The sequence below is a fragment of the Rhamphochromis longiceps genome, linkage group LG8 (genome assembly GCF_057381845.1).
Source record: "Rhamphochromis longiceps isolate RC_006_pf linkage group LG8, R_longiceps_female_GT1.1, whole genome shotgun sequence".
NCBI lineage: Eukaryota > Metazoa > Chordata > Actinopteri > Cichliformes > Cichlidae > Rhamphochromis > Rhamphochromis longiceps.
Window position 1 is genome coordinate 25,065,794 of NC_140564.1, and position 121,896 is coordinate 25,187,689.

Below are 121,896 nucleotides of genomic sequence, written 5' to 3' on the forward strand. Positions count from 1 at the left end.
GTGAGTGAATAGTCAGAAATGAGCATGGCTGGGAGGCTTCAATAGCAGTTATCAGACTCAGTTGAGGGCCTGGGGTACAGCCAAGGTCTCACAAGCATGCAGCTGCCCACTTACCATAAACACAAAGGCTCAGCATGGCTATGCATGGCAGCCAAGGAGGCCTACGTTTTAAAGCAGGCCTGCTGTTTAATTTTCTCATACATAATCACTTGCACTGTATACATTTGTCCAGAACAACGGCTTTGTGGATCTCTGTAATCACGGCTTTCAACAAACTTGTCCAAGTTGGAGAGAAATGCTGTCCACTTGAATTCTAAATCTAGCCAAGTCACTTAATTACAGAGGCTTGAAGACACAACAACGACATTGGAAAAGCATTGCATGTTAATGGACCAAAATAAGAATAAGGCACATTGAGTGGACATTATAATGCAGGGGAGAGACTACTCCTGGGGTTTACATGCAGGAATTTATCCAACCTAAACACTGCCTTCCCTCTGACTACATACCATGTAGTCCCAACATTGTCTCATGGAAGTGAACAATGCTGCAACAATGGCATTACAGTACACAGGATATTTACATATTGTTTAAGGCAAGTTCTGATAGGCAGTCACTCGTGTCCTTGAGCTAAAACTGTTTAACAGTTTTTCAGAGGAGCTTGCCAACCATCCAGGTGGATGCCTCTTAATTTTAGAAGAAAAGGCCCTGAAAACTAAGCTAGTCCAAGTTACCAACACAAACACTCCCTTAAACCCCTTTTCTAAAATCCTTTATGAAAGGGAAATGAGTCTGGCAAAGAAATTACTGTGATGGGAGCTCACAGAAGCAAACAGGATTATGACAGAAAGGCCACAAGCTGCTAATTGTGAAAAATAGATATTACACATGCATGTACAGAAAGTAAAAAATAAATACATCTGTATTTCAAGGACAAGTCACCTAATGTAACCCTAATAAATGATACAAGCCACCTATAAATTTTATCAGACCCAATTATAGCTATGGGACACAGCCAGTAGTTCAGGTTTAACAAGTTAACAAGTTCTTGTGTTTATGATCCCAACATCCACTTAAATTGCAGAATCTGTTGGACTGTGTATCAGCCAGTCCTGACTTCATACCCGAGGGTAAGGTTGGTAAGATAAAGATAAGAAAAACAGCATAGAGTGTAACTACACACGGATCTGAGAAATAGATGGGCCACCAATGTCCCACCAGCAAATAAATACCTGTAAAATGTATTTTAAAAGTCTTATACATTTGTTACTAACTAACCAACACTGACTTCTTTTGCAATGCGTGAGGGAAAATCCAGTATGAGATCAGAATGTCTGGACTTCAAAGTCACTTTACAAATGTATGTGGATGAATTTATACTTACTGTCAAAAATGCTGAGTGGATGAATGGACAAACTTACTATTATATCTTTTTTATATATAATTATTATAAGTCCCTACAATATTAAATCACAAATTATAGTGACAAAACATAAATATAATAAGCGGCAGAAGACAAAATCATTTACAGTAGAATTTATGCAAGTAATAACCTAGGCAAAACACAAAAAGGGCATGGCTAAGGCAGTAAACAAGAGGAAAAGTTGCTAAGCTAACTAACTACTACTTTTAGCTATGTTTTGTTTTCACCGACAACACTTTGCTGGGAGTTACTTCTAATGTGTCACCATAAATATTACATTAACAGAAACCACGCACTTTCAAAACACAGAGGAACATCGCACCTCACTCTTTATGACATAGTAGTAACAGATTCAAAGTTAGCTAAGCCAGAAAGTTTTTTTTTTTAGACTAAAAACTGCCACTCACAATCATCACGGTGAGCGTCTCGTATCTTCAACAACCACCGGGCAACTGGTTAGTTTCGGTTGACCGTGTTGAGTTTTGTTTTACTAAAGAAAAAAAAGAACAGGAAGCTTACTTCAGCTCAAGGCAGCTCCTGCAGACTACAACATTAACCCAGTGCTCTACTGTCCAACAAGACTGCACGCTAATGAGCCTGTGACAACATACGCGAGCCGTACCACTTTGGGTAGGGGCGAGGGGTGTCCCACGAGTTATTTATGCTACAATCTTTTTTTAGTTTTCTCATATTCTTTGCGTTTAGTTTATTTATACCTCATACACAATTCAGTCGAAGCTTGTTATGGTAGAAATGAAAATATTATCCTCTGATGTTTTTTGTAAAAGAGACCACCCCGCGCCTACAACTAATGGTGTGAGCAACCCTGTTGTAATGAAAAGTAATCACAGTTTTGATCTGAGCATATAGACAGGGTACTTTCACAATACACAGCAGTGTAACATGATAACCTACCGAGTGCGTGTGACTTACAGACAGGGTGAGGGAGTAAAATGCATGTTCTATATACATAGCTTGTTCCACCTTACATTATCAGTTCCAGTACAGCACAGGCCAATCCTGAATAAATAGATTTATTGCAAGCAGATGTTCTTCCAGGAACTAAATTCAGTCTTTATCATGACCTACAGCAGCAAAGCCATACAAGTTTAGCTTTTCATACATGCACACACAAACGCTGTGCAGCTGGTGTATATGTGGTAACCTGCACACAATATTTGCTTGCCTTCTAACTTCTTAAACATATAAAACAGACGTGTGCTTGTGGTCGTTGTACACTTTTATCAGTTTATTTAAACAAGTATTTTTACAAGAGGTGGGTATCTCACCTTAAAGTTGGTTTAGCTCACTGTTTGTTTAAATATGGGTCCACTGGATGAGCCAGTGGCAATTCAATTCATGAAGTCCATGCTTTTTCTATGCATTGTTAAAGGACTGCAAATTATCATCCCTGTCCCATAACATTATGTACAGTAAATCAATATATTTCCTAGGAGCTGGAATTAATATAGTGGGCCTCAGAAGGGTGGGGAGCTGAGACTCACCCCTGGCAGACACTATTGTTAATCAAGGAGTAACATCTGTTGTGTGCCTCTAATCTCCCCCAGACTGTCAGGCTGTCCTCCTCGGTTTTAGACTGTCTGCCTTTTGTGTTAAAGGGCACCCAGGATTTGTCTCTTCTACTATCCGGGCTAGAGTTTTGGGGTTTTTCACAAAATCCCTATAGAGAAGGTATTTAGCAAACAGATAATAAGACAAACTTTTGGCTTTTCTGTTTCATAGCATTAAAAGTCACTCTTTAGGAAGAAAGTACCTTGCAGAACAGGGGTGGAAGTCTTCCTGTTCAACAGGTTTGCTAGTGTGTGTTGTGACTATCACAACCAGGGGGCAGTGTGCACCAATTATAGTGTAGGAAAATGCTACAAAAAGTAACCTGGAGTGTGTTTGCTGATGTAGCTACAAATTATGATGTTTTTGCATATTTCTTTATGATTTTTGTTAATAAATCTGTAGCTAGCGTATGGTTAACAGTAAATAGGGAGTTATCTTCCAGCTCCATTTACTGAGACCCCATGCAGAATGCTATACACCATCTGGGGTTCACACTGTGGCTGGAGACAGATGGCTAAAAGACTCCTGTTACAGGAGCCATCCCTTCTCAACTTTAATGAACAGTTAATCCTCTCTATCACACAGCATAATTTCCTATTATATCAGATAATTCGAAGCAAATGCAATTAAAATTAAACTTTAGAAACTCGTGCCATAGCACAGCCCAGTTCCAGTGGTGAATGAAGAAAGGGGAGTGCATCTATTTTGTATGTGCTGCTTCGGTTTGCTTGTTATGTAATCGAAAAACATAAATCCTTAATACAGAATCAACATTTTTAAAATGCAGTTTGCCTGAGCAGGTGACCCCTGATTAAAGGAAAAACACTGACACCATTTGTCAAAATGCAGAAGTACATTCATTTCATAAATTGCCTGTTGCTAAGTTTTTATGTTTTGTTTTTACAGTGACTCTCTTGTGTACTCAGTAGGATACTGTAACTACAGACAGGGCATAAAAAGAACATATGGCTTTCGTGGAAGTCCATTAAACTTCACTGCTTCTCATCTATCCCACTAATCCTCATCCATAATGTTTATAGCCAAGTTAATTGAACTGGCACATCTCTGTGGGATTGGAGATCCCTTCTAAGAGGTTCTAAAGCCACTTTTTTTTGCCAAAGCATGCACATTGCTAAAACCACTACGGCTTCTGAAAGAGGTGCAGCTGTTTGACCAGTAACAGTTCTTCAAGTGACTGTGTGGGTGGGTTATTTAGGGAAAAAAAGGGCCAAAGAGCCTAGTTTAATTTTCCACCAACATAATGCTTACATAATGAAGTGAACAGCAAATAATAGTTTGGGATACATTTCTACATTACGAGCCAATGAAGTGGTCACTTTTTCTCATATGGACAGTGACTTTGACTAAGTGATGCTAATGCATTAAATCAATTAATAATACCTTAGTATAAAATGTAAAAAAATAAATAAACATTTCTCACTTTTCCTGCATTCATAACTATGAGCATTATAGTAAGCAAATGCACTTAAATGTTTTAAGTGAAAATACTTTAATATACAGTGTTATTATAGCACAGTATACATTAAAAAAAGCACACTATCATTGATGCATTAGCAAGCTTTCAGTCTTCTAGCAGCTTGAGCTTGTTGTGCATACTTCATTGAGTATATGTGGAAGTGGTGTTCAGACACTTTACATACATGTGCTGCATTAACAATGAAGAACAAGCCACTGCACCCAAAAGCATTGCAAAGTAAAAGTACCGCATGCAAGTGCTACTATATAATGTAAGTAACTGTAAGTTCCAGTATCTTTGACAATTACTAAAATGCACTGGCCATTGTCAGTCTTTGTCTAGGAAGGTCTAAGAGGTTTTAAGTGTGCTTATTCTGAAGTTTGGCCCACACAAGAAGAAAAACGGAGCACAATATTTTGAAGCCAGCAATTGATTTTCACAGTTTACTGTGAGTCAAGTTTATTGAGGTTACTCTGGAGCAATGTGGTTTACTTTGAGACAGTGAAAACAAAGACATTATTTTACTCCTACAGCAAGTGTCTTTTGTTGTATCATTTCAAGTACAGAACACAGCACCCATTTCAACAGATATGAATACATTATATAATAAGTAATGTGTCATCAGTGCAACGAGGGACTTTTTAGAGACTAATTTAAATATTTCATATGTTTTTCAGTAAATAGTGCAGCCACATGAAATAACATAACCTGTTATAGAAATGTTTGGAGTGGCTAACTAAGAGCAGTTTGTGCAGTTTTTGAGGATCCCTGAGGTTCTTGACGATCCACCCTCTCATTTTCCATGTACGCCTGCACTGACTGCCACAGCGCCTTGATGTTCCCCTCGCCAAATCCCGTTGCCCCTCTTCGCTCAATCAGCTCGAGAAAGAAGGTATTCTCAGCAAATATGGGCTTGGTAAACACCTGTAGAAGATGTCTGAAAGGGGAAAAGCAGCACAGTAGATTCACTTTCAGCCTCGGGACTGTTTCCACAACTTTTCATTGGTGAATACAAAAATAAAAAATAAAAAAAAATTGTGGTTCGTGTCTTTCATCATTATTGCAGCAATTTTAAACGAAGTCAAGCAGTTTTCACATGCATGTTGCAAGCCAAACGGGCTTCTGTAATTGTACTGAATAGTAAAACAGGAACATGTCCTCATTTTAATAGAGATGACTGATAAGATTGTTTGCTGACATTGAGCAGCCATACATCACACAAAACTTTCACAGTGTTTCACTTATTTAATAAGATAATGCCAAAGATAGTTAAAAGAAACCATTGACTAAAACAATTTACAAGAGAGGCATTCTTTGAAGGCTGTGAGAGATTACAACTCTTGATTGGCTCTTACCTTTTACTTTCACTGGATGCTCTCTGTGATAAAGGATCCTGGTGCAGGTCTGTATCCAGGAGAATCCCATGCTGTGCTAGCATCTGGGGGCTGTGACCTGCTTCCTCTATTTCCTGCTGTTTTCCCAGCTGCCACAGCGAATGGGATGGGTTTAAAAAGATGGAAAATTCCTTTATTTTTGAACTTGTTACAAAGTCTGTAATTATAGTGTTTGCTCCTGTGATTACTGGTACAAAGCAGACCCTGTTCTCCTTCTGTGTGGTGATGGCATAACCTTGAAAAGTGTGATAATGACTTGGATTATGTGTTCTAGTGGGAGAAGTTTGCCTTCAAAGCCCTCTTTTCTTTGATATCGTTTTCAGCCTTAAGTCACAGTTCAGCTAGGTTTTAGGCATAACTACTTTGTCAAGTGTGGTAATATATCATGGTTTGGATCAAAATGTACCCTTTTAACAAGATCTGAAAAATCTCTGAAAGCCTGCCTTGCAGGAAGTATGAGGACAAGCTTCTCCCAAATTCCCAAAATTTCAAAATCCAGGCCAACTATATAAATTAAACAGAACTATAATGTGAAAATATGAATAAAACACAGGTCGCTTCTTGCAGTGATTATAGTTCAAAATCATTCAAACCTGAGTGTAATAGGCTGGAGGAGGGGAGGAAAATTGTACGCCAGCTTCAGCCATCGTGTGCGCAGTAGAAACAATGTTTTTAGTGTACAGCCCAATGTGCTGGATCCCTGGGGCCCTATGCTGCTCCAAGAAGGTGTCAACCTGGTTCCGGCCTGACAAAGCAAATGCAAACAGTGATGGCGGAGATCATAAATAGTGGCTTAAATGAGAAACTAGGGGTTTCTATTACCTTGTTCGGGCAGTGATTCCGCAATGACAAACTTGCAGTCAGGCTCCTTTTTGCCAGCAAAAGGAAGAGCGATGCCTGCTTTGCTGCACTTCCAGTACTCCATGGCAGTAAGTCGAAGCCCAATGCCCTCCTGGTTTATCACAAAACCTTCATCCACGTCTTCATTACTATTCAGGAGAACAAACAGCCTTGAGATTACTGACACCACGCTGGGGAAAAGATATGGCAACAAATGCCTCGGAGCAATTTCTCACCTATCAATGAAAAACCTCTGAAAACCAAAGACCTTCTCATACCACCCCATGACCTGGCGGGTTGTCTTCCTGGGGCAGGCATAAGTTATGTGATCAAAGTGTGTGACAGGACAAGACATGTCCTCTTCTCCCAAGCTCCAGTCCTTTTCAATGACATCAAACCCTGGCAAAAAGACTCCCTCATAGTTTGTCTTCTCAATTAGCGTGTGACACACGTTTCCCACAATTGATTTTACTACCGAGTAGGTGACAGGACCATTCACGTCCTCAACGGTGGTGGGAGGCACCAAGAAATTACAGCCCAGATCGCGAAGAACCTTGAATGACCTTTGGACATCCTCTACCTCGAAACACACGTTGTTTACAGTATCCACCGGATGAAGAGGGCTTAAATCATAAAGACATCCCAAAGAATTATTACCCTGCTTGTACTTCTCCAAGTCAGCCCGCTGTGGATCAATGGAGTATCTGTCAGCTAATCCCAGTATCCCTTCATTCAGTCCCACGCTGCTTTTACTGGGTCTCTCATTTACGACGAAAACTGCTGCTCCTTTCCTGAAAGCAAACTGCTTGGACTTGTCAGTTAATCTGGCAGCAAATAAATCAAACTTGAATTTAGAGACAAGGTCATTAGCTATTTTCTCCGCGTTAGAAACGTGGAGCGAAACGTGGTGTAACCGGCTCAAGAAAACAGCCATGTTTTCAGTGACGTTTTGAAAGGGGCGTGTCCAGAGAAAGCGGAACCCTTGATTCATAACCGAAAAGCCTATTTTTTTCAGTTACATCAGCATATACGTAACGCTTTTGCTATTCTTCACAGCTAGTTCAGAATTTAATTGGAATGTATTCAAAATATAATTTAAGAAATTAAACAATTTACAGACTCACCATGGTTTCTATGCTGCTTATAAATATCGGATTTAATATCCATACGGATAATGTCATATTTATGTAATCCAGTTTTCTATCCCAATCTTTGGGGATGTGTAAACTATCCAATCGCAAATGTCTTAGCATGACTAACATCAACATGTTTTTGTCTAGTGCAATGTGCCTAAAAATCGACAAAATATGCAAAGTATTTCAGCGACGTGGTTATCAACTCTTTCTGCGTCCTAAAAATTAAACCCCCCAGGGCGTTTTGACTGTTCCGGACGTTCCTGAAGGCAACACAGTACTTTACCTTTGTCCAATCACGTTGAGAACTCAGCCAGATGATTGGTGACGGAGGCAGGCCAGCGTTTATTTTGGCTCTGCTACTCATTTGTCTGCTGTCGCCGCCATTAAACAACACGGAGGCAATGTAAACCACGGAGAGTCGCGGATTTAAACGATGATTCGAGGTGTTCCAGGCTTTGCCGGGGATTGCTTTGTTCCGCCAGTGGTTAACGAGTCCACGAAGGTAAACATGTGAGAGGGCAGAGGAGTCGAAATCATTCGGATTGGGAAAGGTTTGATTGAGCCGGAGGAGGAGGAGAGGAGGGGAGGAGGGGGAGTGAACGAGAAGGGTTTGTTGTGGTTTTCGGCGGCGCAGCGCAGTCACGAAACGGTAAGATTATCACATTTTTCTTCACATGAATGAAATTATGACCTTTTCCATGACTGTATGCTCCGTCGTGCGCGTTAATCGTTGGATTTGATGGCAGTTAGCTCTATATATGCTAGGAGGTTAGCTCAGTAGCTAGCAAGCTAAAGCTAAAGACTAAAAACACAACTGCAGAGTAACGCAATAGTGTCTTTAGTCAGATGAGTTAAAACCGCGCTGTTAACCATTCTTCTTAGAGTTACGGATTATTAAGGATTCAAATCAAACACTCTAAAATGTAATCTTGCCAGTGTGTCATTGAATGTGCCCGATCAGATGCAGGTTAGTTTACAAACTGCTGGAGCATATGCTGGACGGAATTCTTATATCTAAACACAATGGTTTGTAACACCTGCTTATTCGAGATTATTCGCAGAGCTATTGTTTATGTCTCAACTCTAACGGGATTTTTCACAACAGTGCATCCAACTAAAGTAGTCCACAATGACGGAGCAGAGGATAAAGTGGGCCTGTGACTACTGCACCTATGAAAACTGGCCATCTGCAATCAAATGTACTATGTGCCGTGCACCGAGGTTGAGGGGACCCATTATTACAGAGGAACCTTACAAAAACAGTCCTGATCTGGACCCCGGGCTGGAGTGGGAGCCTTCTAGAAGTGAAAGTGGCAGCAGCCTCCTCATCTGTCCTGATTCCAGTGCCAGGCCTAGAGTCAGGTCACCCAGTATGGCTGAGATTGCCAATAAGTGGTCCTGCCAGATGTGCACCTATCTGAACTGGCCTCGTGCCATCCGTTGCACACAGTGCCTCTGTCAGCGCCCGAGGACCAGCAGCCCCACTGAGTCCCCACAGACGTCAGGCTCCAATGCAGGTTGCCGCCCTGCTCTCCACTCTCCTGTGGATACCTGTGAGGAGTATAATGACAGAAACAGACTCAACACCCACCAGCAGCACTGGACATGTACCGCCTGCACTTACCAGAACTGGCCCAGAACTACAAAATGTGTGGTGTGTGCCCTCCCCAGGCCCAACAACCAAGAAGCCATAGAGCTGGCCGAGTCTGCGGAGCCCTCACCCGTAATCAACGAGCAAGACAGGGCTCGGTGGAGGGGCAGTTGCAGCGAAGGCCAGGGGCAAAGGAGATCCCCTCCTATGCCCAAGAGGGAAGATCATGTCACTATGGATTTCCAGAGGATAGAGCTTGCAGCTGGAGCCATGAGCAAAGAGGAACAAGAAGTCGACTTCAAGAGGTTAAAGCAGATTAGGAACCGAATGAAGAAAACTGACTGGCTGTTTCTTAGTGCATGTGCTGGTGAGTTTTTTTTCCTCCTTTCTACGTTACATGTAATTTCTGCATGGATTAGGAGATCAGTTGGTTCATAGCAAATGAATGATGTGAAAATGTGCTTGTTTCTTAATTTTGTTTAAAAAGAATACACTCTCCTATGTCATGTTTTTCTTATAACAACACTTTTTTTGTGTGTCTGTGATGTCATGCTAAGTGACAGCAAAGCATTGTACTCCAGACAGAGGTGGCAGTTATTGTCCCCAATGCAACACATTTTCTGTGTTATTACATTGCAGATGGTGCATCACTCTGCAAAGTGCCAAGGTTGCACAGCACTAAGAGCCACTTTGTATTTTATAAATGAGTGACGGCATGACTCATTGTTTAGTCTCCAAATATTAGAGTACAGAAGAAATTCCTGCTGTGTTATTTCATAGGGCGGTGCCATCAGGTAAATACTGCTGACTGCAATGAAAAAACCATAAAATGTGGTAAAAGGGAAAGTAGGAATTTGGTCCAATTCACCACTGATGTTCCCAGTGCTTTTACTTGGGCTCTGAGAGCATCTTTGAGCAACTGAGAGGGTGTGAGTGCTTCCCAGCTGGTGGGGATGAATGGGCCGTCTGGGCAGCGTAGTGCAAGTGCAGCCCATGGAGCAGAGAGTCTCCTGGCTCACAGTCAATAGACCCTGTAAACAGTGACGCGTATGTGCTGAACAGAGCCCCCCAAGAGGTAAAAATAACATTGACAGGACATTAAAAACAGTCAACAAAAAACAGAAGGAAAAAAAAACATGAGTGCAGCACATGATCAACGCCCCCTTGACCTTTGCACTGATTGAACTTGGCAGTATTTTTTTTTTTTTTTTTTTTTTTTTTTTTTTTTTTTTTTTTTTTTTTTTTTTGTCGTTTTCTTTTTTTCCCCTCTCCCTACCGCTGTCCTTAAAGACATGGGAAGACTCATGTATTAACTTTAAATATGGCTGAGCCTTTTTTTCTTCTTCTTCATACCATGTCTCTGACTCTTTACGGTTATACCGCATGTGCTCTTCAAAGTGTTTGTCAGTGGAGGAAGTGCCTGAGTCGAGTATGTTATGGCCAAGCACTTCCTCAGGTCTGAAAACACGATCTCACTTCACTTTACTGTGTTCCTGCAGTTCTACTTTAATGTTTTTTGTGCTCCGTACAAGAGCCAAAATCAGATGATTCCCATTGATTGTGCTTTCCCACAAAAGGAAGCGGACATGTTTTTGTATTATGGTTCTTTTGTTTCAGTGAAAAACCTAACTGGTGTCTCTTGCTGTTGCCGCTCTGTTTATATTTCGATGCGGTTCCTGATAATGTGGTGTGGGAGAAAAAAACATTATCAAGGACCTCTGTTTGTTTTGCTTTCAGAAGATTAAATTAATCTCGACGATGAACTGAATTTTTCAGATGATTCAAAAAAAATGCAAGCCCGCCACTTTGTAGTACTTATGGTGAGAGATATTGAGAAACAAACACAAACAGACATTGATTTCATTTGTTCCAGCACATTACTTTTAGATAACCATAGGTTACTGTGGAGCAGCTGATTGAGAAACAATGTCAGACTGTGTATTTGTTAAGCGCAGACCAATATTAGCTCAAAGTCTTTCACAACCTGCATGATGTGCATTGATCAGACTGTAGGCACTGCTGGGATCAGACATGCTCTCATGAAGCTGACCTTGTCAAGCATGCAAAGGCAAAATATTCTGACATGTTAGTTCACTGAGGGCGTAATGAGGCGTTCTAGTTGGGATAAAACCACAAACCATCATGCCTAAAAACCTCTATGACCCATCTCTGGGTGATTGGGTCATTATGGGGACGAATATTACATAGCCTAATCTTTTAATGGGTTGCAGTTGCTAAAACTTAAATGTTTTCATTTACATTAAATGAAAGGACCCATACAGCGCTCCGAAAGATAAAATACTGGTTAGGGCTGCCACAAACCATTATTTTGATAGTCGACTAGTCACCGATTATTTTTGTGATTAGTCAACTAATCAGATCATGCATTTATTGGACGTAAAACGTACAGCTTATTGCACTAGCATGCATCTGCTCTTATATAACTATCATTAGCTTACAGCTTTAAGTGTTTATGGTATGTGCTAACTAAAAATAAAGACAAGATGATAGTTTATTAAATTTGAATGAAATTTGCAGATACGTTCACACTGCAGGTCTTATTGCTCATTCCGATTTTTTTTTTTTTTTTTTTGATCAAATCCGATTTTTTTTTTTTTTTTTTGATCAAATCCGATTTTTTTTTTTTTTTTTTTTTTTTTTTGTGTCTGCGTGTTCACACTACAAATAAAATGCGACAGCAAACGCGCTCTAGTGTGAACGCTCAAAGTGGCCCGCATGCGCAAAAGAAGACTTCACACACAACGCACTCTGTTTAGACCCAGACCAAACAGTATTGTTTGACAGATGGCCGTTAATATAAAGACTTCGGACTTTACGTTTCCCAATTTTTGCTTTAAGTTATTTTGTTATTTACATAATAATGTAAATAACCTAATAATTATCCTTATTGCTGTTTTAGAGGAGCGGTGCTTCAAAGGATAGTTGGGGATTTCTGTCAGAATCTGCAGATTATACAGTACAAATAAAATGTTCACGTTTCTCCAACGATGTCTTCCCAACAGTTTCACTGACATCTACACTGGATGGCCAGGAAGCGTTCACGATGTCTTCTCGGGTGCTTCTCCGGAGCTGATAATTGGCGTCTGTCTTGTGTCGGTGACGTAAAAGACGGATTTAATGCGACCTGACCATTCAAACAGCAGTCGCTTTCTAAAACATCGGATATGTATCGGATTCAGTACCACATACGAAAGTGACCCAGATCAGATTTGAAAATATCGGATTTGTGCCATTCACACTGTCATACCATGATCGGATATGGGTCGCATAGGGTCAAAAAAATCGGATTTGATGCGCTTTCGCCTGCAGTGTGAACGTAGCCTTATATATATTTAACCTGAGTAGCGAAAGACGGCAGTGGGTTTGAAAACTATTTGCTGGGAGTCCGGTGTTCTCACGGGCTCTAGTGAGCCTTGCCCCCGGCTAGCTATCGAGCTAGTGGGTAACAGACGTCTCCGAAAAGCGCTTTTGAAAATATGTGGTGTCCTGATAAACTGAGCAGATATTTGAGGTTTATACAGCTACATTCTCGCCTGAAAATATGTTAAACGTTTATTTTGTGACCCAGAAAGAATAATAAGAGTAATATTAAAGCTAACTAGCTGCCACCATTGTTGGAAACTGAGCTGGGCTACGCTATGAATTCTGGGACACAGTTTCTTCTTCTTCGGGGTTTAACAGCAGCTGGCATCCTTGTACATGCAGTGCTGCCATCTTCTGTTTCAGTCCGTTATTGCACTCTTAAATTCTACTACTTATTCCTGCGTCTTTTGTGATCTTACAAAGCTTCAAACGACGCGTCGACTATTAAATCAGTCGTCGATGATTTTGATAGTCGACGTAATCGTGACTAGTCGACTAATCGTGGCAGCCCTAATACTGGTCGAGAAATCTGGTTTGCACTAATGCTTGCTCACCATGCCAATGCACATTACTTGACCATCCAATTACTTGTTTCTCGGTTTTTAGAAAGTCTTCATAACTTCTCTTTTATTGCTTTTGTTTTATATTACAAAGATTGGTATGAGTCACACAAGAAAGGTCTGGGGTTTTTTTTGTTTTTTTTTGTTTTTTTGCAAACCTAGCTGCCTTAACCAGTAGGATATCTCTCCATCTATCCATTCCCGTTTATCAGGGACTTGATGCAGCAGTCTAATCAGTGATGTCATGGGAGACAGCCAGGTGAGAAACGTAATCTCTCCTGCATGTTTTAGGATTGCACTGGGTCTCCTCCCAGTTGGATATGCTAGAATCCCCTCAACTAAGAGCCATCCAGGAGGTATCATAGTCAACTGCCTGAACACTGACCCTCTTTCGAACTGCCATTCTCGTCATCCTATCTCTAAGGGTACACTAGTTGCAGATTGCTGATAAAAGCAGCGGAAATGAGCAATCAGTTCTTTTGGGTCACTACCCAGAGCTCACGGCCACAGGGAAGGGTAGGAACATAGATCGACCAGTAAATCAACAGCTTCAGCTTGACGCTGACAAAGGTTTACGGTTTGTTTATCTAAGTCTAAATTTAGCAAAACTGCCTGTATTCACTGAAAACGGGTCACCGCATTCTTGAGTTCCTTTGAGGTCTCCCGCATAGCAACAGCTATTGCAACTCAAATCATTCTGCATGTATTTATAGATCTGTTTGCAAAATGTCACCCAGTATGTGTAAAATGAGAAGGGTCATGCTTGGAATGTTTTAGTCCAGATTCACTCAACTGTCCTCTTCCCTGCCTGAGAGAACATCCTGATGTAAGGCAGCCAGTTTAAATAAAGCAGCTCTTCCAGTGTCCTGTTTGCTACCTGGCTGTTTCACTCATAACAGATGTTGAGACTAGTAGGTTCAACACACTGTCCTATGTGTTACACAGCTCTCTGATAGCGCCACATTACAGCTACACTGCTCTGTCTGTTCTGCTATGTAGTAGCCCGACAGTGTGATAACTGTTCTTGCACTCGGTTAGCTCGTGGCTACATCTAAAGGTCATCAGAGCTGTCGAATGACATCAAGGCCCTATTTAATTTTTTCCTCTAGTTGGATTTGTTTTACAAATTTCTCCCAGGTTTTAATATTAATAAATTGTGATTTGCGATGTTGTGTTAGCACATTTAAAGCTGTCTGTTACATCTTGCTTCTACAAGAACAGACATGGGGATTGAAGCTGCTCCAAAAAATATATCTAAACCATTTTTAAAATGGATTTTAATGTTGTTGTTTTTTTTTTTTTGCTGATACATGTATGTTCTTTTGAATACACTTGCTTGTTTCAGTATGCCTAAGTAATACTAATCCAAAGTAATAAAGGCTACATTGCAGATGGGTTATGATGTTTACAAAGGTGTTGAACCTTTTATGGTCAGCTCTGAGGTTGGACTTGTAGTGCTGTTAAATGGCTTGTGTTGTATCATTTAGTCTTCCCTATATCGATGCACCGCACTTGAATGTGTATGTCATGTGATGACATAAATAGCCGACTATGTTGACATGAGTCACTCTATTAAAGTTTGGTAGCCTCGCTACACACAATCCTAGAAAAGAAGCTGTGTCAGCAATATTTAGGCACTGATTCATCACTTTTAACAGTTGTTTTCCATTATTTTTCCTTCTGATTTTTTTTTTATTTTTTTTTTATTTTTTTAAACCAACCTTCCTTCCTTCCTCTCCTGCAGGCGTTGTGGAGGGAGACCTGGCGGCAGTAGAAGCTTATAAGTCATCCGGTGGCGACATTGCCCGACAGCTCACTGCAGACGAGGTGCAGCTCCTTAATCGGTCCTCAGCTTTTGATGTAGGCTTCACTCTGGTACATCTGGCTATTCGCTTTCAAAGGCAGGACATGCTCGCCATTCTGCTAACAGAGGTAAGCATAGTCTTGAATCTTTGAGCAAAAATTTGCTATAAGTTTTTAATCTTAAGAGGATTTATGTCAGTTTTTATAAAAAGATCCTAAAAATTCTAACATGCCTGTAAAGTCTTTATGTTACAGAAACTTTTCATTTTTAAGTGCTTTTTTGTATTTCTCATTATCAGCCACAACCGCTTATAATTGCTCCTTACCAAGTGTGCTATATAATGAAAAATAGATGCTCTTAATGCATAGAATTACAGCAGAAAAGCACTTTTTTAGAATTAGGGGGGTATTAGAATTGCTGCTATTCTGTCATTGTTTCTTATGGGGCATGATAAGAGTTGATGTGATTTCGGAGAGCAAACAGTGATTAGGAAAAGGCACAGGAAGCATGTTGGCAAGCATAGAAAGGCAGGTCTTTACTATGCATGGGAGAGTTTGATCCCCAGAATGAAAAACGCTTGGGTGGGTAAGGTGGACCAACTTCCTCTTTTGTGCTGCGTGAAATGCATGGGAACCATGTCTCGACGGCGTATGAGTATGTGTCAAGGATCTCGTCTCTGTTTGAGAAGATTCACTAATACTACTAAAACTGGAATTGACAATTCAAACAAAATTGTGAGCAAGAGAAGACACAGTGTATCTGAGTGCACAGGATGGCAGCGCATTCACTCTCGGCATGCAGTGTGGGTGACTACAATGCTTCTGTTTAATAGAATTGGCACTGTGCCTGCCCAGCTTTTGATGCTAACCCTCCTGGCGTGCTGCAGCTGATGGACAACATCTGGCGCGCTACCATAATGTCGTGGGTGGAGCTTGCGGTTTTGAATTTTCAGTTTGGGAGGGCAAGCATTTAGCATAACAAATCTTTTGGGGTAGTACATTTGCAGACGTATCTTAAGTGTAGATAAGTTAGCTTAGTTTTAGTTATATAGTCCAAAGTTCACATATTCATTTAATCTTTTAATTTCATTGTAAAATAAAATTTTTTAATCTGTGTGCATGTCTATAAGGTGAGCCAGCAAGCAGCCAAGTGCATCCCTTCCATGGTGTGTCCCGAGCTGACGGAGCAGATCCGCAGAGAGATTGCATCTTCACTACGTCAACGTAAAGGAGACTTCACCTGTTACTTCCTCACCGATTTGGTCACTTTTACTCTGCCCGCAGGTACTTGGGTCTTAATGCTTATACCACTTATTTTTTTTTTTTTTATTGGTATGTGTTTGTGCGTGTAATCTAACCTCTCTTCCTGTTTATCCCTTTATCAGTTTTGCTTTATGGGCCTGTGCTCGCAGAAATATATAATTTTTCCTGTAGCCTCAATAAACAGCTCAGATTAAACTCCCACCCCAACAACCAGTCTTAATATTTGTCATGTCTGACACTGAATATTACTGGCTCCATTTACTCTGGAAGCAAGCAACGGGGAAATAATTACTTTTGTGCTCTTTGGGATTCTATTCATGGCTTCTTTGTAGAATTTTCTTCTACACAGTATAAATGTCTAAATTGTCAATGTGTGAACTTGAGTGTAAGAATAGGACCCCGCCGCATTGCTCAGAGAAACATCAGCTCGTCCCTGTGGCATTATGTCTTCACTGAAATGACATTCACTTTACTTTTAAGAACACCCACTGTTCTGATCTAGTCCTGCTGCTGCCCCTGGGAGCAAAGATTATGAAGCCTTTGCATATAAATTCGAATTTTTGTGTGTGTGCGTCTAATGCCAAGCATTTCACTACAGAGTGAATTTGGCCCGAGGCCAGCTGCAGGGCACTCGCTCTCTCGCTTTGTCTGTTTGTGTCTCTCTTGCTCTCAGACAAAGCCAGTGCCATTCACTATTGAACCAGAGAACAGCCACCAGTGTTCTGGCTTTGTGTGTGCACAGTTCAATACACAGAGCTTGTATTTACAGTGTGCCATTGACAAAATGCCATCCAGTGAAGAACATCCCCTCTGTGTGTCATTACTGTAGCATTTATGTTGCCCTCGGCCTTGTCTACCATTAGGTTATAACGAGCATGAAAACCTATCTTTCCCATGTTTCTCTGCAGATATAGAAGACTTGCCGCCTGCTGTCCAGGAGAAGTTGTTTGATGAGGTGTTAGATCGAGATGTGCAGAAAGGTACTGAAGATGTCATTCTTTATATCCTGTGTCATATTCTCAATCTGTCCAGTTGCATGTTTTCAGCCATTCACGTCCTGCAATAGAAGGGACTTTAAACTAGCATCTTCCCTGCCTGTGTTTGTCTTCAATCAGCTCCCCACCTCCTGCTTCGTCTTCTTTTCCTTTTCTAATTAGGTTAATTGAGCTCACTAGTTTCCCTCCCACATACTTATCTAATGACACTCTCCCAGTGCAGCTGTGTGTGTGTTTTGTGTTTCAACGAAGATATAAAAGGAGTGTTATGACCCATTTAAGCCACCTTAAAGTGGGCTACTGGATAGAGCTGCCTTGAGTTTCTGGTGCAGAATATGATTGCATATTCAGGGAGATGTGTTTAATAATATTTCACGATGGGAAGAGAAAAGCAGGTTTTGCATTTTGTCCCTGCGGAAATAGCGGCTGCAGCAGCTGCACATCTGAAACACTTAACGCAGCATCTATGCAATCCTATGCTGAGTTTTTGGAAACACAATTTTTTGTTTTGATTCTTTTCATTAAACTATCAAATATATTAGCGGAGAAAATAAATGCAGCCACAAGTTCCTCTTTTGTGTTTTCACTGCAACAACACGGAACTTGATTAGTTATTGTCTTGGAGTCCTCAACACCCAATCGCACATTTATATCTGTTTGTAGAACTGGAAGAGGAATCTCCTGTTATCAACTGGTCTCTGGAGCTGGGGACACGCCTGGACAGTCGCCTCTACGCCTTGTGGAACCGCACTGCCGGAGACTGCCTGTTGGACTCTGTTCTGCAGGCCACCTGGGGCATCTACGACAAGGACTCTGTCCTCCGCAAGGCTCTCCACGACAGCCTGCACGACTGCTCCCACTGGTGAGAGGCTCAGCCCTACACAGTTCCTGTAGTCTGATACTTGACACTTGAAAATTTTCACAGGCTGCTCTCAGTTCATGTTGCATATTCAAAAATGGCCTCGTGTTATCTGCATAAAAACAAAGCGAGAGCAGACGAACTGAAAGAAATAAACTGCAAACAAGACTGGACACATTAAAACAACAAAAAAAAGTCATTCATCATTTCCCCCTCTACCAAGTTATGCTATTTTATTTAATTAGACTTTATTGTATTGATTCGATTCACTTTAACACAAGCACTTTGTTTTTTTTCTTTGTGAATTTATGACCTGTTTACATCATAATTATATTTATTCTAAAGTTTTTGCTATATTCTTGGAATACGAGTGACTGTAAATCCAGATTTTCAAACTGGTGTATAACAGAATATTCTTTCTAGAGGACATGCCTATAGACTACACTCATACAAGACAAAAAACATGCGTAGAAGTCCTTTTAATGAGCATTGCAGGTGTGTGGATTGTTCTGTTTATGTATAATTAAGACCTCTGGCACTTAAAGTGTAGCTCTTTTGAAGCTCTGTAAATGGATACATAAAGTAATCCATTCTATACAAGCAGGCTGAGCTCGAGGTCACCTTTAATTCAATAAGCTTTGAAAATAGTATAATAATATTCTTTTTTTTTAAAAATAGGTTTTACACACGCTGGAAGGAGTGGGAGTCATGGTACTCGCAGAGCTTTGGTTTACATTTCTCCCTCAGAGAGGAGCAGTGGCAGGAAGACTGGGCCTTCATTCTGTCTTTGGCCAGCCAGGTAATTATGTTGTTGTCTCTGGTTTACAGCCTACCTTCACTTCCATTGAGTTTAAAGACAGTGGTACATTTTAAATGTTTTTTATTTTTTGGTCTACAAAAGAAATAAAAGCTGGAAAATGATGTAGAAAATGATGCACTAACAAAGGCAAAACGGGAAGGTTTATGACCCAAAACGTCTGTCTCCAAAATATTTACATAACAATAGTCCCTTTCCTCTCTTGCATTGTTTGCATATTCATTAGACTCTTGCAGCACTCCAGTCAGCAAAAGCGTGTGAGTCATATTGCAATAATTGTGGGAAAACATCAAAATTGCAATGTATCGCCTGTATTTGATCAAGGAAAGGCAACTCATAAGATAGTTGGATGCATTTATATTTTGCTCACTCAACTCAAAAACTGTCATTTACAAACAGCTATCCTCAAAGAAACTCAATATGCACAATTAATACAGTTGAACAAATATCAATTAAATAAGCCCTTTTACATTGAAATCATTTGAAACAGTCTTTTCAAAGCTAGAAGCTGATCTGCTTAATATCTTGACATGAACACAATCAGTCTGTTCGTGGAGCCTCTTCCATCTGGTCTCTAACACTGGGTAGTCGTGTTACGTGCACAACGCTCACTCTGCCGCCTCAAACAGGCCGATAGGTTATCTCGTCAGTACGGGCGTGCGGTTATATAATTCAACAGGCTGACACCGCAGTTGCAAGTAGATTAATTGTGCTTGCCAACTTCACGACACCACCAGAAGTGCAAAACATATGTTAGTGTAGCTATTGATTTGCTGTTTTGTCAGATTCTGTTGCTGCAGTGACCTCGACCACGGTTTTTTTTTTTTTTTTTTTTTTTTTTTTTTAAACAACTCTATTTGAGGAAATAAAGGTCTGCATAAAGCACAAGCTACTGAAACTATGAACTATTGTCATATATGTGCATTAGTCTAAATGGGAAAAGACAGTCGGAAGGGTCGCACTGTGCATGGTGGATCATGTGTGAATGACAGATAGGACATAAGCAATTTACTGCTGATCCCCTAAGATGAAGTTGTAGACAGCTGATCTACCGGCACGCCTGCTGAAGCAGCACTCTCTCTCCCCAGCATGTGACCTTGGGATTTACAGGCATTTAGCTTAGAGCCACTCTACCAGCAGCACAAACAAACACAGCAAAAGCTACCAAGCGATGACCTCGTCTCAGGCTTTGACAGCAACGGAGAGATGAGAGCCGAAGGATAAAAACCAAGCTTTTTAAATCCCATCCCACAAGGCTGAAACTTTGAAACCCCTTTTTATGCGATAGATCATTGCAGCAGTAGAATATTTAAAAGTGCTTATGTAATGTGCCCAATGAGAAGGAAAGAAAAGCGTTCATACTCGCGCATAAGATACTTTTCTCTTTGCAGTATGATCACAATGCCTAACTATTCTTATGCTTTTTCTTTTTCTCCTCCTTTTTAGCCCGGGGCCAGCCTAGAGCAGACCCACATTTTTGTTCTTGCACATATTCTTCGAAGACCCATCATAGTCTACGGAGTGAAATACTACAAAAGTTTCCGTGGGGAAACGTTAGGATACACTCGTTTTCAAGGTGAGGCATCGTGTGGCTGTAATACAAAACGGTGTTCTCAACTCAGATCCTGAACTTGTAAAGGGTGTCAGATCTTGGGGAAAATGGAAACAGAGTACTGACACTTGCTGATCAGTATGTTTCTTAATATTTATTGATGTGACTATCAAAGGTGAAGCTTTGGACCCTCGTGTGTGCACTGTAGAGGGTGTAGTAGTCACTTATGTTACAGCTCTGCTAATATTTAATTTAAGCAGAAAGAACTTTTTAAAATTTAGTGGAATTTGTGATAAACTGACCCCGGTGAGCTTCGCTGTTTATTTCTAACATTTATCATGGCGTGAGCCAGCTTTAAACACCTGCAGCAACACCACATGAAACAAGGCCATTAGAATTACTCATACAGACAGGCTATTGTGTATGAGATGCAGAGTGAGCACAGCTGGAGTGCGTGGCTGCCAGAATATCTTGACCTCATTCGGTGTGCTGCACTGATAATTTGAATAAATAAAATGGTCTGTGATGCCTCGCTGTGTATCTGTTCCGTTTAGGGTGCAGCCTGGTTATGATGGCCTGCCTTAATTACGGTAATTATGTGTGTAGACTGAAACCATAGCTTTTGTGTACATTGCACGCTAAGTGTTTAGTGATTGCTGGTGTGCTTTTGGAGCTGGAAGCTGGCCTGTCAGAAGCCAGAGGGGTGAGGGCGGGTGCACTTCTGAAAAAGCAGAGCATCAGGCTGCACCGCGGAGCTCGTCTCTGCTCACAAAGAACCGGTTGTTTTCAGCGGGCTAAAAAGCAGCCGCCTCTAGCGTCAGGTCAAATCTGAGAGTGCGCTCGGCCTCGGCTGACATTTGCACACAATTTGAGCGAACAGTTGCCGAGCCTGTTCCTGGCCGATGCCTCGAGTGCTGTGGCGTGCAGCACCTTTTGACTAGTTTGTGTGTCTTCAGGTGTGTACCTGCCTCTGTTATGGGAGCAGAGCTTCTGCTGGAAGAGCCCCATTGCCCTGGGCTACACACGGGGTCACTTCTCGGCCCTGGTGGCTATGGAGAACGACGGCTACGACAATCGCGGTGCGGGCGCCAACCTCAATACTGACGACGATGTCACAGTCACTTTCCTGCCATTGGTGGACAGCGAAAGGAAGCTGCTGCATATTCACTTCCTGTCTGCACAAGAGGTAGGAACTGTGGTTGTGCTGTAAAACTGCAGATTTGTTAATTTTTTTTTTTAATTTAACTTTAAAAAGCAGGTAATTGGGTAATTTTGAGAAGTGTATTTTGGTATTACTGTAAATATTTTTGAACTTTACTGCTTTTTTTGGGGGGCGGGGGGTGGAACTGACAGAGGAGGCGGAGCTGGAGGTGGCAGAGGAGACAAAGGTCCTAATTTTTATTTTCTTATTGGGAGTGACCAGGATGGACAAGATTAAGATTTAGTACATCACGGGGACAGCTTAGGTATAGTGGTTTGGAGATGTGCAGAGGAGGGATGGTGTTTGATTTGAGCTACTGGGAAGGAGGATTCATGGATGTAGTGAAGGAGGATAAAAAGAGGGGTGGCATGAAAGACGAGGATGCTAGGGATAGTGTGATTATGGAGGCGGCTGATCCACTGTAGCGGCTAATGAAGGATATTAGAAAGCCTAGCAGGGTTATGCCAGCTCAATTTCCAAAAAGAACTGTGCTGACTGCATTTAAAGCCCAGTCTACAAGGCTAGGTTAAAATATTATGTGTAGGTGGGATGTTGGGATGTGAAGAAACAGCAGTTGGATCAATTACCCAGTGTATTTTGACTTGTAGACAAGCTGGTTTCACCATGTGACCATGTAATAATGTAGCGCACTACCAGATGTTATAAGCCTTTCACTTGTACCATTTCTGAGTCACAGTACTTAAAACTGCATTAATCTTAAAATATGAAAAATCTACCAGTTGTATTTAATACTTGTTGCATTTCATCAAAACTGAATCTACAGTTTGGATGGAGCGGCCTTTGTAATAAAAATTCCAGTTTTGGTAGCAGTGCCTCGTGAAACGATTAACAATCTTTAGCATTAGTTTCAGTGATTTTGGCTGTAGACCAGTTTTAGCTTTGTTTTTTGCAAATTAGTCTTGATGCAGGAAAGCTTTTAACATGTGCTATTGTGAGGTGAAAGCGTGTATCTGAACATTACTAATAGCATGTTTTGTGTGTGACTTCAGATGGGCAACGAGGAGCAGCAGGAAAAGTTGCTGAGGGAATGGCTGGACTGCTGCGTGACAGAAGGAGGCATGCTGGCTGCCATGCAGAAGAGCTCTCGCCGCCGTAACCACCCCTTGGTCACCCAGATGGTGGAGAAGTGGTTGGACAGATACCGCCAGATCCACCCCTGTGCCTCTCTCTCCGATGGCGAGGAAGAGGACGATGAAGATGAGTGAGTGAGGGGGAAGTAGAGAAGAGAGAAAAGAGCTCTTAAATCTGTGGAATGGACATTATAGGGTCTGGGAGAGACTACCTTGCTATCTACATTTCCCCTTCCCCTCCCTCGTTTCTCCAAAAATGTAAATCTTTAACTTGTAATAATGCATGTGTTCTGTGAGCTCTGTGGTAGAGAAGATACCAGCACCATCAAACAGAATCCTGATTACTGCTCCCATGAACGCAAGTCCACTTGGTTTGCCTCCCTATAGTCCTTACCGGTTATCTTGATGCTTCCTGTCAAGGTAATTATCTCACCGTGAGAGAAGTAATAGCTCATATAGGAAAAATATACTGTATTTAAGGAAATCCTGAAGCTGCACTAGATGGCAAAGTTCATTTATACAGAATTGCCTGACAGAAATTTTTGCTTCAAACTGAGAGGATGATAATCCTTTTTGTGTGTGTGTGTGTGTATGTTTAAGGTTTACAGAGCACTTGTTTTCCTGATTGCTGATCCCCTCTACAAAGCCCCCATTTGATGTTGAATTTATTTATTTGTTCAGAAGAGTTGGCACGCGGAGGCGATACCCTTTGTTCTGCCCCGTTTTATCTGTTTTTTTTTTTTTGATCTTTTCAGTTGAAGTATTTTATTTTGCACAGATTATACATAAATTCTGTGGGGGGGGAGGACATACAGGCTTACTGACATTTCTATGTGTGACACAGTTTGTTTGAGTGGGGGGTGGTGATGATGCTGGTGGGGGAAAGAAAACCAAACGCCCCGCCTCTTTCAGTGGACAGCGTTAATATTAAATTTGACTCACTTGCACCTACTTACTTACTTGCATTGTTCATTAATTCCCACTGTTAAATTCGTTGTTTGAATTGGTGACGCCACACACGCACGATTGCTTTTCCTTCCTGTTATAGCTGAAGTCACTGGGTGATGGTGGATCGGGAATGTTTGATCGCACACAAGGACACAGCCAATAATGTTCACATTGTGCACCCACATCATCTAAATATAAGTAGGATCACTGCAGTATGGAGTTCTCTATAGTGCAAATCACAGTTAGTTTTAGAAGCATGTCATAAACTGTATATAAAAGATGGCTTTAGCCTCGGTACCATCACTTATTGGTTAGTAAAGTTATGTTGTAAAGGCTCAAATTGAATATTTACATCTTGGCCATCATGGTGCTTGATAGTGGGGCTAATTTGGCCAAGAAAATTACACATTCAGGACAAGATGGGCCCCACATTAGCTTTATCATCATTTTTAACTCGGACGTGGGCCGTAATTTGCAACGTGCAAAACAACAGTTTAGACAAAATTAAATACAAATTTTTATTAAAGTTTAAATTTCTGAATAAGACTTTTAATATTAATTAACCTGCAGGGTTCTTTTTGTGGCCAAAGAGTTTCCCCCTGCTGGCAATATGAAGAACTGCAGGTTTAAGGTACTTTTCACTTATGTTCCATACATTCATCTTTTATATACAGTCTGTTATTTTACCCCCTCAGCAGGATTTTGTTTAAAACTTACAGAATTACTAGATCAAGAGAGGTTTATAAAAACAGACCTTTTTTCCCCCCCCTCCCCTTTAAATTAATTGTTCTGGGACTAAACAATGTGAGATTGTTTTTCATTCAATAAGAAGTTATTTCTTGTAGCCCCAAATACTGGATTTCATTCTATTTCAGTATTGTCTTCATCCCCCCCCACCACCACCAAGTATTGGGGCTTTACACTTGTGATAAAGCCCTGATATTGTGATTTTTATTTTATTTTATTTTTTTCATAATTATGAAATATACACTTGCTGATCACTTTATGAAGTACACCATGCTAATACCGTGTGGACTCTTTTTTTGCCTTCAGAATGACCTTCATTTTTCATAGCATACAATTAAAATTGTATTAGAAACAGTGCTCTGAGATTTTGATCATATTGACATAATAGCATCACACAGTTGCTGCAGATTTGTTGGCTGCACGTTCATGCTAATCCATGATGTGACTCTCCCATTCTACCACATCTGAAAAGGTGCGCAGTGAGATCTGGTGACAAGCACAGCAGATTGTCACATTGAGAAACAAGTCTGAGAAGACTTGAGCTTTGTGATATAGTGTTATCCTGCTGGAAGCGGCCATCAGAAGATGGGTATACTGTGGTCAGAAAGGGATTGAGATGGTCAGCAGCATTACTCAATAATAAATTGGTACCAACAGGATCAAAAAGTACCAAGAAAATATCCCATCACTCCATCACTGATACAAGGAACGATGGATCCATGCTAGGAATTTGGTGTTATCATCTAAATGTTGCAGCAGAAATCAAGACATGCAAACCAGGCAACATTTTTCCAGTCTTCTTCTTCTGTTGTCCAATTTGACAAATCTTCAAATTGTAGCTTCAGCTTCCTGTTCTTATCAGACAGACACAGCACGCATGTGATCTTCTGCTGTTGTACGCCACCTGCTTCAAGGTTCGATGCGTTGCGCTTTCAGAGATGCTCTCCTGCATGCTCCGTGCACGATTAATGCACTTTCACCCAGAGAAGTGCCACTCACCTTTCTCTACTGTACGGGGAAATTCCCAGTAGATCAGTAGTTACTGATATACTTACTAAAATCACCTTTCTTCTGCATTCTGCTGGGCCTTTGAAGGCCAATCTTGACTGTACATGGCTAAATGTGATTATTTTCTTGCTGTGACATTTTCTGAGTTAACAAACAGGTGTACCTAATGAAGCGGCCAGTGCATGTACATGACAAGGGAGTAAACTTGTTTTACATGAAAATCAAGAAGTCAGTACAGACGGCTGGTTCTCAGAATCGTATCTTTATCTTTTTTTTTTCTCTTTCTTTTTTTTTTTTTTTTATTTGAACTGCACTGAATGCTAAATGTTCACCTTGTACAAGAAACAAATACAAATACTCACACTAAAAACAAAAACATACTGCTGGCTGCCTCTTCTGCTATTGTTGGGACACTAAATAAGAGTTTCAGCTATTGCTCTTACAGAGTACAGGATGCCCCAAAGAACCTGGCCTTCATTAGAACAAAGGAAATATTAAGGAGCAGGTAGAGAGGGGGGATCACATAGGACTATGGTTATAGGAACATTTAACTAGGCAATACGAATCTAACAGGACTCCTCAAAACTCTTTAACACCAAAAAATGTGTGAATGTGTCCTTTTTATAAAAATACCACGATGGAGAGGATGATGGAGAGAAATATTCAATATTCAGACGAACCAGATCAGTCTTTGTGTTTTCTTTTTTTCCTTTTATAGACAATTATTTTGCGGGGGGGAGGGGCGGGAGGAGAAACAATATCTGCAAAAAAAAAGTGTTATTCCTGAGTCATTAAGAAACCATGCTGAATTTAACCCTTTCCTGTCTTCAGTGTGAAATGTGCTCACAGAAGGGACTGGGTCACCATGTCTAACAAGACTGCCATTATGATTAGTTAGCCATCAGACGCTTCTCTGGAGAGAACTGGATGCATCGCTGAGCTTTTAGGAACTAAAAGTACAAAATAACTTCTTTTCAAAAGCTTCAGCTGCAGTTACGTGTTTAATGAATGGCTTTACGTTAATCACCAACTGCTTTAAAAAGTAGTAAGTTGGAGACACTTAAAACTCAAAAATTCTCACACTGTGTACAAGTGCCCTCTAGTGGTGAAAAGCTGGAACTCCAGCTGTGACAGGTGTCAAATGTACCACTGCCAGGAAAGGGTTAAAGCCCACTTTTGATTACTATAATTGATGAACAATCTTTTTCTTTAATTTGATAAATATATATAAGCTGATAATCCATTTTTAGTCATTCACACTGATGATAAAAAGAAAAAAAACAATATTAATAATAATTCTCTTCTGAGGCATAATTGGGGGCCTAAATAACACACACTTGTTACACAATGAGGATTGGAGCTGGGTGAAGAAGAGGCGGGGAAGATTAGGAGCGCTGTCAGGGGTCATACGATCCAGTAACGTATGATGCCAAAGGTTTTTCTTTTTCTTTTTTTTTTTTTTCTCTTGTTCAGTTGGTGTGTTTAGAAGTGGGCTTACATTTCCCATGAGCTCTGAGGTGGGTGGTACGGTGGGGGCAGCTGAACAGAGTCTCATCGGGTAATCCCGGAGCACTAAAAACACTGGACTCTGTGTCCACAATCATAGGCATGTCCCAAAGAAAGACAAAAATACATCATCATCAAAGAGTAAAGTCGGTAACTGAACCCAAAGAGACAGAGAGTAAAAACTAAAAGGGTTAAAAGTACAAATTTCCCGGAACACTTCTTTTGTTCCCAGTTGCTGGCTGGATTTTTAGCAGGCAGCCGCTTGTGTCGTTTCACTGTCTCTTGGTCCCAGTTGGTCAGTTGCTTTGATTGGTTGTTTCTGAGTGTCAACAGGCCGGATGAGATGCTGCCGTATGTATCCTTTCTGCTGCTATTGCTCGGTGAGGTGCTCTCTAGTGTCGCCGTGTTTAGAGGGCTGGTTGGGCGATGGGGCCTGGGAGGGGTGTGTACCAGAGGGCAAGGTGTGGGCGATGGGCACCCCACCAGGCACCATGCCCTCTAAAGCCCCTGGGATGCCGCCCGGAGCCACTCCAACCACACCTGGCGGGTATCTGGGGAGGGAAAAGGTCAGAGGTTAGTGGTGCCGACACGAGCCTAACCCCCACGTACAACCGTGAAAGACAGGATTCTGTGCAAAGACCTCATCATCTAGTGAAACTGCTGCTTCTTTTCCACCTTTTCAGGAACGTGTTTAAGAGTTACTTAGCTTTCAGGCTGAATTTTCAGATTCAGAAAGGTCCAAATTAATGTGAATAAAATTGGAATTTCTTGTCGTTTTAATATGTCCAGAAAAATATGCAGCCAGATTAGACTAAACATGAAACAGGTGCAAGATGGGGAAAGAGAGGGAGACTCAACAGATGGCCAGACAAAAAGAGTTTTTGCTGTTTACTAACTTTTTACACATCAAACAATTTAAAAAAGACATTAATTACTTCTCTAAGATCAGAACCAAGTTGCGGAAGCTACCAGGCTTTAATTTCATAAAGCTAGAAGCAATGAGGGAGCGGAGGTAGAGAAGAATCCATTAAACTTTGGCGTACATCTGGATCACATTCCTTAAAACAGGACGTGGGCATTGGTGGAGCATGAACTCTCCAGGCGATCTTCCTGTTTATAGAGATTACATTAATCAACATACTTTGGAAAGTATTTCTTGCCTTGCTTATTGATTTGTTTCTTCAGCTTAGATTAAATATGAAACTGTTTCAGTTTCATTATGGTAATTAAAATAAAAAGGCAAGATACTGTTTGGTCTATAAATGCACATAATCTGCTCATAGCTCGTAAAGTTTTAGTGCCTAATTTAAAGATGATTGGGTCATAATTTGATATAAAAAGGAGAAAACACAATCCTCTCATGAAAGAAGCAGCACATGTTCTATTTATCAATGAGCCACATATTTTTCTTTCCCATCATTTTTCTTTTGTTTTAAAAAAATGCAGTTATGCAGTTATCTTAATACTTCCTGAAACACAGACTTCCCGAGACTGTTTGGTGGAAAAGAGCTAATATGTCACATTAGTTAGGGGGGGAAATGGGTGTGGAAATCACAGTAAAATCCATCAACCAGAGAAGGAGAAAATAGCTGGAAAGAACATTCCCAAATACCTATAAGAAGGAAACCACGAAACATGACTCCATCCATGGAAGTGCACCTCAGTGGTTTCATGTCATGCTTTCTGTGACACTCAAAAACCCACATTCACTGCTACCCATCTCTATTCTGTGTTCATTCAAACAGGTAAGTGCTGAAGGGGAACTACAGGAGGGACACACATCAGGTGAGCTCAGGAGGTGAGAGGGTCTTATATCCAGGACCTCCAACCGGAGGCTGTTGGCCCCAGATGATCGTATTTACCTGGTCCTGATCTAGGCATTAATTTTGTCTTGGGGGATGCCGGTTGTTACGCCTGGAAGAGTTTGGTTCACTTGGCTGCGTGAAAGAAGCACATGGAGGTGGAAATGCTGAGATCAAGAATGGCGAAGAGTGGGACAATGTGGACAGAATTTATTTCTGCTGCTAAGGGGAAGCGTTAGCGGATGAGATGCTAGGCTCTACAGGAGTGGTGAACTAACCTATAAAAACCACCGATCTATCAAGACATCTTTTACAACTGTATAAAGGCGGAGCAAACAAAGGAAATTGCTCTAGTTTATGATACTTTAGTGTAGCTCACAGGTGATAAAACTGTTGTTCTTAAAATGAAAATAATGGCTGTATTTTCAGTCCTTACCTGTAGGCAGCGCCATTATGCTCAGGGTGAACGCCTGGCTGATCCATGACCGCCCACGGTGCCGTAGTGACAAAGAACTCCTTGTTGACGCAGTTTCGTAGGCTGTCAGGGATACGGCCTGTCACGAGACACGCGTTCAGCTTAAAAGAGCTGCATAAATCTAACACACTCGAAGGCTACGACTTGTTACAGGGCATGAGCGGCCAGGCTATGCAAAGTGTTAATGAGTTCAGACTGACAAACATACCAGGCTTAGATACACAAATGCAAATTAGGACCATTTAACAATCAGTTTTTTAAATTCTTTTTTTTGGCCAGGGTGGCGGCAAGGCCAGCCCCCGAGAGCCACTCTGTGTCGTGAAGCTAAGGATAACATCAATTAAGAGGTCCAGATCTAATAAAGGCTGCCGAGGGTCTATTGAAGTGGAAATGTGACATCTGGGAAAGAAAAGACGTGCAACAGGTCACGCGGGAGACTGCACCGAGGCGCGGGCCTCCATAATGAAGCCGTGGATGTTTAGTTTCGATGGATGTTGGACAACAAAATTGAAACGCGGCGGCTTACCGGTGATGGCTCTTCGGATCTCGGTAGCTGCGGCCTCCCTCATTTCCAGTGAGGCCTGCTCGCTGTACCAGGCTGTGTGTGGCGTGCAGATCAGGTTTGGAGCATCTTTCAGTGGGCCCTGAGCAAAACTACAGCACACAGTCAAATTAATACAGTATGCACATTTTCTCCAACAAGCACATGATGACAGAATTATATTAAAACTAACATCAATAACAGGCTGTACCGGATGTTGTGGAGGGCTTCACTAATTAACTTATAAAGAAATACAAACGTAGAATTAATTATTTTTATTTTGAGGCCAATGACAAAACATATTCTTGTATATCAAAACCATCTGATACTGTAACTATTTCTTTTCCTTTAAAAACTATTTGTGTACAGTTTACATGACAGTTGTCTGGAAATATGGCCAGTGGGGTAAAATGTCAGATCCTGTTATTCACAGATGCCACCATCTTCTTCCTGCTGCTTTGATACTTCCTTTCTGTCAGCCTCTTTCCTCTCAGGAGACTAACAAAAACAGATCAGCATCAACTCCCTCCTCCCCCTCCATCATCCTTGTAACACCTAGCCTGGTTCTCTGCGTGTAAGCTTTGCAACGCGTCAGCAGCGTCCTGAAATCGGTGTCATGCCGCGTGGGATGGAGGTCCAAAGTTATGAAACGCTCCCCCGTTGACATGCTGGGTTAGCGGAGCATGAGTTCCAGATTCATCGGGTTCAGTTTCAGCCTTCTTGAGCAGCCACTCAGCTGAGCAGCTGTCCAGAAATAATCAGCCTCCAAACTCTCTGACTGCCCCCGACGCGTGAACAACACAACACCAGTTACCCGCTGAGACGGAAAACACGGATCTTAGGATGGTGGAGAAGTGGGACGCGTACCAAGCTGTTTGCCTTCTGATGAAAGCAGTTCATAGCTCAAAGCTAAAACACGGTGTCAAATCATAAGGGGAACAGGTGAGCTTTGGGAAATAAATCTGAAATTATTTCATTTACAATTATTTCAGACTGGTTACCCAGTGTCACCAGTATAGTTCATGATGAAGCTGTTACCAGATTTTCCAATTATTCATATCACCAGTACTTAACTGAATTAATTTGTTTATAATTGACAACAAAAGTAACAAGTGTCAAGATGTCATTTGAATAGTTATTAAATCAATTCAGCAGTACTTGTAACTCATTCATTCATTTGCCAAAATGAAGAAATTATAGATTTATTGATTATACTTCAAATTAAGCTGTACACTTTCACTCTTAATTAGCTGATTGCATGTTATGACACACTTACTGATGCCTTTTCACCTAGTTTTGGCCTTTCACCACTTTGCCCCCGGCACTTTCTCACGAATAAAGCGTAAGGAAAAATGTCCAAGAAGGTCTGTTTTAATAATCCTGTATAAATATGGTCTTTTCTTGGGTTATCGTTGTGTTTGGATACCAAAAAATGGAGATTATTCACCTCTTTTTGCACCTCTATTCAAACTCAAGCATACACCTGTACCTTTAAATGTTTTTAACTTGCTCTGACAAGAATAAATCCAGCTCTCCATCTCCTCAATTCTATTACACACAGGGCCCTGAAGGATCCTTTTAGAAGCACATGATTTCTCTTTTATCTCATTATAACTATATCTGCCATTGTTCCTGCCTGTCTGTCTATCTCTTAAAGGTTTTCTGTTTCTTTGTCTTTCCCTTCCTACACACCCATCACTTTGCTTGCCTATATCTGTCCAGGATTTGGCACATGTGTGCATTTACCTGAAGGGCTCGGTCTCATGGACGTCTAAGGCAGCTCCGCGTATCCTTCCCTCCTTTAACGCCTGGGCCAGAGCTTTCTCATCCACCAGACCTCCCCGTGCAGTATTGACCAAGAATGCACCCTGACGCATCTGTAGTGCAAAAGGCATGCAAACACAAACAAGTCAACACTAGGCACAGATGAAGCCAGCTTTTTTACAGCTCATGTATGGACTTTTGTGTGTATGCCAGCCTGGCAGGCAAATGAATGTGTTTGATCTAAAAGAGAGCATCAATCTGGATTATATGTCTTAAGACATATTAAACAGGACATAAATTGAGAAGAAGGAATAAAATGGTGACATCTCTGTTTCACCTGACACCTGAAAGATCTAGGAGACAGAAAGGCAACTGGGACAAATGCTGTCAGATGTGGGATATAGAGCAGGCTTTGTTCAAACCAAGGAGATGAAATGAAGGACGAGGGATGAGCTGAAAGATGAAGTAGCACCGCCACCCCTTGCTGCTTACCGGGGGGGGGAGAAAATAAGGCACAACAAAAAGTGTATGAGGGAGGAAGAAGAAAAAAATCAAATGAATATGCTCAGAAGAAAGTAATCCCTTAATGTTGACAAAAGCTGAAATCCAGGGGCATGAAAAGCCTTTACGCTGGCAGGCAGTCTTTTATTAGGCCTTGGTGGTTTTGACACACAGAAAATACACAAACATGCACACACACGTTTCCACTTTAAACGCTAAGAGCCACTGCCAAATTCTGGGTGAGGAAAGACAGAAAAGTGTTCTTTCATTGCAGCACTTAAGAGGCAGCTGAGAATCTTGTGCTTTGGAAAAGACACAGAGTTAACTGGGTTAGGCTATTACCCTACACCCACTCCTCTTCATCTCCTCACATACTGTAACTCAGGAAGAATGGAGCGCGAGGGACAAGACAAAGAGAGAGAGAGAGTGTGTCACAGTGCGGGGTGATATTGACAGAAGGAAGATGCGTCCCCAGCTTGTGCAGTTCCTCAGCTGCCCTGCAGGTGTCACCCCAGGCAGTGCCTCAGAGTGCAGTTATTGACTCAGAGAGCAGCACTTTCCCCTCACACTGTGCAGCCTAGTCGATATATTTGCTGTAGCCGTGGGCTGGCACTAATTGCATTTGACAGAGCAAAGGAATGAATTTGTGTCCAGCTTTGGTGGAGCTTAAGATAAAGAGCAGGGAATGTACAGGCAGGAAGGCTGCTGCTGTTTCCAGTCCTTTTTTTCTTCTTCCTGCTTTCTCTTTCTGCCAGATATAATGCTCTTTAGGACAGACACTAGGCTGACAGAGTAATAATATACCAGCATCTCGACTTGTCTACCTGCTAGATAGCACCGCATTAAGCCCACATCAGGTCACAGCTGTTCAATGGGATGTTCAGCTCTGTCTGGGTGACACGTGTGCGGGCGACGCGTGTCTGTGTTTGTTTTGAGTAATGCACCTGTTTGATGGTGAAGTCGTTGATGAGGTGATGGTTGTGTTCGTTCAGGTTGCAGTGCAGGGAGACGCAGTCGCTCTGGTAGAGCAGGTCCTGCAGGGTGTAGACGCGCTGGACGCCCAGCGAGCGCTCCAGGCCGTCCTGCAGATAGGGGTCGTAGAAGATGACGTTGAAGCCGAAAACCTTGGCTCGCACTGCAACCGCCTGGCCCGAACGACCTGGGGACACAAACAAAGAGTTTATAAAGTTTGTCAACGTGCTCAAAGACACAGAGGGATTTCTCGTACGTTAACAGAGCGTGTCTTCTCCAGAAAAAGCCAGGCAAGTTCAAAAGTTGCACTGTTAAATACCAGTTCACTGATCATTTACATGTCTTGTTAACTATTAACTCTTTAAGTAGTCTTCCGAAATAGTTCTCCAGGCTTCTTAAAGGACATTCAAAGCTCTTCTTTGGATGTTGGCTGCCTTTTGTTCTGTTCGCTGTCAAAATAATCCCACACTGCTTCAGTAATGTTGAGGTCCGACCGCTCCATGGTTTGTGTGTGTTTTCTATCCAGGTATGCTTTTACTGAATTGGCAGTGTGTTTCGGGATCACTGTCATGTCACAAAATTAAACTGCTCAGATGCCTTCCAGATGGTATTGCATAGTAGCCAAAATTTGACGGTACATTTCTGTGTTCATAATACCATCAATTTTGACAAGATCCCCAACACCACTGGTTCATCTTGGTTCATCATACCATAAGACCTGTTTCCAGTTCTTGTGTAATTTGTCATATCTCAGCCTTTTCTGTTTCCCTTGCTTAAGTCTTCTTGACAACCACCCCTTCCATTGAGACCATCCCAAAAGGTTGATTCTGATCATCTGGATGTAGCGTTTTCAGTGGGTGAGTGCACGATGACTGAAACTAGCACCACTGAACAATGGGCTGGGAGGTCAGTTGTTGATCAATGGTCATGAGAATTTGCACATTAATGATCAAGGAACTGACCTCCCAGCCCATCGTTCATTCAGTGATGTTAGTTTCAGTCATTGTGCAATGCACTGTTTATAAGGTTGGGGAAACCTGCAGTCAGCTGAGACTGAAGAAGTCACTTGGATGAGTGACGAAATGTTTCTCCCACTGAAAACACTACATCCAGATTGGGATTTACTTACTTGGATGATTGAGCATGCATCAAGACGTATTAGACCATCTACTAGTTTGTAGACATGTATCAAAAAGATGTAGGACGTAGAATTGCGTCCGCAGTGTTTTCTATCTAACATTCACACTCCAGTGAACTCATTGGGTTCAGTATCTTGCACTCACAATATCATCATGCAGAGGAGGACCAGGGATTGAACCACGAATCTTCCAATTAGTATGGGAACTCCACAACCTTCTAAGCCACAGCCATCCACCACTCTAACCCTTTGAAGACACACTGCAAACAATGCAGAGATATAAGTTTTTGTCTTATAGCTCTTCAGAAACCACCTTGCCAATCCAAAAAAAGGGGGGAATAGGTTTTATTATTGTGATAGAATACTATTGACAAACTGCCTAAAGATACAATTTAAAATGAGTTCTTTGCTAAATTGAGCACTGGCTCATCCCCTGATTTGAGTGCTTTTTTATGCTTGAACGATAAAAAAAGAGAAAATAATCAAGTACAAGTTCTGACCTGAAAATGAGCGAAAAAGAAGCCAATGTCTAAAAAAAACTTCACAAAAAATAAACCTTTCATTCTTCTAATAGTAACAGGATGTCACTTGAACATCTTTCATGTTGCAACAGCCTTTTCATGTCGGCTTTATTATATTAAAGTTGTGAAAAAGGCTACTTTTAATATCACTAAGGGAAAAAAGGCTTACGATGAAGACAAGGAGCTATGATGAAAAAATTAAAAAACAACAAGAACAAACAAACAAAGGGCCTCATTCACCGTGTGTGCTTTTTAATTTGTGCACAAAATAAGCACTCAAACAAAAGTCAGGTTTGTGGATCGTGCAAAAGCAGCCAATTTTACTCTTACTATCGTGTGCACGTTAGAGAATCACTGTAAATCAGCAGGTGCACGCACGTTACTTGCAGTCAGCATACTTCCGTGGCCCCATTTTTCTCTATATAAGGAAACGTGTTTGCCTAGAGGCGGATCACAGAGAAAGCTGTGAAGCTGTTCTAAGAGAAAAAAGGTCACTTAAGCAAAAAAAAAGTTGTGGACTGAGGAAACATAATGTCTAAGGTGGAAACTGGAAAGACACACCAAGAGACTCGGGTTGCAATCACTGAAGCGGTAAATACTGAATCCTTGACGCACAGACCGTGACTTAGATATAAGAAAAAAGCTTAAGATACAAGTTTATGGAAAAAGGAATAACCGACCAGATTATACAAACATCCGTAAGTAGGACATTGTTGAAACAGTGGCGAGGTGACGGCGATGACGTCCAGCAAGGATGAAAGGCAACGGATTTGTGTTTATTTTATGTAATTGGCCACTGCCTTAATAAATTAAAGGTTTTTTAAGTGTTTTAAGTCAGTTTTAACCTGCTAAGCATTTAGTTAAAACATGTATGTTTATATTTTCTAAGTCTGAGGCAGCTCTACGTTCGTTTGCCGTGCACCAACCACTTCAGGCACGAAAACACGGATGGATCCCGGATTTGTGAGTAAAACATTTGTTTGTGCTGATTAGGCACACGTTTGTGCAAACACACTGTTTGTGAATGAGGCCCAATGTGAGGTGAAGTTGTGAGACAGTGAATCAGAAACTGAATGTGCAGCATTCGAGCCTCTCCCTCTGTCTCTCACAGCCATTTGTTGTGTAGGATGCGAGTCTCCACTCTGTTGGCTGGAGACGCCAGTTTCTGCTCTGCAGCAGCAGCTGAGAGAGAGAGAGGGACAGAGTAATGGAGAGGTGGATGTTGCTGCTCGTAAAAAGGATCGATAAGGTCCTTTACACTCTCAAGGTCCCCTCTTTGTGATCGAGCATTATATCCTGCTCTTACACTCCACAGCTGAAGAGAATCACTCCTTCTCTTCTTCTCCTTCAATGTCAGCCGATAAGAGACGTGCAATGCTAAAGACCCAGATATAGCTGCAACTATCGCACAATAAAACTACAAATTTTGCGATGATCACAGTTGCGCACTTTACTTTTCTTCGAGTGATTCATCTGTCCATTTCTTTCTGCAAACGTTACTTTTCCTAATTTTCACAGGCCACGTTTGACACAACACAGAGCGTGGGTGTGAGCTGCTGTAAGTGCAAGCTAAAAAAGCGATGCAGACAGCAGCAGTAAAGGAATCAATTTTTTAAAAAGATTTTTCTTGTCAGTTTGAAACAGACCAGGTCATCCTGCAGCTGCAGTACGATGTGATTTACTAAACCTTTTGGAGCAGCTGTGGAAAGTTGGATCATCACTTCTTCTGCAATGATTTCTTCTGCCTCTCTGATTGTTGGAAAATGTCTGCAAAGAACTGGGTTTAAAGAGAAACTAGATCTACACAATCTTGATTTACAATGAGATCAGTTAACAGCTGAAGTTTTTGGCATCTAAAAATACCTCTAACTTTGTTGCACTGGGAAAAAAAGAATTTGTATTTTTTTTGTGCGGATTTTTCCTTTAATATGTCAGCTCCTCTGTCGTCTCTATTTCTAAGCCTCGCCCTCCCGTCCCACACTTATCAATGCCACATGCAACGAAAACCAGGGGGTCTGCCACCCACTCAGGTGGATCTGAACATTTTGATCTCTGTCATTTCACTCTCGACTCGGCAGCAGATGTTTGCTTTGCATTGCAAATTTTTCTGCTGACAAAGGTTTCAGATTCTGCAGTAAAACACGAGGCTGAAGCACCAATTCTTGAAATCAGCCCTGTCTCACCCAACAGTGAAGAGGCAAACATGGTGGCAATTGGCCAAGAGGTCAACGTTTTTTTAAAAAAAACATTGTTTCAAAAGTCCTTGTGCACAGCAGGCAGATTATCTCTACTGTTTTTACAAAAGGAACCAGGCGACATCACAATATCACTGGAGATATTTTCCATATTCTGCAAAGAGATGCAACAAGTGCAAAATCCAATAACATGCAATACGGTTATTTGTTCTCTTTAGCTTTCAAATACTTGTCAGTTGTGTCTGTGTGCCATTCGGCGCAGGCAGGTAGTGCGCAATCGTCTGAAAACAGCTGCCTGCTTCATGTGGAGATGATACTGATCATAGTGGTGAGAGTGAACTAAACCTAATCACTCAAATAAACTGGTTTGAGTGATTAGACTTTTCACTGTGAGCAACTTCAAGATGGATGTAATGGGATTCTGTTAATTAAAATTTTAAGTGAGTACAGTTAGCATAGAAAAATGTGCAACTACCAGAGGCTGTCAAAAAGTCCTTATTTACCTTGCGATTGTGTCTCTTAAAACATGGAAGCATAACTTTGGCGGTTGGATATTCAGTTTTTATGTTTCCTTGACACATAATCGGCTAATGTTGCAGAAATATGTGGGAAGGATTAGACTTGGGTAATGAATTCCAACATTTTTTCACCGGTCCTCATCTGCATCTGCTGCAGTATCAACACTGTCTTTGCACGGCTAATTTGATTTGACCAACTGGAAATGCTAAATATGCAAGTGGAATTTTCTTTGTTTTGAATTTGCTTTGAGACGTTTCAAGAGAAAGTAATTATACTTGTCTGCAATCACTTTTAGTATAAGATGCAACATTTAAAAATATCATTTTTAGGGGAATATAATGTGTTAAAAATGTTGTTTTGCATTTAGTAACTAAAATGGCATTTCAAGCTTATCACACTCAACCCTGATGATCATTTAAGCCTTCATTCATATAAAAATGCTGATTAAAGGTATCTTAGATGTCTCTTCCCAGACTAACATATTCCCCAAATTCCAAAGTTGAAAATGAGTTTTTTATCAGATCAAATTTAGTTGATAGGATTATCCTGGATATTTACTGGAGGTAGATAGGCAGACCACAGCTACTTGGTTACATTTACATATGAGAAATAACAGAATAATTCACAACTAAAAGGCTTGAACTTATTTTTGAGAAGAAGATCAAATGGTTGGTTGTTTGGTACTTCAAGTCCTCGAGTCTACTGTCACCCCAGAGCTAGAGGGGTTTTTTTTCAGTCTGTGTATTTGCCGACAGTTGTGCAGCTGGCTGAATATGCAGAGTCCTAGAAACCAACGCCAAGAGGCCTTCGATGTCCCCAACCTCCCACTGACAATGGATATTGTTTTGGAGACAGCTTGAGCCAGAAAGACCAGCAGAGGAGGCTGGAAATGGGAGGACTGGATGAGGAAGGGAGAGACAGGGGGGAGAAATCTTCCCTGCCAGGACCCGCTGTTCAGGCACAGTTAGTCCAGGCAGCTGTCTGGGACCTGTAGAGGAGGAAGGAGGTTGTGTATTTGTGTGTGTGTGTGTGGGGGGGGGGGGGGGGGGGGGGAGGTGTATGTGGACAGAGAGATAAGGTGGCACTCAGGAAAGGCTTGTGAGAAGACAGAGCATCTGTCGGCCCGGTGATGTTGTGACAGGGCAGAGTGACGCACAAACACACACAATCACCACTAAAACAGGTGCAGAGAGGGAATCAAGTCAGAACACACACACACAAACACACAGAGGAAGAATCTAGTCTGCCATGAGGCCTGATCATGGCAGGGCAAGATGTCGAGGGACCGTGGTGACAGAGAAGAAGAGTTGAAAACAGAAGAAGAGAGTATAATAGAGATATAATGGTGAGCATTAGAGCAGTGGGATGAGAACAGTGAGGCAGAGAGAGGAAGTCAGCCCGCAGGGAGGCGAAACAGACAACCTTGAGATAATCTGTGGGACGGGCAGAGGGTGAAAAATAACCTTATCAGAGCAGGAAAACAGAAGGCACACTGAGTGGTGAGAGGATATGAAAGCACAAAAGTGGAAGCAACGGAAGGGAGAGTAAATTAAAAAAAAACATGATGAAAATAAGAGGAAAAAGCAAGAGAAGGAGCCAGAAAAAGGCTAAAAGAGGAAAGCGAATAACTGAATATTCACCAAAACCGATGAGACCCAGGGTTTCGCCACGTATGCGGGCGGCACCGGACGCCACCTCCCGGATTTGCTCCACGCTCTGGACTCGCGTGCCCTCCCGCAGAGCCTGGTAGAGCCAGGTGTTCCGCCGGTAAAGGTTGAGGATGTGGCACAAGGTCGAGTCTGCCGTCTCCTCCACAGCTGCCGAGGGAATGTTGCACACGGCAATGCCTAAAGATAGAACAGTAAACACACACAAGGCAGAAGGGTTGAAAAGCACATTAAAGACGTATGTGACACGTGAAATATGAGTACAGAGGGAGATTTTATTGTCCAGGGCGAAAAAACCAACATGGGTCACTATGATTTCTGATATTCATGGTCAGCATCTCAAGGGAGTGTGAAAATGACATCAGAATATGTCGGCTTCATTGGAGCGTGACCTCCAGCACGCATTGCAGCCGAGGATGAAACAGACCGGTGGATTTGGTGTGCCGGATTGATGTTTTTCATGTACCAGTCAGTCTACATTCCAACACTCGCTTACGGTCATGAGATCTGGGTCATGACCAAAAGAGTAAGGTCACGAATAAAAGCAGATGAAAATAGTTTCTTTTGTAGGGTGGCTGGGATCAGTCTTGGAGATAGAGTGAGGACCTTGGACATACAGAACCTGCTAGAGAGATTATACATCTAGCCTAGTCTGGGAATCTCAGGATCCCACAGGAGTAACTGAAACGTGTTGCTGGAGATAAGGACGACTAGAATACTCTGCTTAGGCAGCTGCCACCCCTAACCTCACTTTAGACAAGTAGAAGATGATGGATACGTGAATGGATATTATGTACTATAACACAGGTCATATATTATAAAAACTTCAAAGGAAGCTTTTGGTCCAAAAGTATATTTTATTATATTTACCCATATAGGGGTGATATCTTCTGTAGATCTTCTGGGTCGGGGATGAGTTCCTGCCCCAAGTGGAGGAGTTCAAGTATCTCGGGGTCTTGTTCGCGAGTGATGGGAGAAGGGAGCCGGAGATCGACAGACGGATTGGGGCTGCAGCTGCAGTAATGCGGACGCTGCACCGGTCCGTCGTGGTGAAGAGGGAGCTGAGTGCAAAAGCGAAGCTCTCAATTTACCGGTCGATCTACGTCCCTACCCTCACCTATGGCCACGAGCTGTGAGTAGTGACCGAAAGAACGAGATCGCGGATACAAGCGGCAGAAATGAGCTTCCTCCGAAGGGTGGCTGGCCTCTCCCTTAGAGATAGGGTGAGAAGTTTGGCCATCCGGGAGGGGCTCAGAGTAGAGCAGCTGCTGCTCCACATCAAAAGGAGCCAGCTGAGGTGGTTCGGGCATCTGACAAGGATGCCCCCTGGGCGCCTCCTGGGTGAGGTGTTCCAGGCATGTCCCACCGGGAGGAGGCCCCGGGGCAGACCCAGGACACGCTGGAGAGATTATATCTCTCGGCTGGCCTGGGAACGCCTTGGTATTCCCCCGGATAAGCTGGAGGAGGTGGCTGGGGAGAGGGAGGTCTGGGCCTCTTTGCTTAGGCTGCTGCCCCCGCGACCCGGCCCCGGACAAAGCGGATGAAAATGGATGGATGGATCTTCTGTAGAAATAACTGCCTTCTCTAGATTTTAATGGAACTTTTCTCGTGATGCTCAAAGCGTCAACAACAAAAAACCAAACTAAAAAACCAAAAAGCTACTTAGCGGTAATGTTTCTGAAGCCCTCATTCACATACTTTATAGTTTTATGTAGGAACCACCACACAGAAGCTCAGCTCATATAATGTTAACACTTGTCTATCTGTCACTAGCATTAGCCTCTCATCACAGGTAGACGGATGGCCTTTTCTTGAAACAGTTGGCGAGCATAGTTTAATAAAAGAAAGAGAGAGAACGATACTTCCTACACGAAACTGATCACAATAAAGTTTGTGGATGTATATAAATCTACATATGCTATATTTTGAAAAGCCAAATGTAATTTTTAGCATCACGACTGCCAATTAGGTCACTGTTTTCAAGAGAAAGGCAAATATTTCAACAGTGAAAATCTCCAAAGCATTACAGGCCAGAGGAAAAACATGAAAAGTTGATAATGGTGTGAACTGATCCCTTAATAACTTGGGTTATCTTTAATTAGGTCTATATTTGGGCAACGTAATCAGTATTCCAAACATCACCTGCTAAACGTCAATAATAATATGAAGATACACACGTAAATATGTAAAGTCAAGATCTTATCCAGTGCAGTGTTCATAATTTTGTTCCTTTCAGCCGATATACAGGCCTGACCTTGTGGTATTACCTTGCCGTTTCCTCCAACAACACAGACTACTTTTTTTTCTCTGTTCTAACACTTAAGCACTTCTGCCTGCCCTCATTCTCCTCCTAATGTCCTCATCTCACTCTGTATCTCGGAATAACAGCGCAGTCGTCTCTAGACAGCAAAAAATAGACCGAGCCTGCTCAATCAATGGCCCCTTTTTTCTTCTCCCCGAGAACAGCCATCATATCAGCGCCGCCTTCTCCAGGCACGATAGCTTTTGACTCCTGTGTTGCAAGGCAGAGCGCCTTCGGTGAGTGGGTGGCAGTTAGACACAGTATCTCATATTGGCAGGGAAATGGCAGCTTTGTCAACTGTAAGAGCTTTTTGAGCCACCAGCCTGCTGATATAAGCCTGGGTGGTGTTTCAGGGAGAAAACTGAACTCTTCTCCTTCCCCGTGTGTCTTTTACTCTGTCTCTTTGAACATTCTGGCTCACAGCGGGATGTCTGCACTTCATCTGACTATTTATTCAGCCTTTGATACTATTCAGAAAAAATCCATACAGTAAAAACAAGGAAACGGTATACGTGGTATTCAAAGTAGTCCGCTTTAGGGACAACGACTATTAGCTCTATTTCATCGCTGCTTTTCTTTTAGATGGTCAGTCCAATTTTAACGCTGCGATGTGATGAATCTTCCCTTCAAGATTCACCTAAATCTGATTACAGGCACCTGAGGTATCGTTTGTCATTAACAGGCAAACAAACGATCACACAAGCAAATCAGCAGACCTGCTCCCTCACAAGAAATCAATGCGACGCGGGATAGTCGTATCAAAGGAGCACAAAACACATTAGAGCTTTGCTCAGATGTAGAAAAAGAGGCTGTTACACGAGCACAGATGTGGAGAAGAAAATGATTATGATTTAGTAGCCGCTATTTAAAGAGTTCATACCCAGCTCTCCAGCAGCCTTTATGTCAATGTTGTCGTAGCCGCTGCCGATGCGGATGATGATGCGTAGAGCTTTGAACTTTTCCAGGTCCTCTCTGGTCAGGGTGATGGTGTGGTACATCATGGCACCCACTGCCTCATTAAGCACCTGCAGACACATGTATTCATAAAATTTTGCATGACACAACTGAATGAAATGCTTTTCCCTCCTTAATCTGTGTCTTCCGTTGGCCAGTTTACTCGTTTGCTCATGCAAAACACGGCTATTAAATCCACTTGGGGATACAAGAGCTCATGACAATCACACTGTCGCATTCCTTTCAGAGATGCTGTGAAAATCACACACCTGCCGTGACTTCCGACATTTGTGAACATTATAGATTTCACATCGAGGGGGAACTACAGACATCACATGGCCGCGAGCAACACTGACACATTGTCCATTTAACAGACCTGCACTGGAAGTAGAAACAGTCATTATATTGTTTTGCGGGGGCTCAGTTCTGCACGGTATTCACAATTGCACCAAGAGCGTTTACGGACACAAGATCTGGATAAGTGACTGGATAGAGAGGTACTGATTGCAGGATAAGCCTTATAAATTAAATAGAATAATAGAATTAAAATAGCCCCATTACAAAGAAAGTAACTAATTTACTACCCAGACTGTACCGCTCTGTATTTCAGGCTTCAAAATTTCCCGATTCCTGGGAATGTATCCCGCATTTGCCCTAGTAGCTTGTGTCTCCAAAAGTTGATTCTATTCATCTGGATGTAGCGTTTTCAGTGGGAGAAGATGAACAGAATCAACTTTTGGAGATTTACTTACTTGGATGATTGAGAATGCATCAAGACTAGTAGCTTGTGGTTATTTCTTCCAAATGTTCTTACCTGCTGTACTCATGCATTGAGTAAAATTTTAGGCTGCGCAAACTCCAGCTTAAAGATGCATGTCAGCTAAGTGTAAGTGAAAGTGGTTGTTACTTATTTTAAAGCAGGTAAAGGTCAAAACTAACTGTGCTTTTAAACAACCACATGGTGGCGTTGTTGAATCTACCTACCCAAAGACAATCCATTCAAGTTAAATAAAAAAGAATAAATAAAAACAATCTTAAGATGTACCAAGTGAAACATTTCCCAAAAAAGTCTGAATTCTGTCACCTTGGACGGGGGGGGGGGGGGGGGGGGGGGGGGGACAATCACTGTGAAATGCTGCTCATGCTGCTCCTCTGCCACTTAACGTGGACAAGGTGACCTGGCCTGTGATGTGGATCTAAACTATTCCCCTTCCGTATCAGCCCCGGCCCCTGTCAGCGCCTAAATAACAGCTCTACATTCACCTCCAGCCAAGCTGCATTAGCTTTCCTGTGATTAGTAGATTAGCTCTGAATTTCCATACTGCTTTTATTAGAGCAGTGTCCTGGACAGGCCTTCCAGATATTAGTTCAAGGTTAAAACACTCCTTACACGCACATGCGCGACCGGCCAAAATGCACACATACATAATTGTCTCCCTCTGCGCTGATCCTGAAGGTCTTGTGTTGTTTTTGAGCTGGGGGAAGGAATCTTCTAGCCTGATTGTAGTTGATGTTAATGGAAACTCTGACCTCAGCTACATCCCCCTCTCCACTGTAACCAAACCCTTATCGCTTTAAGGATCTATCATTTCTTATGACGCCTGGACTTTTCTGACAAGGCACAAAGCCCGTGCTTCACATTTAGCCTGGCTGAGCAAAAGATAGACTGTTTCAAGGGAGTTTTGATTTGGTGATGTGCACACTGTAGTGCACACTCCTAGCTTCTAGGAGGGGGACTTTATGGCAATGAAGTCATCCGGTGAGTGATCCGCAGGGATGTTGTGCTGCTCAAACTGTTGCTTCATAAAACTACAGACTACTTAAAACTTCTTACAACGAAGGTGGCTTAGCATTTTGCAGGACAGCGTCACAAAATACTGTGAAATATGTCATAACACAACAAGCTCTGACCCCACTGGCCATTGTACCTTCAAAATCCACTTTAGCAGTGCATCGATTCCACAAAATCTTTCAATACTTCTAAAACAAATCCGTCCACACGAGATGTGCTGATTTTACAGAAGACTACATGCCAGGTCCAGCCGCTTAGGTCAGAGGGAGGTTACCAGTTTTCCTGGTTGCAGCCTCAGTGCTTATCTAAAGCAACGTGGCTTCTTGCACATTTACCCCAGTCCCCCACCTAAATAGTGAAATAGCAGCAAGAAAGCAAAAAAAGTTATGTCTTAGTGCCAAAGAATAAACAGATGTTAACCAGTATGTCCACTAAACTAGTCTGACACCTGGTTCCTCCAGTATGCACCTTAAACTGTTTTCGTGCAAGAGCCTGAACCTCCTAAATGCCCCCATTCATCCTTGTGTGTGTGTGTAACAGATAAAGCACAGCATTTAATATGTGAATGTGAATGGGTGAAGTACTTTAACAACAGAAAAGTGCTATAAATATCTATATAACCCCATTTAGGGTTTATTAAAGGATTTACTGCTTTGAAAATTTATTGTTTCTTATAAATGGAAAATAGTAAACATTTGCTGATATTGTGAAGACTTTCTATTCACAGTTTAACTAATGACGCGAGACGACAACACGCAATGTATGGCTCCCCCCCCCCCCTGCATTTTAGAGATTGAACTGTTAACTGAACACAGTATCATAATTTTTCCATCTATCATCTTTTAGTTACATTAAGAGTCATTAGCTGCAAGCCCCAAGCTTAACACCTCTTTTGGATGATCACAGTCAGGCGGCGCACAAAGTAATAGGCCAATATTGACTCCCTGCCATATGGGCTCTCATCCAACTTTTACAAGCCACATGTGGTTATGAGGCGCGACGACTGTGACAAAGACGAGGGATCAGAGACCTTGGATTATGATGCTGGAGCGCAGGTGCTGCATACAGGATTTGGTCTCACTGAAGTGGTATTGTAACTTGATCTTGATTGGTATTTGCCTGTGTGCTTTATTGTATCCCTATCACTTGAGAAAAAAGAGGATTACCAGGTAGAAGACTTCACATAACCTTAGGCAACTTTCATATTCAATCCTCGGCCAATCTTTTCCATAAGATTTTTTTTTTTTTTTATTGTTGTCTAGTGTATATGTACGGGAGTGTGGCAGCTGCTGTCTGCCCTGACAACATTGAACTGAAACTCCCAGAGTTATCAACACTGCATCTTCGCATCCATGCTGCAGAAAGCAGAGATTGGACATTTTCAATCTATACCGCCCCTCTGGGTATCTAGACTGCAAGTTATTATTGCAAACTGCTGAATATGCTTGCGAGGTGAACATTACAATCATGTTTTTCCTGATAAGGCAGTGTTAAAACAAACAAAAAGCTACCCACTTTCCCCCCTTCTCCTCACCGCCCAAGGTCTTTGATTGAATTGATCTCTATGCAAATGCTTCTTTTTTAATATGTCCCATTTTCATAAAAACAGCGCGATGGAAGATATAGCAGCCCTCACTCTGTCTGCAGATGAAGAGATAGCACTTGGGTGATACCCATTTCTGTGGCCATATATTGTTTTGTAACCACGGCGCTGCATAAAAAGCAATAAAGAGCCTCTACAAGCCAATGTAATTACACCGCATCCCCGCTGTACGAGATTCTCTATTAGAACAATGGCACTGATATAGGCGTTACAGTCAGTGCTACAAAGTGACATTAAATCATAATGAAGCCACTATATTTTAACTGGCAGGTGTGTATGAGGCCAATATAACGCACTTCACATATCAGCGCTATAGAAAAAGGAAGAGGGAGATATGAGTGACGGGTAAATTCCGTCTCTCCATCAAGGTTCAGCTGCGATGTGGAAGACACTGAAAGTGAACTACGGTGCGTGCGTCTTCCTACCTTCTCGTGGATCTCCTGCGTGGACTGAGCATCACAGAAGGCAACGGTTGCTAAGTCTTTAAGGATGGGCATCTCCACGGTGCAATCACGCCCGTCCAGCAGGGCCACCAACGGGCGGGGATGCATGGGCCCGTTCATGATTTGAGGCCGAATACCTGGAGAGATACATTCAAGAAGAGGAAAGATTATTTTAAACAGAAAAGGTATTAAGAAAGTAGCTTTCAAAATCAGGAAAGATGAAATCCAAATAAAATATAAAATGTAACTATCACTAAATTGCAGTCTTCACTCAGTTAATCAACACTCAGATAACAATCATCTGCTGTGTGTATGCATGTGTGCACTTGTGTGTGCTGATTAGGATGTAGCAGGAAGCTTCTCCGAACTAACAAAAGTTGCTCAATAAATCAATGCGCCTACTCAAGACTGGATTAGAAGACGGGCTCACTTGCAGGAATCCTCTGGGTCTGGCTCTCAAACGCACACAGAAACATTTACATACACTGACACAGATAGGCGAATGCAAGCAGACAGAGTTTCACACAATCATATGAAGGGGAACAAATTCCCCTGTGTGCATACTGACACGCACACTTTGGTCGTTCTCTTTTACCAGTTAAAAAACGGCAGTGTGAGTGGAACCAGCTGCTGTGGAACAGGGGTGAAAAAAAAGAAGAAGAAAAGAGAAACACTGTGAGGACACCTTTAGAAATGCCTCATAAGAGCAATGCATCATTGAAATGAAGAGCATTGGAGAAAACGCTACAAGCCTGAAACAAACTCGGAAGCGACTCGCAGCTGCACTTCGGCACACTTGACAAAGTGCGTGTCGTAACTCGGGTTTCTGTCGCCGCTCGGTTCTTTCTCCTCTCCTTACTCGCTACTTTTCTCACTTGAAGTAAAATGAGTCAAGAGAAGCCGAACTCCCCAGCGGGATCGACCTTCTCACACATCCCACTGAAGAGGACGTGTCGCGCTTCGAAGACAGACAATTACCAGCCCCTGCTTCATACAATGTTAACAAGTGAGGAGCATCAATATTCATGCTTCCCTCAGATGCTGTCCTGTGGACGGAGAGACTTTAGAAGAAGCAAAACTGCTCCTTGCTAAGAAACAGCATCGCAACACTGCACAGGTCACCATATTCACCCCGACAACAAGATCCCCTGCGGATGTTTCCCTGTGACTTCACGACATCACGTTTCTTATCTAGGTTTGCTGCTAAGATCTGTATCGGGATGCTCATGCATGACCTCACTCTGTGCACGCACTAGTGTATGCATAGCTCTCAAAGTTATCCTGAAGATTACAATGACGCCATGCGATAAGGAGCAGGGTGGAGAAAGGGAAAGGAGAGCAAAGGTGGAGGAGGTCTCATTAGGGCAGTGCTCTTTGGGATTACAGCACACAGCATTGGGACCGATATAGGTGAGATAAGGAGATTTAAGATGAGATGTGTGTGTGCACAAACAAGTTAAAATGCACAGTGAGAAAAACAACAGGTGGGAGGGGAGGAGGGGGGGAAGAAAAAGAGGAGCGATTCAGAGAAGAGTGAAATTAAAATGTAAAACAAGGAAGCATAAAAACAGACTAAACACTGCCTGTTAGCTTAAAGAGCACCCAGGAGACTTATCAGGGGAGAAGGAGGATGAAAGGAGAAGGAGCACATAAACGACAGCAGAGACGCAGAGAAAGCCCAGCTGACAGAAAGCGAGCAGTCCAGCAGTGTAGCCTCTTAGGGCAGGGGGGGAGGATTGTAGCGAAGATGTCGTCTCCGTGCGCCTTCCGCCTGTTGTCATGGTGATCACTTAACAGGCTTTGGCTGCCAGTTTTAATGCACTTTATTTTTGGCACCGCCGGCATCTGCGCCATGAGTTGGGGTCGGAGGCGCAAACGGCCGTATCCACCCCACTCTTGCGGTGCAAAGGGCGGAGGAGATGTTTTCTCCCCTGACATACAGACAGCCGCCTCCTCCCCTCTCCCTCCGCCTCCTCATCTCAAGCCTTCCATCAAACGCCTCCGTTGCTTCCTACCTCCTTATCAGGCTCCCTGTTCAAGACAGCTGACATGACGGTGGGAAAGGTGAGGCTTACCAGCTTGGCTGTCGCATCTGTATGTGACAGCTTGTTGAATATTAATAGAGGCAGCTGGTAAAGACTGGGCAGCAGTGGTCAAAAACATCAACACCAAACTGGCGAGGGTGTGTCAGAAACACTCCACGAATGGTGGTTGATCGATCGAGTGAAACAAATGACTGGATTGTTTGTAATGTTATTGTAAACTGAACACGTCTGGGTTTTGGACTGTTGAAAGTTATGTAAGAGGCCAGTAATAAGTCATTTCCAAATACTTTGGCTTATTTTTCTTCCCAAAAATCACACAAACTCTATTCAAGCTTATTCTATTCAAGATTTTCTTACATGTCCACTAGAGGGCAGAAGAAAACATCTCACAACTATCAATAAAAGTTGTTAACAAATAGTCTATCATAGGTGGCAACATTAGGATTCAGCAGATGTATTTAGTTGCTGATGAGCTTTTATTCTTGCTCAGAGTCAAGGTGCAAATGTGCACTAAAGTAAAAACAATAACCTAAAACAGGCTAAAAACTAAATGCCACTTGTTACTTGTCACTGATTCAGAGATATGAAGAAAAATACTGATTATGGCTTCTCCCTGCTTCATCCTACCAGTGTGTACTTGTATCTAACAATTATTGGCGCACAGTGTGTGTGCACGTTAGAGAAGCTGTAGATGAAGCAGTAGGAGAGAGGAGTGGTTGACAGGCTGTGTGAAACCCTTAGGCAGAAGTTAGATAGGCTGAACTCCATGAATCATCCACCGGGTTCCTCTGACCTTTCAGTCTCTTACTCAGTCTCTTAATCTCCCTCTTGTCGACTTCTTCCTCTGCTACATTTTAAAGTATCGTTGGCACTGTTGTATTTTCGCAGATCTCTCCCTGTATGATAGCATCTTCTGACAGCTCCTCTTTGCTGCCGATGTCTAGCCCTGAGTGACTGTTTGCTCACTGCGCATCTCATTTTCTTTTTCTCCCTTTTCACATAAATTCCTCCCCGACCTCTGCTATCATTCCTCAGCTGTCTTTCAGTAATCACTGCCCCTCCTTTCTCTGTCATTCTTTCACCTCAACTGTCATTTCTTTTCCTCCATTTTCTATTCCGACCCTCAATTCCAGTTGGTCTGTCTGTCTATAAGCCGAAGCGCGCATGTCCTCCTGTGTGACAGATTGATTCTTACACTGTTGATTTTGATGGAGAGGATATGATATATTCAGGCAGGGAAAGCAGGGAGGTGACAGGCAACACTCCCTCTGTGTTAAATTGACAGCAAGTACATCAAACCAGTCTCAACCGGAACCGCTGGGTTTGTCAGCTGCACAACACCACAACACCCGTTTCTGATAGGTGATGCGTTCATGACACCTTTCTCACCACCTCTTTTCTCCGTGGTGATACTCAACAGCATCCCTGTGCTCTGTGCATCTATAACAAGTCTGTACCAATCTAAATTAAGTAGAATATAGAATTGTGTGTGTTTAGATGTGTTCATACATCTGACAATTTAAAGCTTCATATTTAAGTCACAATAATGGATGGGGAGTAATAGTCTCGTAACCAGGCAACAACGCCCGGGGCTAGAAAATGAGGGCAACGCAGAAGTGCCTGAAAGTATCCACTTCCTCGAGTGTCCACTCGAGGCTGGCTTCAAAAGCGCTAATAAACTCTCGTGTTAAAATAAACATGTTCACAGGCTGTTTCAAAAGACAGTTTTCACGTCAATAGTTAATTTTCTCCTTCGTAACATCCTTGATATGAGGGTTTCTGTTTCGCCATCTTGGTTGCAAAAAATGGATGTGATGAGGAGGGACGGGTCTGGCACCCATTAGCTACCGACGTGGGATTGACAAGATGATAGCCAATGTGGTTTCATGCCATTTTGAAATGTGACATGAAAAAGATGTTCAAAATAGGAATAATTTTTTACTCAATCTACAGGTATCGCCACCTGGTGGCGGCAGTTTGTAAAGGGTCTCTTTTTACTGCCTGAGTGGTGCCTTACGGGGTATTTTTCATGTAACCTTCTTATTTTTCAGTTAATGTACATTTGAAAGTACATTCAAGAAGTCTGGTCCTGAGAATTCATAATGGGATTTCATCAACCAATGAGGGATGGAATGGAGTGACTATCATTTATATACAAACTATGCAAATAGTCGGGGTTTAAAAAACTTAACATCGATCTAAAGGCTTTTTGGCTTGCAAATTATGGGTGAAAAGGTAGTAAAAATCCCCTCTAAAGTGCCATAAACTAGAATAATTTTGTGCTTTGAAGCCACCAGCAGTTTTCTCAAGATTACGATTTACTGTCAACCTCCAATTTATCTTTTATCTCAGCATGAATTTAACTCTTTGGAACAAGACAATCTCAGTGAGAGGCACTGCAAGCCTTGGAAACAAGCTTTAACCTCCACTGTGACAAGCACTCTCTAAGCTCACTTGTTTTAACAGCTGTGCAACACCTTTTCAGAGGCAACAGGCAGGAGTAAAACAGCATTTTCAGCAGGTCTACCATGTTCTCTGCAGGTTTACGTCCTGGCGCCTTGGCAAACGCGGCCGCTGGCCACCTGACTGCAAACAGCCAGAGGATTTGAACTGAAGCATGAGCACAGACTTTCATACGGTGCACCAAATCTCAACAAATGTGTTAAGTGAAGGGCAGGGGATTGTGGAGTATTGGAGGTAATGTCAGAGCCGCAGGAGGCAGAGTGCTCTTAATTTCACTCACTCCTCCATTAATTAATCTCCCTCATTTCCTTTCCTCCTAGTTCTTGCGTCCTCTGCTTGCCGCTTAACTGTTGCCAGGCTGCAAATGCATGCGCGTGAGATGTTTAGGGATGAATTAATTTTCTTTGAGGGGGGCAGCTGCTGTTGTGGGTTTACCTGCCAAAGGAAATAATGCATGTGATGCATGTTCACACGCATACACACCTCCTGCTGTGGTGTAATATGTGTAATGATAGATTTGGGGCTGTAACTAATGATTTTCTTCATTGGTGATTAATTATTTGATTTTCTTCAACTATTTAATTAATTGCAAATCTTCGACATGTCAAAAATTAGCGACATAAGTGACATTTTCTTATTTAATTTAACCACTAATCTAAAAACATTTAATTTACAGCCTGATAGATACGACACTGTTCTGTACAGGTATCCATGGTTTATCTGCTGGTTATATTATTCAATTAAATACCTCTGCTTTGTGATTACTATACTTTTGGAATGAAACTAACACACAAACACATCTAAAACAATTCTCCCTGCTAAAAGCACAGACATATTTATCATGAGGGCTCCAAGACGCTGAAAGACGAGCCTTGAAATGATTTTTTTTTTAAAGACATCCATGGCTGCTAGATATTATGTTACTAAAGTCTTTTTAATTCCCTGTAATAAAATGTGGGGGCTCAGTTAGCGGTCTAAAAACAGAACATTTTTCTCAATTAGATTGCACACCAGTTGTGGAAAATGAGAACTGGGTCACAATGGAAATTATTTTGGAAATCTAGGCCTCCAGTAAAAAAGCTTAAAACCACTTGATGTAGATTACCAAACTTCATAAGATCAGTGTTTTTCCTCTTTCTTTTTTTCCAGTAATCTTACTCAGTATTTAAATCTGTATTTAAATTCTAATCATTCCTTTAGACAAATACAACCCTAACTCAGTCCGGGCTGAAGGCTGCGGTTTCTGAGCCAGAAACACTTAGTCAGAGTCTGGCAGCAGGAAGTAGCAGAGCGGCGTACCGGGAGATGAGGCCAGTGTTTCCATTATGTGGTGAAGGGAGCTAGGAGTCTTATCCTAACACTGGCCTCTGCTGCTGGTGCTATGTTGCCTCCAGTGAGGGGAAGGGGGACTAGAGGGGCAACGGGGAAATGAGAAATTAAAATCAAGAGAAGAGCAGAGAAACAGAAGTCACTTTAGTGCTAATGAGAGACAAGCCCTCCGCCATACTATAATCATCTTCTGCCACAGGTTACCTAGCAACCCCAAGCTGCTGTTTGCAGGTGGCTCCATCTCAACAATGGGTGGGGGTTGCTGCTGACCGCTAACTGTTACAGCCATTTACTGTGCCACCCTGAGCTAACACATGACCCATATACTTTCCCTGCTAAGCCCAAAAGGAGCAGGCTGCGTGTGAGAGGTGGGGCATGTCGATGGTGGCGAGAGAAGGGTTATAAAATGGTCACGTAACGCCTGCTTTACATGCGCCCTTTGATATTAGAGATTAGATGAAACTTTATTAATCCCTCGGGTGGGTTCCTCCGGGAAATTCAGTTCCAAACCATATGAACATGTGGTTTCATTTGGACTTTCCCAGGCTGGCAAAATAGTTGACAATCTACCTTTACGTTTAGCGGAAACAGTTGCCGTTTAAATAATTTAAACACTCTAAAGAAAATATGGAGCCATTTTGACAAGGATTTCGTTTTGATTTAAATTCAAATTACAATCAAATCATTGCTGATTTTCTTGGCAAAAACGATTCTACAAATCATTCAGGTCACATGCGCCACACAATAAATCAAGACTGAATGCCTTTTTTGGCTATTATAAAAGAAACATGTCACTCGCAGTGGATTGCTTCAGCTGTTCTTAATTAAAGATAATTCTCCCAGAAACTTGCCAAAAAGGCCAAACAAAAGCCTACTGCTGTAGTAAATCTCACGTCCTCACTGCAAATTGGCATCTCTACTGTGAGTTAGGGAAAAAATGAAAAAGTTTTAGACAACTCTGAGAAGAAAGTTGAATCTTTTTTTTTTTTTATATTAGTGGAACAATCTTGTCACGATTGTCTCTCAGGTTTGACGTTCCGGTTAAAATTTTCATGCAAATCATATTAATAATTTACTGATTCCCTACATAACCTGACTTTAGTCACAACCCCGCTGCTTGCATTTCCTAACAGTACATGCCAAATCACCCACAGAGTGCAAAACAGCATCAACCAAAATAGAGGCCTACAGTGGTGCACACACTATGTAGGCCAACTTTATGTTACAAATGTTTTACAGGCACCGAGAGGCCAGCATGTATACCCTATACCTGACTATAAATACTACTTTTCTTTTTGATAAATCTTATAGTTATGGCTGGATCAGGTGATGCTTACCCCTCAGTTACACTGTAATAGACCTAGGCTGCTGAGTGCTTCCTATGATGAACTGAGCCTTTCTTCTTCACTCACCTCTTTTCACTTTTATACCACTCTGCATTTATACAAGCAACTGAGGTGATCTGCTAGAAACCAAAGCAACTAAAAGGAGGTTGCAGTTGCAGCCAGTTGGGCAATACACATTTTTCCCTCATGACTGATAGTTAAGGTGGGCAATTCTTGAGCAATGTGATGTCACATGAGAAAACTCTACAGAGGAAAGCCAGAGCACATAGGATGGTCTGCTGTGTACCAGATGCACTTTAATTGGTAACAAATTAATTAGGAAGAAGATTCTAAACCACATTCATGTTCAACAAAAGGCCTTCAAACCACATTTCCATGCTGTAAATGTTCTTGTAGAGGAAAAGGTTGCAAAGGCAAAGTGAGATTTTTATGAAAACGTTGACATGAGGGTCGATAGTATGTAACTGGGAGGTAATGAATGGGACAGCAAACCTTGGTGAACAGCCAGGAGGTTGCTGCGAGGTAAAGGAGAAGCTTGCTGTGCACAGGTTACAGTGCTGTTAGGTCAAACAACACTTTGTGTTCCTCACTTAAGTTTCCCTCCATTTCACATGGCGCTTGTACGAGGTCATTGCATGAGTTGTAGTAGTTGAAGAGAGCGGGTGTGGAGGGCGGGCATAAGCACCCTTTGTTGGCAGCCTCCTCCCTGCCCTTCCCTCCCTTCACTTCCCCAAAAGTAGCACACAAAGGCCACTTGTCCTCCGCTGCCAGTGCCCCACCCCTGTCACCACCCGGCTGCCCGCCACACCAATCCATCCCCTGCCAAGAAAATGAGCGCACGGCTGTTTTAAATGGTACCCTCTGTGTGCACTGGCGGGCCGGAGCTCGCACTCCACTGCGGGACAAAAGCGAGTGTCAACAGCATCCATGGCAGAACCACGCCGGACCTCCCATTACCTCCCATTACCTCCCCTTCCTCTCTCTTTTTCCCGCTCTTTTATTCTTCGGCGTTGCCCTGAGCTACAAAGTGCAACTCTGAGCCCAAGACTGCAGAGGCAGCAAAAACCTAGTAAGCCCAGTTCAGCAGCACAAGTAACAGACCCCGAAATGACTACTCCTTACCGGGCACGCAATGCATCCACACACATACACACACACTCTAAAACACTGCTCCCCTCCTCTCCTCTTACCCATACTCCCTCTACCCCTCCCCATTCACCTACTTCCCTCCCACCTCCCACATGCCAGACTTTATTAGACATCCAGAAGAGAAAACAGGAAACATGCTGCTTGCCTGGAAAATGTTGTCTCCACATTATTCGTTTTTAAAGGCTATGCATCACAGCGAAAGCAGGAGATGACTGAGGCGAGTAGGGAGTGGAAAAAACAAAAAACACAAAAAAAGGAAAGTGAAGGACCCTCTGCAATCATCCATGGAGGGTACCCCCCCCCCCTCCACTTCTTCCTCTTCTCCTCCTCCTCCACTCCTCTAACCCCCCTCCCCCTTCCCCTGGAGTTGCTCCTCTCGGTCTGGCCCTGTTGGTGAGGGGAAGGGGTCTCTGCGGTGCGGGCTCTCACTAAGCCCCTGGCTGCATCATCTTTAGTCCATGCCTTTGAGGGCAGGGAGAAAAGCACCATACACCCGCGGCGTCCTTATATGCACGCTTACTCACACACGCTGAGGTCAGAGCTGATGATCGGATGGTAGCAGGACGGAGAAAGACGGGGGCAGGAGCTTTTGTCCTTTTCTCTTTTCCTTTTTTAAATCTCCCAGGAAGAAAAGGCTGCTGCGGTCGGGGAACGCAGTAGCTGGAAACTCTCTCGCTGCTTCCTCTGCTGTCAGCTGCGCAACATTTATTCGCTTTGCGTGTCTCTCTATCGCTCTCTCTCCTTAGCTTTTTTTCTCCTGCCTTTGTCTTAGCAGATAATAAACCAGAAGCTGCAGAAAAAAAGACCTTGCATCGGGGAAAAGAGAGGAAAAAAAAAAAGATCTGTCTAAATCAGACGTGCCAGCTTGGACATACAGAGCTGGACTCTCTGGGCTTGCACAATTTACGGCTGTGTTCAGTTCACTTCACAGGATCCACACGCATAACACACTCAAGCACAATTCCTCCTCCCTTTTTTCCCTCCTCCTGCCTCTCCACTTTTTTATGTTTTATTTCTGATCTGGACTCCATGGTGTTTTGAGAATGCCTGCCCCTTTTCCCCCCCCTCACACGCACAGACACACACACTGGTTTGCTCCCAGCCTAAGCCTCACCTCCCTTTCCCTGCTGATTATTTGGTTTCCTTTTCTTCTTTTCTACTTTCATCTAGACCTTCTCCCCACTCCCCACCAAAAATACTGAACATGCACACAAACTCACTCCACCCTGATATTTTGGGGGCTTACTGGAAAAACATTGGGGAAGTGACATACACACTCATACCGCCTACCTCCCTTTGAAAATGCACACACACACACACACACACACACACACACACACACACACACACACACACACACACACACACACACACACACACACACACAAACTGCAAGAACAATGCAACATTCAAGCCACTCCAGCAACAACATTACAGCTGTAGACTTTGCTGTTCTTCACACCATCAGGGAAGTCATCAGAGCCGAGCGTGTTAAGTTCACAGTTTGGTCCCTGTAGGGGAGAGCTGACAGATCGCCTTGCTGAATGACTGTGAGGATGAGTGGCTGTAAACACCCTGTTTGGAATAACAAAGCAATCGGAGCCTCCCTGCTACTCGCCAGAGCACGGCGACGAACATACACATAAACACACGTGCACGCACACCGTCAGCTGCGTGACAAGCGTGACCAATACAGCAAGAGTCCGGCACGGTCACGCGCCAGAACTGATCATCACTCACAGTGAAAGCAGAAAGGTGAAACAGCACAAGCAGTGTCCATCTAAGTGTAAAGCTACTTCTCTTTTTTTGTCTGTGTGTAGGACCATGATGTATATCCGCTTAAAGTGTGTGTGCTTGCTCAGGTAATTATTGGGGCTGTTGTATCTCAGCTGCAAGAGCCCAACAAGCGGAGACATGACCTGTCATCCGAGCTACAGTCTGCAGCAATGACACATCTGAGAGAGTTTGACCATCAAAGGCAGTAGCAACCCACTTCCTGCCAGCCGGCCAGACATGCTCACACTCCTTATAAAGTGTGGGGATATGGCTGCCCCTCTGATCTTTCTCTCTTTAATAATATTAAAAAAGCTGGGGTGGGGGTTGTCTGTCTGACAGCAGTATATTAACACAAGAATATCACAGAATCCCAGAAGAAAAAATTTTGGGTTAAAGCAGGGAAGATGCAGCTGCACAGAAGCAATAGGCTATGCATGGGGAACCACTGGCCCAGTTCAAAGAAAGCGAGATGTGCTCCAGCACTCGTCCAAAAGCTGACGAGCATGTAACGACATGCTTATTTGGAAGAGGCGAGTGAAGACTAGTGACGACAGATTGGCACTGCAGCATCCCATCCCTGCTCCCCACACCATTTCAGTTTTGCTGCCCAAAATGTATTTAATTGAAATTCTGACCAAAAAAAACCTTAGCGCTGAATTTCTGAAATATTCAGTGCGATAAAAATCTTAAAGTCAGATTTAATCAATTCCATTTGAAATCCAATTTTTTTTAATGTCTACCGATCTTTATTTTAGCCTTTCATTTTTCTCTTCACTTTACACATAGTAAACACAGTCTTTGTGTAAACATAAGTGATCAACCTACTCTCAGGTGCTTTGAGTTGCACAAGGATGTAAATCTGGGTTTTTATATTAGCTGCCTCTTTAAAAAATTAGTGTGGCTTTCTACGGAAAAAAAAAAAGAAATCTGTTAAATTTTAAATCAACCACACTTACAAGAAAAGCAATAGTGCTGCTTTTCCTGGGATGCATAATAATACTTGAGGTTTTCAGTCTACACTCCTTCCTGCTGCATGGTTTCTCTGAGCGCCAACCTTTAGCATAGTAAGACATCAAGGGCAGCGTTCACGCTCTGGAAGACCCAACAAATGTTCCAAGCCTTCTTACAGTCCATGAGAGGGAGCCTTCTTCTTTAACCAGCCTAATTATACTGTGTGCGCCCTTTTAATGTAAGTGCTAGAACTTGGCTTCTGAGAGCACAGTGGATGTAGAGGCCCGTTAAATCCCCCTAAAGCAGTTAAAGGGATTTTAAGAAAGTAAGTGGTAGAGCGAGCCAACCTGCCGCTTGGAGACGAGGCTTGAGCTGACCACATTATGACCAGAGGTTCAGGGGTTCATTTCAGATGCTGGACTTGGGTCAAAAAGAGGTTCAGCTCCACAGCAGTTAAACCCCAGAGAATATCACCAGACAGCTTTTACAGTACGTTTTTCTTGCTTTGATTTTTTTCTCCTTTTTAAGAGCTAAGTGTTGGTGTTCTATTTTTTATTTTAGTTTTAGTGGTATCAAGAGTTTGTGCATTCTTTAATGCAATTTTTTTCTAGCACACTGTAAGACCATGATTTTCTCCTGTACTGTACTTCTACTTATGCTTGATCTGCTCAAAAAATGTCCGCAGACTTTACGGAACAGTTTTCCCAATGAATACTGCTGGCTTCCACAGAGTAGGGCTGCTCAATTAATCGAATTTTAATCACGATTACGATCTGGGCTTTCAACGATCATTAAAAATGACTGAGCCGATTATCAGCTCCTCCCTCTTGCTTTACTCTCGTGCTGCTCCGTGTGGCAAATCGAGCGCACCTCTCTGCATTTCGAACACGAGTCACAACAATTAAGAGGACCCGAGGGATGCTCGGAAAGCTAAGCAGAAGTTATTTGGAGAGGAGAGTGACTGCCGTTGGTTGAAAAGAGGTAAAAAAAACAAAAAAAAAACTTCAGTGGTGTGGAAACATTATGGGTTTGCGGAGTCAGACGTGGATCAAGTAGCTGCACCACAGAGCAACACTGCAAAGTTCACTAAACATAGATGTTGACATTTTTCATTTATTTCTTATATTGCAAACATTTGCACTGTTATCAGTATTTGCACACTATTTTATATTATTTTTTAAAGTCATTATTCAATACATTGTTATTGTTAACCCTTTAAAGCCGGTCAGAGCAGCACACTCCGTTTTGTGTAACTATTTTTAAATCCCTGTAGAACCTGAACCCTGTAAGCTAGCGCAATAAAATTTTTTGCATATGAAACCGGAGGAGTTGTACTTACATCTTATGCCATCAGCTTGTCCTAGGTCACGGTTTCCTTCCACATATAGCTTTGCAAAAATTGCATAAAAAGCGCTTGCAGCAACAAAAACATAATATTCCAGAAACACGCTGCCATCCGATCAGCTGTTCGTAACACTTCCCACATTGAAACAGAGTCAGCGCTAACTATTGCATGTCCGCAATTTCCTGCCCGAAACCGGAAGTGACGTCATTTTCGCAGAAAATGTAGTTTTTTTACTTGTAGGCCTTAAAAGCCTATACTGGTGTTTTTATAAGTCATGTTTGACTTTTCTGAATAGTTTCTGGGATACTTAGAACTCGAATTGCACTGCTGGAAATAGTTTATTTTGATGCACCTGCTGTTTTCTTTGCAAATTTGCATCATAGGATTGTTTTTCGTTTTTCCTGCAGTATATAAAAATTGCTGTATCTCCAAAATAAAACTATGAAGACACTCAAAATAAATTTCCTGTTGTTGTAAACTATTTTTTGCAACTTTTTTGTATTTAAAGTTTTGAGGGATAAACCTCTTAAATTTCTCCAAGTAGAAATATATGTAAAAAAAAAAAAATTTCAATTTTTTTGTAGTTTATTGCACTTTTTTGCAATTAATGTAGTTACTATGGACTTAATACATACATATTATTAAAATATGGGATATAACAGTTGTATTGATGTATAGCAACTTGAAATGCTCCCACAAATGGCACTACAACATGTAAAAAAATAATATAAGCTCTGGCGGACTTGGTTCTATGGTAGGTCTTAAAGGGTTAAATAAATATCGTCAAATAATCGAGATCTCAATTTCAGTGAAAATAATTGTGATTATCATTTTTGCCATAATCGAGCAGCCCTACCACAGAGTGCTGAGCATCACAAATTTAATTTACCATACCAGTGGGGTGAAGAGATTTATTTCAAAATCTGTACTAATATAGCCACGAGTATCCCAAAAACACTGTGACTTTTTAAGTTTACAAATTGCATATCTTGATTCTCGCTGGAATGCAATGTTAATGAAGCAGACAAGACCTTTTTTTCTTTTCATTTCAGCTACAGGTTCAACTACAACTACAAGCTCTGCAGGTAATTACAGTCACTGTGCACATTCGTGAGTTCAGATGTAGCCAATTCATTCCAATAATCAGAAAATCCACCTAAAAAAAAGATCTAATAAGCAAGAGAATCTATTAGTTACACAAACAGTGGAAGAAGAAATCTTCTGGGGACCAGTGGAGGAATGCAATCGTTATTATAAAATACCTCCAAATCACAATATTCAATATGTTTCCAAAATGAACATCTGGAACAGCTTTGTGGCCAAGGTAACTGCAATAGTAGGGAAAGGTGTTCTTCATGGAGTAAGGAAGACACACAAATGAGAACTCACATGTGTAGGCTACAACAGCACTACATTCTGATTGATTCTACCTATAGAATAAATGACTGCTAGGCTGTTATAGTCTAACAAGTGGCAACATTGTATGCAGTTTTGTCCCGAAACATGAAAAACTATGCGAATTTTTTGTGTCATTACTTTTTCACTTGGAAAGACTCAGTGAAATAAAGGCTGAAGGCAGTTTTGTGAAAGTAAAAGTTTTATTATAAAGCCCTGCTTGACTTAAATAACAAGAGGACAAAAGGAAAAAAAAGAGAATTACGGGTTGCAAGATTTTTGGTGCAGCGGGAATTGTGTGACTTTTTCTAGTTGGGCAGTCTTTGAGTTCCTCCAGCAAGAACAGCGTGCCTTGGCAATTAATATGTTCTGATAACACATTCAAAATAAATTAGCACAAGCGAATAAAATGCTCTTCCTTCTAGCATACACTCTCAGTGCATCAGGAATGTTTTTGGCAGTAAACTGACTACTGCAAACCTCAGCAGACTCCACTTCCCAAAATTGTAAATCTGAAAAACTAAGCCCTACAAACATGGCTTAAAAAAAAGTCCACACCTTTCCATTGCTAACTTTACACTGCATGTCTTTAGTAAATCCCAACATGTTTTTTTATTCCAGAAATGAGCTGGCACTGCCACAAACCTTTAGTAAATCTGTCCCTTATGAACGCATTGTCTGCTTGAATTTATTATGTGGGGGAAAAAGACCAAAGCAAACAAACTAAGTCTTCCGTTCAGACCAATAAAACAATTTCAACCCTCATTCACAGGGAATCAGCAATGCAAAATAACTTTAGCCAAAGATCATGTTTGTTCACTTCACAACTTAAAATGAGAGCTGAAACCTCTGATCCCACCCAACCAAAATATCAGGATGATCGTAAAGCCAGTCACCATGCAACATCAATATATGGGTGATCTTTAGCGGTCTGGACATTCTTCAGAGGGAGGGAAAGAGGGCAGTATTAGTTTAATTTTTGGTGATGCAAGTCTAATTTCACTGCAGTGAATATTTATTTAGGAGGCCCAGGTTTATCCACTGGGAGGCACCTGCCGTGACAGTGGCAGCCAGGGTAAATAACCCCCCAGGCATGTATGCAGACACACAGATACCCACAAGACCCCCCACCCCCTCACCGGCGGTCCAGATAACAACCCTGAGTCAACACTGCCTCTTCGCCTTTGTTTTCTCTGCCTCCCTTCCTCTCTTCCCCTCCCACGTTCAAGTCCCTGCAGAACTGCAAGGACCGGGGCTGAAAAGATGCAGGGATGAGGGACAGAGATAGTGAAAGAGAGAGCAAAGGCAGAGAGAGAGTGTATGTGTGAGAGAGAAGGGCTAAATTACAGCATGGGAATGCAAATGAGTGTATTTTATTTGGGGGGAGCCAACGAGGGCAAGCAGGCTTTATTTTCCAGGCAGGAACAGCCCCCCCGTGGCCTGTGGATCAGTTGCAGCAACGGCTAAGAGAAGAAAAACGAACATTCTCACTCTGTCTCTTTACTTGGGGAGGAATAAAAGAAGAAATACAACAAATACAAAACCCACAACTCTCAGAGGCTGGTGCAGTCATAAAATAAAATGATATTTTTCTATGCTCTCACGCCACCTCCTCTTCCCATCCCTCCTCAGCTCACTCCTTCCTGCACCTCCTCCACCCAAAGCACAGACACTAAAGTTGCTGAAATATAGGCACGCAGCCTGACCAAACACACCACTGCCACCACCGCCACCTCCCCCATCTGGAAAAACAGAGTGAGAAAAGTGAGCGTGTGCAAGAGCGATGAGGATGGAGGAAGCAGGCTGAGCCAGCAGCAGGTGGTCTCCAGATGTGGTGGCTCTGGGGACAGGCCACTCTAGCGCTGTTAAGGGCGACTCAGAGCTCCATCCTTCCCCTTTTTCCTTCCATCGCTCCTCCTCCCCTTTCAGTGACAGGAGCCATCTGGCCTGGCAGAGAGAGTGGAGCACAAAGTCCCAACCCTCCCAAGTGTGGCCCCTGTGTGCCACTCAACGGAGTGCACGAGTAAATAAAATGCATGCACATACGTGCACAAAATACCTCCTGCCTACCTCCCCCCAACCCCCAAAAGCTGTCACATGGCTATTAACCCATCGAAGCTGCAGCCCAGCTGTGCTCCATTACGATAAATACACTGGGGTCATGGGGGTCCTGTCAACCAGGAGTCAGCCATCAGATACTATGAGGTGTCCACTTACAGCCTTTTAAAGCTCACTTTGCTAAAGAGTTACAGCCATTTTCATCATCATAGCCCCCCCCCGCTTCATCGCACTACACCCTCTGAAAAGAAACTCCCACCCACCTACTCATCCACCTCCCTCTACCATGGCAAATGATATTTTACACTTCCTGTGGCAGCACAGACCTCTTCCCCACAAAATATAATACCCTGAAACCTACTGTAACCGGAGTTCGCATTTTGGGCGCACAATTTGACACCTGGAAAACCTGACACCTTAAAGCCACAACGACGTTCCCACGCAACTTGTACGCCGTCACAATTGATGCATTTCACTCAAGCTAAAACACAATTACCCAGAGGTAACGGCGTGTTCCCAAATATGAGTTTAAAGCAAAAAAAAAAAAAAGAGGCTTTCCTGGAAGACAAACAATTTGACTTTCTCTTTTTTTCATGGGAAAATAAAATATCTTTCTTCTCTCCAGTTGTCAGTCATTATGACTCTGTTAAGAACTGTTGCTCATAAAAAAAAATTAAAAAAAAGCCGTTTGAACCCCTGGCTGTTTCCTGTAGGAACATTTGTAAAGCTTGAGAATACCTTTAAAAGCATTCCTGCGTAATTGTCTGTGCTGCAGTAGAAATCAGGAATGGAGGAAAATGGACCAAAATGAAAGGAAGCAAAGGTAGCAGCCAATGGGAGCAATGCAGGGTCAGCGCTGCCTGTTCTCTCAGGTATTATTGAACAAATAAAGCACTCCATCTCCTATTAGTGTGTACAACATAGGAAACAAGGGATGAGGGATTCGCTGCTGAGCAGATTATTTTGGTTTATTTGTTATTTTAGCATTTGCTCTATGGCAGTAAGGAGGATGTTTCACATCTTTGTCCTCTGGAAAATCAGTATTCGCTTACTTTTTAGGACGGCAAATGGGAAACAAAAATATTCGACCGAATTTTTAATTTCTACCCATTATCCCTGCCCATTACAAATAAACTCACATGGGAAATGTTCTGAGAGCCTCTGCTGTGTTTACTGGCAATTGTGCTGGATGAATGGCAACCGGTAACATGGATTTGCAACACGGGCAGGAGATCAAACCACAGGACAAAAGACTAGCCCGGAAGACAATAGAGAAGCACAGAGGACCACATGGGGAACGAATGACAACTGATCGATCAGGATGACCACAACCGGCCGAAGTGCAATTTTTACTGGAAGAAAATAGGCCTCACAACAAAAAAGGTTAGTACATCAGCTAGGCAATGAGATCACCCACTATATGGTGGTCAGAGAAACAAGTTCTTCCAGGAAAAAAAAGAACAGAGATTACTGTTACACCTTTAAAAAAAATCCTGTTGCTTTCATCTGTCTTCCTAGGTTTTATTCTTCATCCTCTGTATTTCTCAGTGTCTCTCCTCCTCCCTCCTCCCTGACCACAGACCATGAAAGAAGTAAATATGTGCACGAGGTAAAGCAATCGGTTAACCTTTGAAATACCCTGGCAATGAGATCTGCCTCTCTTTACTCTTTTCAGTTGCAAAAAAAAAAAAAAAAAAAAAAATCGAAGAAGAGGAGAAAAAAAAACACAATGTTGGCCACCACTTCAGAGGGGATATTCAATATCCATGAGCTTTTTCATTTCACACTGATGAATAATTCAGGGTGACCTGCCCACCACTGAGTGAGAGAGAAAGAGGGGGAGGGATAAAAAAAGAAAAAAAAAGAAAAAAGGAGAGAATAACTGGGGAGGTATGCAGAGGTAGTTGTCTGCTTTAGTGGATGCAGCTGTTCCTCTGTGACAAGCACAAAACCAGTCTCCTCCCCAGCTGCTGTGGAGAGAGGAATAATATACAGCGGAATTGACGACAGATAATTGGGGAGATTATATCAAAGCGCTGCCATTCTTGCAGCACGAGCAGCAAGCGCACGCCGTTGCTATCCTGTAAACAAAACTGCCATGGGATGGGGAGACTAGTAGAATAAACATGACAATGCAGTCTCTCGAAATAGCCAAATTATTCTTCCCACCAATCATAACAAGTCATCAGACGAAGACCCACAAAAGCTGGAGAAAACCCCCCGCACATACTCACACTGTATGCATCGCACCATCGCAGTTACCTTTAGCACTGAGGACGACAGCAAATTGATCACCACAAAATAACAGAAAATTCTCTCAATAATGAAAAACACACAAACTTGAAGGGTAATTACAGGGTAATTGCAGAGTATAAACAAAAACTCGTGTTGCAAACCCGTAATACTTAAATAGGCCTATTGACAGTACTGACTGGCATTTATCAGCAATGCAGAAGAGCGGCAACATAAACTTTGTGTTATTTCGGAGCAGGAACACCTCTGACCCTGCGCAGAGGTCAGCTGCAACTATCGCACATATACGCACAAACACACACTCAAACACTCAAGCTGTCACAAGCAGGGGGAGACCAGCTGTTCCTCATTCGCTCGAAGGCTCCATTCCCTCCACGGGTTGGCTGGCTTTGCAGAAACCATTAATCCCTCTGTGAACGCAACCGATGGTTTGGAAAGATCAACCATGAGAAAACACAGAGGGAGGGGTGAGTGAGGATGGGGCTCGAAAACACTTTTTTTTTCCTTCAATTTTTTTCTCTCTCTGAAATAAATACTGAAGTGGAAAAATAGATTTGTCGTATTTCCTCGGGGATACAAACAATACGGATTTTTAATGGAGATGGAGCAGCAGACAGTTCATGTAACATCTACCAGGTTTTAAAGGAAACTGGAGATACATGACAGAGAGACTGCAAACAGGCAAGTGTCTAAGAATCCCAAAGTTACTGTGAAGCACACAGGGTAGGAAAGTTTCTTACCGATTACCACCGATCATGTGTTTTACTTACTACAGAACAAATTGTCCAAATGTTATGAGTTCATTCAGTTTGTTGCACAATTATTTTCAATAAAATTACAGGTAATAAGCACAAAGGCTACAATTACTACACATTTACTCTTTTATGTGAACAAAAAAGGGAAAAAACGAAGAGTTAGCACTGAATAAATTGCTCTGCAGCTTTAAAGTAGTGAGGGTTTTGCATGTGCGTGATTATAAGGCGTTAATACAAAAGCACATATAGATGCTTATTACAGCTCCACATAATAACTCCGTACCGACGATGTGTGAGCTGAACCTTCTTGTCTGTCTCCCTTCATTCATATCAGTGGGATTAGCGAGGATGACACACTGTCAGCAACACGTGATGCTTGTATAGTAGCATGCACAAACACATACATGTGGACAGCAGGCTTCCACCTCTCTAATTCTGCGCCTATTCCTCCCTTAAGCTATTAGCCCTCCACAATAATAATGTGTAACCCATAATTGCATTAAGAACAAGTAAGGAAAGGGTAAACATGCAGTTCAGCCAGGAAGTATTAGGAAAGTTATTTTTGTGTTGCCTTAACACCGCAGGGCATTTGAATTTAAAGAAAACGGAGCCTGGATCATACATGTTTGCACATACACATACACATCAGAAAAACAGACGTTTTCAGCTGTGCTCCAGTAGCTCGTGATGTGCCTAGTTTTTAAGTTAGCTGATATTTTTTTTAAAGCAGAGCTAAAACAATTCTACTGCAACACTTCCTGACGGCACTTTATATGTATAGTAGATAGTGCTAGTAAAAGGAAGAGAGAGACAAATAGAGGAAACTTAAGGTCTTGTCTCTGTGTCCTGCTGTCAGCTTCATCACATTCAGCCATCCTGATGAAAATGAGCACTTCCTGCTGTTGAGAGACGGGCATCTGTTGTCTGTGTGCATGTGTGGCAGCATGGTGGATTGTGCCAACCTCGTTCATTGTTCCACCAGCGCGCACACACACAGCCATATATCGTAATGCATGAATATCTGGAGTTATGCATGTGTGACCATGTTAGCTATAAATCAAAGCGCTTTGCTCCCATAGAATCAAAACCAGAGTGGCTACGCAGGAAGACAGACGCTACCTTGTTGCTAAAGCATTTGCAAGTACTAGTCTAGGGCCAAAATGACACACAGGGAGTTGTTTCTTTCCACCTAGCTAGGGGGAAAAACATGTACGAGTGCACAGTGAAATCAACGTCAGACACCTGAACACAAAGCAGTTTAGCCAAGGACAGCTGAGTGCACATTAGGCATGCATCCTCGTGAATGTCCTTCCAAACACAGGCAGGGAAATTAAAATCCCATTCAGGCCCCCCATGGGAACCATGCACTGGAAGGTTGCATAACTGTCAGCCACAAACAGCAATGGTTTCCTCTCAGAGGCAAAAAAAAAGGTGATCTGCTGTGTTTTGACTACAACCTGGGCACCGAGTGTGTCACCAAGAGAACAGACTTATTCAGGTAAACACATCAACTGACACATCCCATATGGCTATGAGGCGCTGCTGCCAAGTTCTGGTCTCACTCCTCCCTGTAAGTTACAAGCTCTGCTCCCAAAATATACCCCGTCTCCTCCCCACACTGCCTGCTAATTCTCCAGCCCAGAAAAGTACAGCTGAAGATGTTCTGCGGATTATCTCCACAAGGAAACCATGTGCAAGTGTCCACCTTTGTTAATCTACTGAGCACGCACACAATTCAGGCTACAAGCCAATCGCACATACAGCCAGGGAAATGGCTCTTCTGCTTCACGTGACACTGAAAGTTTCACCCACCTGTGCCGCTCTGTGGGATGCCACTGACGGACAACTCCATGGCCAATGCAAGTGCTTCGAGGCCCTCTCCCTACTTAAGGTTGAAGGAAATGGTGCAACAGAGCTTGACTCAACCGTTTAATGCCATTATTAACACTACTTACAGCTTTAGCCAACCAAGACAGCGCCCAGCGGAGAGGAGGCAGGGCCCTCCCACCTGCACCTACATCTACTTAAATATTTTAAGAAAGCACCGATTTCACTTCTGCTCACGTCTTTGTTTTTACAACTCTCCTTGGAGAATAAATTTGAATTTAATGGTACGATAATGTAGATGCCTTCACGCTATGTGTAAACGTCCACTTTAATGTGAGACGATGAAAAGGACAGTGCTTCGTATTGGGAGGATTTATTCAGGACGTGTAAAAGGAATTACGTGTCAACTTTTCATCAATATGCATGTTTTAACATAAAACGCCATGCATGTAATGCGAGAGGCTCTTCACAGATATACACCGTCTTATTGTTTTCACTCAATTATCTCTGCAAAAAAGTAACAAGTTTAAAAAAAACTAAATGTGTAACACTGAATGCGGAGCTCCACTTTCCTGTTTCCTTAAATGTGAAGATTATCTGCCTCTGATTACCACTGAAACCTATGTTGCCTGGCAACACACAATTAAGAAGTACGCTTTCCGATCAGCAGCAAGGGCCGCCCATTATCAGATGAAGTTAGTGAAGCAACAAATGTCAGCGCCATGCAAATGAGTTTGTTTGCTAAAAGTGTTATGGGTACGTTCGGCCGTCGCCGTGACCTTGGAGAGACGCGTACATTTCCGCGAAACTGCGAGAGGAACCCTCCTGCCTCCCCCACATCTCCTTCTCCCTCTTCTGATTCTCACACCTCGCTTCTTATTTCCTTGACAACACATGAAGGGAAGCCACTTCATAAAAGTCATTACTCTATAACAAGTGCAGCGGTCCACGAACCCATTAGAGAGGCCGGCAAGATACAGGGTTACACGGCTGAAAACAAGGTTAAAAGATTTAATTCCTCCCTAAGCTCATCAGCTCTCATCAGCCGGGAAATATATCAACTAGTTAGAAGGAGAAATCAAAATAAGCTGAGATGATGCCTCATTGGAGAATTCACTTGCAGTATCTGGACATAAAACGCTACCTCACTACTTGTGTTAGCCTTGTTTGAAGCCCATTAATAACTGTATTTCCGCAGATCTAAATATAAAAGCACACTTAGGAAAGCTCCAAAAACATATTAATTTAGTAGTTATTTCCTTAATGGCTCTGTCACTATGAAAAAAGCTATAATGAAATTTCGAAATGAACATCAACTGCTGTTTATTAGCAGTGATTTTACAATCTAAACTGTATACTGCTTCTTGGAGCATGCTGGAAAACGTGTACAATGCAGATCAGTGGACATTTACTTAATAAACTCAATATATTAGTTAAATTTGAGTTTATAACAAAAGAAACACTCTTTTAGTTGCGCTGCACTGGAAGCAGGATTTGAGTGGAAGCGTGGAGTCTATAAAAACAGTTACCTCCTATAGTCGACGCAAATATACATCCAATTAGTGTAATTGGATTTGAGGCGGTTAAGCCCCAGATTAGGAGAGAGTGCAGCGTAAAATAGAATGACAGTAGCTCTGTATCAAGGAAATAAACTTTTACATATAAGACAAGCTTAACATTGATGCAATTCTGTCACTTAACTCACTCTGTCTAATATCTTACACTTAAATAATCAAAAGTGTTTAAAATGTGCTTTCTAACTTCACCAAATCAAGTGCAGGCAACCTTGAAAAGCAAAACGGAGCTGCAAACCACTCCAAAAGCACATTCGTGCCTGAAAATAATTCTGACCAACAATTTTAAAAAGAAATAGATGGAAAAAATGTTGACCTCAATAAAAGCAGTGCTGCTCAAAAGAAATATTTCAACTTGATGATGAGACAGGATCCCCTCTGGCAAATGACACAACTCTCTTGCAATACATGTATAAATAGCTGCGTAATTCAAAAAAGAAGACCCCTCCGAGCATAGCTACTTAACTTGTCAGATGCATCTTGCATGCTACTCCTCCATTCAAAAACACTGTCAGTGTGATTTTTTTCCTAGTATGCCAAAATCCATGTCAAAATATGTAGAACTAATATACAGAAGAAAATTATTACCAACTTACAAAAAAAAAAGGTTATTCAGCAATAAGGATGGAAGGTTTGCATAAATTAATGAGAAAAGTGAGGTTGGACATTACTTGTGTCAGGCGTAGTGACCATGGTTGAGACTATGACAGGTGGACCGGTGCGGCGTCCCACCATCTTGTTGTTGTTAAGGTTTTGCGCTTGAAGAGTGGTGGCAGAGCTGACGGGAACTATGGTACTCTCAGGAGCAGCATTGATCCCCTTGCGGAGAAGTTGTGGGCTGTGAAGGGGGCTTGCTGCTCCTACAGGTGATGCTGGGGGAAAGTTGGGGGCTCTCTTCATCAGTTCCATCGGGGAATAGGAGCCAGAGAAGGTTTTAGGTGCAGCTCCAGGGGTGCCTGGAGCAGGTGGAGGCTGGTTTCCGAGAGCAGACATGGCAAGACCGGTGTGGGCATTATACATGGAGAAGGGTCTTCCCTGAGTCACAGCATTGCTATATCCTCCAGGGCTGACTGGAAAAGCTCCAGGTGCCAGCGGCCGTGCTCCTGGGTAGGTGGTGGTTTCCAGGAGATGTTGGGAGGGTGCGCTGCTCGGTCTTCTACCCAGAAATTCTCCCATTCTAGGGGAAACTGTCTGGACAGTGGTGGGAGGTTGCTGCATCAGGTTGGGGTCCATAGTCAAACCCTGGGGCTGCACGTAGAGGTCATTGCGATGGCTGAAGCTATTAGATCGGGCACGTGTTGCCGTCCCAACTGTCTTGCAACTGAGCACCACTCGTGACAGAACACGGGCCTGGGCCAAATTAGGGGCCACAGACCTAACATCATGGTCCTCCATCATCCCCAGTGTGGAAAGGGAATCAAAGCCATGTTGCAGCAGAAGTGTAATTGTGCTTTCAGCCAAGCCTTCCCCTCTTAAGAAAGCCAAGAAAGCAGGGTCCACCATCTTCTTAGGGTCTGCAGCACTGGGTTGGTGAGGAGGCAAGGTGGAGACCATTCCAGCTGTGGCAGCCACCATGGCTGAGCTGGGGTCATAGTTTGGATCATAAGGCAGCCTCTGGGAGGCTACAGCTCCGTAAGCCCTGGGGAAAGCTGCGTCCATTCCCTGAGAAGCTGGATCCACCAATGAACTGGTGGCAGCTGGCTGAAGGGGATCCAGGCGCAAGCTGTTGATACTGTTGTAAGTTTGACGAGCAGACAGCGGTTCAGCAGCGTAAACAGGAAGCGGGGGCTGAGCCCCGAAGATCGCAGTAGCGGGAGAGCTGCCACCAATACGCTGGACGTCTGGGATCATCTTAGATCCCAGAGTTTCCCTGTACAAACGGCTCAGCTCATGAAGCGGAGGGGGAGGTGGTGGCGGAGGAGGCGGGGGAGGAGGGGGAGGAGGAAGAGGCGCGGGTGTAGGTGTAGAAGCAGAGGCCAGTAAAGAGGGTGTGGCTCTTGCTTGTCCTTGATCCCAGGAAGACCTAACCCCCCCAACGCTGGGCCCATAATGCAAGGCTGATCTGGTGAGCAAGTGCTGGTTATCCCTGTAAAACCCAGACTCCTTAGGTGGATGACCAGATAAGGTGGCGTCAGTGAGGTAATAATCCTGAGGTGGTGCTGAGGCCCGGCCTGCCATTAGCTCCTTGAGGTAGAGACTGCTGCTTAGGTCAGGTACAGAGGTTTTCTTCAGTGGTGGCTGCCCATGCTGGTCCTGCTGGATCTGTCTGTATAGAGAGGAGTGGAGGACTGGATCCCGTTTTTCCCCAAGATCTAGGTGACCGTGAAACCAAACGTCTCCGTCTTCCCCACACAGTGCAGAAGAATTTCTACACCCTGCAATGTTACCGCAGTAGTGACAGCGACTTGCAGCCCTATCGTTCTGGCCTTCACTCCATTCAGGACCACGCTGGCTCAGACAGCCACCAAAATACGACTGTTCACTTGAGTTAGGCATCAGTGAAGACAATAAAGAGGGCAGCTATAAAGGCGGAAAATAGAGCCAGGTGTTGTATTTCAACTCTCCAGTTACACTCAGCCCCAATCAAAAGAGAGGAACAGAGAGGAAAAAAGGAAAGGTGAAGCAGGAGGTACCCTTTTACCTGATGTGCAACCGAAAGCCCCCCTCCCCTCCCCTCACTTCTCAGTCTATGCTATCATGTAGCTCCCTGCTGGCAACCTATTTAAATAATTCAGTCCTGGAAACATGAGAAATCTGTGGGGAGAGAGGCCCAACATGATAAAAACACAGAAAGAATACAAACACACAGAAAATTAACACACCTTTAGGTTGCAGCTCTGCTCCATTCTACTGCAGAGGTCATGCTTGTGCTGGGTATCACGGTTACTTTCCAAGCTAAGACTGAGGGTGAGAAATTGGGGTTAAAAAACACATGCTGGACAATGGCAGCAGAATGGAGGAGGGGACAAGGCGAACTAATCCACTGGGGGTTGATGCACGCCATTGGCAGGCGTAGTCTTCTTGTCCACTGCGTTTGCCACAAGGGGATTAGCATCAAACTAAAACCTGCTTAAATCCACTGCCCCTTGTGACATCACTTGAACTAGATAGTATACACAGCCAACATACTGCTGATACCTCTGGATGTGTTTATAGAGAGTAAAGCTCGAGTGTTTACCGCTCACCTCTCCATTGGCTTGCAGCCGGTATCCCTCTGGGCATTAATGGATCTTCCCAAAGGGACAGAGGAGGTTGGGGATTGACATGGTGTATTTCCCTTAAGAGAGGGGGAGGAGATGGTTACAGTGTCCAGTCACACAAGTACTACTGTGGGCCACATTTTATTTAGTGACTGGTAGAAAACGACAGGAAACCACTGGGCAAGTTGACATATATGAATGCCTATAATCAGCCGTGTTCTAATGATTGTTTTCGTCATGACTGATTTATACTACGATGAGTAGTGTCTATATGGTCCTTGTAATGCATGATCCTAGAGACACCTACTGCAGTAGGCTGGTGTGTCAACATAATAGTATCTCAACTGTGCACAAGGCACTGAAAGAACATTACAGGTGTGTAGCAGAAATCTAAATACGTGTGAACTGAATTAGTGCATTATTACATGGTACTAAGCCACTATATCTATCAGTTTGTCAGCAGGCATTCTGGTCAATGTGAGCCATCACAATATCATCTGTGCGCGTCATTTTTATCCACTCACAGAACTTACACTTTGCTACTGCACACCAGATGCGCAGCAGAGCAGATGTGGCTTATGAGATGTCACCATCAGCGAGATAACTGCCAGTGTTTACTTGCTGTGATAAGAGCAATGCAAACAGTGGCAGGAGGAGAAGAAAGGAGCTTTGATAAGTGTCTGATAGGAAAAAAGGCCGATAAAGTGAGAGGCTGCCAGTTTTGACTTTACCTCGAAAACAGATAATGTGAAATAGGACAAGAAAGGAAAGGACGGGAAGATGACTGGACTATACCGAATAGTTTGTCACATCTAAATGTCTATAGGATTGTTTCTGTTCTGCGTTTTACCCATCAATGAAATAGACACCTCGGGTTTAAAGGAATACCTTTTGCTGCAAGTCTCTAGTGACATCATCTGGATGCTTCTGAAGCTAAGACACTGAGACAGCGTGACTGAGACGGGCTAAATTTATTCCAGTTTAAGACTAACAAGAAACTGCTATAATGCTGTGTCTCTTTATGTTGTCCCACTACCTGTCAAACCGCAGAGCCAAATGCTAGAACCGCCTTGTTTTCGACTCCAGGCTTAAATGATGCAATAGTGATAAAATATCTAAACAAAACCAAAAAAACAACAAGAGAATTTTTAATTATGGAACATCTGAATCAGAGAGCATTAAGTAGGTCAAACAAAGAAGAAATCAGAACAGTTTTGTTTCTGCCTGCAGCTCTGTGCAGCGCATGATGTCGCACATCTGAAGAATGCTTTCTTTTATTAGAGGTAACCCATACCTAGCAATTTCCGTGCAGTGATTTCTCAGTCCTGTACTCTCAGGTCTGAGTCTCCCTGCGCCTTTTTGTCAACTGTAAAACACACCATTAATCACTGTGTTGTATCTCTCTGCGGCGATCGCAGACAATAACTTCTTTTAATAAGCCCCTTTCAGGGCTGTGTGTCACTCAGTTCCCGCTTCCTGACAAAATATTAATAACAATAATAAACATCTCAAGTACGGTCGGACTGGTGTTGCTTACAACGAAACAAGGACGTGGCTTATCATATCTCCCGCAATCTATTAGCAAAAGAAGCTGTGGTAGCAAATTCATCTTGTGCATTTTCCCTGACAAGCCTTTCTCTCACGAGAGTTGCTCCATAATTAAGTGAGCATACTACACTGCACTCATCAAGCAACAGGGATCCTGTGTTTGCTTGTATGAATAATACAATAAAGGGAAACTCCAAATTTAAACACTGGATATGTGGTGAACGGCATCAAAATTAATGCCAAAACCTCGGCTTGCTAGCTCACAGCCAGTCATGCGGCTCTGTGAAAGATCTCTAGGTACAATGTGTTGAACAGACGTCCAGCAACAGTCGTGCCTTTGGAGCAATCTGGCCATCTTTCTAGGGCACAGGACGCTAACGGCGGGACTTGGCAGGCAGTGCAGGCAGAGATAGCTGCAGAATGATTTAGATAGCTGCGACTCTACAACTGCTGATCCATTAAACTTTCATAGGGACTTCATAAATTAAAACCATGACTGGAAGAACTTGAAAATTCTACTCAATTACTGTGATTGTACAGTATATTAAAGTTTTAATGAGCCTCTGGGCCTTTTCTCACTCAAACACAAGTGCAGGCAGGAAGGAGGGGCGATGAGGAAAGAAAAACACATGGTACCAATTCTGGTCTGATGGCTTTCAGAGGGTTTACATCTGCTGTGTTATCAAGACGCTGTCCTCTGCCTCTTTACCACCTCGCATCTCTGCAGTGCACGGCTCAGCATGTTACAGATTTCAAGGATGGGAGGAACGCAGGGCAGAGAGAGAGCCGCTACAGGGCAAGACCTCAAGTAGACTTGGTGAAGCAACTGATTAGAGTTTTGTCTTCCATTTTAGCAGGTTGGTATTTTCCATCTTTGCCTTGTGCACAGCCCCACGCTCCGCCTGCCTATCATTATCAAGCCAGTGGCCCATACTGCATCACAGATGGGGCAGACAGAAGGGAGAGACGACAGCCCGCTTGCATTTTGGAGCTGCAGCTGAGTGAAAGAAGAGGGAGGGAAGGAGAGAGCAAGAGAGAGAGAAAATGTAATTTTTCTCTAAGTCGTTGGTGAAAAATGATTTGGAGTTCGGCTAAATGAAAGAGCGCTTTTTGTAGTTAAAAGCAGAGATGTGGGGGAAGGGTGGCAATATTCGTATGCGCTGAACGCTATAGAAGGCGAACGTTATTTATTTTCTGTAGTGTTAATGCATAGTGTATAAAGGTCAGTACGTCTTCTGGCACTTTTTATTTAAGAATAGCCGCAATCTATGTTTCATCTCCCAAGATAAGCTAGACTACTCATTCATCAGTGTCTTAGACAAGCAGCTGCACGTAATCCTGATAAAACACCTATAAAGAAATATAATGCAACAGATTTCTTACCCTTAGTGATTAAAATTTTAGCTATAAAGCAAAAGGAGAAGGACATAAGAATTACAGCAATTTTCAGCCAGTGGATGTGTTGTCAGTGCTGCAAGTGATGCCAGTGCTAGCTAAAAGAGACTTCTGCGGTAAATCTTTGTCGAGCCTATAGCACCAACAGTTCATGACACCATTACCGGCATTCAGGACTTTGTGTGGTTTTTAATCTGTTAATTACCTCATGGTTGTGTCACAGTGTTTTATATGTGGTACCAGCCACAATAGGAACAAATAAGATGCTTTTCCCTCCTGGGTCCTCCACTCTTTTTTGGGGGGTCATTCCCTTACGTACATTCCAATAATTGCAATTTCTGCAATCCTTCTCCAGGACATATTTGAGTCCTTATATTGAGATAATCATTCCTGTTCTCTCACTGACAAATTCAAAAACTGCAGCAAAAAATTACTTGGAAATGCACAGAATGAATCAACGGTACTGAACAGGCCAGTCGAAGCAACATGTACTTACATTTCCAGGGAGGTGCATGCTACCATGTAGGATTTCAGAGATGTCTGCGATGTACCTACAGTGTAAATTCAACATTTAACAAATATAAATCCACTGACAGGCTCCAGCCTCGCTACAACAGCCTTGCACTGTCCACTTCCTGCTGTGACAAAACAAATTTCCCACGTGTGGGACTAATAAAGGTTATCTTATCTTATCTTAACCCTGAACTGGATAATGGGTAATAAATATGGACTATCCTGTTCAATTAATGTACTAAGTGAGAAACTATATAGCATATATACTGTACTACTTGAAAGCATGCCACAGCTGTAGTCTAAAAGGAAACATATTCTAAGTTCAAAATTAATTTAGAGTAATCAACTGGCAATAAACTGGCAATAAAATATAAGAAACGATTTTGACACCATTCCTGGGATGGCAGTCCTCAATCCTCAATGCTATAAATTCATTGATTCATTCATTATGAATCAGCCAACAGATATATTTTTAAACCTTTCATTCAAGCTGTATCGATCGGGTTCTAGTTTAAAGAAAATGGCCACAAAATAAGCTTCATTGAATAATCAGTTAAATAAAAGATCACCAAAAATATAGTTTTCTTAACTGGTGACTCTAAGCTTCTCTGAATCAGTAAAGCTGGTAAGAACACCCAAACAGCTAGTTACATGACTCACGTTATTTTTCCTCAAGTGCTCAATCCAGTTCAAAGTTCACACTAAACAGATTCACTATAACAGTTATGAGCAAATGCAATCAGAAACTAGAAAGAACAATTCTGCTTCTGTGTCTGCAGTACTACTTTTGTTTTGCATCTAATAAGGATAAATTATATTCCTAATTATTCCACCATAAAGTGCCATCATGTTGCACAACATGAATAAAATGCAGATGCTGATAAAAACATTATCTGACTAGATTAGAGCGGCACTAATCTAACCCAGAGGGAAAAGAGTAATGCAGTCTACAAGAAAAACAACAATCTTTGCAAAGAAAAAAAAATGGATCAGGAGCAAAACTGTCCTCCCTCCCAGCCACTCGGCCCAGTTGCTGCAGAATGATAAACATTGGTTCAGCTCAAATTAAGCCGAGAACATGAAAGGACCTGAGGCTGGGAGGAACATGGGCCGTGGCAGATCACTCCTCATCTCTTCAGATGACAGAAATGAATCTCTCCACCCCTGAGAGAGAAAGAAACAGAACAAGAGAAAGAGTGAGAAAGAGAGATAGAAAGCATCTCTCTATTTCTCATAAAGCCGAATTAAGGCTGATGCTTCCCAGCAGCTGCTTTGATTGAGCTAACTAGCAGCTTTTGATAAAACATTTGCAACCAGCTCCCTGCCTTCTTATTTGCAGACAGGCCAGATTATGCTATATACATATCAAGGACTTTAATGGCTTAATCAGCCTTGTCATCTAGCCACCGGGTTTTCAGAGATACAGCATATGTGATCCCACTGCCATAAATGCTAATATAAAGACAGCCAGGATGAACAATTTGGGAAATGCTATAATATAAAAAAAATTACAATTTGCACCTTGCGTGGCAACGAGAGCTGACTTGGATATGACAAGAGGTGTATTTTAATGTTGGGAAAACAATGGAAACAAAGGCAAAGGCTCTGTTGGACAGTGCAGAGAGAGTGTAGTCTCAGCAGACGTTTTCCAAAGAGGACGTTCCAGATTTTCACTTGAAAGAGATTGAGAAGAGACAGCGCAAATCATGGCTTCATCTGGTCTGTATCTGTTTGCCAACTGCGAGTCTGGTTGAAGTGTGAACCTGGATTAAGATGAGTTACTCCAGACAGTAGCCAAATAGGTCCTGTGAGGCTTTTACCTGCGTGTGAAACCAAAAGCAGCAGATCGCTTCATGTACGCTTTCTCCTTGCTCAGAGACAATCGCCATAGCAGCCTTATCACTCCACTACATGCAATCAGTGGGACAACTCGGCCTGGTCACTGGCTCGTGAACAAATCACAAGCTGTCTCCCCCCCCCCTTTATGCCCTCACAATAGCAACCAGGGGACTGATGCACTGATCCTGTATGACAGCCATCTGGAGATCTTGTGTGAGTTTTCACGCCGGCGTGCTTGTGTTTGCGAGTGTGCGAGAAGGAACGTCGGCAGGTAAGCTCACCATGAAGCAGCTCTGCATGCATCACAGCAACACCTGTTACCGTCTCTCTATGCGTCTCCTGTGGGCTTTGCGCTCAAGCCAAGCAGACAAACTGTTGTTCCCTCAGGAATGACTAACTACCTCAGCTGTCTGATTCATGCAAATTCAGCAGCTGGATCTGGACTGCAATGGTAATCAGGAAGTTATTTCAACCAATAGAAAAAATCCTCCTGTTACTTACGACTCACCTTTAAGGTCAGGTGATTATTAAAGAACTATTGTTCAATTTTATTTTTTTTGGGGGGGGGAAGAGAGAACTTTTATAAGGAAATCTCCTTGTTGTGCTGTGTATTATAAAATTTATTTGTAATTATAGCCCATAAAAAAAACTTTAAGGAAATCTTGGAAATTTCATTGCTTCATTCATTTATTAGTTAAAAAAAAGATTCATAAGGCTGTCATGTTGGTTTGCTGAGCAGCACTAAGAAAACTGCTATCACTGCTTTGTCCAAAGGAAACAGCTTGTGATCAGCAGCAATCCTAGGTAGTGAAAAACCTCCATGTTAAAACAACAGTTCAGCAGGGGGTTATGTACTGTATTGTTTCTTGGCTGGGATAAGTGACTTCCTGGAGTCTTTGCATGTTGACTGGCAAATAGTCCTGGCCAAGAAATCTCCGCAAGTTTTACAGGTGGTGAAAGTTGATTTGGGCAAAGCAAAAGCAGCTTTCCCCCCCTTAACCCCCCATTCAGCCATGGCAGATGATGGCCCCGTTGAGCTTGGTTCTGCTGTTTAAATAAAGCATGTGGTAAAGCATGTAGCATGTGGTATGAATCTTCTCATGTAACTCTGAGTGCAAAGGGAATAAACTTGCTATTGACACCTCCCCCCCACCAAAAAAACAAAAATATAAATTAATTAAAATGATTTGCCTGTTCTCCAATTCAAGGTCATCTTCTTGGGCAGCACTGCACCATGTATAACGTTGATGCTTTCGGGGTGATCGTGGCTCAAGAGTTGGGAGTTCGCCTTGTAATTGGAAGGCTGCCGGTTCGAGCCCCGGCTTGGACAGTCTCGGTCGTTGTGTCCCTGGGCGAGACACTTCACCCGTTGCCTACTGGTGGTGGTCAGAGGGCCCGGTGGCGCCAGTGTCTGGCAGCCTCGCCTCTGTCAGTGCACCTCAGGGTGGCTGTGGCTACAATGTACAATCACCAGTGTGTGAATGTATGGGTGGATGACTGGATGTGTAAAGCGCTTTGGGGTCCTTAGGGACTAGAAAAGCGCTATATAAATACAGGCATTTACCATTTTACCCTGCTATTTTCAGATCTCCCTGTGAAAGTCCCCTATTAAACACTTTTCACTTCTCTGTCAGGGATTTCATCATGGATCTACAACTTGCGCACAACACAACAGACATCAACGTCTGGGTAAAACTAACCCACCTGTCACGTCAGGGATCATCACTGGTGATCAGCGCTGGTTCTCCTGCTACAACCATGAGACCAAACAGCAGACTTCTTTACTAGAAAAGCCGGATATCTGGTGCATAAGATTAAAAGCACAGCTGGGAGCGTGCTTATTAAGACATGCACTGTTATTTCATCCCCCAGGGTCAAACGGTCAATATGGAGTTCTACCCAAAGGACTGAGTTATTTTCTATTGGGTGCTTTGAAAAACACAGTATTGTAGCCAAAAAATACCTTTGCTCATCAGCTGCCCTATATATCAGATATGCCTCCCTGTGACTGTCTTTTCCCAAAAATAAAAATTCAAGTTTGACGCCCCAGGTTTTAACACGCTAAAGGAGGTCCAGAGTGCGAGTGGTCAGCAGCTGTAGTGGAAGTGGGCAAGCACTGCCCTAAGAGCAATTAGCCAAATTTAAGTCAGGTGTTGTGTAGTCAAAAAACGTTATGATTGCACCTCATGGCATTTAAAATGTTGTTTTAAAACTCAGGTTCTCCGTATTTCTTTCTCTCTCATTAAATTTTAGCTGTCAAGATAATACAGAACTGCATACCTGTTAGTGTAGTCAAAGCTATAAAAACAATACTATTATTATTAAACTTGTAAAACTGACTAAATAAATAATGAAGGGGTTGATTTCGTGATGACTAGTTATTCAGACAACTTTTTTTTCCAAAAAAAGCTTGATTACACTCGAGAAATGCTGAACTTAAAGATTTGCTTTTATTGGTTCAGGGTTGTAAGGTAATTTCCTAATGCCAGTATATATTTCCAAATGCTACATCACAGACAAGGTTTCTTGGTCCTGACTATATGCTGGAAGTGTGGCATATGTCCTTCATTTCATGTGCATAAAGCTGAGGTGGTTACATCATGCTGCAAAACAAATATACTGGCACTGGGGGTAATGGTGCGTCTAGCTTCATTTTCCAGCACTGCAGTCATGTCTGCCTCTCTCTGCGCTGGCTCCAGGAGGGCCTAGCAGCTTAACAAGCCTCTTGGGGACCCAGACAGCAGAGAGGAGATGATTTTACCTCAGGACACAGTCTGACAGACCCATACGCACAAACACGCATGCACACACACATACACACAACACAAAACACACGCTGGGCAGTCAAACAAGTGGATTTAAAAATGCACATTCACAAGGCTTCAGATACAGTTTATACACCCACACAAAAACTCATATTCCTTGTTGCCTAGGCTTACTTTGTAGCTATGCGTGCAGCAGGGGGTTCCTCTTGTATGTTCAGGCCTTTCAATACAACACCACAGCTCTATAATCCACCACCTAAAGCTTAATAATCACTGCAGTTCATGCTGTAAAATTGGCTGCTTTTTAACAGGCGTGACAGGATGGAAACCATTCAATCCCCTGCGGTAATCTAACTTGAGTTCAGATGTTTAGAGATTCTCCTTAACCATAAGTCACATAACAGACACTCCTACACAAACCAACCACAGCTCGCAGAGAGGCCAGAGTAAAGCAGTAATTTCATTTACATCCACTAGATGAATGTTTGCTGCTGAGGTCAACATTCATAGACTGGTTACTGTAGTATCTGACATGTGCGGCGTGCCAGCAGAAAATTATAGCAATCAATAGGCACTGATCGCCGATAGGTGCTAGGGTTTTGCTAAGAACAGCAAGAATAGGCGGTCAATGAAGACAGAAGGAAAAACATAAAAGTGAGGATTTATTTTCCAAAGGAAAACAACAAGGAGATGCACTTAGCAAGAATTCCATTCTCTGCAGGTCAAAAGAAATGCAGATTTTGAGGTTAAACCCAGGCTAAACCTGTATTCTAAAAATGCTCACTTTTGACCAAATTGAGGTCACTTTAAACCTCAATATGTAGACCATCAAACCAGGATTTTGGTTCAGCGCAGCTCCAAATATAAAGAATCATCATCACACCCAGTTGACACCCAGTCAAAGTTAATTTACAGCAAAATCTGGAGGCCTGCTTGTACGTACTGAAAGTAGCTCTTGAAACAACAAAAACTGGCGCGAAGGTAGAGAGAAGAGCAGTGCAGGAAAATGTGAGTCGGGAGTGCAAAAAAAGTTTAAGATGGGTACATACACAAAACTTTACCTTCACAGATTCGGTCCAGTCGCTGTCTCTTCACTTTGTGTTTGTCAGTCAGGGACATGGCGTCAAACGCGGCACAGCACAGGACGGCAGGGCTCTGCTCCGCACAGCAGGGTATCTCTCCTCCTGAGCCACCAATACTGACAAGGTTCAGACTCCTAGTGCACTGTCAGCACTACTCCCCGGGGCATACCGCCTCGGCACATACACCTACACAAAAGGCACAAACACAAAGAAACTTGGCTTAAAGCAACGCGGGCGCACACAGACACACACACACGCGTAGTTACTGTATATACACACATCATTGATGTAAAAGCACCAAAAAAATCTCTGACACAGGAATGCATTAAAGAGGCCTTGACTACAAAGTCCCACAGCCTCTTCTTCACAAAGAGTCTGGGAAGCTGCAGGCAATAGATATACAGGAAATCAGTGAATCACACAGCTTCACACACATGCACTCAGACACTGCTGGTGACAAAGTGCTCCATTTGCTCTAAAAAGTGACAAAACTTCAGTGCTCTAAAAGCTCCACTTTTCCCCTGTTTGAAGTGTGTTTTCTTTCCTTGACAAATACTCATGTGAAGCTCCATCTAACTTGTCACTCATCACATTTCTTATTGATCACTGTGACATTTGAGGTATCTCAACTCAGTCTACTTCTTCCCTTTTTTTGCCGTGAAAGTTTTTCAAAACAAAGCAAGCGCAGAAATGCTCAGTCTGACGACAGTCGATGTGAAGGAAGCTGATAAGACTGGAGAGGGGAAATTTATCATCTGATAAAGTGATGTGTCGAACCTGAAGATGGACTGTCATGTAATGACACGTTCAGACCAATAGAGGGTAGTTAGAATCTACCCAGAGAGAAACACATGTTCACATCCACACAATATGAAGCCAGATGATTACTGAACTTCAAATAACTTTAGCTTGGCCACGATTTGGCCTTGCACACATAATCACAGTTGCCATTTCAGATAAAGAGAAGTTTGTAACTTTGAGCTGTCTGAAAATGTAACCCGACAAAGCCTTTTTAATTCGCTATCACTCACGGACATGCAGGCAATTATTTGTACAATTGCATCTTTGTTACAAAGGAAAGCGGGGAAAAGCATTTGAGTCAAATGGAACTAAATTATTGCAGCACAACAGGGATTAAACGTTCTCTCTCTCAAAACACTCATATCCCACATTGTGCTCATCCAGGACCAGAGCCTGAGGCGCCTTTGCTCTCACAAAGTGCTGAGATCACTGAAATATCTCTTTGTGTCAGAAAGCATCACAGCAAAGTCATTACACAAAGTCTTCATCGGTCCTGTGTGGTCAAATATCGAGGGTAAAAAACACGAGAAGGGTGAGAAGGTAAAGATTTCATATGTTGTGGATCTGAGCCGACCTGTGCTATTCATCAGAACTGGCTATTCAAATGTGAAACTACATGCTACTGTGGGTGGTGCTGAAATGTGACATTATCAGGACACCTCTGCACATATGGGACCATGCAGAGCTATCACACCAGGAGGTATAAAGACTTGTATGCAGCCTTTCCTTGAGGAAAAAATCCTCCACATGTTCCTATTTAAGCGTACATTGCCACACCATTTTGTCCCCTCTAAAACCGTTTTCTGTTTATAAGCCTCCTTTAATGATTTCAGTTCTTTCCCTTTATGGACTTATGGGAAACCTAAATGCTTAAAGATCTTTAGCAGGTCATAAATGCAACAACATACAACCTGGATAAAGAAGGGTCCATTAAAAATAATCCCTGCAGAGGTGGAAAAGGCTAATCATTTTCCTGTTCAGCTGAGTAATCTTTAAGTTACTGTCATGGCAGAGAAAAGAATGATTTTGACGAGAGGAAGCCGCACACAAGGTTACTTCCAGGGTGCCTTTTTAACAATATGGTACCCCGGCTGGAGTATGTTAACTGCTGCTGGAAGGCCTCACCCTGTTACTTCATTTCAGTCTCCTCTCAGTCCCTCCTCCCTCTCCCCTTTCATCTGTCCATCTCTCTGTAGTGCCGCTGCCTCTGAGGTCTCTCGCACAGAGTTATCAATCACCGGCCCTTGTTCCAGGGCCATCCACTTGTGTGTGTGTGTGACATAAAGAGTGAGAGCGACAGAGAGGGTGGGAAGTTGAGAAGAGGAGGATTCACAGAAGCTAACAAGACCCGCACAGAGGCCAAACCTTCCCCATCTATATGCCTGTTTCTTTTCTGTTAGACAATCAACTATAAGCTGTGGTTTGAGAACTGTTTCATTTTCCAAAAAAAAGAAAGAAGAAAAACTCACATGAATCAAGAGTTCAATTTCTCAATACTATAAAAGAAAAAGTGAAACAAGCCTGACAGTGCAGCCAGCAGTGCATGAGAGGGTATTTAGGCAGGAATTTTGCACACTCAATTCAAACACAAAGGTCATATACATGAATCTTAATATTTAAGAGCTATTAAAAGTCAGATGATCGATAAAACTCCCCCGCTTGCGTGGCCACAGCTCACTGAAAGGGAAACATTTGCGCGCGAGACACCAAAACATTAAATGAACGAATCCATATCTGTGACAGCCGGCTCTGTCTCCCAAGGATGGCTTCACCCGTGAGCACAATCACAGTCTGCAAACTCTGCTCAATGTCAGGGGCACACAGAGATCCCTGTCAGAGTATGTATGGTACGCAGATGTGGGGGAAGGGCAGTCAGTTAGCGGGGGTTTCGAATACAACACAAAGACAAACAGTCTCAAATGACTGATCTCGTTGTAAAGTGATTTATGACAGAAGAAAACACCAACAAATCAATAAGAAAAGGCCGTCTCAGGACCCCTTCATTTTTTCACACCTCCTAGTATTATTACAACTGAAATAGGGAGATTGTTTGCTAAGCTTAAGCATATTTTTAAAGTTTTATGCAGCTGCTGGGTGCTGAACTTTTGAAGTTTTAACCTATAATCCATTATTATTTTCTCGACTTAAATTAAATTTTTTATTCAATGTTATTCTTTTATCTGGCTCATGTTATATTAATTTATTAATGTATCGGTTTAACAAAGTTAAAGGTTACGTGTTTTTATCACACATATGTGAATAAAAAAGTAACACATATGCTGCCATAGATATGTTTAGTGGTTTTAATACCATTTAACTTCCTGAGTTGGCACTGACATAGGGGGCGTGTCTAAGCTTAATCTATGTGCAGCGGCGCAGCGATCAAGCACAACGTTAATGACACAGACATGTGAAGTCAATAACTCTGATCATCTTCCTAGAAGGACTCTTTGGTCCTCGTGTGGCTATTAACCTTCACATTTATATGGAGGCATATGTGAGGTTACAACAGAGAGCAGGTGAACAGTTTATAGACACCGCATGTTGCTGATGACAAGTCATTGAATTGAGCAATAATGCAGGTGGTATAATGGAGATTCGGATCTGTGCAATTCTGGTTTTAGTTATCAGAAAGATGTATATCAGATCAGGAAGTCAATAGCCATGTGACTCTCTAAGCCAATCGTCTGCCAAACATATGACCTCTATTTCCTTTAATGTACTGAGGAAGACCACAAGGCTGAGACATAAAGTAAGTGACATCATTTGGTTTTGTGGCTTTGTTTGACCTTTTTTTAAGGCAGAAGAAACTGTTAGGTGATCTTGTGATTGGCATTTTGCGCTCTACTTTGATCTTTTATTCACCGAACAATTAATTAACACATCAAAAACCCAACGTATACAGTCATCAATAATGAAAGCATTAATTCTATTCTGTCCTGGTTATTCTCCACCCAACATTGTGATTTTAACCATAGGAGGATGTGAAAAAAATAATAATAATCCAAATAAAATTCATTTGTTGCAGCATCATCTTGTAATGCGATGAAATTTAATGATGATGAAATAAGAAAATAATTTTGCTTTGGTAAATAGATATGAGCAACGTCCCTGACCGACTTTCATTAGATAGCAATAATTACATGCTTTATCAGACAGGGTGGGGGTGTACAGACTGAGCAAAGGCAATCTCACACTGTCAAATGAGTCACTCGAGTTACAGCATCACTTCATGTGTTGACACAGATCAGTGTGATTAGAAAAGCTTTAAAAACAGAGCACACAGGATGTTTTATTTTAAGAAAGACAGAAATATATTTAGACAGGCAGGAGTAGTTAAAAAGCTAAACTGAAAGCTAAACTGAAGGTTGGACGGTATGAGAGTGTCTGAGGATGAGTTTGGGAGATTGAATAATTAAAAAGGTCAGGCTACCTGCCTGCTGCGTGTCGCTTCACACACGCCGGCATGCACACTCGCGGTTCTAAGAGAGACGCAACGCACAGTAGGACAAAGACTGAAGAGAGACATCATTTGGGGGAATGATCATTTTCCCTAGAACACAGTGCAGTTTGTGAACTAATTGGGTGAATCCATAATTAATTTGCTGACATTAAGCCTTGGGGTCTGCTCCAGTAAGGCTTTACTTTCTAAGGATTTGAGCAAGTGCTAGTGAAGCCCTGGGCTTGCTGCTGAAGGGGGAGTCTCTTTTTTCTTCACCAGACAGGTTCTGACATTTATATATCTAACGGTGATACATTTCCACAAACGTCAGTTAATGCCCGACAGCATGGGGATTCATTTATTGGGGATTTTCTCAATGAAACATTTAAGTGATAGATAAATCCAGAAAATCCACACTCAGCATGTTTCCAATCCACATCAAAAGCAAACAGGCCTAGGTTTTATTTCTCAGGGTCAAAACATGAGAGTTTTCAGCCACTGACAATTGCATACACTGACTCTTAATGCTTAGACTAAAATATGATAGCTGCTGAGACTTCTGCTTGATTATTCTAAAACAACAAGTTGCACTTTTTGTCTAATTTGTCGGTCAATATAACTCACTGGATGCTTCAGATTAGGGCTGTTATAATGATATATCGTTTGTTTCGCGGTGTCTCAAAATAAACTGTTTACGGCAATATTTTTTCTCAGTTTTGATGGTCACTGTAGTGGCTATATTAATTTCTTAAAGTTCTCTATTTCTCTTATATTTATTATAACCACACTATGGATGGACAAGCACCTGTTTTTATGTTTTGTCGTTAGCAACAACGACGGTAACACCATCGCGTCCGCTTGTTTATGTACCACATAAACCTTTCACAATAAAGCTCAAGATCCTGTTGAGACTTTTCAAATTAAACTGAATCACGTGAAAGAGCAGATTATTTATGGATAAGAAGTAAAAAAAAGAGCCGCCAGGTGCTAAAAAATAAACCTTAGACTCAAACGTTAGAACAGGCTTTTCCCCGCAGCACGCCGTGTAATAAATACTCACAAAGAAAACAGCGGCTGTTACAACTTATGTCTAAAAATGTATAGTTTCATGCATCGGTTAAAACACTCTACTCCAGCTACATGACGCGCAGCTGGAAACACTTCCCACAAGACGAGCTGCCCGAGATTCACATAATTTACAGAAAATGTTACATTTTTATATCGTTATCGGGATGATAGAATTCTTATATCGGGATATGAGATTTTGGTCATATCGCACAGCCCTACTTCAGATATAACAGTTGTACCTGTTTAACTGTTTGTTAATGCAGATTATCTAATCAGCCAATCAATGGCAGCAGCTTGATGGCTTTACGCATGTAGACATGACAAAGATGACATGCTTTAGTTCAAACTGAGCATCAGATTGGGAAGAATACCCAGACTGCTTCAAGCTAACATGAAGGAAACAGCTACTCAAATAATCATTCGCTACAACCAGACTATGCAGACGAGCGTGTAATGTTGTGGGGGATCATTTCTTGGGAAACCACAGCCTCCTTACTATCAATCAATCAACATATAACTGCAACAGCCTTCCTAAGTATCGCTGCTGAACATGACCACACAGTACCCATCCTCTGATGGCTGCTTCCAACAAGATAACACACCATGTCACAAAACTCCAATCATTTCAAAATGGCTAACTGAATATGACAATGAGGTCACTGTTTTCAAATGGCCTCCCCAGTCACCAGATCTCAATAGAGCATGTGATGCTATCATGTCAATATGGACCAAAAACTCCAGCAACTTGCTGAATCTCTGCAATGAAGGATTAAGACAGCTCTGAAGGGAAAAGGAGCTCCAGGCCAGAACTAGCAATGTGTGGTATTGCATATGTCAGAATTATAACAAAAAGTTGCTCTAGTAACAAACCAATCAGCGATTAGTTTTCGGTGCTTATCTATTAGACCTGAAACCATTATTAAATAAAAATGAATGACAAACAGGAACAGAATATTAATCCAAATCTTCTGATAATGAAAACAAATGGAGATCGCAGCTCATAGTATTTGTAATTGCTTTAAAAGGATTCCCTTCATATGGCACTCGTTTTCTCACACGAGCTACTGCACTTACTTGATTGAAACAAGAAATGAGCCTGGCACATACATCCCACAATTGTTTATCATGTCTAATCCGATAAAGATCCAGATTACAAACTTGTGAACATTTTCTATTAGGAAAAACAAATGTGGAGACTGCTGAGGCTTGGCACAGGTACACGCTCGTAGCTCTTTCTAGTTTGAGCTGATTTCAATATTTGTTTAGTAATTATGACGAAAAATCTTCAACAGCTGCTGCGGTTTTCTTAAAATATAAAATAATAAGACGCGTGGTGCAGATCTTCAATGATTAAAATGAGGTACTACAGGATTAGATGGGAATAGTCTCTTGATTTAGAGTTGTTTGAATTGCATTATGTAACTACGAACCCATCCACTGTTTGGCAATCTTTTATAGTCAATCGATACACATTTTCAGTATCTGGCAAAAACACAGAAACCACAGTGAAACAACAAGGATTTTATCAATCTTCAAATGGAATGAATCCGGACAATGGGGTATTGATTTACTTTTGATGATGAATGAGTTTCTGAGTAAAAAAAAAACAGCAGTGAGAGGCAGTGTATTTTATCTGTATTGAAAGGATGGTTAGAAAGTTAGATTATCTAACTGGTTATTTTTAGTAAGTTGCCAAATTATGTCTCATACAGAAAAGCTTTATGTGATCTTTCAAAAGACATGTCAAATACAATTTAAAGTCTGTATTTATCTTAGTTTCTTTCCCAGCTGACGCTACAATTTCAATGCAATGTCTCAATTTGAGCTCTGCGAGGATCTTTGCCAAAACAGTAAAAGCACAAAATAGCAGCTTTAAGATAGAGTTGGACAACTTATGCAGTTACTTCTCCTGACTTAATTTCCCTGTGGAGTTTGACAGGAAAATTGTGAGACGAGACAACCGGTTCAGGTTATCTGACAGTGTGCAGCAGGAAAACGCACAGCAATATCCATCCCTCTTACTGCTGATTCCTATCAAAAGCTGAAGCTCAGCAAGCCTCTTCAGAGACTCCGAAATGAAAACCTCCTCAAAGCGAGCTAAAGTTCACACTTCCAGCCAAAGAGGCACACTTCACTTGGAAAAATACCTCTATCCTCTCAATTTCCTTTAGAAATAACAAACACTAGTCTCAATGACAAGGTTGTTTACTATTGAAATCTCAAACCATTATTACCCCCTTGTTATTTTCTTCAAAAAAGGCCTGTGTTTTCCTTCCACTAGAGCCCCCTTTGAACAATGGAGACCATTTTTCCCTTTCAAATGCTGGAGTTCCTCTAGAGGTAAATCTGTCAGCAGTGGGCCAAAACAAAGAAAGAGAAAACAGGAAGGTGTGGACACCCTCCAGCACCAACCCGGCTCAACTATTAATATCAACTTTCATGCCTAAGATCCTCAGCACCTCAGGCTGTGGAGAGTGTGATTTCCATGAACCAAACAAGGCCTGTGACAGCGTAGGCAGGTGACAGCTTGACACACTTATATTTAGCTTGGTAAGCATGCTAAAGTGAATGCCTTCAGACTCCAGAATTGTTGAACTACTGCTATCAGTAATGAAAATTTAGTCTCAAAATGTATTCCACTGTAGCCCACCTTGTGCTATTTACGTCCAATCAATAAAATCTTGTTTCTCAGTGTTCCAAAGGCTGGGGTTATCAGCACACAGCACAGCCAGAGCCAAAGCTGAAAACACTTCCCAGTACAGGAAAACGCCTGCAGCGTGCCAACCTGGTGAGCAGAGGGAAGGTGTGGCCTGCCTTGTGAGGGTGAGGTAAGAACTGCACTCACCACCAGCCTGGTGTCAGTGAGAGGCCAGGCTCCGGCTCAGACAGCCTGCCAGAGTCCAGCTCAGCCTGGCTCCCTCTGGGTCCTTCCAGGAAGAGCCAGCATGATTCAGAGCTTCCTGATCCAGGAGAACGAGGTTCTTCCACTCCCCCAAGAACGTGCCCATGAACACGCCACACACCCACACACACACACACACACACACACACACACCCTTCTCCCTGTGGACGATGAAACGGCCAACTCCGTGCTGTTCTTGGGCTTACATTGGGTGGAAGCCAAGTCAAACAACATGTTGATAAAGTCCAGAGCAGAGTGGTGAGAGGAACACAGAGAAAGAGAGTGAAGGGTGTGCTGCAGCAGACATGAGATTCACACTGCCATGAACATTTACGGATGATTCCAGATTGTCGAACGTTTTGTAGTTTTGACAATCAATTTGTTTGGTAATGTGTTCAAAGAAAAAGGAAAACCTAATTGCTGAAACGTGGTAACGTGATATGTGTGGCCAGGAAATTCATGTTTTAAATCAACTCAGTCATTCACGCTAACTGTAACATTACTACAAACCCTGTGCACTGCAAAGATCCACCACTGTATAAATACTGACTTCCTAGTTCACCTGCCATCTGATGTATTTGGCGCACACAGTTTTCACCCACTGATTAAGTGGGTTTGCTTGCCATTTATTATATCATCTGACTGATGTTATACGTTATATAACTAACATCAGTGATGCTCATAATTACAAAAAAACTCATGCATTGTAATTAACGGATATTTTCCTTTAAATGCAGCATCAGCAGTGTGGTTTGTCTGCTCCCACAGCAGTTTTACTGGCTACATTTTGGAGAACCACAGCCAATAATTGACTAACAGGAGAGCTTTTCATCCGAGCCCCCTTGGAAGGGCTTGCAACACAAGGTTGGCCTACCTCTCTCTTTACCACCACATCCTATCATTTCAAGCTCTACTAATATGCCATGCTTCAAGGGACCAAGACTGACAGACACACATACAGACACACACGGCTCAGTCAATTAGTACTGGCCCAACCTTGCAGCTGAGAGATAAATGGTGTAGAGTCTCAGCAGGCTTTTGCGTGAAGCTGTGCTCCTTGTCCGCCGTATGTAGAACAGCTCTCTGGAGGCAGGCTAGCCGCAACGCCATGAAGCGATGCGGCAAGCGCAAGGCTGAGGAGGGCCTCAAAGTGCTCAGGCTTGTATTAATATATGACCACAAGGATTCTGAACTCCCTAATCAGAGCTAGTCTGAAAAGCTAGAGAAATGAGAGGTGGTGAGGTTTTCTGTTGGGGTGTAAAGCTCTGTACAGAATTTCAGGTCATTCCACTTACACCTCATTAACCATTTTTATGTGCAGTATGCTTATAACCCGTCTACTGCAAGAGATCTAATGTAAGTGACCAAGATGTTTTTTGGGGGGTGGAGTGGGGATGAAGACGGCAACTCAGACTGCATTTACACTGAGCCAGCTAAATCTGAAAATGCTGTTTAGCGTGTGTAATAGTGGGTTTTTTGTCCACATAACGCATGCAAACAAGGTAACATCTACATTTGTTCTTTTTTTTAGTAAATACACAAATCCCAGCCATCATCTAGTAAAGAAATTCTGCTCTCCTCATCTCATTGTTCTCATTTACATATATTCCCATCTTCTGTAGCGAGAGCTCATCGAGAATAAAATTGTAAGTTTATTAAGGGTTCGTAAAAGCTGTCCCTGCTCTGCTGCATTGCATCAATCAAACATCAGATTTACGATTTTCTTCAGTGAGGACAGGAAAATCCGCTTTTCCTGTCTTGAAGAAATGTGAAGTCTGTGGGGTCCAGCTTCATCTAACTGAAAGCTCCACCACAGTTTCGGTGTAATCTTGAAACTATCAGGTGGGGATCATCTGTTCTTCAGTAGCCACACTTTACCATTGAAAATTTCCAACAGGCTTTATGTCATCAGATCATTTTAACATAGCTGATCTCACACCACAGCTACTGCTTACAGATGCCCGTTTTGAGCTGTGGTCATAGCAAGTTTTAGTCAGCTCATTAAAAAACCATAGCACTTTTGAGTGGTTGATCCCCCATTTAAAATTATTTCTTGGGCATTTCAAAACTGCTGACATCATTTGATCAATTTTATCATTCTTTTTTTTCTATACACAAACACCTTTCTCACCCCGGCTCAACCACATACACAAATCTTCATAGCAGCACAGAAGGACTCTCAAATAAGAAATAAAGATTGCCATTTCTGCACAAAATTTGTCAATACATGCCCCTAATGTGTATTTCATTTTTTGTGTTTAAGAAAAAAAACAGTGTCCTTAATCCAGTGAGCTACAGAAGTAGGATTAGAAGACTTTCATTCTAGAAGAAGGCAACATCTGGCCAGTGAAGCCAAAAAACTCTTCCTGTGTAAAAGGCGGACTAAGGGTCCCAAACATGGTAATCAACCAATCAGAGGAATGGAGTGTCAAGGATTAAAGATGCATTAAAATAACCAGTTCAAATGTTATGCAGTTGTGGACAGGAAAAAGACAAACTTCTATATCTGCGTAAATATCAAAGTCTTGATGGAGAATAATGAACCTTATGTAAACTGTAAACTGAATGAGTGGAAGGCAAGCAAAAGATAAGACTTTGTTAGTATTATGAATAACCCCCTGCCACCATTCCTCGTTAACGATGGCTGCCATTTTTCAGACATTCCTTTAAAGTACAGTTCTGACCACCACATTTGTGCATCTCCAACACATACTGGATCTCCTCCATTATGTCAAATGCTGACATTGAATTTCGTTTAAGGAAGAAGGTCCAAGAAGCCAAATTTGGCAAGTTGTGACTTAATGTTGTGTTGTTAACAGGTGTGCAATTTTCCCTTAGAGGCTGCCGATGTTACAGCAGAAGTCTGTGTTGACAGACACATTCATGATGCACGACCCTGATCTCCTGTTCGTGCCTCTTTAGGGCTGGGACACTGAACAGTGCTGTCTGGTTGGCTGGCATGAAAGTTAATGTTGTCTCTCTGTGCAAGGTCAGAGATAAATCCACAGATTCACATATGCAAGTGGTAAGAACAGAGAGATTTAAAAATAACAGCTATGCTGGAAGTGGTCCAGAAGTGCACAAAGAGACAACCTTGAAAGGGAGCTCTGCAGTCAGATGGAGTCACAGGAATGTTTAAATATTACCAATCACAATAGCTCAAACATGTGACAATAGGAACACCATGTGTGTTGACTTTCAAAAACACAGGTGACCACAGACTACAGGACTTCCTAAATTCTCATGTGAAATTCAAGCTTCTGAGCTTTCCATGGACCCACTGGAGACGTTCGTGTTGGGAATAACAGCAGGAGATTGTCTCAAGCAGCCAAGCTGGAGCCAGATGGAAAAAAAAGTTTTTCAATGTATCCAATCTGCAGAATGTTTGGTAAAATATCCATGTCTGAATGAGAAGAAAGATTGGTGCATGCAGAAGGGCACGATAAATGGAAAAAATGGGTTGTTAGCTGTAATTATTTTAGTGCGGACATGGTCTCAGTGGGAGGTGAGCCTGAGCAGAAAGTCCAGTATCCACTGATGTAGTAAAACAGGTGGATAAGCTGCATTATCTGTAACAAGATTACAATCCTTTTAAGACCCGACCCATCTCAGTAACAGGCGTTTCCCCCCAACTAGTGCATGCTGACATGTTATATATGGCTCTCACTCCCCACTAACTTTTCACAAGATGCCAATCCTATCAATGCACACACACACACACACACACACACACACACACACACACACACACACACACACACACACACACACACACACTTTTAAATCAACCTCCAATCCCAGCAGGGCGGAGCACATGCAGGTGTTGTGTTTGTGTGGGAGCATGAGTCCAACCACTGACAGCAGGATAGGGAAACACACACAAATGCACAAACACAATCTCACGCAGCAAGGTGAAAAATTACAGCGGGGAGGTACGCATGGCCTGGCGGATTAACTGCAGAATAAAAGTGCTGATGGGCAACAAAAGAGAAAAAACAGCTATTCATCACCCTGGCACAGGATCAAACTCACACACTTCTCAAATGCCCGCCTTGAGTTATTGTACAGCGTGGCTCTGGTGGCAGCTCCACAGATAAAGCTGCCCTACCTGAATTGATTAGAGTGCAGAAGCATCCACTCTTTCCAAAGATGGAGCATGTCTCTGCATCTCCTCAATACTAAAGTGCGAGAAATCAGTTAAAATGCATTTAATAGATAGTGTGGGATTTGTTTTTTTTTACTTTGTGTGACTGCTTTTAGGAATCATCAAACATGTGGCTGCATTGTAGGAGCTCTCACGAACAAATGCAATCTCTACGGTGTTGTCGCGTTTCTGCTGTTCCTGCATTTCTCTGAAGCTGACATGTGAGAAACTTAAATCATATATTCCATAACCAAACACCAAACCTTAACCTCAATCCATATAACCACCTCTAAAATAAAGAGAAATAACAAAGACAGATAACAAGCAAGTGCTTGATGGAAAAGCAGGCCAGCCACTCAGCTGAAACAGCTAGAGAGAGAGCTTAATCAAAGTGGTAAATGCTTCAAGTCAACCTTGTAGAAAAGAACTAGTACGTCCAGTCTTTGTGAAGGAGATCCAAAGCACTTGCACAAGCTTCAATTTATTCAACCCAATAAATAAATATAAGTTTAAATCTAGGGGTAAATGCTAAAGAATAAGCAGCCACAAGACTAAAGTTGGGGCAATGAACACTACTACAATGCCAGGGCAGGGGCTCTACATGCTGCTATTACACAATATATTTAAACACATGTATAAAAAATATGAATGTATTTATATAACCAGAGGAATCCTTTCAAGGAACTTTTCAGTCTACTAGTTTCTATAATATATTAAAATGTTGTACACCACTCTCTAAACCACTCACAATTATTTCGCTGCGGACAACTACAAGTGACAAATAAAGGCTTATTCATAGATGCTTCAGCTACTTGACTAATTTTCTAGGCACTAACATAAACTGAAGAGAAGTTTGGCAAACTTTACACTGCAAGCTGCCATCTGTTACAGTTAAGAGTCGCCTTTGAAAGACCAATCAAAGCATAATTTATCAACCATCAACACATCAAAGGCGGCCAGTAAACCATTATTATCAATATAATGTCATAAGCTTTATCTACAAATTTAGTATTAGTGTTCCGCATTTTAAACGCATCAAGTGTAGGATGAAAAGGGTACATAAAGATGTGCATATCTCTGTATTAGTGCAGGAAAAAGTCAATGAGATCTCCTGAGAGTACACAGTCCCTAACACAACGGACGAGGACACGAATCATGGCATTGTATTTACACTAAAGTCACACTGACCACCTCATCATTTAGGTCAGTTGTGCTGTCTGAGCAGCAGTGACACAGACCTCATGAAAACATACACAAAAACAATTTTTACACTGTTTAAAATCTAAATCGCCATCCCACAGATGTTTGGGTTTTTTGTTGGTATTTTTTTTTATAAGGAAACCATTGCTGTCAGAGATTTTTTTTTCTTAATCAGGCATGAGAGTTGACAGTGGCCTCCATTTCAACTCACTGGGTCACGGGGGTCGTCACGCCTTTTAAAGTGCAGAAAAGCCCTTGTCACTGCGCTAGGTTTCTCTCCTGTCTGCCACAAAATGTCTCCTGACGCAAAGCCCTCGCACTCGTATCAGTGCACTCCCACAGCACTGCCAACAAATGTGACCTCCTTTTTCCCTCCCACTGCTAAAGTAAAACAGAAAAAAAAAACTTAACTCACCCCTACCTTGCCAACTGAAATAAAATAAATGAAAACAATGTGCTCTGCAACTCTGCCAGACCACGTAAAGAAGTAGGTTTTTTTTCTCTTTCTGCTAACTCCAGCTCGAGAGTTTCCATGTAAAAGTGAAGGTGACGGCTTCGACTTTATATTGAGTTGTGTTCAAGGCCTGGGGGGAAATGCTTTTCAGTGTTTATCTTTGGCTGGCTGGTCTTAGCCAAGGCCTCTGAAACACTGCAGAAACCCAACGCTGCCACTGCTCAAACCTGAAGGAAAACAAAGCAGAGCTTGCAAAGTGATGGCATGCCTTTGAACACAGAGTTACAAATGTGCAAAACATTTGTTTTGGGTTTTTGTACCAGATTGAGATTAATTAGACCTTTCTGCTTGAGCTGCACTTGTAATTTCAGATGACTTAATTGAAATGTCAGAGCAAAATGCCTGTTAGTGTAGTTTGTTAACTACAGTTGTTTTTCTTCATACACGCTCATAATCAAATGATTTTAGCAGGGTTCAGCTATTCACTTAATTGTTCCAGTCATTTATCAAGCACACATACCAAACATTCATTGGTTCCAGCTTCCCAAATGTGAACATTTGCTGCTTTTCGTCATTTTCTTTTCACTTCCTACCAACACAGAGAACATCTTCTCTGACAAAACATGCAAGTTAAACACATTACATTATTCTGCAACCTTGTGCTCAACGTATTTCACATGTTAACTGCAGCTCTACATTTCAGGTACTTCTGTATACACTATGTGGTATAATATGCAAACAATGCCTTCTGAGGTGTGACCTTATCCATCTGCTCACAAAAGCATACAACAATCCTAGAGCACTAACACATGCCACCCCCACACACCACACACAGAGGTCTGCCCAGAATAAATAAGTGCACACAGAGCAGGGCCCCATTGCCCTGCAGAAGCCACTTCACCGGTTGCTTTAGTAGCCAGCATTTCCCCCCGAATTATAAAAGCACAAGGCTTAAGTCAGCAGGGAGGTTGGGGAGGGGTTGGCCCCTTGTGGGGATGACCTTAGTGAACTTGGTGATGGGGGGTGATGGCAGGATGTGACCGCAGGGCGAGGACCAGGAGACTTTAGAATGGAGGTAGGGAGAAAGATGGAGCGTTTGAGCGTACTGGGCTGTTGTGCTGGCATCGACCAAGCTTAGTGGGTTTTTTTCCTTGCTGAAAAGGGACACAAACTGTTGAAACTGCAAGAATTACTTGCTGAAGACGGACACTCTTTCACCTAAATTAACTTCCAAAGAGCTGAGGAGAGGAGCTGGGGGTGGGGACAGTTTGTAGAGTAGGTGACAGGCAGAACAGAAGTGTGTGTGTGTGTGTGTGTGTGTGTGTGTGTGTGTGTGTGTGTGTGTGTGTGTGTGTGTGTGTGTGTGTGTGAGTGAGGAAAGAGGCTCGCAATCTCTACAGAGAAAATGAACAAATCCACCCCACACTGCATCTGCATCACAGTGAATGCATGAAACGCATGAATTATTGCACAGAGCGGGTTGAATTAACTCAATATATCAAGCCAGGCCAAATAGTTCAGGGGTGAGGGGCTGTGTGCCTAAGCTGATGAGGGGGGGAGGGGAGTGCGTGTCATAGGGAGAAAGAGGAAAAAATAAAGTAACTCAACATTTCTATCTCCACCCATTAAAGTCAACCACTTCTCCCTCTCCAGTGCCATAAAGCTGTCAAATGGATCTCTGATTTATTCTGCCCTTGCCCAGGCTCCTGTCCTAACTATCGCAAGCCTCCAATTAATTTTTTTTTGTTGCTCTTCATCCCTTCCTTGTAAATGTAATGAGATTGCAGCACTGGAAACTGCTGACTCCTGTTAATGCACAATTCCTTAATAATACCGAAAGCTGGCCGCAAAAGCAGAGAGAAGATTCATGCTCACCCAGTAATAGCATTTTAAAGGTGCAGTTTTGTCAGGGATGTAATTAGCATTATTCACTGCAACATTTATTTAGTTTTTTACATCTGAACACTGCAGACTGACCAAAAATTCAAACTGGCTTAAGTAAACACGGAGTGTAATGTATGAAAGACTCCTTTGTGACAAATACAATTCTAGATGCCATCAGCGCTGCATCCATTTGCCCACCTACTCTTCACCCACTCAGCTGCTCCTCTTAACAGAGACGGATTTGATTTAGCTGTGAGCAGATGTCAAGAGAAGTCCAGGAAAAAAAAAGAAAAAAATGTCACTATTTATAAGAGGTAAGATAATGAGGGGATCAGATAAGATAAAAAAAGATTGCAGTAATTGCATTTGGCCAGAGATACTGTACAGCATCCTAACCTGCAAACAAGGTCAACAGCGCAGGGCTAATTGAGTCAAGATTTTAATTGCCCTAATCATAACTTTCAGGAATATCCAAAAAGAGACAACCGCCTACTGGCTGTGTCGATTGGTGCGATCCGAGTTGACCGTTATGGGTGGGCTGCAGGTGCACAGCAAGAGGTATTAAATAGAACTGGTCAAAGCTGAGCGCAGCTGGCAGGTGTTGGTGTGGAGGGAGTTTATTACCCTATAAACTATCTGAGACAATTCACTCACACTGTCTTCTGTGGGCAGCAAAAGCCCCGATTCAATTACTGCTGAACCTCAACACGGAGAGCCCTAAGAGACCGGTGAGGCTCGACTCATTTTTCTTCGTGTCACCTTCCTAAGCAGAAAGTACAATGCTGAATGCTCCAACTCGGCTGAAGAGAAATGAAAGAAAACTCCGCCAGTTGTAACCCAAGACACGAGCATACCTCTCGGAAATCAGAAGATTTGTGTGTTCACATGGGTGACTAATAACCCTTTTGTCTGCATAGAAAGTAGACTCGAGCAAGCTGCTGTGATTGACTGACATGTTTAGGACAATTACAAGCTTAAGGAAGTGAGCGTTTCCTGCTTGTTTTGTTTGTCCTTTGTTTGTGTACATGGAGAAGATTCATTAGGCCTCTGCATGGAGGATTTGAGGTCTGCGGAGCGAGAGGGACCCAGCCCAATTGAAGCATGTCAAATTAGGAAGAGAGGGAAAAAAAAAATCAAACCACTGCTACTGGGACTCATTAGAACCTCAACAAACAGTATTTTGTTGTGTATGTGTGTCTGCTTCTGTGTGCATGTACTAATAAAACAGAGGGGTAGCGTTGGCTTGTGTGGGGCTTTTTTTAGTTGTTTTCATCATAGTTTGTTTTACGAGGCACCGAAGCTGAGAGACTCTCCAAACAACTTTAATGAAAGTGAGGATCCAGCGGTCTCGTGGGAACAAAAGCGCTAAGAAAGAACTCCAACAGAATAACCGACGCACTGCGAAATTAAAAGCATCAGGTGACTTCAGGAAAATACCCAAGTTTCCTGGCTTTGAAAAAACAACAAGGACAGACAGAGTCACTGATACAAAGCAGTAGCCTTTCAGTGAAATGCTAGGCTGGCTCAATAATAAACATCTCTAGATGAGGTAATCAACGTCAATCCTTGTTTAAACATGGTGGCTGTTCTGTTTTCAACACCTGTGTTTCACTCAGCGTGGCTCCTGGCTATTTTGCACGTTTATAATTAGATAAATGTGAAGTGTGTTAAACATTTCTGCATAATAATGTGAAATTATCACAAAACATTCTTTGTGTAGCACACACGCTGATATACACATGTACCTTATTCAGGCATTTCCTTAGCAAAAAAGGAAATATACTCCTTGTAATCATAGAAAAACTGCAGCTGATGCATCTTTAGTACCCATAATGAAACAGAATAGGCAGCTAAGACGTACTTACGAGAGGTACTTAAATTATATCCATCACATTTGGATGATTCTAAGAGTTACTGAGTGCTAAGCTATATAAAGTGGTAGAGTTATATGGAAATGTAAAAAAATGTAGGCCTCCACCCACTCCTCCCACGATTTTGTTGTTACATAAGGAAGCAAACATAGGGAGGAACGAGTGAAAAAGACAGCAACTACAAACTTTTGGAATTCTAAATGTTTTTGAAGATAAGCTAAAGAGCTGCTACAAGACTAGCAGTTAGCATAAAGTGCAGCTTCAGCATATACACTGTTTATAAAAATGGCCAGTACTACCGTGATGTCATCCTATTATTTATGGACCGATGTCAGCCTTGACTACCTTTTTTCCCTGTTTTTATCGAAAGTCACCATGTTTGAAAGAGCGATAGGAGTGATATGTTTTCAGGTAATGCTAGCTAGCTTGATTAGCAGTTAGCAAGGCACATCCTATAACTATATGGATGCAATTAACAGACACAGATATCTAAGTAGTTGCATTAAATGCTCAAAGAAAGCATTTGATATAAGTTAGCTGATGTTTCTTTGGCTTTAGTTGGGCATTTTAACATAGGAGACTACATTTCTCAAATTTCGGAAAAAACGATATATTGCATGGTGGTGCAGTGGTTATCAATACCGCCTCACAGCAAGAGGGTACAAGATTTAAATCTGCCAGCCGGCTGGGTCCTTTCTCTGTGGAGTTTGGATGTTTTCCCTCTGGAGGAATTCCTGGGTTCTCTCCAGTTACTCCTGCTTCCTCACACAGTCCAAAGACATACATGTTAGATTCCAAGATGGCCCTAGGTGTGAATGTGAGTTTGAGTCAGTGCCTGTTTCTGTGTGTTACCCCTGCGTTAGACTGGTGTTCTGTCTGTGGTCTACCCCACTTCTTGCCCTGTAATAGGTGTGACAGGCTCTTACCCCCTAAAACCCTGAATTAGATAAGCTGAGGAAAACGGATGGAGGTATAGCTATACAGCTTACGTTCCAGCACAGTCAGTCCACAGCCACAGAGACAAGTACAAGTCATCACTTGCTCTCTCCACCACTGCAGTTGGGAATTCCAGATGGCTTTAATGCTACAACACATTCTGCATTAACAAAAGCTTTTTTTTTAATTGCCGCAGCACAACACAAAGTTACCCTTCTTCTGTACACTCAATGGCATAAAACAAACACACTATTGTGCCATTGTTTATAGCAATATTCTTGCTGATAATGAATGTAATCTGCACCCTGCTGTCTGAAGTGATTTAAAGAACAGACTAAGTAGACCTACCAGATGATTTAATGCCCATGCAACTAGTCACAGAGCGCAGCTGTGAAAGTTAAGAAAGCTGAATAGCTGCAGGGGAAGAGAAGTACTTTAAACATTTACAGGAGTAAGTCAGGGTGCACCTTTCCGCCTAAGTCGGCATCGTGCTCTTTACAGGGGCCACCAAGCATGGCAGATATGAGACTTACATCTAGAAGTACTTCAGCCTCCTGTGATGAGAAAGTGAAGCCAAATTTACTATTGAATGGGGAAGAGGCATACGCTGCCCCATTGATCTCTGGGGATCCTGGGAGGCTAATCTATCCTAAGGCATTTTAAAGCTGTGCTCACTTTACACAGTAGCTGCCGAACAACTCCCACAACCTCAGTTACTATCCAAAAGCTTACCACTGCAGACTTCCCCCTTCTCTACAGCTCTGCTTTTGCTGCACTCTGTGCAAGTATACCTGTGATATCTCCCCTCTAAACCCAGAGAGGCGTGGCATTTCCTGTCCCTGTCTCACCTACTTACCCCTGCCCCTCCCTCATATCCCTCTCCCTCATTCCTTAGATCATTTCAAAGGGCCACGCAGATCAAAGCTGGTCCTTTTTTTTTGGACCTGGACAGGAATGGGAGATGTATTTAGTTAATCATTTATTTGATTTAAAAAAAAAAAAGAAAGGAAAAAAAAGACCCCACCCCTTCTCGCCCATGCAGTTTCTGTCTTACCACTCATTTTTCCCCTGCTATCTGCATCCTCCTGAGGCCCTGCCTGCCACCTCTCCAGGCAGTTTTTAATATGCAGAGAAAATAAGCTGGCCGTTCTCTTCAGGCAACGGATGGGTGAAAGGCCTAGGGAATATGGTTCAGCTACACAAGAACACTCGCTTCTGATGGATTAACCCTTCCCACGCTGAGATATGAAGCAGTGTCTGAAAATTACCTAGCTGGGACTGAGTGTGCGTAACTTCAAATGACAGACAGATACACCATTAGATTTGATTTAGGTTGTTTGCTGTGCTGCATTTACAAAGTGTACTTACTGCTTTTACTGCTTTGCAGCAAAGCCAATAATGAATCCATCATCTTGAGCTGTACATTGTCAGTGATAGATATTATCAGCTACAGACAATGTGAATCAAAGCAAATCATATGTATGGAGTGGTTACAATACAAAACACATTCCTCATCCTGTGCTAAATCATGATTAGTGTCAAATACAGGTGAACAATCTGTCTTTTGGTCTTTCTCATCACATGCACGCACACACACCTCAGCTGACCGGCCTCCAGCAGGAGGGGTGACCCCGTGAAAAAGCTTCATCACTCTCTGCCCGGCAAATGGACTGTGGCCTGAGGTAGATAATGGCATAATGAACCCACAGCAGCCTGGAGTGACATTTTTGGCCATGGGCGGCGAGAAGGTCTTAGATGGAGGCAATGAGTGTGCAAACACACACGCACACAAAGGATGATGACGTGTCTGTAGTATCCATCATTCTGGCACTCTCCTAGTTACCCGCTGATGTGTATTAGCTGACTCCTAATTCGGTCTCAAGGCTTAAAATTTTATCATGTTTTATAGAAGAGCTTTAGCCACGATATTAAAATAAAAAAAATTCCAAGTATAAAAAATGTTCACATTTTCCGTCATTTAGTAAATAGGGGAATATTTTGACATTTTGTTAAAAGAGAAGGGCATCTCAACTCTCACGTATAAACAGTAAACCACAGGTTGGAGATGATTTGCTCAGCCTGTCTGTCTTGGTGATGCAGTTATTTTGAAGCTTGTATCTAACGAACTGGGAAAGAGCCAGAACATAAAGACTGCATGAAAAAAAGAAGCTTTTTTTGGCCTTTCAATCCAGAGTGCCAACGTGATAAATATTACAAATTTTCATAACAGAAAGCCAAGAATCTGCATCTTGGCTATGATGTCAAATAGATACCCTCACCACAAAACAGCTGAAACTGGAATGAAATCCAAATGTAACCCCTGATACAAACGATCTGTAAATATCTGTATAAAATTGATTTAATTCATAATATAAGTCAAATCTACAAGAAAGCTTAAGATTAAACATTTAAATTACACCTAATTGGAGATCATTTATATAATTTTGTGATCTAAGAGACAAAATGTAGACAGCAAGAGACTGATAATATATAGTCTGCCAAAAGCGAAAGAAAAAAAATGCTGCTTTGCTCAACATCCTTTCAAAGTTGAAGTGCATTTTCTTGGGACCTGGTTCATTCTCAGCTCTGCTGTACAATAAATGATTGACAATTGTTCTACTTTACTGAGACATCAACACAAACCCTTCTAACACCTGCTCAAAATGAACACATCGTATCCTGCTGAGCTGTCATTGTAATAACCTTCACATGTTTTTGACATGTCAAATATTAATAATACCAGCATTGAAATCTCTGAATACATAATCATTGACATTCATTTGCCACATTTATTTAACTTACTGTAATTTTTAGAATGAAACGTGGCAAATGAAAATATCTGTTAGTACTTTATTTTGGTTTTATCGTCATTTTCCGTAAAGAATACAGCTTTAAATATGTGAGTTACATTATATGACCAAACAGAGGTGCACAATTAGAGATGTTGAACCTAGTGTAGCGTTTAGCAGCCTAATGGCCTACTTGACATTTGACAGCAGGTATTCTGTCAAGTATTCACTCTACTTGTTGATGTAATCTCCATCCTTGGTAGTGAGATAAAATGGAGCCAAATACAAAGGTTGAATCATTTACAGCTTCTCTGGCTTAACGTACCACTTGTGTCTGAGCTTTAGTTATAGATGACGGGGAGGCCATATCATCTCACACAGCCTCAGAGCCCCTGCTGTCTGTGAAAACAGAGCTGGCATGATGTAAGCTAAAGGTTCCCCCCTTTCTTCCCCTTTCACTGTCTGACCTAGATGTGTATGTATGCATGCACTGGTGTGGAACTGTATGTGTGTGAATCTGCACTGGGTGGTCCAGTCTGATTTCGTTGTACACACTGACTGTGAGCTAATACTTTCTGTCCGATTCACCTGGGACGTTCTACATCTTCTGCGAGCCTTGGTTGGTCTGTTCTGAATATCGAGAAGAGACATGAGAAGTGGACCCCACGCAGGGAAGAGACGGACGGAGTGTAGAAGAGAGAGCAAATTAAACAAAAGAGACAGGAGGGAAGAGCCCAGATGAGCCGTAGAGTATAGTCGGTCAGGCAGAAGTGGGCCAAGCTGGTGTTCCACTCGTGAGATGACACACATACAGACTGCTCCAACTGACTAGAGACAAGCCTTGCAGTCTACCTCTTCCTTTTTCTTTTTCCCTTATACAAACGCACATCTACAGATTTCAAATCCCAGGGGTTTTCAGGGCTCCATGCTGATGTTGAGAAAAATCAAGCTGACTAAACAAGGAGACAACTCAATTTAGGTGGGATGAGAAAAGGTGTGCCATGCCACAGGGTGATGCCATGAAATGATATGCTCTTATCTGACAAAGCTATCCCAACTTTTGCTTCCTCAGCTAAGCGGGAGCCCAGGGATGAAACCAACTAGCCTGCTTTTATTATCAACAAATCTCTCATTAATTATTCAATAAGAAGTAGACAACAAAAGAAAACTATTATTTAAGCGTCACTAGTGCACATTAATATGCATATTATTTAAAAAGAAGCAGAAAATCTTCCCTTTTTGCAGAGTAACAAAGTGTTAGGCACATTTGCTTGCTAAATGCTAATATCTATAAACAGATATCTGCATATGATTATGCAAATCTTTAGACAAGGGAGACGATTTATAATAGCGGAGGCTTTCTGGTTTCCATTTGCAGCATGCTTGCTGTGTGGGTTGTACTGACCAATCACACTTGAGCAGTCTTTATTTACATTAAAGTAAGCAATTTGTACTTGTTCTTGGGCTTAAATGAGAATGCATTTGGTATTAACATACACATATTAGCTTTTTTTAAAAAACATTTTTTAATGTATCTGCCTTTGTCAACAATAAACTGTGAACAAAACAGCTTATATCCATCATATATCCTCTGACTAAACTGAAAACCCTGAAGCAGCCTTGAAAAAGTCAGTAAACTCGCTAATAGCTTTACAGACTGCCTTAATGCCAGTTAGCATAAACAACAAACAACCAGCCAAACTAGTGATAATTATTTTCCTGCCATTTGACCAATCCCCTGCCTGGTAATTAAAAGCCAGAATAGTAAATACTTTCAGTGATAACACTGGTGAAAATCAGCCTATCATAGCATCCACAAACAGTACCGTGCAAAAGTTTTGACTCACCTTTCTTTTTTTTAGATATTTTATTGGAAAAAATAGGAGCAGCAATTTATAGAAACATGTGCAAACATAGATGGAAATACAGCGTATATGGCAGAAATAGAGTTTGTATAATTCTAGAGGGCTTGAAAGTCTATCCATTATGCTTTTACTACAAAGGCAGTGAGTCTGGGTTCATTGTCATGCTGAAAAATTAAGCTGTTGCCAGTCAGACACATTGAAGATGGACCAAAATTTGACAGTACGTTTCTGTGTTCCATCAGTTTTTATGGCTGTAGACACTCCCTATTCTATCTCTCTCTCCTGACCTTCTCCATACATAAGGAGGATGATTTGTATATTGGAGATTATTTGTATCTGTCATCTGAAATGACCCAATAAAAAACAGAACATACTGTAACTCAGATGCATGCTTTAATTTCAAAACTACTGCAGTATTAACAGTGGCCCAGTAGAGGTCTTGTAGACAGAGTAGTATCACAGCTGAGCAGACAGTAGCATGCAGCGTTTGTTTTATCTTTATGATAAGATGCCAAATAGTTTGTTAGCATTAAACCTAATTAAAAGTCTCCTTAGCATTTCTAAGTATATAAAGTAAATTGGCATATTCATATTAATTTGTGCTTTATTGTTAAAATCAATATTGACTCCAAAAATCGAGTGTTTGATGGCGCCAATTAAAAGCTAAGACCCGAATGTTATCCATGCACGATTTTATATCATCTCAGTACAAATGCAGGCACGCTTTTTTCTCAGCCATTATAGCTCTACATGAGAGCAGAAAGAATACGAGGTACTGAGGCTGCTTAGTGCAGGTCATGGAAGCAAAGAGGACAATAGCCGCCTCTTAGGCACAGGTTAATTAAGCCATTCAGAGGGCGCCCATTTTGAGCCTCTGCAGGTTAATTACAAAGCAATAATGACAGGCAGCCAAGTTGATGTTATGCAAAGCAGACTGGTTTAGAAAAGTTGCGCTGCAGTGAAAGCGTGCTTGTCAGACTTCCCATGTATCCACCTAACAGGTCGCTCCAAGTCAGGACTCGTGTAAAGTATCAGATTTTTCTGTGCATTTGTGACCCTCCTCAAATGAACTACTAACACACATTAGAGGATGTCAGTCTAATAAACAGGATGCCAAATTTAGAGTTTGTATTTGTTCATATTTTCAGCAAAAGCCACAAATTTGATGTTCAAGTTTTCAAGGAACATAAAAAAAGGCGGGGACATTCACTTCACAGCTGGAAAAATATGAACAAGAAGGTTAAAGTGGAATGGGTCACTCAGCTTGAGCATGTCAGACAGTCACAAATCAGCACAACAAATGGCAAAAAGTCAACAAAGCTGCTCTATCTTTGACACAGATGGAAACAACAAAGACGATGTGATGGGTTAAAATGATTTTTTAACAAATATATAGCTTATAAATATCTAATAAGGGTCTAACACTCACCTTTTGTAAACTTGAAAGGTGGCTTTAAAAATACTGGTGGGAGTTCAGGGTACTTACGACTGACTTCAACAGCAGCCCTAAAATAACTAATAAGAAAAGTTATTAAACTAACCTGAAACATATCTGGGCATACTGTGTGTCCACAAGAAAATACATAATCCACTGTTACCTAACATGTAAAAGAGTCCAAACAAAGGCAGAACGTGGTAAACAAGCCCGCGATACCACAACAACAAGGCAGTGTGGCTGCATTCCCAGCAGACTTACTACGAAGCAACAGACACTACTCGCTCCGACCAATCCCTGAGATCAACTCCTGGGTGGTACAACCAGGAATTGGGCCATTTGGTTTCCAAAAGCACCCAGTCCAGGCCCTAATGGAGCTGACTGATCACATTTCACAACAGGGCCAATGCAACCAGCAGAGCAGAACAAGGACCTGAACAAGGCAGAGCTAGTGGCCCAGAGCCCAGAGGCCCACTATAAAGACCAAAGGACACTGTGCTGCCTGCGGCCTGGAGAGCAGGGAGGGCAGGAAGGGACCCTAACTGCACACAAACCTCTTTCAGACACTGTAACTAGCTTTAAGTATTCATTTAAGTCACAGTTTTGCAGCTTGCAGAAATAAACTGTCACTGAATGTGTCTGTATCCAAACGCCCTTTGCGTAGACGTCATGCATGAGTATTGTCATGGGAAAAACGGGTTAATAAAAATACAAATTTGAAGATATGACATGACATATTCAGCATTGCCCTATCTTTTAATGGTCCAATTGTTTATCTCTTCCAAGCTGGACGATGCCACACCTCTCTGAAAACTTTCCATGCAAATCCATCCGGACCTTTTTTAATAATCCTGCTAAGAATCAGACAAAAAAACAAACACAACACAACAAAGAAAAAAAACACACAAACACACACTGAATCAGAAAAAACAAATATAACCGTAACAGCTCACAATGTGTGTATGATTTTATTTTAAGTATTTTAAGTATAAGAAATCATGGCATTCAGTGGCATTCAATTCAGTCTTGAGCTGCAACACAGTCAGAGCCAATGTGAGACAAAGTGGCTCTGAGACCAAAATGGCATGTTTACATAATAATTGCATATATAAAAAAGGTGGCTCCACTCAGCAGCACACGCAGAGAGAAAACAGCCAACAGATGCTCGGATGGACTCCTGCGCATACACGTGCTAGTATACACAAACTAACAACCTCATCAAAACTCTCATAATGTTTCCTCTTTGCAATTCTGACCATAGCAATAAACAATACAGGCAATTTCTGGAGAGGAGACACGCTTCTCAACAGTTACAAACTTTTACTGCGATATTTGAAACCATTAAAGTTTTTTTTTCGTCTTTTTGCCTAGCAATTGTTTCCCCATAAAATTAACAGACAAAATTCATTTACCAGCTTCCAACGCCGAAGCGACTCCCTTACAGCAGATAGCACGGAGTACACCTCTCGCTCAAAGATGACAAACACTGTTACCTTGACAGAATGCAAAGAGGAATTTCCCACTAGGAAGAAGAAATAAATTTTCAGTCACAGATAAGCAGATAACTGTCCTCAGCTGGAAGCTGACAGTCAGGCTGTTTTGTTTACCTAAGAAAATGGACTCACGGTGAACTTCAAATGAACCAGATCTAATGCAGACGCACCCACAGCAAGTTTATAACAGACAAGGTATGCTGAAAAATAATGGACGTCAATCATCCCAGCTAAAGAGGTCCACTAACACGCTGAAGCAGGTTGAGCTACATCAACAAACAGATTCTGTTATTTGTACACATAAAAAGAATATAATTGGAGGAAAAAAGGAAGCCCATTTATGTGGATTCAGGGCATGGAGGTCATAGCTTGGTAAACACAAGCCCCATTAAAACTTGTTTTTGCAATGAACTTTTGTTCTCTGGAGATGCTGTGTGAAGATTCATGAATGTTCACAACAATATATATAGTAAATTCATGGTTTAACAGCATTTATTAATTAAACAAGATAAACTGTGTACTTTCAGACAGTAAAGTACTTTTATTTGCTTGTCAAGTAAATAAGACACAGAAACTCCACAGCAATGCTATTTGTAAGAGAATTGTAAGACCTCAACCGACAATTACAAAGACTGGCATCCACAGACAGAATCACCAGGCATCCATCGTGAAGTTAATCCAGCCATCAGCCATGGTTTCATCCATATCGATGAGAGATATTCAATAGTTCTACTAAAATATTTACTCAGATCCATTTTTAGTTTATTGTCTTGTGATGTGTTTCTTATTATCTCAGATGCAGTATTTACATACATATCTGCAGCGAGTTGTCTGCCAGATGCAAAGACCAAACACGTGCTTTTTGCATTTGGTGGTATCTCTGTGGTTAGGCTGTTGCAGAACCAAAAGAAGAAGGTGACCTAAGCTAAGATTCATGAGAACGTTATGAAGTATATTCATAAGAATGTACTACTGAGGTATCTGCACTGTCTGTAAAAACCCTGAAGGAGCTATAAGAAATAAACCTCATGAAAAGTCATTAGGAGGGTTTAAAGTTATTATTATTTAAAGTTGTTATTGCATTTAAATAGTAGCTGTTATGTCTGTTAAGTCTGAAATGCACTATTATTCAAACCCTTAATTGAAGTCTTTTTATTTAACAAGAAAAATAAGGATGAGGCATTACATAGAAAAAACAAACTGAAACCCTCCTACACTGCTTTAAGTGCTTTAAAGAAACTAAACACAAGAAATGCCAGATGACAATTTCAACATCAGATACGCTGCATGTACTTTCAAGATTATCTAGTAATAAGATGTGAAGCTGAATAAGGTCACAGAAAAAATAACTAAGAAACAAAGAAAACAAAACAAGTCTTCAAATCTTCTGACAATACCAAATCATTCATTCACAGTGTCATAAGAACTATGTTTGATTGTAAATGCAATTTGCATAGATAAAGTGCTCTTACTCATACATTAAAAATTAATACCAGGGAAAACAGCAAAACCTTCATCTTGCATTCACTGTTGCATCTTTTATCAATTTAGTACACTTTTATTCAGAGTTGGTCCAATATGAGCTTATTCTGGCTATTGCTAGCAAATTAAAGTTACGCTATCTGGACACAACTATTCATCACCAATGGGAACATATGCTATGAAGTTCCCCGTGCACAGTTTTTGTGCTGATGTTAACACCAGAAAAGGTTTCAAACCTTGCAGTTATTCAGTCAGCAGCGTGTTGGCAACTTTGACGCACCACACCCTTCAGCGCTTACAGACCCCAATCTGTAACTTTATGTGGTCTGACACTTTGCGTCTGAGTTGCTGTGGTTGCTAAAGGCTTCGACTTTGCAATAATACCACTCACAGTTGACTTATTTATATTTACTTATTACAACGATGGCATCCTTTTATAGTACCACACTTAAATTCAGTAAGCTCTTCAAAACTATTTTTTCACAAATGTTCCTAAAGGCAGACTGAATGGCTCGGTGCTTGATCTTATACACCTGTAGCAGCTGGACTGAAGGATAGAGATCTATCCGCTGCAATTTTCTTTTCAGTTCGAAGCACTATAACTGACAGCATATACAAAGAAAACCCAACTTTTCTTCAGTTCTAATGGTTTTCATGATAAAAGAAATGATTCAACTTTACAATTTCCCACACACTGCAGTAAGTTGCAGGATCTACTCTCACTTACATAATTGAAAATAAAACTAGCTGTACACCCGACTTTACCTGACATATTTTAGCTTAACAAACAAAAGCAGGTACAACAGTTATTTGCATTGACATTGACCCTGTTTTGACCCATCTCCGCAATTTTCCTTGCAACTGCATTGGTCTTTTCACTGCTTATACCAAGGCTCATATCGAGCTTTGGCTACTTCAGATTTAGCCACTTTCCTTTTGCTATCATGTTCAAACTGGGCATGTTCAATTGGGTGAGGGTGTTTAAGTCTCTCAATAAGGTTGCTTCATGGCTACAGCACACAAACAATATGTTAGCATATAGCCGTAACTGTGTGAGCAGCTATTTTCTGCATGAAAACGACATGCATGAAACAGACCAGCTCATAATTGGACATATGTGAGACTCACCAGGCAATCTGGGCCAAGCACACGGAAAATCGGCCGATCCCGACCCCTGGCCGGTCGATCAGTGCATCTTTACCAAAAAACACCAGAATTCGCAAATAAAGTAAAAACAGTTGATTTTACTTAATATATAACTAGAATTCTGTTAACATGATACAAGATATTTGAGGCATTTCCTGCACCAAAGCAAGCATAGCAAAGACACAAGAATGTAAACAACAAATTAATGCTTTGCAGCCAGTCACTGTTTTAGGCGAGAAAATTATGACAGGGCTTAGTCACCAGCTGTCATCCTTTATGTTGTCTTTTTGCCTCCTTAATTGCATACTTCATGCTCCCATCATAAAAATTACATAAAACACTAATTTAGATTAGTATGGCCTTAGTATTTCATAGCAGGAGACACTCAAATCTACGCCATCTAATCCAAGTGGGAACAGTAGGAGGCGTTCTTTCTAGAACAGGAAGCAATGACCCGTGATGGTGGAGGTGCCACTCTCTGTAGGAAGTCGCACATTTTCTTTTTCCTCCTTAGCCTTACCTCCTAGTGATTAGAGGAACATCTGCAAACACCGACAGTCCTCTCTGCTTCCCTCTTCATATTTTACACAAGCAAACTCCAGGAATCATTACCCAACATGAGCTCATCATTAGCACATTCATAATTCAGTGTAATGGATTATGTAATTGCTCCATTAATCACGGGAGCCACCCCAGCATACTTTCCTATGCGTTAGTTTAATTATGGGCAATGCTTCTGTTAAAACAGGTTCTGTTTGCAGTAGCTGATTCGAAAAGTCTATTTTCTACTGTGGGAACTTGTGCAGGCTGCAGTTTAGAGACAGCATAGAGTTCTTGTGGTACGCCCGCAGACAGCTCTTCAATAAAATGTGTCATGGCAGGAGGACACAATGAAAAAGTAGGCAAAAGGGCACATGCCTTTCAGGAAAGCAGTTGTCAAACTCAGGCATCACTTAAGTCACATAATTTACTGGCTTTTGCAACCTGTGTGATAAATATTCCAGTTATACACGACGGCTGGAAGTGTCTGAAAAAGATTAAGACACGTAGACATGGAGGTACTTGTCATCTGATTCCAGCAGCTGGCATGACTTGTGAGGACTTAATCCAACAGTGTCATCAGCTATTTGTCAAGGAAAAGAGATAGGGGGCTCTGCATTCCCTCCTCTGTACTATTGTTGGAATCTCAATGTGAAAGTCTGGCTACAGTCCTTTAGTTTGAGTGACATTTGGCTATCATCACCGAGGGACACTTGGTGTATTTCGGTCATCTCATCCTTATTAAAAAGGTCAGTGACAGGCAGAGCTCCCTGTGCACTCGTAAGTGCGCTGAGGGCTGACAAGAAGTAACAGCCTTTGTTGGGGGGGAAAAAACTGCTGTTACATAACAGAAATCACTCTGGATATACAGAAACTGCAGCATACTTATCAGTTATTTTCCTTGTGTGCTTTCTTCCCCCAGATTGTACTCGCAGTGATGTCTTTCTTACTTTTGCTTTGTTTCTGCACTTGCAGAGAGAGCGCAAGAGTCGGAAAATTAATATGTATTTTATACTGCTGCATATATGGTCCAGAATAAACCTCCAGTCTAAATAGGACCTGAGTGACTGGTCCTTCAGTCACTACCTACACAAAACAAACAACTAAATGGTTTGTGGTTACTGTCAAGATGCTGGCAAAGCTTCACAAGGCATAAAGCCTCCTGCCAATAACACCGCCTGAGCCAAACAGAAAGACGGTGAGAAACACACACAGAATAAAAGATGGCAAGAAATGTTTTTCCATTGTGAGGAATACACATGTAATGCTTGCGGGGGAAAAAAGAAGCTTAGGCATTCACCTTGCTGAACTGACATTTAAATAAGCAGGAGCCATTTTCTTCATCAATCTCTGCATCCCTCCCCTTTCTCCTGCTCCCTCCGTGCCACTGTAATTTGAAGCTGTCACAAACAAATCCCTCTCGCAGACCTTTCCAAATGTCAGGTTTTCGTCAAGCTCCATGACGGCCTTCAAGACCCGCGGAAACTTTTGTCAAGAAAAAAAGAAAAAAAACAACAGAAAAAAGAAGCAGCAGAGTTCAAGTACGTATGCATATTTATGGGCATTCACAAATTCACTCCTCGCAGAGTTACCAGAGCAGGGATGGGACAGAGCTACTGATCTGACAGTCACTTGACTCCACATTTTACAAGTATTGCTCGGGTTTTGTGCTCGTTCTGTGTCACAGTTGAGAAAATACTAGGATTTTATTTATTTTTTTCTCAGGCCAGCGGGGTTTTCCTGGCTCACAATGTGCCCTTGGTGGGTGACTATACGTGGTATTTGCCCTGCAATGAATCTGTGTTATGTGATAGAAATATATGCATTTCTCTTTTTTGTAACTTTTCTACATGATAAGACAAAATGATCCGAGGTCTGTCTTTTGCAGAGATTATTAAAATAGCTGAGTCTTTTGTCCTCTTTGTCAACCACTTCTAATTTCTCACCAGGGAAGGCTTTTTAATATCTGGAATTTTGGTACCTTTGCCCTTTAAAGGCTCAGAATCGTATTATTATTTTTTATTAACTTTTTAAAAATTCATTCGAATTTTTTGGAAACAATGATAGGGGGGCAAAAAGGCAGTTTTGACTCCAGTCTCCAGTGGCTACGCTAGAAGCCCAGAAAAATATGTGATTACCCTCAGAGACTAAGTCTTACATGTGTATAAAAGCACATGTGCACTGCATGCCATTTAGGAAAAGTAGAAAAAAGAAAATATTTAGAAACAATTCCCCAAATCCCATAATAAAAATAATAATAACCATGTAATTACACATCGCTGAAGCTTCTTTTCAGCAACTGACCAAAACTAAACAAAATGGGGAGGTTGGACAATCTTCATAAAGCCTGCAGTTTGTTCAGGGTCAAAACATTTGGAGGAAATACAAGAAAAAAGTAACAAAAAATACTTCCTTCAATAACAGACAGACATTGCACAGAAAGCTTGGCACAGGTCAGCGTCAATTCAGCAACTATATATTCAAACTGCATCATTTTAATAACCTCTGACACAAAGAAAGTTAACAAGAAACTGTTATCAGAGCGTGCGAATGTGCGAGAATGAAATGAGGGGAGAGCAAGACGAGCTAATCAGCTCTCGCTCTTCAGTGGCATTTCACGAACTCTCTGCTAGTAGTTCAACGTGCACAAAATGAACCCCGTCATCAATAAGTGAGCACGCTGATATAGCACGAGTAGATCCAGGCTCCTTCGCCATGAGATGGGAGGAACATCCTATAGTAAAAAAAAAATGGTAAATGAATTTTGAAGATGAACTGCTTAAGGGATAAAAAGTAGCTTCTTTGAATATGGTCATAGTAAAAAAAAAAAAGAAAATCTAGAAAGGAAAAGAAAATTACCCTCCCAGCATGAGTTTCTGGTATAGCCCGAACTGTAACATCTGCCTTTCTTAAGACATAGATCCTACCTATGAAAAAAGCTCCCCTTTCACAGCAGCATGTGCAAGATGCTGAGCAAGTAGTGGTGATGGACAGCAACAAGGACTTAAGAGAGGTTAGAGCAGGCAAAGACGAGAGGGGAAAAAAATCTTTCTTTTCACTGTCAAGACGTTTTACTGCCATCTTCTAATCTATGCAATTGCAGTTGCACATTGTGTCAACATGTCCAGAAGGCCAGGCTGGTTTGGGATTTTTTTTTCTGCCACCCACCCCACTCCTAAATTTTTCCTCTTCGTTGCCTTGCATCAGGCACAGGATCTGAGGCTTTAATATGGTTGCCAGTGAGGCAACAGCCATTTAATAACAATGCAATAGTTCCTCACAGCAGTAGTCCAGTGTCGCTCATACACCCCGCCGGGTGCAGATGGTACATTGTCTGTGATTTACGAAAACATTCTCCTTTCAGAGATGTTTTTCCTTTCTCCCCAACACATCCGCTGCACCTTTTGTCAGCAATATTTAAGTCTCTTCTTGATAGAAACAACACACTTTTTGTCTGAAGCCCATGAAGTCATATTTCGTAACAGGTCAGCTAAAGTGGCTACCCCCAGAGGTGATGTGAGAGTGCATGTTTGTGTGTGCATGTCTGTGTGTGTGAGAGTGTATGGTTTAGTAGGAAGCCTCTCACATTTGCCTCAAAGCCTCCCGCAGTGGGGGACATCTGGAGGAGGCGTTGCCGAGTAAACAGAGAAAAGAAGAAGAGTTCAGGCCTGAAATATCATCCTACAAGGACGGAGCTGGCTTTCATTAACATACAAAGGGGGGAGAAACGGTGGTGGAGATTTATTCAAATCAAAATGGCTAATGTTGCCATAAGCCAGTCACCTTGCCAACTTACCCTAAAACTCATTCTTTTTATCAGTGCCCCTTCCCCTGACTCACTGCTGAGAGCAATTAGGGCAAAATTTGATGAAAATGACCAGTAATTCAGTGTAAAGAAAAAAGCTTCCAAGTAACCATTTCACAAGGTAGATGTTCATTATGAGCCAGCAGGAAAGAGCCTCCTCTTAATAGAGTGCCAGCCATAAACATCCCTCATCATCACCGGGCCTGCCATTTGATCTCACCTCTGGGGATTCTGTGCTGGGCAGCTTCATTCATTTCTTCTGTGTTTCACTGTCTGTTTACTCAGTAATGGACTCTGCCCAGAGAGTTGTTAAGGGGAACAAAGTGAAAGTGCCCGACACTCTGCTGTGGCGGTGATTAACGACTGAATTAGAAAACAACTCCGGGTCACCTTCTTTAACATTGTGATGGATGATCTCTTGCGAGAATTTGATAGCAATTGTTATAGGTGTGCCAGAATCTGGATCACAGGCGGGGCAAAGCGACGGTGCGTTTACAGTGCGGATCAACTTTTCCACGAATCTGCGAGCGGTAAACACTGTGCTGTAATTAACAGCTAAATGCAATAAAACGAGGCTTTCATAGTAAGCACCTCACTGATGAGGGTGCATGCAATTGTGTCCACCACTGTCTGTAAAGCTTTAGTTAGTGTTGCCCTACTTCAGCTGTGTATATGCCATCTCGCCTGTCACAGGCAGTTTACAAGACTGGGAACGAGGGTTGCCATCTGTCCCACCTCTATGGGGTGCACAGAGGGACGTTTTGCACAGTTTTGGCATGGCTGACTTCCCCTAATGCTGCACAAATGTTTAGAGACATTACATAAGCAATGAGACCTCCACTAGCATGGGGGAGGGGTGGGGGTGTGGAGATGGATATGTGCATTAGAGGACAAGAAAAAAGCCAAAGAGGAAACAAGATAAGAAAGTGTGAGACAGCAGCCCTGGTCTTTTCATTCTTCTTACCAACTGCACTTTCAGACATATAATAGCGCTACAGGGCTACATTGGCGTTGCTATAGGGTGTATGTGAAGGGTAAATATGAATAAGTGCAGTTTGAAGGCATTTGAAATGCCAATACCTCACATGGGGTGTTTTTCATACCATCAAAGCACAGCTGCAATACTTTATACCACAAAGTATCTGGTAAGTGACGTGTTCTACTGTGTTTGATAAAAGCAGTGTGTTGCAAGATGTTGAAATGCACTGTCTCAAAAGCGGGGGCAAAAACAGTTTGTTTCAGAGATCCTACAAACAAAAGCTTCTTAATTTCCCTAATATGTTAAATGCATCAGCCAGCGCCCTATAATAGCATCAGCAACAATTCCCTAAAATTAGGGGGGTGAATGCTTAAGGATAGATCAAAAGATCAGATCTAATTCTTTATCTGACTGTAGCTGAACTTGGAGAGGTAAAAAAAAAAACTCACACAAACAACAAAAAACAAAATTCACTGGTGATACTGACGCCACTTACATTTATATTTTGCAGGAAATTGAGAAGGAGAGGAACAGCAACTTGATGCACAGACCACTGAGCGCACCCCTGCCAAGGAGAGGTTTAAAATACTACAACATGTTGCAACAGACAGCCTAAACTCGCTGTTCCCTACTCATTTTACAGCTCATTATACTCACTGCCCTCACTGAAAGCTACCTAAGGAGAGACTGGGAAAGAAATGCCCAGCTATCCACACGTTAAATTTACTCAACCCACATCCGAACTATACACAGTCCACACAGGTGTACTGAGCTGCGTCTTTCACCTCGAGCATCTTTTGTCCGCACAGTGTATCACATTTACATCCCAATTTAGAGAATGACCCACATGCTGCTGATTCCATTTGGACAGAAATCTTAATCTAAGTACCAAAACTGAGCAGCCCCAGTGTTGATGTACTTCAATCACTGATGTTGCAGCATGGCAGTAATGAGATGGTGCTACTTACCCTCACCCACCCACTCACCCACCAGTATTACACCTCAAACACTCCCTGCAGTGACCTCAGTTGCTGATTTTATCACTTCCTTGTATTGCAAACGCTGCTGTTCTCATGGTGGTCCCCCTTCCTTCGTAGCCTGCCCTGCAATTGATAACGTCCACTAATTTTTGTTTTTCGGGAACCAGCGCCCATCGTGTGATTGCGCTTTTTTGGGTGTGTGTTCTGTTATTTTATATTTAAGCATATGTCTGTCTGTGGTTGTGCGTGCTAGCATGTGTGAGAGAAAGCTCATTTTCTCTGCCGCGCACCAAAGGAATAACCTCTGAATTAGTATTCAGTAATGAGACAGGGTGTGGGAATGATGGTGAATTTGTAAGCACGCACCATCTTCCCTAATTCCATTTAGGAGTCCTGTAAACACTTATAAATGCAGCAGATAGTTACAGCAGCACCCCCCCTGTCCTCCCCTCCTGCTTTCAGCTCTCATCAGGCTCGCACATCTCCAAAGAAACCAAGGGCAGGAGAGGAGGAGATACTGCAAATCACATTATGGGACATGAAATTAATCCAGCCTCCCCAAACATTTGGCCTTCACACAGTTTAACCTTGAAACTGCTTTTTACTTCCTTGCATGAAGACTTTATAAAAAAAACCTCTGTCACATCCAAGAGAGCAAGCCTGACATTACAACAATGGCGCTGCCGAGGTAATAATTCAATAGGATCCTTCACCGTGCTGATGATATGTTGTAATTTCATTTCACTTACGTCTGTTTCATATTGTAATACACAATTGAGTAGGGGCACTTTACGTCCCAAAAGACCACTTCCTCCTAAGATAATAAAAGCCTTTTGTGCTTGCCTTTGAGAAATCCTTGGTGGATTATGTGAGTGCAGATTTGGGAGCACATCAATTAATATGCATTAAACGAAAGTGTATTAAGTTATGAAAAAAATAATTAATAACTCTAATTGCTGTAGTGCTGCTTTGCCAAACGACTCATACCTTAATGCTAACAAGATGGTCTCTGACACGGCCAACAGGGGCCAAAGTACAAGCGCTGCGTGACCTTTTGCACTGCTGAAAGACAATGCACCTACACTTTATTACACGGGCACATCGCTCTCCCCTGATACTAATGTAGAGTGGTGCAAGGTAAAAGCACAGAGTGGCTGTTGCAGTGCATCCACTCCAATAACAGCAGGGAAAAAAAACTGCCAGCCAACTCAGAAGCCACATGAGGTTCAGCCTTACTAGTTTCAGTCAGAATAAAATACATCTGTTTGTGTTAGCGAATACTGTAGATCTCTTATGCACACCCTATCGCTGGATCTTGTCCCTTTGTATAGTACAGAGAATAGTGCTGGCACAGGGTTCCACTTTCCCCGTTACCACGAAAAAGACATCCACAGCTCCAATTATCCTTTACCCCTGTGTAGCTCTGGAGAACACAACTGCTGCTACTGTCAATGAAATTATAGGAAAGGGTGGGGGTGGGGGTTGGTTAGCGATGATAGTCCCCTTCTAACCACACCCACACTGAACACACGCGCTCTTCAATGTGCGTAAAAGTGAAGACTCACAATGCCTTAAGAGAAAAAGCAAAGAAATGGGAATGACAAGTAAACTATTTCTTTGAGATATCTTTTCAATACAGCATTTCTAAAGGTGAGAAGAGTTTTCAAAGCATGAGATAGTACCTCTTGCTGAGTAATGACATCTCTTGTTGCCGTGAGTAGCAAAGACCTTGTTTCCAAGTTCTCTGCTTTGACCAAGAGCAATCTGGGGCCGGATTTACCGTCTCGATCAGTTTCTACGGCCACGTTTTTCACAGCAGAAAAAGTAAACATTAAAAACACTATCCCAGCTTTCAGCTAAATCAATCTTCACTTTGCTTGGAAATAATGAGCACGTTGAGCGAGCTTCAAATGATCACCGTTGCCCCCGGGCTCGTCAGCTCTACGCAGTCACATCACACAGGCACTTTTGAGGAACGCAGGAAAAAAAAGACGACTAGTCTTAGCCTTCAGAGACCAATTAAAACACATATTCAAATTGACCTAAAAGAAGCGTAATAAGGCATTCGTTTAGGGTGCTGTCCCATACCCATGGTTTCACCCGTTTTTAGATACACTGCAATTGTTTTCAACCCTGACAAACAAATAATCTCACCAGAGTGGAAAACTGAAAAAAAAACCCTCTCCCATCTCATCTCTGCAGGATCAAAGACTACATCGAGATGTAGCGAGCACGTAATTTTCACACAACATGCACACAGGCTCATTCAAAGGACATGAAGGCAGAATTTACCAGCTCTGTATGCACAGCATGCATACATTAGTTGATTCTTATTAAAGCCCACAGTGAACATTAGATCAGCATCATTACTATCTACAAAGAAAATACACTGAAAATAGACATCTTGTTAGCTTCACAATTCAGCAAATATGGGAATTACACAGCATGGTGTATTAAATGCTACACGTGTCACTATAGCACTGAGCAAGGCAGCTGCAAATAATCAGTTGTTTTATCTACTAAAGGTCAAAATAAAGAAAAATGCCAAATGCAACTTTCCAGCACTTCAAAATGTTTCCCTCCACCCAAAACCAAACACATTCCATTCAAAGAAGGTTTAAAACAGTGAAAGAGTGACATTTTCAGGGAAATTTTCTTCCAGTCTACTAATTAATTAAAGCAATAGAACCTATTAAGAAAACAAACTTGAAATGGAAATGAGACATTCAGGCAGCTCTTCAGCCAGTCAGAATTTTAACCATGACATATTTGGCAGCACAGCCCAGCGGGCAGGCTACGCAGCAACTCTAAAACATGCTCCCTCTCCCTTCCACAGCACTTCTTGGGAAGCCGCTCTCATAAATCCCTTCTAATGGTTGCTGGCGAGGGAACTTTTTAACACAGAACTTAGCAGCCACTGTTATTCACCCATATAGCGAGAGTCTTGGGATGATGGATGGTAATAAATATTGCACGGGGCTAACAGAGGTCCCCTCAGAGACGTTCAATTGCCTTGAGTGATAGGGTGCTGCTCGGCAACACAGGAGAGGATGGCAGAGGGCAGGCTCTTCACGGGGTCGGCTAACTGAGTCTGTTCAATTTCCTCTGTGGAAACATGACAGGTCCCATTCTAAATGATAACACTGACTCACAGTGTGGGAAGGTGAGCCTAACAAAGGGTGCCTTCTGCAAAAAAATATGTATCTTAACGTATGTGTAGCGATTTTATTGGTTATGAATGAGGAATTGATCCACTGTGGACCAGGAGTAATTGTGAATGTAGAATACCGCTCTGTGTTAGGAGCTCTTTCCTGCTGCACTTTTGCAGTTTATCGTTTTTTTCCTGACAAGGGAGCTCTGTTGAGCTGATCTGCCCACCATCTTAACTGCTTCCTTGACAATGGCTGACAACGGAGCAGATGTCCAAGCTGCACACATCTGTAACAGTCTGATATTCCTTAAGGCGCACACGCCCCCCCTCCCTTCTCAGTCAATACATGCACAGACAAAGAGGTCACCTCTTATTTAGCTTGCAGTGATCCAATTATTTACTTTGATTATATCAAGATTATACTTTTTCTTTTGGTGTGGGTGCTGGATGGAAATTATCTTAGTTGACAAGAATTAATTACTGACGATGATGTTTTTAATGATGAGCGATAAGGAATTGGGATAACCCCGGTTCTTCATTAATCCAACACGTGTCCTGTTGTCATATTTTCAGAGTAATCAGTGAATTAATTAGTCCAATAATATGTAAGAATACTTTAGTGGGTGTAATTAACAAGTTAACACAAGGCAATTAGCAGCTCATTTATACGCTGCCTGCACCTAAAGGTGGCTGTAAACAGAGGAAGCACTTTCTTTACTACTTTTTTTAAAGTTTACCCAACCAGAAGTGATACTTTATTCCAGCTGCAAATAACAGCTCAGCAATTAAAATAATATACACTCACCTCTATGTAAAATACAGCTAACTGATTAAGAGCAGGGACTACAGAAAACAGCTCATTATTCTCCTCTAGCGGTTTTCAAGTCACATCGTCTATGGGATCAAGAGAACGCCATCCACTTAACAACTGTTAAGTTAATCAGTTTCTAAAATCTTACTTTTATTTGGCAAACTGCACCTCTGCAGCTCCACACTAAACCACCAAATCCTTTCAGGTGAGTTTCCTCGGGGCAAAATGTCATCAGATGCAGGTGTTTGATCTTCTATCTATTTGCGGGGCCCTGCAATTCAAAAAAAAAGTTTAAGGGGCCCTCTGATCCTCCGTAACCATGCGTAACAGCTTATTGCAAAGTGTCTCCAAAAGAGGTCTTAAAATGTGTGCAAGGACACAAACACGTGAATGGTCAGTGACATTGTGATGCAGCAAATGTGCTCCTGTTGGGATGACTTGTGTGCGTGCGTTTTGCGCGTGCGTTTCTCTTTCTTTCCTTTTTCTTCTTTCTTTTTAAGAGACACGGGCTGAGCAGCGAGGAGCGCTGAAGATTACACAGGATGACGTCTTCTACAACACTATTATGCCTACAAAAACTCAGTCATTCGGATCAAGCATGGGGTATTAGAGGATTTATGAGCAAATAGTCTCGCTGGAAAGCACAACACAGCCTGTACAACTCCACAGCCATTCAACAGACACTCTACTAATGCACTTCCTATTTTCTTTTAACCGACACGCACTCCGTGAGGGGTCTGGCTGTGTGCAAAAACAATACACTCCGCATGCCTTTGCCGAACAGCTACCTTTCGCCATGTAAAGGTGAGGAACGTAAATGTCAACACTGTAAGGAGGGAAACGCGGTCCGGTCGTGTCCACATTTGACACAGCGTGCTATATACGTGGTCAGAAATAATTTCCCTCCCGTGTGTACAACCCACCCCGACCGACCATTCCCCCATCTTCATGGCGCAGTAAGGTGGACACACATGGTCAGAGCCGTATGCGGACCCGAAACCCAACGGCGGCCAACTCTCTTTTGAACCCCCCTCCTCACCACCAACACCACCAACACCACCATCCCTCCTCCAAAACTGAATTACACGAGTTAAATCTGCACGGCTGGTGTTGCTTCTGTAAATGCAGTCTTACCTGGATGAATGGTATCAGATAGCAAGTTGAGAAGCCGACTTTTTTTTTTTTTTTTTTTAGGCACACGTCGGCGGCAGCATCATCCGCTTCGGGGACACGAAATAAGATTTGGAGTAATTCTGATTCCACCTTATTATTAATCCTCCGCGCGCTGCACGAGCGGCTTCTCTCGCGGGCTCTCTCTCTCCCCCCTCTCTTTTTCTCTTTTAGGGGCAGGCGAGAAGAAACAACCGGATAGAGAGGAGTGATAGCCGAGCAGGGAACGAGCTACAATGTGTTGAAGCGAGTCCTTGTTTATTCAAATACGACGGAGCATAAACGCCGAGTAGGTGTCTAACTGCTTCTCTGCTTTATTTTACCTCTCTCTCTTTCTCTCTCTCTTTGGCTGTAGTCACACTATGTCTAACTCTCTTTTTTATAAAGGCGGGGTCTTGGGTCGTTTAAACCAATGACATAAACCAAGAAGAAGAAGAAGAAGAACACCCCCCCACCACCACCACCACCGCCACCACCACACACACGCACACACACACACACCACCGTCTCTCCCCCCCCCCCCCCCCCCCCTCTCTCTGTTACACACACACCTTCCTCTACCGCGGTGAGCATAAATGATGCGG

General features: G+C 42.2%; 4 protein-coding genes across 11 annotated transcripts in view; 1 reads left to right on the forward strand and 3 right to left on the reverse strand.

Moving 5' to 3' along the window:
- The window catches only part of fam53b (family with sequence similarity 53 member B), a 15,817-nt gene extending 13,812 nt beyond the window's left edge, over positions 1-2,005 (reverse strand). For 2 of the 3 annotated variants that reach the window (XM_085416682.1, XM_085416684.1), the window contains exon 1: positions 1,831-1,999. The gene's annotated coding sequence lies outside the window, so the exon portion shown is untranslated. Of the gene's footprint in view, positions 1-1,830 lie in introns of all 3 variants that reach the window. The other variant, XM_085416683.1, reaches the window with a different exon arrangement.
- Positions 2,006-4,494: 2,489 nt separating this feature from the next.
- hpdl (4-hydroxyphenylpyruvate dioxygenase-like) lies at positions 4,495-7,712 on the reverse strand. Its single transcript, XM_085416694.1, has 5 exons — positions 6,943-7,712; positions 6,689-6,855; positions 6,460-6,611; positions 5,828-5,955; positions 4,495-5,409 (listed from the first exon to the last, which is right to left on the reverse strand). Exons 1-5 carry the CDS (start codon positions 7,695-7,697, stop codon positions 5,205-5,207), a joined length of 1,407 nt encoding a protein of 468 aa, XP_085272820.1. The 5' UTR covers positions 7,698-7,712; the 3' UTR covers positions 4,495-5,204.
- Positions 7,713-8,149: 437 nt separating this feature from the next.
- On the forward strand, positions 8,150-25,912 carry zranb1a (zinc finger, RAN-binding domain containing 1a). The gene is made up of 10 exons (XM_085416693.1): positions 8,150-8,491; positions 8,948-9,800; positions 15,122-15,309; positions 16,311-16,464; positions 17,352-17,423; positions 18,102-18,300; positions 18,976-19,096; positions 20,561-20,690; positions 21,623-21,852; positions 22,878-25,912. The coding sequence occupies exons 2-10, from the start codon at positions 8,972-8,974 to the stop codon at positions 23,091-23,093; spliced, it is 2,139 nt and encodes a 712-aa protein (XP_085272819.1). The 5' UTR covers positions 8,150-8,491; positions 8,948-8,971; the 3' UTR covers positions 23,094-25,912.
- Position 25,913: 1 nt separating this feature from the next.
- Positions 25,914-121,680, reverse strand: LOC146663777 (C-terminal-binding protein 2). 6 transcript variants are annotated; one of them, XM_085416688.1, is made up of 10 exons: positions 121,277-121,680; positions 80,932-81,150; positions 46,339-46,493; positions 42,445-42,589; positions 39,236-39,442; positions 33,195-33,409; positions 31,732-31,862; positions 29,971-30,098; positions 29,406-29,523; positions 25,914-27,718 (listed from the first exon to the last, which is right to left on the reverse strand). In XM_085416688.1, exons 2-10 carry the CDS (start codon positions 80,999-81,001, stop codon positions 27,538-27,540), a joined length of 1,350 nt encoding a protein of 449 aa, XP_085272814.1. In that variant the 5' UTR covers positions 81,002-81,150; positions 121,277-121,680; the 3' UTR covers positions 25,914-27,537. The 6 variants fall into 6 exon arrangements, with proteins under 6 accessions (XP_085272814.1, XP_085272816.1, XP_085272815.1 ...); XM_085416690.1 differs by having other exon boundaries at positions 80,944-81,150; positions 121,277-121,679; XM_085416689.1 differs by lacking the exon at positions 121,277-121,680 and adding an exon at positions 120,291-120,309.
- Between the last annotated feature and the right edge of the window lie 216 nt (positions 121,681-121,896).

Excerpts from the sequence above, each read along its gene's own strand:
- hpdl (XM_085416694.1), bottom strand. The coding sequence starts at position 7,697 with ATGAATCAAGGGTTCCGCTTTCTCTGGACACGCCCCTTTCAAAACGTC. Across the intron at positions 6,856-6,942 it reads CAGAGGTTTTTCATTGATAG|TAATGAAGACGTGGATGAAG; the intron begins GTGAGAAATTGC and ends TCTCCTGAATAG. Across the intron at positions 5,956-6,459 it reads CTCCAGCCTATTACACTCAG|CTGGGAAAACAGCAGGAAAT; the intron begins GTTTGAATGATT and ends TCGCTGTGGCAG.
- zranb1a (XM_085416693.1), top strand. The coding sequence starts at position 8,972 with ATGACGGAGCAGAGGATAAAGTGGGCCTGTGACTACTGCACCTATGAA. Across the intron at positions 15,310-16,310 it reads TCGCCATTCTGCTAACAGAG|GTGAGCCAGCAAGCAGCCAA; the intron begins GTAAGCATAGTC and ends CATGTCTATAAG. Across the intron at positions 16,465-17,351 it reads CACTTTTACTCTGCCCGCAG|ATATAGAAGACTTGCCGCCT; the intron begins GTACTTGGGTCT and ends GTTTCTCTGCAG.
- LOC146663777 (XM_085416685.1), bottom strand. The coding sequence starts at position 71,118 with ATGCCTAACTCAAGTGAACAGTCGTATTTTGGTGGCTGTCTGAGCCAG. Across the intron at positions 46,494-69,293 it reads GGTCACTACGCCTGACACAA|GTATTCGGCCTCAAATCATG; the intron begins GTAATGTCCAAC and ends GTATCTCTCCAG. Across the intron at positions 27,719-29,405 it reads CATAATGGCGCTGCCTACAG|ATACCCGCCAGGTGTGGTTG; the intron begins GTAAGGACTGAA and ends TTCCCTCCCCAG.